General features: G+C 36.2%; 19 protein-coding genes, 1 long non-coding RNA gene, 3 other non-coding genes and 1 pseudogene across 35 annotated transcripts; 15 read left to right on the plus strand and 9 right to left on the minus strand.

Annotated features, from left to right (window-relative positions):
* Positions 1 to 1,044: 1,044 nt before the first annotated feature.
* Positions 1,045 to 4,748, plus strand: LOC140823851 (transcription factor bHLH143-like). 2 transcript variants are annotated; one of them, XM_073185398.1, is made up of 4 exons: positions 1,045 to 1,197; positions 1,976 to 2,610; positions 2,706 to 2,854; positions 2,972 to 4,748. In XM_073185398.1, the coding sequence occupies exon 4, from the start codon at positions 2,989 to 2,991 to the stop codon at positions 4,072 to 4,074; it is 1,086 nt and encodes a 361-aa protein (XP_073041499.1). In that variant the 5' UTR covers positions 1,045 to 1,197; positions 1,976 to 2,610; positions 2,706 to 2,854; positions 2,972 to 2,988; the 3' UTR covers positions 4,075 to 4,748. The 2 variants fall into 2 exon arrangements, with proteins under 2 accessions (XP_073041499.1, XP_073041498.1); XM_073185397.1 differs by having other exon boundaries at positions 2,706 to 4,748.
* A 1,353-nt stretch (positions 4,749 to 6,101) lies between these two features.
* LOC140823852 (root phototropism protein 3-like) lies at positions 6,102 to 10,640 on the minus strand. Of its 3 annotated transcripts, XR_012116301.1 has the most exons (5): positions 10,144 to 10,640; positions 9,737 to 9,806; positions 8,326 to 9,651; positions 7,373 to 8,044; positions 6,102 to 6,259 (listed from the first exon to the last, which is right to left on the minus strand). XR_012116301.1 is itself a non-coding variant. In XM_073185399.1 (4 exons), exons 1-4 carry the CDS (start codon positions 10,254 to 10,256, stop codon positions 7,505 to 7,507), a joined length of 2,049 nt encoding a protein of 682 aa, XP_073041500.1. In that variant the 5' UTR covers positions 10,257 to 10,640; the 3' UTR covers positions 7,296 to 7,504. The 3 variants fall into 3 exon arrangements, 1 of the variants encoding a protein (XP_073041500.1); XR_012116302.1 differs by lacking the exon at positions 9,737 to 9,806 and having other exon boundaries at positions 10,144 to 10,634; XM_073185399.1 differs by lacking the exon at positions 6,102 to 6,259 and having other exon boundaries at positions 7,296 to 8,044.
* A 2,037-nt stretch (positions 10,641 to 12,677) lies between these two features.
* Positions 12,678 to 14,927, minus strand: LOC140823853 (pentatricopeptide repeat-containing protein At5g09450, mitochondrial-like). Its single transcript, XM_073185400.1, has 2 exons — positions 14,423 to 14,927; positions 12,678 to 13,645 (listed from the first exon to the last, which is right to left on the minus strand). The coding sequence occupies exons 1-2, from the start codon at positions 14,783 to 14,785 to the stop codon at positions 12,737 to 12,739; spliced, it is 1,272 nt and encodes a 423-aa protein (XP_073041501.1). The 5' UTR covers positions 14,786 to 14,927; the 3' UTR covers positions 12,678 to 12,736.
* On the minus strand, positions 14,879 to 14,962 carry TRNAL-CAA (transfer RNA leucine (anticodon CAA)). The gene has a single exon. It is a non-coding gene; the product is annotated as a tRNA-Leu (tRNA).
* Positions 14,963 to 16,002: 1,040 nt separating this feature from the next.
* Positions 16,003 to 18,874, plus strand: LOC140823855 (polyadenylate-binding protein 2-like). Its single transcript, XM_073185402.1, has 6 exons — positions 16,003 to 16,114; positions 16,222 to 16,324; positions 17,190 to 17,257; positions 18,016 to 18,207; positions 18,364 to 18,494; positions 18,622 to 18,874. The coding sequence occupies exons 1-6, from the start codon at positions 16,067 to 16,069 to the stop codon at positions 18,668 to 18,670; spliced, it is 591 nt and encodes a 196-aa protein (XP_073041503.1). The 5' UTR covers positions 16,003 to 16,066; the 3' UTR covers positions 18,671 to 18,874.
* Positions 18,875 to 19,988: 1,114 nt separating this feature from the next.
* Positions 19,989 to 23,371, plus strand: LOC140823854 (uncharacterized). The gene is made up of 6 exons (XM_073185401.1): positions 19,989 to 20,123; positions 20,450 to 20,662; positions 20,987 to 21,082; positions 22,435 to 22,580; positions 22,675 to 22,894; positions 22,984 to 23,371. Exons 1-6 carry the CDS (start codon positions 19,989 to 19,991, stop codon positions 23,167 to 23,169), a joined length of 996 nt encoding a protein of 331 aa, XP_073041502.1. The 3' UTR covers positions 23,170 to 23,371.
* Positions 23,372 to 24,508: 1,137 nt separating this feature from the next.
* On the plus strand, positions 24,509 to 24,963 carry LOC140824839 (uncharacterized). The gene is made up of 3 exons (XR_012116467.1): positions 24,509 to 24,634; positions 24,731 to 24,829; positions 24,909 to 24,963. It is a non-coding gene; the product is annotated as an uncharacterized lncRNA (long non-coding RNA).
* Positions 24,964 to 25,024: 61 nt separating this feature from the next.
* On the plus strand, positions 25,025 to 25,939 carry LOC140824398 (endo-1,4-beta-xylanase 5-like). The gene is made up of 3 exons (XM_073185987.1): positions 25,025 to 25,532; positions 25,595 to 25,674; positions 25,775 to 25,939. Exons 1-3 carry the CDS (start codon positions 25,025 to 25,027, stop codon positions 25,937 to 25,939), a joined length of 753 nt encoding a protein of 250 aa, XP_073042088.1.
* Positions 25,940 to 26,139: 200 nt separating this feature from the next.
* TRNAM-CAU (transfer RNA methionine (anticodon CAU)) lies at positions 26,140 to 26,224 on the plus strand. Its single transcript is given in 2 exon segments — positions 26,140 to 26,177; positions 26,189 to 26,224. It is a non-coding gene; the product is annotated as a tRNA-Met (tRNA).
* Positions 26,225 to 26,305: 81 nt separating this feature from the next.
* On the plus strand, positions 26,306 to 26,390 carry TRNAY-GUA (transfer RNA tyrosine (anticodon GUA)). Its single transcript is given in 2 exon segments — positions 26,306 to 26,342; positions 26,355 to 26,390. It is a non-coding gene; the product is annotated as a tRNA-Tyr (tRNA).
* Positions 26,391 to 26,643: 253 nt separating this feature from the next.
* LOC140823857 (probable protein phosphatase 2C 10) lies at positions 26,644 to 29,495 on the minus strand. The gene is made up of 6 exons (XM_073185403.1): positions 29,214 to 29,495; positions 28,970 to 29,074; positions 28,386 to 28,613; positions 27,760 to 28,036; positions 27,297 to 27,451; positions 26,644 to 27,200 (listed from the first exon to the last, which is right to left on the minus strand). The coding sequence occupies exons 2-6, from the start codon at positions 28,997 to 28,999 to the stop codon at positions 27,066 to 27,068; spliced, it is 825 nt and encodes a 274-aa protein (XP_073041504.1). The 5' UTR covers positions 29,000 to 29,074; positions 29,214 to 29,495; the 3' UTR covers positions 26,644 to 27,065.
* Positions 29,496 to 29,999: 504 nt separating this feature from the next.
* Positions 30,000 to 31,290, minus strand: LOC140824840 (non-specific lipid transfer protein GPI-anchored 11-like). The gene is made up of 3 exons (XM_073186383.1): positions 30,719 to 31,290; positions 30,363 to 30,398; positions 30,000 to 30,292 (listed from the first exon to the last, which is right to left on the minus strand). Exons 1-3 carry the CDS (start codon positions 31,062 to 31,064, stop codon positions 30,123 to 30,125), a joined length of 552 nt encoding a protein of 183 aa, XP_073042484.1. The 5' UTR covers positions 31,065 to 31,290; the 3' UTR covers positions 30,000 to 30,122.
* Positions 31,291 to 33,735: 2,445 nt separating this feature from the next.
* On the plus strand, positions 33,736 to 34,783 carry LOC140823858 (chlorophyll a-b binding protein CP24 10A, chloroplastic). Its single transcript, XM_073185404.1, has 2 exons — positions 33,736 to 34,009; positions 34,091 to 34,783. The coding sequence occupies exons 1-2, from the start codon at positions 33,783 to 33,785 to the stop codon at positions 34,638 to 34,640; spliced, it is 777 nt and encodes a 258-aa protein (XP_073041505.1). The 5' UTR covers positions 33,736 to 33,782; the 3' UTR covers positions 34,641 to 34,783.
* A 7,209-nt stretch (positions 34,784 to 41,992) lies between these two features.
* On the plus strand, positions 41,993 to 43,065 carry LOC140824399 (zinc finger BED domain-containing protein RICESLEEPER 2-like). The gene is made up of 3 exons (XM_073185988.1): positions 41,993 to 42,399; positions 42,442 to 42,617; positions 42,701 to 43,065. The coding sequence occupies exons 1-3, from the start codon at positions 41,993 to 41,995 to the stop codon at positions 43,063 to 43,065; spliced, it is 948 nt and encodes a 315-aa protein (XP_073042089.1).
* A 3,531-nt stretch (positions 43,066 to 46,596) lies between these two features.
* On the minus strand, positions 46,597 to 53,967 carry LOC140823859 (uncharacterized). The gene is made up of 13 exons (XM_073185405.1): positions 53,556 to 53,967; positions 52,040 to 52,113; positions 51,684 to 51,767; positions 51,428 to 51,508; positions 50,701 to 50,781; positions 50,172 to 50,264; positions 49,434 to 49,613; positions 49,230 to 49,297; positions 48,816 to 48,867; positions 48,113 to 48,166; positions 47,938 to 48,030; positions 47,533 to 47,599; positions 46,597 to 46,923 (listed from the first exon to the last, which is right to left on the minus strand). Exons 1-13 carry the CDS (start codon positions 53,695 to 53,697, stop codon positions 46,832 to 46,834), a joined length of 1,161 nt encoding a protein of 386 aa, XP_073041506.1. The 5' UTR covers positions 53,698 to 53,967; the 3' UTR covers positions 46,597 to 46,831.
* Positions 53,968 to 55,300: 1,333 nt separating this feature from the next.
* LOC140823860 (uncharacterized) lies at positions 55,301 to 57,610 on the plus strand. The gene is made up of 4 exons (XM_073185407.1): positions 55,301 to 55,577; positions 55,689 to 55,809; positions 56,660 to 56,831; positions 57,280 to 57,610. The coding sequence occupies exons 1-4, from the start codon at positions 55,377 to 55,379 to the stop codon at positions 57,500 to 57,502; spliced, it is 717 nt and encodes a 238-aa protein (XP_073041508.1). The 5' UTR covers positions 55,301 to 55,376; the 3' UTR covers positions 57,503 to 57,610.
* A 1,270-nt stretch (positions 57,611 to 58,880) lies between these two features.
* LOC140823861 (protein LNK1) lies at positions 58,881 to 64,100 on the minus strand. 7 transcript variants are annotated; one of them, XM_073185412.1, is made up of 10 exons: positions 63,960 to 64,100; positions 63,116 to 63,217; positions 62,351 to 62,931; positions 61,950 to 62,271; positions 61,805 to 61,879; positions 61,119 to 61,545; positions 60,866 to 60,984; positions 59,776 to 59,921; positions 59,422 to 59,557; positions 58,881 to 59,182 (listed from the first exon to the last, which is right to left on the minus strand). In XM_073185412.1, exons 2-10 carry the CDS (start codon positions 63,137 to 63,139, stop codon positions 59,084 to 59,086), a joined length of 1,929 nt encoding a protein of 642 aa, XP_073041513.1. In that variant the 5' UTR covers positions 63,140 to 63,217; positions 63,960 to 64,100; the 3' UTR covers positions 58,881 to 59,083. The 7 variants fall into 7 exon arrangements, with proteins under 7 accessions (XP_073041513.1, XP_073041511.1, XP_073041514.1 ...); XM_073185410.1 differs by lacking the exon at positions 63,960 to 64,100 and adding an exon at positions 63,749 to 63,952 and having other exon boundaries at positions 63,116 to 63,263; XM_073185413.1 differs by lacking the exon at positions 63,960 to 64,100 and adding an exon at positions 63,749 to 63,894 and having other exon boundaries at positions 60,866 to 60,972.
* Positions 64,101 to 65,691: 1,591 nt separating this feature from the next.
* Positions 65,692 to 68,071, plus strand: LOC140823862 (uncharacterized). Its single transcript, XM_073185415.1, has 3 exons — positions 65,692 to 65,919; positions 67,173 to 67,329; positions 67,768 to 68,071. Exons 1-3 carry the CDS (start codon positions 65,734 to 65,736, stop codon positions 67,899 to 67,901), a joined length of 477 nt encoding a protein of 158 aa, XP_073041516.1. The 5' UTR covers positions 65,692 to 65,733; the 3' UTR covers positions 67,902 to 68,071.
* A 3,630-nt stretch (positions 68,072 to 71,701) lies between these two features.
* Positions 71,702 to 81,287, plus strand: LOC140823864 (calmodulin-binding transcription activator 2-like; annotated as a pseudogene).
* Positions 81,288 to 96,276: 14,989 nt separating this feature from the next.
* On the minus strand, positions 96,277 to 100,978 carry LOC140823865 (sulfate transporter 1.3-like). 2 transcript variants are annotated; one of them, XM_073185417.1, is made up of 14 exons: positions 100,793 to 100,978; positions 100,512 to 100,599; positions 99,603 to 99,997; positions 99,297 to 99,501; positions 99,024 to 99,198; positions 98,849 to 98,914; positions 98,650 to 98,763; positions 98,426 to 98,542; positions 98,222 to 98,348; positions 97,657 to 97,943; positions 97,386 to 97,576; positions 97,177 to 97,265; positions 96,836 to 96,912; positions 96,277 to 96,689 (listed from the first exon to the last, which is right to left on the minus strand). In XM_073185417.1, exons 3-14 carry the CDS (start codon positions 99,973 to 99,975, stop codon positions 96,552 to 96,554), a joined length of 1,959 nt encoding a protein of 652 aa, XP_073041518.1. In that variant the 5' UTR covers positions 99,976 to 99,997; positions 100,512 to 100,599; positions 100,793 to 100,978; the 3' UTR covers positions 96,277 to 96,551. The 2 variants fall into 2 exon arrangements, with proteins under 2 accessions (XP_073041518.1, XP_073041517.1); XM_073185416.1 differs by lacking the exons at positions 100,512 to 100,599; positions 100,793 to 100,978 and adding an exon at positions 100,103 to 100,146.
* Positions 100,979 to 108,530: 7,552 nt separating this feature from the next.
* On the plus strand, positions 108,531 to 110,457 carry LOC140824841 (uncharacterized). Of its 2 annotated transcripts, none has more exons than XM_073186384.1 (5): positions 108,531 to 108,684; positions 108,782 to 108,845; positions 109,130 to 109,597; positions 109,819 to 109,878; positions 110,030 to 110,457. In XM_073186384.1, exons 2-5 carry the CDS (start codon positions 108,825 to 108,827, stop codon positions 110,414 to 110,416), a joined length of 936 nt encoding a protein of 311 aa, XP_073042485.1. In that variant the 5' UTR covers positions 108,531 to 108,684; positions 108,782 to 108,824; the 3' UTR covers positions 110,417 to 110,457. The 2 variants fall into 2 exon arrangements, with proteins under 2 accessions (XP_073042485.1, XP_073042486.1); XM_073186385.1 differs by having other exon boundaries at positions 108,543 to 108,595.
* Positions 110,458 to 111,393: 936 nt separating this feature from the next.
* On the plus strand, positions 111,394 to 119,746 carry LOC140823866 (dynamin-like protein ARC5). 2 transcript variants are annotated; one of them, XM_073185419.1, is made up of 17 exons: positions 111,394 to 111,815; positions 112,037 to 112,201; positions 112,286 to 112,408; positions 113,236 to 113,457; positions 114,128 to 114,261; positions 114,342 to 114,434; positions 114,720 to 114,783; positions 115,202 to 115,250; positions 115,500 to 115,582; positions 116,185 to 116,342; positions 116,441 to 116,501; positions 116,915 to 116,977; positions 117,094 to 117,194; positions 117,838 to 117,895; positions 118,429 to 118,770; positions 119,125 to 119,289; positions 119,383 to 119,746. In XM_073185419.1, exons 1-17 carry the CDS (start codon positions 111,468 to 111,470, stop codon positions 119,443 to 119,445), a joined length of 2,292 nt encoding a protein of 763 aa, XP_073041520.1. In that variant the 5' UTR covers positions 111,394 to 111,467; the 3' UTR covers positions 119,446 to 119,746. The 2 variants fall into 2 exon arrangements, with proteins under 2 accessions (XP_073041520.1, XP_073041521.1); XM_073185420.1 differs by having other exon boundaries at positions 111,699 to 111,837.
* Positions 119,747 to 120,283: 537 nt separating this feature from the next.
* On the minus strand, positions 120,284 to 122,810 carry LOC140823867 (putative clathrin assembly protein At1g03050). The gene is made up of 2 exons (XM_073185421.1): positions 122,067 to 122,810; positions 120,284 to 121,611 (listed from the first exon to the last, which is right to left on the minus strand). The coding sequence occupies exons 1-2, from the start codon at positions 122,740 to 122,742 to the stop codon at positions 120,503 to 120,505; spliced, it is 1,785 nt and encodes a 594-aa protein (XP_073041522.1). The 5' UTR covers positions 122,743 to 122,810; the 3' UTR covers positions 120,284 to 120,502.
* Positions 122,811 to 134,449: 11,639 nt separating this feature from the next.
* Positions 134,450 to 136,239, plus strand: LOC140823868 (glycine-rich RNA-binding protein RZ1A-like). Its single transcript, XM_073185422.1, has 3 exons — positions 134,450 to 134,562; positions 135,237 to 135,772; positions 135,998 to 136,239. The coding sequence occupies exons 1-2, from the start codon at positions 134,452 to 134,454 to the stop codon at positions 135,765 to 135,767; spliced, it is 642 nt and encodes a 213-aa protein (XP_073041523.1). The 5' UTR covers positions 134,450 to 134,451; the 3' UTR covers positions 135,768 to 135,772; positions 135,998 to 136,239.
* The last annotated feature ends 963 nt before the right edge of the window (positions 136,240 to 137,202 follow it).

Below are 137,202 nucleotides of genomic sequence, written 5' to 3' on the forward strand. Positions count from 1 at the left end.
GAAATCACTAAATTATTGAGTAACTATTTATTTAATTATTACTTAAATCAATTTATTGGAATTTGTAAAACATTTAGCATTTCTTATCATCTGCATAAAAATATCAAGAGCTTCATAAATTCATTGATATTAATTAAAAAAATTAATTTAAATACATAAAAAAATTCTTAAGTTCCTAAAAAAATTATTTTATAGTTATATCTGAAATATCAAATATTTTATTAGAAGTTTTAAATTTCGTATTTCTTATCAGCTATATAAAAATATCAAGAGTTTCACTTGTAGACATTAATTAGTAAAAATAACTTAAATTAATTATATAAAATTTATGAAAAATAATATAATGTGTTTATAATATTATGAAAAAATTGAAAAATATAGTTGAAGAACTCACAAATTTTATTAGTTATATTTTAAAAATTAAAGCGAGTTACACTCGTATATGGTGCAAAGTTTTCTACCATTCAATGAAATGTACAAGTAGTAAAACCACGATTAAAAAATAATTTGAGAAAATTATTGCAAATTGCAATCACATAATAATTTTACGTTAAAAAAATATTCTTACAAATAATCTTAACATATTTCAATATCTACGAAATATACGATGCTTCTTAGTTCATATTTTAAAATCATATATGGAGATCGACAAACGAAGTTGCACACCATCTGGCTCAGGAAACCTTAAAATCCGAATCTAGTTTCGAATAAGTTAATTGCATCCACCTTTTTAGTTATAAGTCTTGTAAATCATGACTTTTGATTAGGATTAACCTTTTATTCTTAAGAATTTTTTTATTGTTTTAATTTAATTATATTTTATATAATTCAAATTTAAAATTTATTATAAATTTCACCATTTTTTTTATATTTTTTATAATTTATTTTAATAATTTAAGAATACATACATAAAATCAAATCAATTTTTATAACATAAAATCAAATCAAATTAATTCAAAAGTTACAAAAAAAAAAGTGTTTTTATTATTTTCATTAAATTTAGGAAGCAAAGGGCAAATTGGGAATATGATTTTTTTATAATAATAACAGCCACCCATTATTATTGCTGCCTACTGTCAACTGCTATCCACTGAACACTGTTTATCTTCTCCTCCAATTTCTCTGCAGCTTACCCATTCGTCACATGAACTGAAACCCCTCAGAAATCCCAGGATCTTCATCTCTGCTAGGCGATCTGTGAGTTATCTGAAGACCCTTCTCAAGATTCTGTGTTTTGTCTTTTCTCAAGTATCGATTTTTTGATTCTTGATATTACTCTTTTATAGCTTCCACTTTCTGTTTGTTTATAATCTCTTCCTGATGATCTATAAGATCTGTCCAGTCTCTCAACGTTTTGGTCAAGATTTGTTTTTGTCTTTTCTTGGTTTTATTTTTATATATTCCTTTTTTTTTACTTGTCTGAGATCTTCAATATATGTTGATTTTGTCTGAATTATGGTATATTGAAGCAAATACATTAGGCCGTAGCTCACAGGCAAAGTATGTGAAGAGATTTGTTGGCGCTGGTCCCAGTTCAAGTAATTGGTTCTTAAAGCTTATTTGTTTCTTCTTGAATAGACGGATGATGCTGTCATTTTTTTTCATGATTGTGTGAATACTTAAAAAATTCGTGTGAAGTTTATAACTTTGTAATCATGTCAAGTAATTAAGATGACTTGATATGCCGTTCTCTTTTAAATTTGGATGAGAATGCAAGACCGCCCTTCGATCTCGGGAGGAACAAAAATAATAATAAAAATTGGAAATTTCTAATCTCGTAATTTGTTTGTTTCCTCTTTTTCGAATTCTTGTCTGGTTTTTGAAGGCCTTAAAGTGGTCTCTAATAGTTTATTTTTACTTCTTCATCTTCTTGATTTACATATATTCCACCATGAGTATCTGATTCTTATGTGTGTGTCATATGCTACGTCTTCTCATTGTGCCTCACAGATATTCCCATTTTCTGTTATTTCAGGTTGCTAGGGGTGTATCAAAATTAGAATATTCAACTGCAATTTTCTGGATTGGATTTAGGAATTCAACATTATGCTGTGGCTGAGTCTGTCTATTGATGTTTTTCGCAATGTTATCTCGTTGAATCTGTACTGCAGGGATATTCTATAAGTTACTAGTTTTCTATCAAACTTGTCCTCTTTATTACGTACTCCTTCTAAATTTGCCATTCATGGGATCCAATCACTTTCCTCGCCTTACTTGTTTTTTCTTTATCCTGTAAGAGTAGCCAAAATATTCTGTTGAATAACTGTTTAGACGAGCCAATTGTCACCTTTACTTTAATTGTAGTTGTCTTCTTTATCTCTGTAAGCTTTGGTTTTGTTTCAGTCAGTTTTATTATTAAACAGCAAATACTAAACGTCTTCAAGCTTGTTTTCCGCTTTGTCTACCCTTCTCAATATCTAGATTCTAGCCATCATTGTTGCATCCAAAATTTGTCTTCTGAAGTCAGCATAAGGGTCAAAAGGAGTTATGGTGTGCCAAGCTGCTGGTCGGACGAGATTTAGGGCACTGAAACATGAAAATGGGATTGCTGGGAGAACAACCATCATAATTAGAGTTATAGAATGTTTTCAACATTTGCAGAATTGTCAGGTTCGTTCATAATTCTGGCTAGTTCATAGTTAGAGCTATACTAACTCAATCATGTGGATCAAAAAGTGCTAAACTTACTTCTTTGACTGTTGCAGGCTGAGTATTTCCGTCACTTGTTGAAACCTGTAACGTAGTTTGTTTCCAAGTTCCCGTGTCCACGTCAAGCTAGCAACATTTTTTTTCTTGTTTTGTTTAGCATACCCAAAATTAGTGTATTTGCAGACTAAATTCAATTATTATCCCGGTATGTTTTTCTATACTTTTTTGGTACCTGCATTTAAGTTAGCTAGATTCCTTTATCTTTTTAATTACTGTTTCAATCACATCACCAGGTTTGCCTTTGATAAATCCTGTGTGCCAGGTTGCTCTTTTGACTGGATGGTTATGGTCAAAGAGTCTCACACTCGTCAGCAGTTCTCTGCTTGGAACTCCCCTGGTTTGGACCACTTGCCCCTTTTACAGCTGGACCAGTGCATACCTCCTTCCTCGTGTACTGCCAATGTTGCTTTGCCAGAATATTCAGTTTCTATTTTACCTGGTTCAAATCCCGGGGATCAAGATGTAGTTGACGCTTTCTTAAAACTGCCACCTCTGAATTGTGACGTACCACATGGTACTGGAAACCTGAATTCCAAAGATTCCCAATGCGCCTCACTCAACAGGCTTGGGGTTGCAGCTAAACCGAGTGTCGCCACTTGCGCTCAAAAAAGGTTTCTGATTTTTGACCAATCTGGGAATAAAACTAGATTGTTTTTTAGTTCCTCCTTTTCTCACCATTGTCAGATTGTTGCCTCCAAGATTCCTGCTTGTGCTAATGGTTCACACGAAAATCCAGCAGCTCAAGTAGATGAGCATTTGTCGGTGAGTCCCACTGAAGAAAAATGGGATGAAAATCAGTTGACTGATGGAGAAGATGAGATGCTTGAAGATTCTGAAGAAATCGATGCTTTGCTTTACTCCGATGGTGAAGAGGAGTACGAAGAGGATGGTGGTGGTGGTGGTGAAAATGATGAAGTTACTAGCACGGGGCATACAACATATATCAGTGAAGATGTGCATAGGAAGCACACATTATTTGAGAAACTCGACGAAGAAGTGGCGAGTTCTGATGATTTGCCTAAAAGGCGAAAATTGTTTGATGGTGGCTTCAACCAACCATCATTGGTGGATACTGGAAGTCCCACGAAACTGGATAGTTCATCTGGATACGAGGACGATGTGGAATCAAGTAATGCCGGTATGAGAAACTGCTCTGATGATATGTACTCCTGCAAGAGAGAAAAGAAGATTAAACTCCGTGAGGCATTAAAGATATTAGAGAGTATCATCCCTGGGGTGAAGAGTAAGGATCCACTTTTCGTAATCGACAAAGCTATTATTCACTTGAAATTCATGAAACTCGAGGCCGAATCTCTTGGTCTTGGTCACTCCAATCCTAATGGCAAATTTGCTTCTTTTCCTTGACACTCTATTCGTAGAGAGAACTGCAAGAGGAAACTACTACGTGTTTTGGAATAAACTTAATTGAAGTAGCAAGGTGGGACAGGGACTACCTCAGCATTTACCAAGCTTTTCACTCTATTACTGCGCTGGTATGTGGTGTGGGCCAAGGGGAGCCTAATGGGAGGAAATCTGTGCTTTTTAACTCATGAGGTGGTGAAGAAAAATGGGTTATAATACACTCTTGACTTGAAATGATTATATTTGGAACTTTTGAGGGATGAAAGCAAAGTGTGGCATATATGAAAGCATAGTGATGTGGTGCCTTTTTCTTGGATTGTTGAGAAAAATCTCCATGGATCAAGAGCATGCGTGTTTGGTGAGTAGGGGTCCCACTCTCCATTTTCAATTGTTTCCTGCCTTTATACCTTTTTTCATTGAAAATATGGCATCTTTAGTCTTCAATCATGCTATTAGTCCAAGGGGGGGACCCCTCAAGACTCATCATGAATTTGTGGAATAGAGATCCATTATCAAATTTGTTTCCACTTGTTAGGTTTATGTTCTAAAAGTTGGTGTATTTACGAGGGACGTACTTGTATTTGTCCTGTTTCTTGTTGTATTGTTATGTTAGTGTATTTGTATAAATTTGACCATTTTGAGGTGTTGTTTTTATTAAATAGTATATGTTTGACTTATTTAGTTTTTTGAAAAATTTAGATTGTTGGGTTCTTTTACTTCTGTTCTTTTTTGGCTTTTGTGTTTCTATTGATGTTTTTATTTTTTTCTTCTTGTGGTATTTTTTTTTAATTGCTTTGTTCTTGTGGTGTTTGTTGAACTGGATGTTTCCGATTTTATTTATTTAATTTCCCTGAATTATATATGTGAATTATGTGCATGCAGTTGATTCCATTAATATGTAGGGTGGTCAACAATCAACATGCAAGTGAAACCTCTTTCTTTTTCTTTTTTTTTTTTGCTTTTTTTACTAATCTTTTTAAAATATGTTAGGAAAGGAAATGCATGATAAAATCAATTTTTTTAATTTAAAAAATATTAAATTTATCCTATAATATATTAATTAATTTAAAAATCATGCACTGGTTGTTATTTGTAAAGTCTCTAATTGGGAAGTGGTTCATAATCCAAAAGTAAGATTTCGTGATTGGAAGTCATGAAATCTGAAAACTTTAAATTCTTTAGGTTATTTTAATAAATAAAAAATAATCAAAGGTGATTATTTTTAAATTATGTCTCATCCATCTACGAAATAGATTATGATCAAATCATATTAAAAAAATTGAAGAACCAAAATGGCACTGAAATAAGTGTATATATTCCTTTTAATTAAATCCATTCTTCAACTTGTATTACTAATAAAGCATATACACAATCAATCTTGGCTTGTGGGCTGCGCATCTCGTCTTCTTATCTGTCTCAGACACAATCTCAAGTGCGGTGTCTCTTCATGCTTCATTCCTCTCATTTTCCAACTACTTTCCAAACGCATGCATGTTGTCAAAATTATTTGATGCCCATGTTTTTTGAGAAAACGACTAACATATAAGTTGATCTATTGTTTACAAATTAAAATCATGTTGATGAACTTTAGAACCAAGCTATCAGAACAGTTCAAGCATAATATCACGTTCAATAGATCACCACGGTACTCGTACGTACCGAAGAACCGTGCTTCTAACAATTGCTGATCATCACCTTATGGACATCGAGCTAGCACACCATACATGTAGTAACATATAATGGTTCAAGCGTTATACTCCAATCGTTGTATTATATAAAGAAAGAGTTGCAGAAAATAACTTTTGCTGACAAAACTACTCAAAGCCTGTTGTAGAGTCTAGCTTGTAGCCAATGTTTCCAACCGTGGAAGGAAAAATGGTGCTAGATTTTAGTCCTAACACGTTAAAAGTATATTTGCTCAACTTACTTTTTGCCATATTTTATTTCACCGAAGAAGAAATGTGCAATTATTGGGTGACATGTAATAAAAATCAGTTCCTGCAGGCTACATAAAAGATAACAGGAACAAGGCCGAGGATACATAGCTGTAGTAGACAACATGACAGTGAGTTTGTTAAGTTGTTTGCTTTGTATGTGTGGTGTATTTTTCTGTGAGACATATTCGCCAAAACTACTTCCAATCTTCTCCACTTGCAACACACAATAAAGATTTGGGACGTGATCTATACTACAAAGTCTGGGATGTATACAGTCAACTTTAGGAGAATTTATATCAACAGATATGAATGTTAATAATATCATAAAATGTGAATATATCACAAGAATTCATATAATTTTGCTATAATAAGAAATTTAAATATTTTAGTAGCGTTTTTAAAAAAAATTATATATCAAATAAATTTATAATTTCAATAAACATAATTTGATAGTATTTGAAACATCTACTAAGAATGTTTAAAATTTAGGCATCAAGGATATAAAGTGAACCCGACCATGATTTTCGAGAATAGTGAAACCAAAATCAGAATTAAAATCTTTTCTTGGTTTCAGTTTCAAATATATAAATTTAAAGCATAACTGTTAAATAATTAGTCTCATCGTCTCACATATTATATGAATATTTAATTTAATATTTACAAATGAATCATATTAGCAATTATTAAAAACTTTATATCTCAACAAGTTTATAAATTCAATACATAAAATTTGATATAATATGATATTTTGATCTATAATTTCAATTTTTATATATGTATTTTTTAATTATTTATGAAATTTTAAGAAAATTAAAAATATATAATCAAATAAGTGACATAAATATTACATATAATTTGAATATGATACAACTCTAAATTTTTTAAGAAAAAAATGATTTCAAATGTTCAATATTTCAACTTATTTGATATTAAAAAATGGAAAAAACAAATAATTTAAAATTTTCAATTTACATACATATATAAGCATTAAGCACGTACATATATAAGCACTAAGCATATAACTACTCATATGAAAATTTTATTATGTAACAATATAATATAAAATTTTATTTGCCAGATTTTATTTATATAATATAAAATCAACAGTATGAATTTTAATTTGGAAAACAATTTTGAAATTAAATTATATAAGTTCTTAATTAATTTATTAGTTTAATATGAACCAAAATAATTCAAATTATTTTTTTAGGAAATCAAATTTTTATTATATAATTGATATTTACGTGCTTCATGCTAGTAGCTACATATGTTTAAGTGTGCATCCAATAAATTTTATTTCGAACCAAAATGTTTAATGAGGCGAATCAAAGAAAACATATCAAACAATGGCAACAATCTGATACTGATCTCTGAATGACCTATCTTAGAAACAAATATTCTTATAAAGAAAAAAATGAAAATGAAACACAAAAATCTGACAACACGGAGCTGAACTATTAATTTATCCGCTGAGATCTTTATTTGAGACTGGTTTTTCAAGAAATAGAATTCCTCCACCTTCTTGGTGCCTTTCTTTGTTCTGGATTTGGTCCCTGATCAGCTCCATCATCACCATTTTCTGCAAACTTTGCAAGTTTGCTCAGTTTCTTCCATCCACTGCTCCATGATGAGCTTGATTTTGGCTTGGTCATCTTATCTAACTGCCTTTGCAACGTTTCCATGTCATTTTGTAGTTCTAAGTATTTGGCCTTCACAGTCTCAAGTTCGAATTTAAGTGTGTTGATGTCCTTTTTTGCTGCAGTCCATCCTTCTTGGAAGGATTGCGGTGTTGCTTCGAGTAGAGATTTTCTGTTAGATATCAAGCGTTGGTATTGGGATTCACCGGCTTCTTTTAAAGTGTTGTTGGCTAAGGCATTGCTTATTTTCACCTGTTCGGAAAAGAGGACTTGAACAACAACTCTGAGAGGGAGCCGTTCATTTTGTGCAGCATGCGTACATGCGTCGATTGAAAGTTTTTGACAATCCATTACCCGGCAGAGTCTCTTCCTTTCATGTTCAGTTAAGGTTGGATGGGCCTATCAAATGATCAGCAAATATCCGATAAAAATACAGTTTCTATGATAAACATTGCAAATTCAAGAAACAGAAATTTGATTTGATATTCGCTAACAATAAATGTCCATGCCTGCATATGGGGCATAGTGAATCGAAACATGTCATTTGGGTGTTACAAAGTTTAAAATGAAGAAGTTGCAATATTGCAGAAATAACTTTGGGTATGCTGCACTGTACTATAGATTTTAAAAATAAATATGAGCTGAGCTTTATACATGAACTTCGACATAAAATTGATTACCTTTAGGTAGGAGTCGACAGCTCTGTACATTCCATCATCACAAATTCTAGCAAAATCAGGTAGGGCTTCAGCCAGGACCTGGAATTTCGTCAATGACAGGTTCCTATCCCTCGACACTTCTGTGAGATAGCTGTCGACAAGCCTTGCAACTCTCATTTTCGCATTAGGATTCGACCCCCGTTGAGCTCCATCATACATTTTCATACCAGAAAAAGACTGCATGTTGGGGCTCGAACTCTCCACCTGTTCCTGAATCAGGAAATGCTCCAGAAGCCTCTGCACTAAGTCAACATCATATAAGGTTTGGTTCTTGTTGTAAGAAGGTATGAGGAGATCACCCAACGTGGCTTGTTCGAACTGCATCCCAACTCGTTTTTCAAGCTCAGTAACCAAAGCAGGAGCCACTTTCAACATGTTTGCCATTCTTAGCAACCGGAGAAGAAAACTACACGAAACGCTATCTTTCTGCGGTGGGATTATACTTATGAGGCTCTCAATGATCATTCTTTGATCCTTGGCCTGAATTATTGGTATATCCTCTTTATTTCCAGCCACTATCATGTGCAGTCCCCCTTTCCAGCTGCTGCTACTTATATCTACATTGGCACTGTTACTTCCCTCTTCGAATGAAGACCCGAATCCCGAACCTAATCCCAAACTAAAATCTGATGCAGATCCTTCTTTTAACAGCCCTGGGAGCCATTTAGTCGCATAATGCATAATGGAAGCTCCAACCAGTTCATAACTCATAACCTTTACCTTAATGGCAGTGATAACACGAACAAAATGATCAATACACAAAATGGAAACATCTTCAAACCACCAGCCTGGTGGCACTTGCTCGTTTCTACTCGGGCTAGAATCTTTCATTTCATTCCATTTCGAACTAGAAACTCTTGGGGGTTTTCCTGTGTATTGCCACCTTATTCCTTTAGGATTCGCACAAGCTTTCCAAGCAATCGAGTCGCTACATCTCCTCACAATCTGGAGATTTTCCGCCCAAGGTGATAATTTTTCGCAACTTTTCAACACTACTATAGAATCCCTCCAAGAAGATAAAACCACGTAGCTTAGAAAAGCTTCTGTTTTGAATATAAGATTCCCTTCTTCTAAATCCTCTGTCATTTCAAGATACTCGGCCGCACATTTCAAACCGGAGATATTCGTTGCTGTTAGATCAACAGCTATTCCATAACAGAATTTTGCTGCCAATTCGAATGCCTCAGGACCTCCTGGAAGCTCATCTAGGATTATCTTCTTCAGCTCTTCGTCCCACGATTCGTATATTATTCGATTCATCTTTCCACTTCGAGAAAGAAGTGGGTACTATTGAGGAAGAAAGATTAAACATCACTCAATCTTGTATAATGCAACGGAAACTGACATGTAAAAATGAAGAGTTAACTTCTACCTTGTGTAAATGGAAACTAACATCTCCAATTTGAACTAAAAGATCACTTGGAATATCAGTAGCAACATACCTATTGTCAACAACATCCCAAAAAGATCCTATTTCAAAAAAGTATCAAGGTCTGATATCTCCATATAAGTTAACAACTTCTCAACCCACCAAAACAAAAGAGGTGTTCTGTTATAAAAAATCACATAAAACACAATACTTTCATATACACATCAATTACACCAAGAAATTACTGGGATATATACAACCAGTTACTAGTACATAGAATCCTTCCATCCATATCTTATAAGAGACCGTTATCGACGAAAAAATTACGACTTTACATAAAATTTTACATTAAAATTGTAAGTTATATAAAAAAATATACCACACCATTCAAGAAAATTAGCGTTACTTACCAAGATTGTCCTCTCTGCTCAAACCCATCAGTCTTAACTCCAGTCTTGCTTGATGACAGGACTCCATTGCTGTAATCCCGAATCCGTCCGGCTTCACTTTCTGAATCCCACATACTGAAGACTCGAACTAAACTAAAACTAAAGAACAACAGAAGAAATTCAGACCAGAATTTATTCAAACAAATGCCCTTATCCTACTAAAATTTCAGAGAAAAATGAGCACACAGCACCACCAGTAGATGATGATAAGCAGAAGGGGAAGAATGCCACATGGGATTTGATTGGGTTTATCTGAAAATTGTCGGGTTTCGCACTGATTTTCGAGGCTGTGAGTAATGGGCTGGCTAACACTGTTTTCGTATCTTTTCACTAATGATGAAAAAAAGGGCCATCAAATTCAATTACTTCGGAAAAGAGATGACATGGAAATGCGGTTGGGGTCCATTGAGAATGCGATTAATAGACTGGAGACATGGTTTGTAGAAGAAAGTGTATGAGACATGCGCATGTTTTCTTTGTGACAAGGTTGGAAAATGGCGGTGGAATCCTGTGCTTCGGAAACTTTGCATCCTTCCTAAGCATAGGTTTATTCTTTGGCACATGGGAAATTCCTCGCTCGGGATTGGCAGAGTTATGTTATTGACAATGACTTGCGTGCTTTGTAAAATGGTCGACGAAACATCGGATCATTTGTTCTCTCAATGCAACATGTCAGCAAATATTTGGAACTCTATGCGTGAATAGCTGAGGTATGCAGAAGAACATGAAATCAACTGCAGCGTCAGGACTTAGAGTATACAGTGGTGGATCTAAGCTAGCAAAACTAAGAGTTACAGCATTGACAACAGGTGTGTATCGTGTGTGGAATATGATAAATAGAGCCTTGTTTGAAAACGAATCACCAGACATTGCAAGAACAATATGAAGATTAAGGTACTTACGTTACGTTTTAATTCTTGTCATGATATTTTTGTTTGATATCATATTTCTTAATTGCTACTCGAATCCCTCTGGATTCCGGGGTATTCCCCGTGTTGTTGTATAGAGTATCGGGGTATGCTTCGTGTTTATGTGCCGGATCATGGTGTAAACTGAATTAAGTCTGCTTGCCAAGGAAGGGTTCACTCTCTACACCATCGGGCATTCCTTGTTATGTTGTTCGTGTGTGAATATATAGTTTCTATAGTGTTGACTTGCTCTTCCTGTCCTAACATGAGCCATCTGACCAGGGGATAGCAGACTAGCCTTTGTTCTTGATCTCAATTTAATGGAAGTGTGGAGTTAAGTTGCGATTTTGAGGAATTTCCATCCTGTTGCTTCCATTTAGATTATCATGTTGATGTGCTATCGTGGCCATGTACTACTCTATTTGATTAAGAGATTATGTTAGCTTTTGATTATGTTGTTAGTATTGCTTTGTTGCTGTCATGTTTTTTTTTTATGGGAATGCTCGTTATAATATATTGTACATCGATATTTATAACAATTATATCATGATTTTTTATTTTTATCTCATGAACGATTAATTGAACATATTATATTAAAACATAAAAAGTTGTTACTCTAGACAAAACAAACACTTAAGCAATAAGCACTGGATCATCGATTAAGTCATATATAATAATTTAGGTGTCAATTTCATGTAATGAAATAAGGATACCCATTTTATTTTTATATATTTTGGATGCTACCAATATTTTAAGTAACAAAGCTCAACATGGTGTTGGTAAAGTTGGAATCAGAATTTAACACCATTTATGTTTTATTGAGATTTTGGTTTTAATGCATCTGATATGATGAAAAGTATAACCTCTAGAAATTTTTTTAAAATTATTTATATTTTGACAATTTAAAATTGATCTTACTATAAAATAATAATTAAAACTTATTTGATGCTTCGTTTGCTCTACTCTGATATAAAAAGTTTTATATCTTTTGAACGAATTAGTATATTGAATAGTAAAAAATTCACATGAAAGAAAACTCTTCGATTTTATGTTATTTTTTCTTAAAATCTTTTAAAATATATAATTCTATTATAAAAATAACTTAAATGAATTTTTTTATTTTATTTTAGAAAGTGTATAAAACTTATCTGCATTTAGAGAAGAAATAGTTCTTACATATTTGTCATGCTTGCTCGAATGAATACATCGAAGAGCCCCAGTTTTTTCGAGATTCGAAAATCACATGATCCGTGGCTGAAGATAAAAACTTCAAGGGATGTTTATGGATGCTGAGTTACCCAAGATTGAACACCTTGATGGTATAAAATGTAGCAAGCAACTTAATCACAAGTAACACCAAGTGCTTTTCAATCTTTGGATAAGGGGCTGGAGTTCGTTCTTCGTGTCCAAAAAAATCAACCCAGTCCGTTTAATAACCTGAGTGGTGGATCGATTTAGTAACGAATGATCCTGCCACAGATAAGGCATCAACTCCAGGTGAAAACGATTGTAATGTACAAGTCTCATTCAACATGAATACGAGTAAACTACGACCGTCGTCGATATCAAGTATTATTAATGCAGCCATTCCAAAGAAAAATATGACACAGCGATAACCACATGAAGTTGGAAATTTTCAACAACCTTCATTGCATTTCGTCCACCGGAACATTGCAGCCCTTTTCACCAAGCAAATTGTGAAAACTTTTTGCTTCTTCTGTCAACCCCACATCCTTGAAAGTCTCGAGAAGTTTACTACACATGGAGCTATTGAATGCGGAAGTTGAAGATTGCTTCCAGTTATCAATTATCTCACCCGCCTCTTTAAAATGTCCAAGAATCAGATATGAAGAAAGAACACAAACATAGTTTCTTCCGGTCAACTTTTGCCTCGTCCTATTGAGAGATTTCCAGATTTGATCAAGTTTATCTTTGTTCCCCAAACCTCCGTGAAGAATGAGTAAAAAATCATAAGATATCAGTTCTCTCTGTGTAATAATATCCTTCTCACTTTCAACCACAGCGTTAAAATCCGAATTTGGTAAACGACAAGATGTAATGTATATGTCAGCAAGTTTCCTGTATCTAAGCCAACTTTTATTACACCCTGGATCATGACTCATCTCGTCGAGAACCCTTCTCACCTCATCAATGTTGAGAGATGCAGCAAAAGAACTTACCCAAAGATTGTAGGTGAAAAGATCAGGCGCAATGTTCTGGAGTTTCATTTCCTCAATAATCCGAGGTACCTTTTCTAAATGTCCCACTGACATATACAAAGTCATTACTTCGTTGTAAGTGATGGCACTCAAGGAAAGATTTGCTTCCTCTGTCATTTTTTTGTAGAATTCCTCGGCCTTTTCGGTCAGCTTCAATCCTGCATAAGAGTGGAGCAGAGCAGTGTAGGTTTCACTAGTTTTTGCCGACGGAGGAAGCCTCTCAAAATACCGTTCAGCAGCGTCGATGCCAAAGACTTTGGTCATCAGATTGATATGGACTGCATAGTCTGAGTCGGACAGGTGAAACTCTTCGTGCCTAACCATCCACTCAGATACCTGCAAGATATAACGATTTGCAACATCAGATGAGTCAATATTTTCAAGCTTCAGCGGAAGGCTTCACAGAGCTTAAAGTGCAGGTACTCGATAAAAATCTCAGAAGTGGTCTCTCAAACCAGACCAAGGAACCTACCTTGACGACCATATTCTAACCTGTTCTTTTTCTACCAAACCTTGTACATTGTCATGTTAATATACAAGAAGTGAGATATCTTGCAAACAAGATTTGGTACATATTATATCCGGTTAATGTCTGAACCAAATTAATTTTTCAACAGGGACTATAAGCACATTACCAAACAAAGGCATTCAACCCTGGCAGCAATCAGATGAAGCTACTGATTTTACAATTCTGTTCCACTACCTTAAAAGATAACGAGATTGCATCAGATAAACCAATTAAATTATCACAAAAATCGGACAGAAAAGATGATCTGCCTCATCCTGTTGTACGAAACTCGCATATAAACCAATAAAAAATCAAAATTCGTTTGAGGATAACTGCCTTGATCTCGTACAGCCACGCCATTGCACTAGCGCAATCCCCGTCCTCCACATTCCTACAAATATATTAAACTCACAGCAAGACACCCATTCAGACCCATGATCTGTCAATCGTTGTATCAAACACATTCCCCACACAAATCAAGTCAAAAAGAGATTTTCTAAAGCTGAATCAATAATAACAAACATAAGCATATTTCACATTTGCCAATCAAGTGCAATTAATACCACGCAAAAAATTTCCTCTTTCTAAGAAGAATAATTAAAGACCTCGAGGGCATGCTTGTAGCGTTGCGATCTGCTGAGATCTCTGGAGATATTTCTGAGTTCAGAAACTGTAATATCGCGACCATCGTTAACCCATTTCTGTAGAACATTGGTGGCACTTCTCTTCGGGAGCCTAACCCTGAAAATCCTACTCCTCAGATCATCCTTTTCTTCTTCTTCTCCGTAACCATCTGCGTGGATTATGATAGCTTCGGTGCTCGAAGAAAAGGGTCTGAAGGAAATTCTGCTGCATCCACGTGCATTTCTGCAGAGAAATTTCAGACAATTCAGTGAAATAAATGCGCAATAACGTATGCAAATGAAGGATTTACCGAGCAATATGGAGAATAAGGTCGCAGCTGCCATAGTAATGGATTTCGATTCAACGAATTCAAACGATATTCACCATCAAAGTTACTGAAAATCGATACAAGTTCCAAAAAAAAAGGGGGAAGAAAATGTCAGAAGTGGGATTTGAACCCACGCCCTCGTTAGAGGACCAGAACTTGAGTCTGGCGCCTTAGACCACTCGGCCATCCTGACATGTATGTTAGTTTTATCAAAAGTCTATATTTATTTCCATTACATATTTAATGCTTTCTCACTTGCTCAATTATTTTTTAATCCAGTATTTTAAACATATATATTTTTATAAATAATTTTTTTATGTTACTTCACGTATACTTAGTAATTCAGTGGTAAATTTTTTCTTTTATGAAAATAAAACTCAACTAACATAAGTTACAAAACATTAGTCGAAAGACTCCTTTTATTCATTATGTATAAGAGTGAAAGAAAATTCTAATAAAATTTATTACGGAGGAATTACACGATTTCAAGAAAGGTAAAAAATTGTGTGAGACGATCTCACGAGTCATATTTTGTGAGACATATATCTTATTTTGGTCATCCATGATAAAATATTACTTTTTATGCTAAGAGTATTACATTTTATTGTGAATATCGATAAGATTAACTCAATTATAAAGATTCGTGAGACTGTTTCATAAAAGACTTATTTTTCAAAAAAATTGGGAAAAGTGAGGTTTTGAAAACTGGTCATTTGCAGTTATTATTGGCTTGGACATATATATTTTAGATAATGGATTAAAATAAGTTCAAGAGAGAAAATATGTAAATTTATATATCTATATAATATAAGAGCAATTTTTTTCAGTTCAAAAAAAAAAGAGCAATTTTTTTAAATAATATAAGAGCAATTTCTAAAGGAAAAAACAAATTGTGTCTCTGTATGAGGCTCGACAATTATACAGAGCATAGATTATTAGGTTTTTCAATTTAAATAATAAAAAATAATAAAATTTATCAAAATATATATTTAAAAAATTATAATAAGGTGCCGCGTTTCAAACCCCGGCCCATGACCAATTAAAACTTGAAAGAACAGGCAGGAGTTATGTAGTTCAACAATTAAAATAATGGGCCTGGGAATCCGGCCCTTGAGCAATTATTAAAATCTAAATGCATGGGCCAAGGTCCAGAATCTGGGCCCCTTACATCATGAGCAGGGTCTCGGCCCATAATTTATTAAAAACTTTTTAAAAAAAATTCTTTTTCCTCGAATTATTATTATTAATTTTTTTTTGGCAAAGTAGAGGTATCTGAGGGGGGTTGAAAGCGAGATCGATGGAGGGCGACGTAGAGATGGCGGCAGCAGAGGGCGGAGCCGCCGTTGTAATGCTTATGTTCATCTCTCTATCTTTCAATATGAGTGTATCCATTTCGATTTTCTTTTCCTCGTACTTAAGAGCCCTATCTTGTTTTTGGGTGTACTTGTACAGGGGCTGGATGATATGAAGCAGAGGCTGAAGGAGATGGAGGATGAAGCAGCTGCTCTCCGCAAAATGCAGACCAAGGTCCAACAGGAAATGGGCTCCGTTCAAGGTTAAGCCTTATTCTCCTGCATTTTTTTAACATACTTCTCCTGTTGTTTTAATGTCTATTCAGAGTTTTGTTTTTAATTTGTTGTGTTAAAGCTACATTCTTGTGCCAAGAAACGGGGTTATACTTTTTAAATTATGACACCTTCTATTATTTGGCTGTTTACATGTAGCTTACTGTCGCAGGACCACAATGTACGTTTCTGATTCTGAGACAGTAAATTATGGAGCTTCCATTTGAAAAGAAAGTTCTCTGCTATCGATCTCGACCGTTATTGCTAACGCCGATATTGCTATGTAATGGTTATGCTGTATTTTGTATGACCGTACCTGATTGCACTCTTACTTTCATCTAAAGCTGATTCAATTCATTTTGGATGGATGTAGATCAGTAGATAGATGCAGATTTCATAAATTTGTAATCCCACGAGGTTCTTCTTTCTCATTAAGGATTATGCCTTTCGTAAGAAAGATGGATCTTTCGTGGTTGAAGAATATGTATCAAGAAGCGACCTTTATGTTTGTAAATTGGTACAAATTGGCTGATATTTTGATATCATTTAGCAAAAATTGAGCTAATACTACTGTGGCATTACAATATGTCTTGCATAAAATGGTTGTAGACTCGTATTTCTGACCTTAAATTTAGGATTGGTTGTTCTTTTTAATTTTCAAATCATGTGCAGAAAATTGAATGTCTTTTAATTGATATAAAGATGGTGAATGAAGCTCGTGGTCATAGTGTTTTTTTACTTTCTTAATTGAAAACTTTATGCAGTACAAGAATAACATTACCAACCAATTTTTTGTTCCTATATTTCACAAAATCCTCTTTTTTATACATGTCTGCGTGTATCTTATTGCAACAGATCCTGCTGCTGCCGCTGGTCGGGCAAATAAGGAAGAATTGGATTCCCGATCAGTGTTTGTTGGCAATGTGAGTTTTAATGTTTGTGGATATACTTTACAATACCAGAACTTTACCATAGTATTAGATTTAGCCACTCATTTTGACAGGAGTTTTCCGTTTTTCATTTCGGTGTTTTACTTATAAAAGTGTATGATTATTGCAGTAAATTACTTAATTGCAAATTGTTTGATGTCTGCCTGGCAAACCATGTTTCCTCCTGATAGAGTAGAAAATGTTTTTTTATTTGATTTTTCCTTCCTCGTTTATTTACTTCTTAAATTTGGGACCTGTACTTGATACAAAGAAGTTGATTTGTATGCGCACTTTACTGTCCATGTGTTTAATCATCCATTTTTATTAATTTTATACTATTTTGGTATTATACCCTAATCTTCTGCGGGCAGTTATTAATTAATGAGAAGTGTCTTGTGTGTGTCAAAGGTGCTAAACATTTATTCTGCAGGATTTATGTGATCAAATACATCTTTCTCTTTTGTTCCTGCCACCATAGAGATGTTGCTATGTTTGGTCATCCGAAAGTTGTCTCTAACTACAACCACTTCTGAGTTTTTTTTTTTGCATTGCACAATATTGCCTCACTCTTTATCTGCTAATCCGACAGTGGTTTTGTGACTGGATTTGTCCCATCTAAGTACATTGTATAGCCTGCTTCAGCTATAACAGGGTTCAACACATACTCATTATGAGCTCTATTGTTTTTCAGTCGATTCTTCTTTCCTCTTCCTTTCTGGATGCTAAACCTTGGGGTGAAAATTACTTTGTAGGTGGATTATGCATGTAGTCCAGAGGAAGTTCAGCAGCATTTCCAATCATGTGGGACTGTGAATCGAGTAACTATACGGACTAACAAGTTTGGGCAACCGAAGGGATATGCATATGTTGAGTTTCTTGAATCAGAAGCTGTTGAACAAGCTATACTTCTTAATGAATCGGAACTTCATGGCCGAATGTTGAAGGTGAAGCTACGTCCTGCATGTGTTCGTTAGGCATGCCGCATATTCAACACGTGGGCTCATAAACAGTGTTATTGAACACCAAACCTTGTAATACTATCTTTTCCTGATTGATGTGTTCTCCATTTTTGTTCTTGAAGTATTTTGATACTGTTCCAGGTATCAGCCAAGAGGACCAATGTTCCTGGAATGAAGCAATTCCGCCCCCGACGTTCCAACCCTTACATGGGGTTTCAACCTGGGACACCATTCATGGCTGCACCTCATCTTTATTCTCCTTACGGATATGGGTAAGAGCCATTCTTTCTGGCATCTTTTACCCTGTGACATCTTAACTGTTTCTGCAATTTCTTCCAATTTTATGCTCTTCGTTCTTTTGGCGAAACTATCAATATATATTTGTTTAATTTGCTACAGGAAGGTACCGAGGTTTAGGATGCCTATGCGATACAGCCCTTACTTCTGAGCCCTACATGCTCGAAATTCCCTCCTCTAGTATATGTTATGTTCTAGACTCTCAAATGTTTTTCACTCTTTCTTCCCGTTTATAGAAATGAAGCTTTTGGTGAAACTCGTGTTGCTTAATGTTTGTTTGTTGTGATTAAGTTTATATTTTCCACCGTTCTGTATGTTGTGAATTTGCTTTGAAATCTCAACCTTTTCACGTCTAGACTACACTCCTCCGATATAAAATGCGTCATCGTGTGTAGTGCAAATGTCATGCTTCTTTCAATATATAGTTAGACATGTGTGTATGAACGTGGATTGATTCGATGTGGGATTATTTCAATTTTATTTTATTTTTCCTTCTAGAAATGTGATTCATTCAAAAATTCAATTTTAAAACGAGATATTGATTTCGAAACTTAGTTATAACAAACTCTATTCACGTCTAAAAAACGTGTGGTGTAAATTGTAATAGAAAGTAATCCCTTAGATTGTTATAAGGAACAAACTATAAGTTATATATATATATATATATATATATATATATATATATATATATATATATATATATATATATATATATATATATATATATGTATGTCGATGGTCGCACAATATTTTTTGAGTTGCGGACGTGTTATGTGTAGTAATACACTAATTTGTATGAAAATGATGAAATTTAACTTCTAAAAATACAAAATTGTGGATATTAAATTTAATTGTCCATTATAATATCCTAAACAAATACAACATCATAAACAATGTATGTATATCGTCTCTTCTTTCGATAGCTGAATTTCTTTTCCTCATCTTTCTACGGCTCACGATCTTCTCACGTTGCTTCCTGCTATCAACTTCTATTTGGACGTTTCATGATTTATTCAAATCAATTTGAATCGATGGACTTTGTTTAACATGCCTGTTAACATAAATTAATGGGTTTAGACAATTAAATTATGTGTGCCCAGTTTTAGCCCAAACAGTTAGATTTTAAAACAGGCATATTATGAATCTCTATAGCTTTTAAATTTCAAATCGGTTAATTCAAGCCATATTCGAACTCACTACACCTTATTGGGTACCCAAATACATTTTGTTGGGTTCGTGCCCACACGTACGAAGGCCCATATAATCACATATTTCAAACTATTGAATGTTTATGGGCCGTTAGAATGCTAATAGGGCAAAATTAGTACAAGGCCAACTTGGACTATCTAGCCAACCCATTAAGCATCTGAAAAGCCCATGAAAGTATCATTGGAAATTGGTCCGAGAAGATCTATCATTCTTTTAGATGGAGCTATTTTGTTTTTTAATTTGATCAAATAACAACGGACATGGGTTGGAGAGGAATCCTCGGATTTGATTTTGGTATTGTCCAGGCGCCACTGGGGCCGGATATTTCGGGCCCGGAGCTTGTTGCCGCCGTTGCTAATTCCGGTTGCCTTGGTTTCCTTCGGGCCCCCGATTGGGTATGTCTTTTCGTCTCAGTGTAGAGTTTCCAGTTTTGGTTTAATCAATTTTGTTCTCCTGAGTGAGTGTTGAAGCCAAAATAGCCTATTTTCAGATTGAAATTTGTTCTCCTGATGTATTTTACTGGTGTGTTATTAGTTTCATTTTATAAAACTTAATTTGCACAAACACCAGATTAGTGTAGGAACACTAGAACCTTAACAGGAACCAAAGTCACTCCAAGTTTGAAGCTTGAATTTCAGCTTCAAATATTTTCTCTGATGGGTCATGATTAGCATCCGGTCAGATATTAGTTTCATTGTCAATAAATTGTTTTGAATAACAGGAGGCACCTGATCATCTGAGACAGCTCATTAGGAAGACTAGAACATTGACAGATAAACCATTTGGGGTGGGCGTGATTCTTGCATTTCCTCACGAGGAAAACATAAGAGCCATACTGGACGAAAAGGTTGCAGTTTTACAGGTTTACTGGGGTGAATGTTCACAAGATCTGGTACTTCAGGCCCATAAAGCTGGGGTGAAGATTGTACCACAAGTAAGTTATTTTAAATAACTTTTGTCTTCAACATCGGTTTTCCTTCGTTTGCCTCATGGCTTTGCCCACCACCTGGGTTCTTAGCTGCGTATCTTGATCTCAGTTCATAATGTTGTTTTGTATCCATTTGAGCTTGTTTGGATTTCTGTGGATAGACTTCCTTGCCTAAGTCCTGTGTTGTCACTTAGATCATACATAATGTCCATATGCTGATCTCAGTTGAATATGTGGTTTCACACTTTGACAGTCTGAATTGATGGTGATTATAACTGGATTCTAAAAATTCTTTTCAAGATTTTACCCTTGCTTGCAATTTTTGTCAAGGTTGGGAGCTTTGAAGAAGCAAAGAAAGTTGTCGACATTGGTGTAGATGGAATAATTGTTCAAGGAGTGGAAGCTGGAGGGCATATCATTGGTCGGGTACTAGCGCGTTTTTGTTCTTGTAATTTTATGTAATATTTACTATTATTTTCAACCATTTAATTTTCATTCTTTTAGAAGATCTGAAAAATCAAGATGCTTGATTCTATTTGCAACTCACATTTCTGCTGTATTTACCAGCTATAAAGCTTGATTAAGTCTCGCTTAAGCGCTTTCCCATATCGTTACGCCTTCACCGAAAGCGGTAAAAAATGCGATCAAACATAGATTGAAAATATTAAGTGTTATTAAATATGCTTATGTGCGACTTTTAAAAAACAAAATGAAATTGATGAATAATAAGAAATTGATGAATAATAAGAAGAGGGAACACAAATGAGCGATTTTATTAGTTAGTGATGCTATTAGTGTAATAACACGATTAAGTGCGACTTTTTTTTAAACAAGATTGATGAACGAGAAGAAGAGAAACATGAATTAAAAATTTTAGTACCAAGCAATCCTAGCAATGTATAATCTTGGATAGTCAAGTTCAGCGATAATGAATATTCGGTAGATATTGATACTTTATAACCTACAAGAGATCTTAATGTTAATATTTTAAAGTAGTCCAAATAAATTGAGTGTATTTGATAACATGAGAGATGAAAAGAATGATACAATATATTGAATTAGAATCTGACAAAAATATTAATGCATTACACTTCAATTTATTATATTTATACATTATTTAACCCATTAATTTGTTTGAGATAAACGCGTTTTAACGTTTACGTGAAGCTTGACTCTCACGCTTGGACGCACTTCATGTTTTTTAGAACCTTGATATTTATTGATTAATTCACGCACAGTGCATCTCGATTCTTGGTAAATTGCATCGAATTGCGGTGGCCTTGTGCTTTATACACTCATATCTTAACAAGCTGCGACGCTGTAAACTTTACCTAGTCGACGTAGAAGGGACATCAATTTATTAAGTTAAGAATGTGCAGTATGGTTTCCTAATGTTGGATAGTCCCATATATTAAATTCACGGGCTATAGTGAGTTGTCGGGATTGATTTCATATAGATTGGAGAGGGAGATGCATGCATAGAGTGTGAGTTTTTTTTATAGGAGTGATAGCTTCTCCGTTCTATTGGTTCCTTTCATATCGTTTCCCGGTGTTCTCCCACAAAATGAGTATGTATTGTGTATGTATCTATACGCATGTGGTGTGTATTAAAAGTTTGTGGCATTTTACATAATAAGTGCATTTTATATAACAGAAAATGTCATGGAAGAAACGTTTGTGGCATGAACAACTTTAGTCAGTTTGTGGTCATATTTCTCGATTACTTATCATTGTTTGATTAAATTTGTCATGATCACTTACTAATGTTGGAACAATAGGAAGGTTTAATCACTCTGTTACCAAGAGTAGTCGATCTTGTTTTTGATCATGATATTCCTGTAATTGCTGGTGGAGGGATAGTGGACGAGCGTGGTTATGTAGCAGCTATGGCGCTTGGAGCTCAGGGTGTTGTATTAGGAACCAGGTTTGACGACTTGCTTCATTTCAAAATTCTCAAGAAAATTACTCGGGAATATCAAAATCGTCACAAAATAAACCGACTTTTGTACTTGTTACAGGTTCCTTGCGACAGAAGAAAGCTATGCTCATCCTACCTACAAGAAAATGTTGGTTGATCTTGACAAAACTGCATACACAGACGTGTTTGGCCGTGCTAGGTGGCCAGGGGCACCTCATCGTGTTTTAGATACTCCGTTTTTCCAAGAGTGGAGAAATCTTCCGAGTGACGAAAACGAGAGCGAACAACCAATAATTGGACATTCAACCATACATGGCGTGGTGAATATACTCTTCACTTTCGTTCTCATATGATTCCTTTACCCTTGAAATTCATAATGAGCCCTGGTCCCTCCCCTGGTTTTTTTTAGGAGAAAGATATCCGACGTTTTGCGGGGACAGTTCCCAATGCGGCGACTAGAGGTGATATCGAGAGCATGGCAATGTATGCTAGTGCAGGTGTTGGACTGATAAATGAAATTATACCAGCAAGTGAAGTCATAAAGAGACTTGTGGAAGGGGCGCAATCTCTCATCAATAAGCAATTCGCTCCTTGACCACGTACGGTCTAACGTGTTCTTTGTGTGTGTGTGTGATGTGATGTATGTATTGTGTTAGTTTATTTTACTAGTATGTATAATGAGTACCATTTTACGTCATAATTATTGATATCATTTTGAGTCATTTGACTCGACTACCTAAGAACATGTATACGTAACCAAAATAATTTATTGAGACATAATTCAAATATTTTAAATCTTATAATATATAATTATGATGACGACCAAGAACTTGTACCTTAATAGCTACAATTATAGATAACTAATACTTGTCCTCGCGTTTTCATATCATGTTCGTCTCATTTTCATCAATTGACCCGTGACAACACTATATGTGAGTTATATATATTAGACATTCATCTCTTCCCACTTGACGATCATATGCTAAGTATTGTATGAATGAAATTTTACAATCACTCTTTGACAATCATAATTAATTTATATTTTGCAAGGACGTTTAAAATATTATAAATTAGGAAACACAATAACAATACAAAATAAAAACATAACAAATAATATATCATTCATCTTTATACATTACTCATCCTTATTTCATCACACTTATTATTCATATCTTATAATTATATAATTTCGTTCATATCAAATACATAAATATCTGTGTAATACAACCAACATATAATATCATCACAAACCGATTGATAAAATTAAGATGACTAAAAAACGAGATATATATATATATATATATATATATATATATATATATATATATATATATATATATATAAAAGTATCATAGTATCATACAACCTTCATTAAGTGTACCTAAAATATTTTGTGGGAAATATTGAAAGGCTAAAGCTAACAAAGGTTGCGTAACAAAACTTAGTTTGGTACTAAATAAGACAGTTAAATGAAACCATGAATTAAATTCTTAATTTTATCGAAGATATAGCAGCCGTGCCGTTGCTCTAATTAAAGAAGCTGAAATTGTAACACATTCTCGATTATAATAGAATCAATCGCACACTTGTAAATTGGCGGTCTTTTCCATTTCTTTTTCCGTAATTTGTCCATGCTCCATTTTAATACTTTACTCCTCGATTCAGGCTCCGTATCAGCGGATTGGGAATACGATTACGGTGCCAGTATCGATGTAAAGAATTCTCATTTCGTAGTTTAAATCAAGAAACGATGAAATAGTAAAATGGTGGATTATTTTTTTTGCAGTGCTTGAAGGAACCATTGAGTCCTCGATATGGAGGAGAGTTGGTCGAGAATCCGAAGATGGATTTCGGAATGCAGGGATGGAGCGCGTTCGGAGAGGGGACGAAGGTGGAGATCATGCAAACCGAGTCGGGGAATGATTCCAGTAGGCATCTTTGGGGCTTTTATGAAAATCTCGATCAAGAAAGTGTAATTGTGGGGTCTAGCTCGAGTTGGGTCTATGCTGAAGGGAGGGTTCCGAGTTTATCTAGATTATAATGCAGAGCTCTATTTTCTGGTATGCATGGCATTGAAATTCGGATTTTGCATTTTGAATGATTATTTATATTGGGTTCTTTCCCCATTTAGTTTGGTGATTTTTGTGTTTCAACAGAGCAACAATACGCGTGTTGAATTGTGGCTAGACAGTGTTTCTTTAAAAGATTTCACAAAGAAACAGTGGAGAGATCATCAGCGTCAAAGCATCAACAGGGTAAATTCACGAGTTAGATTTGAAAAAGCCTTCATGTTTTTTTTTTTTGTTCTTTGATGAAATGCTACTGTGGGTGCAGAATCGAAAGAGGAAACTGAGAATCAGTGTTACTAACCAGGAAGGGGAAAAGCTTGGTGCATGAAGGCTTGGTGCATCAACAACAGAGACTATTATTGACAACAAAGCTTATCAGGAATGGTTTCTTCGACGTTTTTGAATGAGCTCAAATGGCACTATACAGAAAAAGAAAATGGGAAAGAAAACTACACGGTCCCGGATGCCATGATTTACTTATTTAGGAAACACGGGATTCCTATCCGTGGGCATACCATTCTTTGGGATAAGCCAATGATGAACAGTCGATGGATCCATGAGCTTTCTCCTCGACAACTCCTCAATGCAGCTTTTCATTGGATTGGATCTGTAATGTCTAGATATGCTGGCAAGCTAGCGTCATGGGATGTAATAAATGAGAATATTCATTTCTCGTTTCGTGAAGACAAGATGAGGCCAAACGCGTTGGCTATGTTTTTCAAGATCACTCAGGCGTTGGATCCAGGGACTTCAATGTACTTAAACGAGTATGCTACTCTCAAATATCCTTTGGATATGGAGGTCTGTCCGTGCATGTATGTGGAAATGCTTAGGAGCATTAGGCCCTTCCCCAGAAATGAGAACACGGTGGTGGGGCTGGGACAGCAAGGTCCTTTCACATATGACAGATTAAACATATCTTATCTACGAATATGCCAATATGGCTCACAGAACTCGACACTAAAAGAGGCCATGATCAGGTGACTTGTGATCTTAACCTGCAAATAGCTTATGATCCATTAATGTCATTCGTATTTCATCAACAAAAACCTGAATATATATTTAATAACAAACAAAATAAGGATCAAAGTGGTTGTTTCTGATAATTACGAGTGGCTAATTTGCTTATAGATCATGGAGTTGGAAGACATCCTGTGGGAGGTTTTCTCACATCCTGCTGTGGAAGGGATTGTTTTATGTGGGCAGAAACCTGCAGGGTGTAACAAAACGTGCTTAGAAGACAAGAATTTCAACAGGTTGGCAAAAGGGTGCGCTCTGATGTGCTTCACGGACTAAAATTTCAAGAACTTTCGGTTAGGTGATATGGTCCATAGATTGATTGAAGAATGGAGAACTACATTTGAAATATTGCAATCCTAAGAATTACAACGTGATTTAGGGAACAATTATAGCTTAATTATGTTGAAAGTCGTCTGTCAGTCGATATATATCAGTACTTTTATATATTTAAAAAAGTTCACAAAAATAAACACATAGGGGTGGTGGCGCAGTTGGCTAGCGCGTAGGTCTCATAGCTTCTGAGTTATCCTGAGGTCGAGAGTTCGAGCCTCTCTCACCCCATTCAAAATTTTTTCCCACAAAATATTAATTGATTTATTTGTTTATTACATTTTATAATTAACAATCGTGACTCAACATCAACCGACCTTAGCTCAGTTGGTAGAGCGGAGGACTGTAGTTGTCAATAGCAATCCTTAGGTCGCTGGTTCGAATCCGGCAGGTCGGATTATTTTTTCTATTTTATAGTTTGGGTATTTCAAAAGGCCCATTAACATTAACGAAAGAAGCCCACACAACTATTAACAGGCCCATTCTTCTCATTATCAAAAAGTTTTGATATGTACAATGTTGTACTAAGGAAAAATATTTTCTGCAAAGAATTAAAAACTTTGAAATTTAATTTTAAAAAATATTGTAATTATCCTTTTTCCGTATAAATTAATTTTTTTAAAAAAATATTGAATTTTCCAATATGATAAAGAAAAAATACATTCTTCCGGTTCAAAGAAATTACTCAATAACACTGCATTGTTCACACTGTCTAGCATAAGCAAATTAAAGCGCACAATATTTTGTAAAATAACTCATCCCATTTAGATTCTCACAGAAAATACACTCGAATTTCATATTCTTCACGCAAATTACAGATACATAATAAGTAAAACATCACAACTACTTTGACACTGAATATTACAAAGGCAGATCGAACACCTTCACAATCCAACGGCACACCGAAGCAAAGAATGGCCTGAACCGAGTTTCTGTCGAATTGTTGCACAGACACAACAGTGCCCTTTTGCAGTATTTTCGAATTTGGCACCTAAAAGGTTTGGTTTCTGGCACATGTAAGCCTACCATCTTGCATCTCCAACACCTATAACTATATAAAATAAGCCTCCATTTAGAAGCGTACGACAATGCATGAGATATCATCTTTACTGTCTCTGTTCAATGCTTCGGTAGCTAATTGTTTGGCCGCCTTCTGTGGATCTTTTATCTTCTTGGCTATATCTACAGCTTCTTGATTCGACATCACCTGCAAATGGATTGAATATGAGTCCGAGAATTAATAAAATAAATTGAAAGTTTGGAGGAGGTGAAGAGACTCGAGGGGTGGGGGGGCTAAGACGACCTTCCATAAGCCATCGCTGGCAAGAATAAGGAAATCAGTTTCATTATCAATATCAGCATTGGTGACATCGGGATCGGATCGTAGGTGCAACTTTAAGTTCTTATCTCCAAACGCACGAGAAACTGCTAACTGCCCGTCCACTCTAGCAACATCTCCTGTTACAGAACATATTTCTGAATAGGAGAGTGCACTGAAACCCAATAATAAATTTTCTTCGCAAGGAAATTTAAATTTCGTGGCAAATAGAACATAGTTCTACATGTGCTCATCTAAATAAGATATTTAGGTAGGAAAATCGAAGTTTTGAAGGAATGACAGAAAAGAAAATTTTCAAATCGCTTTTGCTTTCCAAGATCCTACTTTCCACTTCGAGAGCTCAATGGACAAATAGGTAACCAGCGAAAACAAAAGTAATGTATATTAAAAAATATTCTTCTTTAAAGTCATAGGTAACCAGTAGTACCAGGTATGTTAGAGACAAATCCGCCTCTGTTCTCAATGTCATCCCTCTCTGTATTGGGCTCGTGATCAATGGTCATCTGTATAGCTTGTCCCTTCCTGGAAAGCACTGCTCGTGAATCTCCAACATTGGCCACCCAAAGCCGTCTGCAGTCGATAAGAATCGCGTTAACTGCTGTGGACCCACCCCTACCCAGCTCTGGATTATGTGAGAGAATCATCTGGTCCGTTCTCTCATATGCTTTTGCAATAGACCTGCTAGGATCAGCCCAAAACTCCTCCTGGAATCATTCAACACATGTGGAAGTAGAACCATTAGCCACATATATACAAGTGAGGTAAGTTTGTGGCGACCAGAACCAACTATTTAAGCCATCGGTATAGATATAACATAAGAGGCCGAATGCAATTTCCACAGAGCTGGCCTCTAAAATGATTATTAAGCTATGATAAACGCTAACACCCTCTCAAACTAAGAATGTCACTCACCCACCAAACAAGCACAACTCTAGCATGGTAGAATTAAGCTTTTTTTAAATCGAGTTTTCAGCAAAGTCAAGCCCAAGTAATACTTATTCCTACGGATGACAACACCAATCACTCCATAAATTATTCAACCAAGGAAATAACCTGCTTTAAAATATTGGAAAACAAGTGCTTCTGTAAGTAGGCTGGTACACTATCTCCCAGATGGCCATCATAAATAGCAAATAAACCGAGCTCACGACCTTGAAACTGTACAAATTTAGCCACATGGTAATCCTCCATGGGATGGTTTGCCTTCCCTTTCACTAAACTGAATCCATACTTAGCATGACCAACATTGCTTTTTCCCTTGTCCGAACCATATGAAGAACCCTGTTGAATCAAGTAAAAAAACGATGCAAAGTTTTGTAAGAATTGAGAGAAGATCAATCTTGGGATTGAAACAACATAAAATACAATTGTTAAGAGGGATTAAAAAGAACAGAAAGATGCATACAAATTTTCTAGCAAATCACAAGTATGATCGAAGATTCCATAACAAATTAGCATCATCGAGAGTACATGATCCCAGGAAATTCCACACAAAGTATTAAACCTTAAAATGCAAATTTAAGTAATTTCTCATCCAACTCCACATCTTGAAAACACCCAAAATCCGATTATATAATCTCCAAAGTACAAACGAAACAAAAACCTCAAAAACAGACAGCAGAGAAACAAGGCCTTACCTGTGACTTGAAACAGCATAAAGTATCCATATCAAAGAACACCTCAACCTTCCCTTATCAGAACCAGATATCTACCAAGTGATGACAGTGCAGAAAATACACAACCTGAGACATGGTTGCAGAAATTTTGATCTTTAATCACATACCCCCAAAATAAAGAGAGAAATAAAAATCAAGAATCCACATATACCGTTCAGGAATCAAGAAAACAACATGGAAATTCCCAAACATAGATTCCACTTACCGATCCACCTCTCTAAACAAAGTACGCGGAAACTGAATAAATGAATTCCAGAAGCACCCTAAACTAGATCCTCCAAGAAAATCCTCCGATTAATACAAAAATATAAAATTTATGTACACAGAAGCTGTTAGAGGGCTGAAAAATTCAAGAACGGAATTGAGAAAACGAGTTTCGAGGGAAAATGGCTCATAAATTAGCTGGTGTGAAGGCAAGAATGGCTGCCCAGTGGCCAAAATTTTGGGCTTTGGTCTTCCCCCGCGTTGACTTTATCTTCTTTTCAGTTCTTTGTCCTCCAAAACACGTGTTAAAGGGACACTGTTTGAATTTTTTATTTTTTTATATTATTATTTCACGAAGAGGATTCATGGTTTCCTTTTTCAAATTCAAAGGTCTCAGCTTTCTCATGATTTTGGTCCTGGCTCAGAGCATTTTTGGATTTTATAATGAATAGTAGTAATTATAACATAAAAATAATATTTTTTCATGAATTAAATTGAATCGAAGATCCGTCACACAAAATTGATCAATAAAATTATTTTACATGAATTTTTATAAAATAAAATGTTTTATACTATCATCTTAATTTTTTGATCCTCCATAATATATTTTTTTTCACTTCCACAATTTTTCATAGTAATCATTAGTTGGTTTTACAATCATAATATTTTGAATTATCACCTTGCCCTCCTTAATTCCTATTATTTCACAAACGATCAATTCAAATATCTTTGGAAAAATACGTCCAAATATATAGTTGTTAGGGTCACAAAACAGTAAAAAAAATGAAGGCAAAAAAACAATTAATATTATAGTAAACATACCATGAATTAATCAACAAACACCACAATAATGGATATATATAAGGAATCTCTTATAAAGATGAAACTAAAAGGGGGTCAACATATGAACTCAGAACAAAGCAAGAAGCACGGTCATCTTGACTAGGATGAGCAACACCATGGAGGATCTGGTCGCAGACCAACCCGAGCTTGCCGGAACCGGCGTAGGAGCAACATCATTAGCTTCAATGCTAGTACCAAGATTACCAGGAGACAACGGCAATGCTGCAGGTGAAAGAGCTGTGGCAGAAGGGTAAGAACTATTAGTTAAGACCTTGTACACATGAACTATTAGTTAAAACCTAGCTACCTGGAGCAGCAGCACCACTGGCAGTGTCGTTGCTCACTGTGGATCGGAAGACAAGAAAATATCAAGTGGCAAACAAGAAAATGTTGTGTTTTAACTCGTGAAAATTAAAAGAATGCATGAATCTGTGGCTACGTACATAAACAGATCGATAGCCCCAATTTTAAGTGGTGAAATGCATTTATACTGAGATTTTTGGAAATGGCTAAAATTTTATATTGTCATTTTGAAGGGTATTTTTTATTCTTTAGCGATACACTGTCAAATATATACGAGCCTGATTTCTTCATTCAATAAAAAATATATATATAAATTTCTATGCAAATGCACTGAATTCTTGAGAAGGTGATGAGACTTACGGCCACAGTTACCGACAGAGGGAGCGGAGACGTGACAAGCAGCGGGCAAAGTGAAGGCCTTTTTGACATCAATAGTCACCCCGAGCTGCGCGCTGTTTCTGAACGTCTCGCACAGGCAATCAGCATCTGTCTTGAGCACCGTTTTTAGCCCAGAACAGCACGTTCCTTCCGGCTTCTTGAGGGTGCTTCCGTCCGTCACGAAGGATAAGCAGTCAGCCATGTTCAGCACCAAACTCGTGCAGTCCACAGCAGGCGCCGGTGCCGCCTGTGCTGCCGAACAGACGACGGAGAATAGTGCCAACAGCGGTAGCATGCAGAACAAGGGAATGCTGCTGATTGCTGCCATTCTTGAGTCGTTTATGAGTGCAAATGAAAGCTGAAGTAAAGCAGAAAAGGAGAGTAGCCCAATTTATGTATGGTTTTCGTGATCCATAAACATAAATTTTCAAATTTATACATAAAGATCAGAATAAAAGTTATACGCTAATTGTTTAGCTGCATATGAAGTAGGAATATTTAATAGTTTTCAAAAGCATTTTGCTCTTTGACAAGCACTTTTTCAGTGGAGAGGGAACGAGTGTGTGGCCAATGACACTAAATGGATTTTGTTCAAAAGGAAACTGAAGCTTCAAAATTGCTCCATTTTATGATATCACACTCCTTTTTATTTAAATTAATCTTAGTAGTTTGATGAAAAAATGTTAAAAAACCGACTTAATATCTCTTAATCGATGTTTGCAAAATCAAGATTGATCGAAAGAGCAAATGAAAAAAGATTCCTACTTTCTAAAAGTCTAGTGGGCGTGGTAGCTTTCTTATGATTCCACGAGAGCCCTTTTCAATAAAATCGGAATTAAATATAATCTTCATCTCTCATGTAGTACTAAACAATTATATGCATATGCCCGTATTATATTTAATCTTCATCAAACTAAAATAATCTTATTCAAAAAAAAAAGAAACTTCTACTAATTATTCATAATCCAACGTCGTTTTAAAGAACATATATATATATATAGACACACACACACACATATATATATATATATATATATATATAGATAATCGATCTAAAAAAAGGCAATTTATCATGACATATTACAACACCACTTGTTAAGCTCATTTGTCACATTAAATACAAGAAGAGAAATGTATTTAAGGTTTAATGTGAATTATCAATAATCGCATTCATTGTAAGACTGTATGGCTAGCAAATGGCGTGATAAGTAGACGAAATACGGTTAAAAGCGTTTAGTTTGGTTAAGGGCCCCGCAAGCACGCTTTGTCCATCAACTTTCGGTGGCTTTGGCTTAGCCCATAACTATGTGTGGACTTTTGAACTCTGATGTTGCTTTCAAACTATTATATATTAGTATTTATACGGGTATTTTTTTTAAAAAAAAATAACTATAAAGAATACGAGAGCTTAGTAATTTATTTATTTTTAGGTATTGTATTATTCATTTGCTCAAGCAAGAATATTTGGATGTACTTGTGAGTTATGACTAGGGCTGTAAACGAATCGAATCGAATCAAATTTTATGAAATTTCAGTATTCGAGTTCGAGTTCGAATTCGAATAAACATATTCGAAGCTCGATTCGAAACTCGAACTTTTATTATTTTCGATTGGAATTCGATTCGAACTGAAGCTCGAGTTTGAATCGAATTCGAATTCGAATAATATTATATATAATATAATACTATAATATTATATATTATATATATTATATTTATATATATATATATAAGTTATAATATTATATATAATATTATATATATTATATTTATATATATATACGTAATAATATTATATATATATTTAATAATATTTTATTTATTTTTTAAATATAATGTTAAAGTTCGCGAACAGTTTCGCGAACAATCGAACAATATAATTTTAGCTCGAATTCGATTCAAAAAATATTCGAACATGTTCGAGTTCGGAACCAAATATTATTCGAACCGGCTCGAAAAGTTCGTGAACGTGTTCGGTTCGTTTACACCCCTAGTTATGACTCATAAGCCAAAGCTATATGGAATATTTAGTACTCCAAAACCATGCATCTCACAAATTATATGTTTGTATAATGTTTGTGAAAATTCAAATTCAAAGTCAAATTCAAAGTCAAATGCCAATAATTTCAAGACATTCAATCACTTAAAAGTTTGAAGTTTAGAAATACTACAAATACTCAAAAGACGCTAAAGTTTTTTTTAAAAAAAATCAAAAGCAATTGAGATGCAAATAGTCCACAATGGGCTGGTTTAGCCCTGGACCGCTTTGGAACCTACTTGTGAAGCCCGGAACCGACTCGAATGCATCAGTTAATGGATTGAGCTATACTAGAACCGGTTCCGGTTCTAAAACGATTCGTTATTTTCTAAAAAAATCGTGAAATTATTTACTGCACACACATTTTGGTATTGCCATTTTGCCCAGAACGAGGTACTGACCTGTTGTAGTACGATGAGAGTCCAATCCATATATGTCCACCGAACATAGCAGCCATAGCGGTTAATAAAAAAATTAAATCTTGAAATTTTAAAAATCATAGAATGTTAGTAATTTTTTTTTTTTAGAGTATAAGTAAAATCTTGATATAGATTACGAAGATACAATGTAATTTTCTGCACTAAGGAGCTCAAGATTTGCTTATCTCGACCAGGGAAAATACAAAGAAAACTTCTAAATTTACTTAAATAAAGAAAGAAATTTACCCTTAACGAGAATCGAACGAAATCAATAGCTTTATGGATGTTAGTACTTATAAAATCAACAATATGCCATTTTGAAAATATTTGTGGAATTTGATTGGTGTTGGTGGTAAATAGCAGATCCCAAAATAGAGAAGGAAGAATGGTCCACAACTTCACAGAAACAATAGTGGATGGATCATCTCATCTCTTCTCATTGGTCAGATATCTATCCTCTGTCCTACTTGGCTCCTCTTGCCACTCTTGTTTTGATTTCCCTCTGCTGATAGCATCCATTTAAGTCTTTACTCTATTCTTTAAATTTTATTTCATTATTGCACAAGAAATCGGAGATAAGAGATAAGGAGATGGCTTCTACTTCTGCAGCATTGGTTAATGGCTTAGGATCTGCCTTCCTCACCGGTGGCAAGAAGAGCCAGGCCTTGTTTTCTGCTCCAGTCTCCGCCAGAGTCGGCGGTGTGGTGGCCGCTCCCAAAAGGCTCATTGTGGCGGCTGCCACAGCTACTAAGAAGTCTTGGCTTCCTGGTGTTAGAGGAGGCGGAAACTTCGTCGACCCCGAGTGGCTTGATGGCTCGTAAGTATTTTGTTTGAGATGCCACTGGTCTTATTTTGTGCTTCAGAAGAAATTGATTCTTATAAATGAACTGATTTGCAGGCTTCCTGGTGACTATGGATTCGACCCGTTGGGTCTAGGGAAGGATCCAGCATTCTTGAAATGGTACAGAGAAGCTGAGCTCATTCATGGAAGGTGGGCAATGGCGGCTGTAGTCGGCATCTTCGTTGGCCAGGCATGGAGCGGCATCCCCTGGTTCGAGGCCGGAGCCTCTCCTGGCGCGGTGGCGCCTTTCTCTTTCGGCACCCTGCTCGGTACCCAGCTCCTCCTCATGGGGTGGGTTGAGAGCAAAAGATGGGTCGACTTCTTCAACCCCGAGTCGCAATCCGTCGAATGGGCGACACCATGGTCAAGAACTGCCGAGAACTTCTCCAACTCTACAGGGGAACAGGGCTATCCTGGTGGCAAATTCTTCGACCCGTTGGGCGTTGCTGGTACGTTGAAGGATGGAGTCTACATCGCCGACGGCGAAAAGCTCGAAAGATTGAAGCTTGCTGAGATTAAGCATGCTAGGATTGCAATGTTGGCTATGCTGATCTTCTACTTCGAGGCAGGACAAGGGAAAACACCCCTTGGCGCACTTGGCTTGTAATTTCTTAAATCTTAAATAATGTTGTGTAAAAAGATCGATTATGTGATGTAGAGAATAAAAAAAAAACTTTATGGATTTCTTACCATTCTTTGAGTTCAATTCCCCAAGAATTTAATCTTGGAATGAAGATTATTCCCGCATTAGTATTCTGTTAATTTTGTAGTTGGAATTGAGAAATAATTCACGGGTGAGAGGAAATCCGGAAAATCTTGGGCGAGAGTATGTTAGATATGACGGGAACTCGATGTGATTTTCTAATTGTTGGATGGCCAACAATAAAACATCTTTCCCTTAATTCCAACGTCTGATAAAATTTGTGATTTTACTTTAATTTTCATGCACATCGTTCTTGCTGCCATTGCCTGATTACTGAGATGATGTTGACATTTTGATTTCTACACTGATTGATGTGATCCGGGTAAAATGGATGAGCAGGGTCGGGTGCTCCACCGGATCAAATCAAGAATTTATAGTGTTGTTTAGGAAAATGAGCAAGGTAGATGGCTTCGATCGTGACCTGCAAACAATGAAAGGAACTCGTGAATGGGCGCCGGAAGGGTGTCCGGCGTGACCACTCCGATGCTTAAGTCAGCAGGGTTGTCGAGAGGGAACTTAAAGCAATATGTATGGATGCTTGAGAGTGAAGAAATTTCAGACCTCTGTGGAATTAATAATGACCGTTGATCTTCAAGATGCCTGAACGGTTGAGATAAGTTTTGGAAATTGTGCCGGGAGGGGAAAAGACGTGCACAGTTGTCGAGGTGTCAGACTTATCCATTTCTCGAGATGTGGAGCGTTTTCTAGTAGGAATTAATTGTGGGTGCATCTCATTATAACGAATGCAACATCCAGAGGGGCTGGATAACAATTCATTAGGGTCCGGGAGACAAATCATCGAGGCGTGACATCTCTTCTACGGGATATTTAAAGGCTCCGATGCTATTATACACCGTGAATTATTTCTTTATTTGTAGATTAGGAGATAATGCCTTTTCCCTTTCTGCTCGATATAATGACGGCCTGTCGGGTCCCTTTCTACCCGATAGCTGCGTGGGTACTCCAAGAATAAGGGACGTTGACTGCATGTCCAGTCCCTTTCTTCTCCATATTTTCGGGGATACGTTCAGGCGGAAGACGTTGACTTCCCGCCCAGTCGCTTTCTGCCTTACAATCTGTAAGATCCTCTAAGTAAGTTACTCGAGTATTGAGCCCTCGGCTTCAGCATGAAAGCCTGGTCCCTAGTTGCTCGGGAGGTAAGTAAATACCCGATCATGCATGAAGCGCCCAGTCGCGTGGGTAACAATCGCCCTCCCGGTTTCTATAGGGGCTACTCAATGACATTTCCCGGGTCCTCCAGGACCCGAGCCCTTATAGGGGTATCACCACCCATCCCTAAAATAGTCGGGCTAGAGTCTCACTCGCTGTCCCGATTGGTGTGAAATAATTCACGGTGTATAATAGCATCGGAGCCTTTAAATATCCCGTAGAAGAGATGTCACGCCTGGATGATTTGTCTCCCGGACCCTAATGAATTGTTATCCAGTCCCCGAAAATATGGAGAAGAAAGGGACTGAACATGCAGTCAACGTCCCTTATTCTTGGAGTACCCACGAAGCTATCGGGTAGAAAGGGACCCGACAGGCCGTCAGCGTCCGAGGGTACAGGTAGTAGGTGAGCACGCGCATCAAGGTAGCCCTAGCTTCTCTTCAAATAGCAGGTATCGTTGACATTCCACAGAGGTCTGAAATTTCTTCACTCTCAAGCATCCATACATATTGCTTTAAGTTCCCTCTCGACAACCCTGCTGACTTAAGCATCGGAGTGGTCACGCCGGACACCCTTCCGGCGCCCATTCACGAGTTCCTTTCATTGTTTGCAGGTCACGATCGAAGCCATCTACCTTGCTCATTTTCCTAAACAACACTATAAATTCTTGATTTGATCCGGTGGAGCACCCGACCCTGCTCATCCGGGAAAAGGGAAAATAGCATCGGGAAAGAAATAAGTCTAACGCCTCGATAACCACGTGCGTCCTTTCCTCTTCTGCCGATTAATACTTTAGTACCTTTATATTCGTAACAGTCCCTTCGCCTACCTCGATAATAAATGCTACGTGCCTATAAATACAGGAAGGCAATGGGAGGTAAGAGATAATACCTTCGGCATGGCAAGTTCGAGCGAATCTACGGTCTGCAGTGGCATCTACGTTCCAGCGCCCAATACCCTACCTCCTCACCTGGAGGATCTGAAGCCCATAAGGACGGAGGAAGAAAACTTTCTACCCTCTACCAGGGCGAGGCTTCGGATGTAAAATTCTTCAGACTTGTACGCCTGAGGAAGTTCTGGCTGTTGAGGAAGAGAAGGGAGGAACTCGGTTAAACAATCAAGAGAACCCGGGAGACGAATGAAAAAATATAATCCCGGGCTATCGAACCTTTTGACTATAACAAGATGCCGGGGTCGTTTCAATCACGCCTGGATGATTTGTCTCCCGGACCCTAATGAATTGTTATCCAGCCCCTCTGGATGTTGCATTCGTTATAATGAGATGCACCCACAATTAATTCCTACTAGAAAACGCTCCACATCTCGAGAAATGGATAAGTCTGACACCTCGACAACTGTGCACGTCTTTTCCCCTCCCGGCACAATTTCCAAAACTTATCTCAACCGTTCAGGCATCTTGAAGATCAACGGTCATTATTAATTTGTTCTTATTATATAAATAGGGCCTTACCGATCCGTCATCATACCACAGATATTAGTAGTTAATCTTGTCAGTCGAGTCAGACAGTCCGTGGGATATGCATCAGATAAAATGGTAAAAGACAGTAAACTCGGATAATAATTTTATTTAACGAAATTACTTCGAATTACATCGAAATATGCCTCCTCTACGAAGGCTTTCCACAGGAACATCCAACGTCTCACTTCTCGTGTAGCCCTTCCTTCATAGCCCTTGGCGTCAGTGATATCGTTGAGAGTGTTCCTCTCTTTTCGAAGCATCAGTTCGTACATGCGGTCCTCTTCAAAAGGATCCCCCAACTCGGAAATATTTAGATATTCCCGATACTTCTCCAATTTCGCCAGAAGCCGAGGAGTATTAGCCTCACCGCAGTAGTAGAGAAGCTGTAACTCCTGCAGTGCCTCCCAGAAGGCGAGAATTTTGTGAAAGACCTCCTCCTCTATTTCCGTCTTATGCCTCTCTGAGGATGCATTCATGAACTCTTCCGCCAGATCAGGGACGCTGGGATTGCTAGCACCTGCCATTGTATCTTCCTAACAACACTTTGCTGGTATGATGACGGATCGGTAAGGCCCTATTTATAATAAGAACAAATTTCAGACCTCTGTGGAATGTCAACGATACCTGCTATTTGAAGAGAAGCTAGGGCTACTTTGATGCGCGTGCTCACCTACTACCTGTACCCTCGGACGCTGACGACCTGTCGGGTCCCTTTCTACCCGATAGCTTCGTGGGTACTCCAAGAATAAGGGACGTTGACTGCATGTACAGTCCCTTTCTTCTCCATATTTTCGGGGATACGTTCAGGCGGAAGACGTTGACTTCCCGCCCAGTCGCTTTCTGCCTTACAATCTGTAAGATCCTCTAAGTAAGTTACTCGAGTATTGAGCCCTCGGCTTCAGCATGAAAGCCCAGTCCCTAGTTGCTCGGGAGGTAAGTAAATACCCGATCATGCATGAAGCGCCCAGTCGCGTGGGTAACAATCGCCCTCCCGGTTTCTATAGGGGCTACTCAATGACATTTCCCGGGTCCTCCAGGACCCGAGCCCTTATAGGGGTATCACCACCCATCCCTAAAATAGTCGGGCTAGAGTCTCACTCGCTGTCCCGATTGGTGTGAAATAATTCACGGTGTATAATAGCATCGGAGCCTTTAAATATCCCGTAGAAGAGATGTCACGCCTGGATGATTTGTCTCCCGGACCCTAATGAATTGTTATCCAGCCCCTCTGGATGTTGCATTCGTTATAATGAGATGCACCCACAATTAATTCCTACTAGAAAACGCTCCACATCTCGAGAAATGGATAAGTCTGACACCTCGACAACTGTGCACGTCTTTTCCCCTCCCGGCACAATTTCCAAAACTTATCTCAACCGTTCAGGCATCTTGAAGATCAACGGTCATTATTAATTTGCAGAAGAGTAAAGCGATAGAAGTCGATAAAATTTCCATTACATAAAATAGCGGCGAAAAGTTATGGGATCCATTATGTTAGATACAGAATCCTGTCACTCCGTTATCCAATTAGTTAATTCGTGAATGCGGAGGTCAATGAAGAATTCATTCTTCATTATCTTGTCCAGGGCATGCCACTCTTTCCACAGCATCATGTGCAGCAGAACTTCATCGTCAACTAGATCGGTCACCCGGTCTACTACGAATTCTCGGATATACTTCCTCGCTCTGGCTCTTTGCGCTAGAGTAGTGGCCAAGCGATTGCGATAGGTATAATCCAAGTCATGAACTTTGTCCCGCACGGCCATGACCTTCGCCCATATATGTTCCTCGATTTCCCTCTTCAGTTCCTCCACATGAGGACGCATCTCCGGGGTCACCAGGACATGTGTACTGCTGCAGGCACTGGAACCGCTTGAATTCGACATTTCTTCACTCTCAAGCATCCATACATATTGCTTTAAGTTCCCTCTCGACAACCCTGCTGACTTAAGCATCGGAGTGGTCACGCCGGACACCCTTCCGGCGCCCATTCACGAGTTCCTTTCATTGTTTGCAGGTCACGATCGAAGCCATCTACCTTGCTCATTTTCCTAAACAACACTATAAATTCTTGATTTGATCTGGTGGAGCATCCGACCCTGCTCATCCATTTTACCCGGATCACATCACTGATGATTTTGTAGCAACCATCTTTCGTGTCTACATTGAGTACATACAGCTATCCTTAAATATTAAGGATGCAAGTATATTATTGAATTGACTTCCTACGCAAACCCATCAAGTTACGTTATAAAACGGCTATCGTCATGGTACTTCGAAGTTCGAGGCCGTAAATATGGGAACTCTATGAGTTATTCACCAAGATTAAAAAAAGCTTCGAACTTCTCTTCAATCAATTTGTTTTGCATACTAGAAAGTAGTAGGGATGTAAATGAACCGAACTGTTCGCGAGCTTTTCGGATCTCGGCTCGTTCGGGCTTGTTCGTTAAGCTTATCGAGCCGAGCCCGAGCCTTATTTTGGGCTCGACAATTTTGTGGAGCCGAGCTTGAGATTAATGACGTTCGGCTCGTTAGCTCGTGAACATGTTCGATAATAGGTTCGTGAGCTCAAAATTGAGCTCGGCTCGTTTAGCTGACTCGTGAGCTCGGCTCATTTAAGTGGTTCACAAGCTCGGACTCGGCTCGTTTAGGTAGATCGTGAGCTCGAATTTGAGATAATTAATGAGTTGTAATATTAAAATAATTATGTATGATAAATAATAATAAATTAAAAATTATATTAAAAATGTGAATGTTATGGCAATAATAGCATATTCCCGTAACTTCATCCTCTTCTATTCCAAATCTCAAAACCTATTCGGCTATTCCCGTAACCTGACCTATTCCCCCCAAATCCGCGCCTCCCGACCTCCGCCGCCGAGGGTCTCCGGTTGTAGCCCAGGTCCGGTCGACCATTATCGAAGCAGAAATCGGTAGATTTGAGCGTGTATAGGTAGCGAGCCCCCTTTCCCGTCCACCTCTAAACCGCGTACTATTTCCGACGATTCTCCGTTCTTCCGCCGGCGCCGAGGGCTGAAAATCCTTGTACCGTCTAGGTCGACTTTGATTGAGGCGTGAATCGAGAGTTTAGAGATCGTATAGGTCGCGAACCCTAGCTCTGATTCTGGTTTGGTTTCATCTCCAAATACAGTAGGCAAAACAATTAGAGACAAAAGTTCAAAAGTTTCAGCCTCTCAGGTGTGTTTGAATATTGCTGCTACGGCAATGAATTTAGTCTACTTAAGAAACTCATATTTGTTGGATTGTTAATGCAATGATATAAATATCTGTTAATACAATGATATAAATTAATTCTAGCGTATGCACTCTCACTCCGTAGAAATTAATTCTAGCGTATGTAGTTCAAAAGTTCAAAAGTTTCAATCTGTTATTGCTGCTACGACAATGAATCTAGCGTATGCACTCTCACTCCTAATTAATTCTACATATGATTATACGTATATAATCTTATTATTTAAAAATATTATGGTTTGAAATTAATTATACTTTAAAGTAAATATATAAAAAAAATTAAAATATTTTAATATAATAAACTGAATATCAGACATCAAAGGCAACCGACTAGATATCTAATGTCGCCGCATAGAAGAAACCTTAGCATTGTGAGGTCCAAAAATACAAGGCCACGTACGTGATACATTATATAGTATCATATTATAATATGATATGGTCCAAAATTATATAGGCCCACGTAATTAATTATATTTATATATATATAATATTCATTTATTCAAAATTCTAAAGTGTATCTTACAGAAATTACAATGTTATAATGTTGATAAGGCTAAAACTTATACTTATAAGTTTCAGTCTCTCAGGTTTGTTGGATTGGTTGAATGCAATATTATGAGTACTGTAATCTGTTGGTACTAATTAATGTATTTATTGTTGTTCATCAGCTCCAAACATGTCGACTCCAAACACATCATCTGCTCAATAATCATGCACAACTCCTGTTGTGGGAGGAGTTCAACCAAGTGCAAATGATACCAATGAAACTTCTCAAAGCAAGGCTGTGGTTGAACTTGATAATATTCAAGATGAATGTGATGATAATCCATATGCCGCGAAGAAAAGGAAACGCACATCTCCTGTATGGATTGATTTTAAAGAGATTATTCTTTCAGATGGGTTGATAAAGGTTGAATGTATTCATTGCAAACATCGAATGACATAAACTAAGTCTGGTCCTACATCACATTTACTTAGGTATAGCAGAAGTTGTATAAGGAAGCGGATGAAAGAGAAAGGACAAAAAAATATAAGTATAAGCACAGCCATATCGGAGTCAGAATCTGTTAATGCAGTGCATAATTTCATATACGATCAAGCGAAGATCAGGGAGATTGTCTCTCGCATGATTATTGTTCATGAATTGCCATTCCTCTTTGCAGCGTATGAATTGTTCAACTTACTGATGAAGAATTCTAGTCCACGTTATCAAAAAATCAGTCGTGCCACTGTCAAGAAAGATTGTATTACTTCTTATGAAATAGAGAAGAAAAAATTAGTGACATAATTAAAGGACATAAATAGGGTCAGTGTGACTACGGATTTATGGAGGTCTGATCAGAAAATTTCATATATGGTTGTCACTTGTCATTATGTGGACTCCAGTTGGAATTTGCAAAAGCGGAATTTGAATTTTTGTGATGTCCCCCCACCTCATACAGGTATAGTTGTTTGTGACGTGTTGAATAAGTGTTTGGTTGAATGGGGAATTGAAAACAAGGTGTGGACAATCACAGTTGATAATGCTACATACAATGATGTAGCTATTCGGATGTTGAAAGAGAATCTCTCTTATAAAAACAATCTTCCTCTCGGTGGAAAATTGTTTCATGTGAGATGTTGTGCGCATATCTTGAATCTTTTGGTACAAGATGGGCTTTCGGAGATACAAAATATTATTTCCAATGTGTGTGAGAGTGTGAAACACATATCTGCCTCAAAGTTTCGTCTTGATATTTTCAGTGAAATTGTAAAACAGTTGTAATTATCTTCAAAGAAACTAGTAATGGATTGTTGCACTAGGTGGAATGCAACATATTGCATGTTGTCTACTGCTCTAGAGTTCAAGGACGTCTTCCCAAGATATCAACAAAGGGATCCTACTTATAACACTTTGCCAAGTGAGGAGGATTGGGAGAAAGTCCGTGTAGTTTGTTACTTTCTTCAAGAATTTAATGAAGTTACCCACATCATTTCAGGTACTAATATTAAACTTGAATCTTGTTTCTTAATAAAATTGTTTATTGTCTGAATATCTAATATAGTTATCTACATTTTTCAGGTTCAGAATATCCAACTACAAATTTGTTTCTACCTGAACTTTATAGCATAAAGAGGTTGTTGAATAATACAAGTATGGGTGAAGGTAGTTTCATGAAAGATATGGTTAACAAAATGAAGACTAAATTCGACAAGTATTGGGGTCACTGTAACTTGTTAATTTCTATGGCAGCTGTATTAGATCCAAGGAATAAGATGAAGTTGACTGAATGGTGTTTTCCAGAAATCTATTCTGAAGTTGATGCAATTGAGAACATCGTTACAGTTCGTGAGACATTGCGTTTGTTGTATCGTGAATATGTTGATGCTCACAAAAATATTATTGTCATGATGCATATTAAGAATGTAAATGAGCCGAGCAAATAGTTTAACGAACCGAGCATGAACCGTATCCACTCCCATGAACCGTTTGCACTAACAATACTGTCCTCACTTTACCCTTTCCTTTTGCACTAACAATACTTGAAACACTAGAACTTTCTTTCTGAGCATCACCTGAAACATCCTTTTCAGCAACATTATTTTTGTGAGCATCAACATATTCACGATACAACAAACGCAATGTCTCACGAACTGTAACGATGTTCTCAATTGCATCAACTTCAGAATAGATTTCTAGAAAACACCATTCAATCAACTTCATCTTATTCCTTGGATCTAATACAGCTGCCATAGAAATTAACAAGTTACAGTGACCCCAATACTTGTCGAATTTAGTCTTCATTTTGTTAACCATATCTTTCATGAAACTACCTTCACCCATACTTGTATTATTCAACAACCTCTTTATGTTATAAAGTTCAAGTAGGAACAAATTTGAAGTTGGATATTCTGAACCTGAAAAATGTAGATAACTATATTAGATATTCAGACAATAAACAATTTTATTAAGAAACAAGATTCAAGTTTAATATTAGTACCTGAAATGATGTGGGTAACTTCATTAAATTTTTGAAGAAAAGAACAAACTACACGGACTTTCTCCCAATCCTCCTCACTTGGCAAAGTGTTATAAGTAGGATCCCTTTGTTGATATCTTGGGAAGACGTCCTTGAACTCTAGAGCAGTAGACAACATGCAATTTGTTGCATTTCACCTAGTGCAACAATCCATTACTAGTTTCTTTGAAGATAATTGCAACTGTTTTGCAATTTCACTGAAAATATTAAGACGAAACTCTGAGGCAGATATGTGTTTCACACTCTCACATACATTTGGAAATAATATTTTGTATCTCCGAAAGCCCATCTTGTACCAAAAGATTCAAGATATGCGCAAAACATCTCACATGAAAAATTTTCCACCGAGAGGAAGATTGTTTTTATAAGAGAAATTCTCTTTCAACATCCGAATAACTACATCATTGTATGTAGCATTATCAACTGTGATTGTCCACACCTTGTTTTCAATTCCCCATTCAACCAAACACTTATTCAACACATCACAAACAACTATACCTGTATGAGGTGGGGGGACATCACAAAAATTCAAATTCCGCTTTTGCAAATTCCAACTGGAGTCCACATAATGAAAAGTGACAACCATATATGAAATTTTTTTATCAGACCTCCATAAATCCGTAGTCACACTGACCCTATTTATGTCCTTTAATTCTGCCAGTAATTTTTTCTTATCTATTTCATAAGAAGTAATACAATCTTTCTTGGCAGTGGCACGACTGATTTTTTGATAATGTGGACTAGAATTCTTCATCAGTAAGTTGAACAATTCATACTCTGCAAAGACGAATGGCAATTCATGAACAATAATCATGTAAGAGACAATCTCCCTGATCTTCGCTTGATCGTATCTGAAATTCTGCACTGCATTAACAGATTCTGACTCTGACATAGTTGTGCTTATACTTATATTCTTTTGTCCTTTCTTGTTCATCTGCTTCCTTATACAACTTCTGCTATGTCTAAGTAAATGTGATGTGGGACCAGACTTAGTATATGTCATTCGATGTTTGCAATGAATACATTCAGCCTTTATCAACCCATCTGAAAGAATAATCTCTTTAAAACCAATCCATACAGGAGATGTGCGTTTTCTTTTCTTCGGGGCATATGGATTATCACCTTCATCTTGAATATTATCAAGTTCAACCACAGCCTTGCTTTGAGAAGTTTCATTGGTATCATTTGCACTTGGTTGAACTCCTCCCACAACGGGAGTTGTGCATGATTCTTGAGCAGATGATGTGTTTGGAGTCGACATGTTTGGAGCTTATGAACAACAATAAATACATTAAGTAGTACCAACAGATTACAGTACTCATAATATTGCATTCAACCAATCCAACAAACCTGAGAGGCTGAAACTTATACTTATAAGTTTCAGCCTATAAGTTTCAGCCTTATCAACATTACAACATTGTAATTTCTGTAAGATACACTTTAGAATTTTGAATAAATGAATATTATATATATATATAATGAATTACGTGGACCTATATAATTTTGGACCATATCATATTATAATATGATACTATATAATGTATCACGTACGTGGCCTTGTATTTTTGGACCTCACAATGCTAAGGTTTCTTCTATGCGGCGACATTAGATATCTAGTCGGTTGCCTTTGATGTCTGATATTCAGTTTATTATATTAAAATATTTTAATTTTTTATATATATTTACTTTAAAGTATAATTAATTTCAAACCATATTATTTTTAAATAATAAGATTATATACGTATAATCATATGTAGAATTAATTAGGAGTGAGAGTGCATACGCTAGATTCATTGTCGTAGCAGCAGTAACAGATTGAAACTTTTGAACTTTTGTCTCTACATACGCTAGAATTAATTTCTACGGAGTGAGAGTGCATACGCTAGAATTAATTTATATCATTGTATTAACAGATATTTATATCATTGCATTAACAATCCAACAAATATGAGTTTCTTAAGTAGACTAAATTCATTGCCGTAGCAGCAATATTCAAACACACCTGAGAGGCTGAAACTTTTGAACTTTGTCTCTAATTGTTTTGCCCACTGTATTTGGAGATGAAACCAAACCAGAATCAGAGCTAGGGTTCGCGACCTATACGATCTCCAAACTCTCGATTCACGCCTCAATTAAAGTCGACCTAGACGGTACAAGGATTTTCAGCCCTCGGCGTCGGCGGAAGAACGGAGAATCGTCGGAAATAGTACGCGGTTTAGAGGTGGACGGGAAAGGGGGCTCGCTACCTATACACGCTCAAATCTACCGATTTCTGCTTCAATAATGGTCGACCGGACCTGGGCTACGACCGGAGACCCTCGACGACGGCGGGCGGAGGTCGGGAGACGCGGATTCGGGGGGAATAGGTGAGGTTACGGAAATAGCTGAATAGGGTTTGGGATTTGGAATAGATGAGGATGAGGTTACGGGAATATGCCATTATTGCCATAACATTCACATTTTTAATATAATTTTTAATTTTTAATTTATTATTATTTATCATACACGATTATTTTAATATTATCTCATTAATTATCTCAAATTCGAGCTCACGATCTACCTAAACGAGCCGAGCCCGAGCCCGAGCTCGTGAACCACTTAAACGAGCCAAGCTCGAGCTCGAGCTCACGAGCCGAGCTCAATTTTGAGCTCACGAACCTATCATCGAACATGTTCACGAGCTAACGAGCCGAACATCATTAATCTCAAGCTCGGCTCAACAAAATTGTCGAGCCCAAAATAAGGCTCGGGCTCGGCTATATAAACTTTACGAACGAGCCCGAACGAGCCCGAACGAGCTTTTTAACGAGCCGAGATCCGAAAAACTCGCGAACAGTTCGATTCATTTACATCCCTACTAGAAAGCTAGGCAGTAGCGTCCAACTGATATAGATAAGTAGGATAAGCTCTAAAAATATAGATAACGGACATTGACAACTGCCATAAACCAAAATTTCATAAAATGCAGCATCGATAAAAAGAGCAGAGATTTCTAGACCAAAGCAGAGGTAATAAACGCCTACAAACATTATCAGACTCATACTCGATAAGCCTTCATGTCTTGCTTCTTGAGCATGAGGGTACACACCTCTTTCAACAACTGACATGGTTGAAGCCATGTGGTGTTTTTAGCGGCACATTTTCTTTGTTCGATGAAATCTCATGTTTAGCATTCACCTGAGTTTACCAAGTTCTTGTTTCTTCCGCAGTGCCTTCTGACCATGGTAAATGAAAGAATCCACTATTCCAGCAACCGTGAATACACCTGGAAAAAAGACGATTCAAGGAATTACGACGATAGTAAGTTGTTTCAAGTATCAGTTGAGAGTACAAGGACCAGGAAAGTACATCTTCATCGCTTCAAGAATCCACTAAGTGTGTCCTAAGCTGGAAACTTGATGGCTTTAAGTATTAGAATTTCGTTAAGATGATAAAACACGGGGAAGCTATTTGTCCTTACATTTTGATGAGCTATTGAATTCGTCATTGGACGAAGGCTAAAGTTCTGCTTTCGTTGACCTATCAATTAGGCATGGAGACAGAATTTGTTTGTTCATAGCAAGTGGAGTGCATTATAAAATACATAAACTGGTCTTAGATGAACATAAAAAGTTTAACGGCATAACTCGAGGAAGGAACACGTGGGGGAGAAAAGTTACAAGGTCCCATCTCCATGTTTAGATCAGAAAACAAGAGATGCATTGTACAAATGTGTCCTAAAAAGAGACTATTAATACTCCTTGCGACTAGCATAATAGGGAGTAAGCTTAAAGTTAACCAGACAAGGTAGCTGTTTGTTCAAAAGACATCAACCAATTATCTCTAGATAGAGCAGAAAAGAGATGCAAATCAAGCAATAAACTAATATAAATACCTCCCATGATGGCACAGATATGTGTTAGGAAGTGCAAGAATGATGTATGTTCTTCTGTGAAAGTAACCTGTCATGATAGACACGGTTATAATAAAGTATATTAGTTAGATAAAAAGTATACATTAAAGAACCTTAGTTTCAGCTATATAAACACCAAGAGCGAGATATTTTATAAAATCCAAATATATGTTGCTATCTAGTCATTATGCATCAAGCTCAGCAGCATAATAAATCACAAAAATAGTTTCTCAGAATGGACGAGAATGCATAGCCCTTCGGGGTCTACACAGTGCTTCATCCTGGGCAAGAATGACGCATTGTACAAGAACAGCTGAAATACCAAGTTTCTACAAAATAATGCCTAGATTTCTAATTAAAACTTTGTACTTTTGTAATGAAGTTTACCTTTATGGGAGACAGATCATAGAAGAAGAAAACTCCAGGAACAGACCTGGTCAGCTCCATTCCAGAATTCTTGAAATGTTCGGTGACAGAAAACTGAATGCATACGAACAGTGATGATATAAAAGACATGGACATAAATATCAAATAAGAGTTGCGATGTTGAAAAGTGTAGTACCTGATTTGACTGAATAGTATGACCTCTAATATTGGTGTGTATGGTTGGAACCACCTGCAAAGCCCACAAGAAACTTAGAAGTGGCAAGCTTTTAGATCTTTCAGATGAAGGGGTATCACAAGCATTTGAAGTTTTACAATATTCAAAGCAGCAAAAATAAAAAATACATCCACCTTTTCTTTCCAGCACCAAATTTCGCTGATGAACGACAATGATGAGGGATGGAAAACTAAAATGGTTTGATGCAAGTTTTATACACAACCAATCCCTACCGCAGAATATCTCATTAAATGGTCTAATAAGCCTTACTTCAGGACTGTAATAGAGAAGGGGGATCATGAACTATGAAAATGTCAGATTGAAATTATCCAATTAATTAGAGTACAGTTGAATTTATTTCATGATTGTGATAGGTTTACAATGAGGCAATCATGATTTGGTAACCCTTAACCCAAATAGTCAGCAGATTTGTTGAAGGGATCAAAGTCATCAGAAATCCAAGATAGCAATTAAAACCACTTTGGTGAGAGTAAAATATAATAGGTCAATGTCAGGGTAGGTTCCCTTGAGCACTGACCTCGATAACAAACATCAAAACAAAAGGTTGATACATGTTTCAAGGGCGTGTAAGAGTGTGTGATCTCTTCGACGAGAGCAAAATACAATAGGCCAGGGTCAAGGTAGGTTCCCTTCAAGCACTGACCTTGACAAAATACTGATACACTCCACCTGGAGTTTCTTGTAGCCACTGCACACTGAATATTTACAGAAATGATTAATGATACAAAAACGAAAATCAAATGCACAATAACTTAACAACCATCTGTATCTATAAAGGTTTCTACGGTGTTAGTAAAGTGTCTAGGAGAGGAAAATGTTATTGTCTCAGTAGTCTTCACATCAAAGGGCACCACACCACACCACACCAAAAGACATGCAGGATTCGAAAACACATTAAACAAATGAATTATCACATATAAATTATGTGAAAGTTAGGGGCTAAAAAACTGTGAAATTCGGGTAAAATATTAATCCCTCTTGAGCTCAATTCAAAACGCCAACGCATTGTCGAAAATCACATATTCTAGATAAAAGGCCTGTACGTAAGTTCGATTACCCATCTAGAGGATTTACAATTCCAGGAATAGAATCTCCAAAAGTTAACTTGTTGATCTTGTGGCTTATCTGCATGAAATGCCATGAAAGCAGTAAATTGATTTGTATTGTATTTAAATTTGAAAAGAAACTAAAGCGAGTAATTCAACGTATGACTTGGAGATCGGAGAGGAAGAAAAAAACCAAAAACTAGACAGGTCCTTACATTATAATTTTCTGTTTGAAAAGCGAGGAGATCTAGCAGCTGGAAGTTCGACTGGTGAAAGCTTTTACCAGGGGAAAAGTGAAAATTCCCTGCCACTTTATTAACTTCCAGAGATCCGTGAATATTGCATCCTTCACCTTGTTCCTCTTTTACTTTATCAACGAAGCCTTCTCTTTTGCACTATATGCGTTAAAATAATATCATAGCATAGAAAAATGACCTCATATCAGAATATATATGAGGACTCGACAAGAGTGTAAGAATGGTTGGGCTTTCAAGATGGTTTCACAAATTCAACCACATATGATCATCTTTAGTTTTAGCTTCAGAATAAATCCAAACAGCATAAGGCACTTCCATATTGGTGATTAACGATTCAATATGTCAATGTGTTTCATTGTTTGACAGATATGAAGACTGGCACTGAAAAAAGACGATCAACATATAACTTCGAGCCAAAGCATTTGAAAAGTGAAGTAACTTGTTCGTGACAACTACACAATAGTTCTCTCGGCCAGCCAATGAGAAGATCTAATGGCGAGTATTCCAGCAAATTTAATATCAATTACACTGATTTAGCAGCCTGTCTGAATTAGCTTCCAATAATACGCTACGTTCGTCTTTTTCGTTGCAGCATTTATTTGAAAAAAATATTGCAGTTTCCTACTTGTTTAAAAAGACAAAATTGTCAACGACTCAATGAGAAAAATTTAACATCAAATCTGGTGTTCCTCCAACCTGATCAATCAAATCTGCATTTGTTATTGCCCAGCCTTTCTTTTGATATGCTTCACGAACTTCTTCACATGAATTACAACATTCATCATCCGCCTGCAAAAAAAGAAAGAAAATAATGATATAAAGATTTACACGTGCCTGGAACATTAAAAAAAAGTAAAACCGAAACATATGAATCTCGTACGCGTCTCGACATTCATCAAAACAAAAACAGAGAGCACATAATAACTACTAAATTTTCATTATGCTCTTTGGTTTGCTTTCTCACTTCATTTACCAGAAAAGCTGAAGCATAAAAATATGTAAATTGTTTCCACATCATAAAGTTGGTTGAATTTTATGATAAATGATTACAAAAAATTTTGAAGCGAAGAGGACCCAAAAGTTACATGTATGGACAACCCAGGGATTAAATTTCGTTTCTAACAACAGAGCTCCAGAATTTCACCCAATTGTGTAATATCCTACATACAGTCCCCTATCTAAGTAAATAACATAAATATAAAATAAATGGATAGCATAGAAATACCGATTCTGCGCCAAAACATGATCCACAATATTTCTCATTATGCTCAAGCCTGCCACCATGTCTCTGCAAAGGCTTCTCGATCTAAAAAGATATAATAAAATTGGATTTAGAGAGAGAGAGAGAGAGCACTGTCTATTCCAAGACATCTCAGTCTTAATATACACTTTAAATAACACACACAGGCTAAGTGAACCGAACAAGTGAAGAAACCGGATGCCTTTGTAAATCATTTGAAGTTCTAACAACATTGTTATGGCGAAGCTTTCACATAAATTCTTAAAGGGTGGGAAAAGAAAGCTAAGTAGTACAATAAATACTTCTCCGTTCCACTGGATGAGAAAATAATTATTTCTGACGCTCCTCCGAAATGATAATTGACACAAACTTGCAAAGAAAATTATTTTATGAGTAGCTGGATGAGAAATTAATTGTCTTCAATCCCCTTTGAGGATGATATTTGGCACGTAGCCACAGGGATAAAAAGTCCTAAAAAGGAACTCCGACTGATCAACATTCAGTGCAGGAAACACCAATAATGCATGAGTTAAAATAACATTCATAATTCCTTCAAATGGTAAGTGCCATGTACAGGACTCAAATTCATCAACTGACACAAAAACCATGGAAGGCTAAATAAATCCGAGGAATTATGAGCACACCAAAGAATAAAGGGCCACAAAAGAGAAACAAAATCTTAATAAAGGATGCCTTCTATGTTTTCACCAACCTGTGGGGCACCAATGCCATCTTGTCTCGTCCCTACCACATTGCCATGAGAATCAATTCTTTTCTTGAAAATATCATGTCTCTGCAGGTTCAGTGAAGCACATTATGCAACCAATATATAGAAATAAAGGGAAGCTGGCAGGAGGTCAGCAGAAATGTTTGAGACTAAAATAAAAGCCAAGAAATTTAGCTTGACAATATAAACAAGATACACAGACATATTGAAAACAAACTGGAAGAGTCATACGCATACATACTATGTCTAGATGTCGCTCCCCACTGATATCCATGGCATCAACACTCAGCAATGTACATGGAATGGCAGGAAAAGTGACATCAAACTGCAGTTAAATTAAGAGGTAAATTAATAAATTGCATTGATACTTGATAGGGATGAAGCTAATGTCCAATGCTTAAATAAAGGGAAGGAGTGGTATAAAGTGAACAAATAACTTAAGTTTTGTAGGTCCTTAACAGGGTAATGGCTACCTTGGCTACCTCGTAGCAATTAAATAGATAAAATTATGCTACAAGTATAGAAACAAACTCGAGAATAGAGTTCAATTTTGATGATTAAGTTTCTATAATGGTAGACATTACGCAGTTATCTTACATTAATATGCAATTTTCCTCCTCTAGACGTGTCTACTACTAGCTTTGTATTTGTTATGGTATGAAGATATAATCCTGCAATAAGAAGCCAATAAACATGCTGTATGTGAGGGTATAGAAGCAACAATGAAACTTTTGAAAGAATCAATTCCAATCTTTCGAGCAAGGTAAGTGGATTTTGTAAGAAATAAGCACGATCTTGGTATTATGCTAACACAAACCATGTATGAAAGCTCATACGTAGGGTTTCTTAACGAGAAAGAGTCTTAGCAAAATTCAAAGGTAAGAAATAAAACAAAAAACATAGCACAAGAATCTTCATGAATGATAGTAGTTTAACACGAAGAATCATTGTTTAGATCATATTTTTTATAACAAATAAAGGTGTATTACCATGCTTTCTTATGAGAAAGAAATTAATGTCTTGCCCTATCCAAATATTGGGGTAGCTCAAACATAATCAACTGAGTGGTAAATCCAAAAGATATATGATTCCACACTCCACAGTCAAATGCATCGAAAAGATCATTTGTCTCTTCATTTTCCACTTTATGGCCTAAGTAGCATTTATACCAAGAGCCGGAAACACCACTTACCCATCAAGCTAATGGACAATTTAATCACTTTGTATTAGGCAGCCAGCCAAACTCCATAGTGTCTACATCATATAAGTCATATTATTATCACCCGATTACTGAAGAGCTAATATGTTGGAGTCACTCCCCAAATAATTTCAGTTGCAATGTACACCTCCCCATTGCTAGTTTTATAAACAAACAACGGATTTGGTATCTTCATTCACAAATCCAAATTAGCTACAATGGAATAGGTTGGAATACATTGGGACTAAAATAGATGGGATGGGTAACATCCTATAAATAACCACTACCAATAATTAACCACTAATAATAAGATAAAACTATACACTCAAACCCCTCCTGTGCCAACTCAATACAAATCAACATCATATAAATAAAAGAAAATGGTAAGTATATACATTGACTTAAAACTAGCATCTTCTACTTCTTGTAAAGTAATTTCATGGGTCCTTCTTGCCAGATCCTAACAACGCTTCAAACAGCAGTAAGCCCCCAAGAACTCAAGTTGCCTAAATGAACACTGTACCAATTACCATTAAGATAAAATATTTTTCACTTTGTAATCACACCCTCGGGCAGGCCAGACGAGTACACAAGTTTTCTTACTAGAATTAAGAAAAAAGAAAAGGGATCTGCTTCCTAGATTATATTATAACAGTCATCCCGAATCATTTTAAATGTTTTCATAAAATTAACCTTGGCTTTCCCAATTCCACGCTGCATTTAGATGCCTTCCACCACCACCAACACCACGCGACAAAATTCAATATACACCAAGAAACTAATCAGAATTAACATAATAATACAACCGCAAACCCAATAATATTCCAACCTCGGAAGCTCCAACATCAACGGGGTAAAAGAATTTTTTTTTAAAAAAAAGAAGAAGACGAGATCGGAAAGTTCGCGAAGACATACTGAATTCAGAAACGAAAAGAACGAAGATGAAGATTGAGGAGACGAGCGTGATAACACCACCGGAGAGCGTGCGGCTGAAGAAATCCTCATTGATTTTCGGGTACGCATCCAAATTCCGCAGCTTACCGTACACCTTATCCATGTATACGGAGTATACACAAAGGGTGTTTACAACTATATATACTCCACAAAACCAAGGATTCTTACTTCATGCGCATGAATTTGGGATAAAACTCCGAACTCCCCAGGCGGATTTCTTTGATTGTCCTGCTAGAGGGGATGATTATCGTACCCCGAGGCCACCGAGAAGGCGGACGGTAAAGGAAAGGGCTACCTTTGACTTGTGTTGAATCTGGTTCACCTATGCTAGAATCAAGGCACGCCCTTCGGTTTTCCAAAAATACTGTGGTCGATATTTCGGCCAATGAATACTATATTTTAATTTAACTACGTTTAAATAAATAAAAAATCAAAATAAATAAAGATATAATCAATACATCGTACAGTAATATTTATATCAATTTTATCGTGATATTTTGAATTGAAATTATCATGAGATTTTGATAAATGAAATTTTTTTATTAATTTTTCATGGTAAATAATTATTGTACAAATTTGGTTATAAATATAACATCAGTCAAAAGATAAAAACTTGTGTCAGACGGTTTCACGAGTCGTATTTATTAGACAGATCTTTTATTTTGGTTATCTATTAAAAAGTTTTATTTTTTATGCTAAAAATATTACTTTTTATTGTGAATATGAGTAGAGTTGGCTCATCTCACAGATTAAGATCCATTAGACGGTCTCACATGAGAACCGCTCTAGTAAAAAATAGCCCAATACTACATGCCATGGTGGATAATGCTTCAGGTATATTTTTTTATACTCGTGTATTAATAGAAAATTGAGTATGTCTCACTGTCTCTTGTTTGGCGGTCCGTGAGACGGCTCGATATGATCTGGAATTATAATGAAAAATACTATTTTTTTTTAATATAAAAACTAATATTTTTGCAATATATTTCATAAAATTAGTTCGTGAAACAATCTCATAAACGTTTTGTGTAGAAAAATAAAATAAGCATCCATAAATTGTTTTAGTTTTGCTTAATTTTTTTAAAAAATTAGCCTATAATATAGACTTTGGATTTGTAAAACTTTCATATAAGATTTTTATCAGTTCTCCCCAATATTTATAAATTTCGTATGCCTATATTACAACATCGGTTTTTATTTTGTGGAAATACATTTTGACGATTTTATTTTTTATATTAAAAAAATTGAATAATAATTAATAGTAAATCAATCAATTAATTAAAACAAGAATGCTCACAAACAATAATGAATATTATTATTATTATTATTATTATTATTATTATTATTATTATTATTATTATTATTATTATTATTATTATTATAATATGCATGTTAAAAAATAAAATTTTAAAAAGAACTGTATTTTTTATTTTGTAATTTTGTCATTTTAATTCTTTACCTTTTCAAATTTCAATTTTTAATTTTATATTTTTGATTTTTGATATTTTTAATCAATTTTTTTGTTAGAATATTGACATAACACTATAAAATGTCAATTTCAATATGTCATATGACTAAAATTATGAAAAATAATAAATAAAAATAACTCTTTAAGACTAAAATATGTAACAGAAAAAGGACCGAAACATTTCTTTAGGACAAAAAACGATTTTCCCAATTATAAATAACTAATTATTTTAAAGATAATTATTATTCTAATGGGGCTGCATATCGGTCCGCCGCGCTGAAAGTAGACTTCAGAGGAGCAACCGGAAAGAAAAGATGAGCTTGGCACTGCTGCAGAGCTACTCCTCTGCCGAAGAAGATGAAGCAGTAAACGACGATCTCTGGTTGCAAGACCAAATATCATCCGACGATGATGCAAAAGACGCTGTTCCCAAGACCCGTTCCTACAAACCCTTGTTCGACCCCAATCCGCGCCCTTCTTCCTCCTTGCCCTCCGCTGTCGACGCCTTCTCCGAGGTAAATATTGATGATTCGCGGGTCAAATTTGGTGACCGATTCCGTTTCTGAAATCCGGGTCTTACTGAAATTCTTATATTTTTCGTGTTTGGTGGGGGGGAATTATTGGAGATTGCAAGCCCGCCGCAGTTTCTGAACAATAGCGTGGAAGAAAATCCGCAGAAGGTGGTTGTGCAGCAGTGGAGGCATGGTAGCAGGAAAAACCGTAAAGAGAAAAAGCATTTACCATCAGGTGAATTCATATACTTCTTAACAAACCAAAAAAAAATATTTATTTGTTTTTTTTTCTCGGCCTAATGAATCATGCTGTAAACAATGATTTAGAAATTTCTCAGGTGGCGTTTGATTTCCCATTCTTTTGTTTAGTTACTCGCTCGGTAGTTGGACACTTGTCATCTGGCCATTCTGGTGGTATATATGATATATGGGAGTTAATCAGCTTGTTATAAAAATGTGACATTTGTGAATCAACCTGATCAATGAGCCATTCTGGTGGTGTATATACTATACTATATGGGTTCTTGCAGGGTTAGAAGGTGTTGCGGGTTAGAGACTGGTTTATAGATGAGTGCCTGCACAATTGTAACACCTTTGACATCCAGTTGAGATATATAATTTACATGTAATTTAGTTGTTGGTGGTTAGCAAACTGCTGCAAAACCAGGCATTCTGTTATCTTTATTATCCTGGCGGGCCATTAAACATGCTGCTTTTGTACTCCAATATGTTTGCATTTTTGTGCTTCCTTGTTCTTATTTTGTCTACTAAGATTATTGCAGCGCCATATAATGGCGTAGGTATTTTTCTCTGAACAACAGACTCTATGCTTGGTTTGTTCCTTCATGTTATATTGCCGCTTGATTCAGTTAATATATTTTTTTAACTTCACAAAGCACAATATCTGCACTTGATGAACTTAAATGAAATGAAGAGTCAAAGGAATGTTATTTTTTTGAGAAAATTCTCTGGACAAATTAGAGATTTTAAGAACTATCTCATCCATATAATTCCCTTGCCTCTGAGATTCTTTTCTTGAATGTATTGTCACACTTCTGTAATATTTATTATATGTTGTTAAAAAGGGGTTGTAATGGAGTCTAAGGCTCAGTTAGTTGGAATCCGAGAGAGAGTGAGAAGCGATGTAGAAAACGCATCCCTCCAAGGCCAATCTGGTGCTACGGGAACAGCACAAGGTGGGAAACGTGTGGCAACAGTCAGCAATCCCAACGCAGAAGATGCTGCTGAGCTTCTGAGGTATGCCTACTGATACCTCTTCTTGTGAAGATCCCTACTTAATCTGTGTAGAATGGATCGAATACACAATACAATCCTATGACACACCCATAAGTAATCAGTAACTAGTAATTTTGTAATAACGGTTTACCATCCTTGAGGTATGCCCAAACCACACATATAATGTGGCATCTGCCTCCATGATCTTTGAAAATGTTTATGCTGGTATCAGAAGACTAAATTTTTTACATTCACTTTCCTCCCAGTGCACAAAAATCTGTACCTTAATTTGTCTCCTGTCAGTTGTCATTATACCAAGATAATAAATTGAAATCTAACCCACGATATCTTGTAATTTGGGTTCTTCTTAGGTAGGTTAATGTAATTTTTGCTTTCGAAATCTAATGCTATTTGCAGAGTCATCTATTTTAGGTTGGTTTGTGTAAGTAATAGATCATTGTGGTTTCAGGATGTGTGTGAAGTGTGGGATTCCAAAAACTTATTCTCATGCAAAGGGGATGATCTGCCCTGTGTGCGGTGACCGTCCTCCCAAAGATTCAGATAAAGAGCCTGTTAAGAAGAAAGGATCAATCATTAAAGACAAGGAGAAGAGCAAAAGGATGAGAGGGCAATCTTCGCATGCATCATGGAAGAGTGAGACCGAGATGCATCTCAGACAGCAGTTTGATTAGCTAATAGAATTATGGTTGGATGCTTTTGTCGTGTTAATCTAGTTTGGAAGGTCAACTTTTGTAGCACTATTGAACTTATGTTGCTGATTGAAAAAACTTCTTGTGGAAGATCATGCTGTATTGTGTATCTTGGGAATATCGTTTTTATTTATAAGAAAAGCAGACAAGATATCCGCAAGTACGAAAAGGATACAAAACGAACTAAATCCATCTTCATTCAATAAAACTCTAGTCCCTAACTGAAATCGATAAATGATTATGATCTGAAAGTTTTCTAGTCCAAAATGTTGCCCTAATTCTGAAATTTTCCAACAGTCGTTAGCCGATTCCGATAAATTGTCAAATATTCACTCCAGACATATTGACCAAAAAATACAATAGACTAGAAACTCCAAAGAATATGCTCCAAAAAGTATGCCCTCTCATGCCAAGATGACAATCACTAATTAAAGCAAACACATCATGTGCTTCTTTATTAGTGATGTTGCTGAACCCCGGGACGGTAGCTGGGTGGTCGGATCTTCACTTGAGGATCTCAAATCGGACCTTAGAAATCTGGAAGCACAAAGAGTGAGTGAGTATATGAATGAATAAACAATGAATGAAATCTGATATTCGGACAAGATTAGATAAAACATTTGTGGGCTTTATTTATGTGGAGTACCCGTTAATGTTTGAGTAGAAGCTTTCTTAAGCAGGAGCCCATCTATAGTCTGGACCCTGTGGGAGCTCGGCCGAGATATTTCCAATCAACACGTTACCATAATATGGGAAGTCGGCTCGGTTCGTGATAGGAGGTCGGCAGGGGAGGTTGGCCACCTCTTTCTGATTGACGAGATTACGGGCGTCTGGGAGGTTGGCCTAAATAACCTCCCACCAGCTTCGTATGAATGAGGTGACCTCCTGACGGACTCTGTCATGAAGATAACCTTCCGGGACTTTCTGAATACCTTTGGGGCTTTACTTTTTGGGCTTTCGAGAGTGGACCGAGCCTACCCCTGGGATATCAATTAGCGTAGTTGTTTTCGTATCTGGTTTTCCGTGGCGGTTTCATCCCAAGTTTCACGTTTACAGCGTACTTTGTCGTACGAGGCATTCAAATTTCCTTGCGAAAAACATTGTGGGACTAGTTTCTTGTACCAACATATACACAATGTGTTCTCACAAAATATGAGTTAATTATCTTTTAAGAATTAATTTAATACAGCAACATTCAAATCTTGTAAATTACTTAATGAAAATTAATATTTAAATAAACTATGAAGTATTTCAAAATTTTAAATATAGTTTAGATAATTAAATGTGATAAGTAAGCTATCAATTTTGAGAAAGGGTGAAATTTTGAATGATTCAAATGTTTATAAAAAACAATTGAAGAAATCACCAACAAATGCAATAACTCAGGCACCAATTATCAGGAATAATCAAAGCTTTTGTGATTTACACAGCTTATCATGCAAACCGATACAACGATGCGCACCAGGTTAGACAGATACCCATAAACAAAAGTTGCAGAACATCAGCAATATGAGACAATGCGGCATATGGAGCTCCGGAGAACACAACACTTTCGGAGGGACTTCAACATTCAAAGCCTTGGTTTTTTGTTTTAGCTGATGTTTCTTCTTGAACGACCAAGTTATCGACCATTGCAGGTTGATTAGTGATGGGCCCATGAACCTGGTCGGGACATGATAAGTCGATATAATGTGATAAATGATTGCTGATTTAGTTAGATGCAAGTTAAGATCCAAAGCATAGTGGCAGACTAGGATTTAAGTAAGAGGGGGACTCAATGAATTAAAACTTGCATTTAATAAAAAAAATTATGAAATATTGTAGATTTTGTCATTTGAAAGGGAGATGACTGTCCCTATTATCCCCACAATGGATCCACTTCCAGTGCATCAAACGCTTACCATTCTTGGTAACTTGAAAGGCGAAGAATCAACGGCAGGCACTGCAGATGTGTCTGAAGGTCTGTGAAAGAGCAAGTGCGCTATTGAGCGGTCTAAGGGGTTTGTATCAGTTTCCATGTCCATAAATCCGGCGCACCTAAACAGGAAGTCGAAATAGAAAATTTATAGTTGCATGTTTAACAGTTGGCAAACTGCATCAAAGTTTGCAGCTTGTCCAGAGATGAATATGTATCCTGATTCCTTGAAACTTAATAAACGGTATTCACTTAGCTGGAATATTATTTAGCATAACATCACTTCCAATTGATGTTTTGCAACAAAAGACAGGTCTGAAATCCAGGATAGATAACATACTTGGTTCCATCAGCTATGGATGTTCCACTGGCATCTCTTCCGTCTCCACAGCCACCATTCTGGTTTGTGTGGTCATGCCTTTGTTCAGCACTCCGAGCCAAACGATACAAACTATCCCTTATGCATAACTTGGTTCTCAAATCCAACTAAATCAAGAATGTCAACCGCATATAACTTCAAGATAGTTTAGATGGGAAAAAGTACAAAGCACTATTATACTGCTGTTGGTTTGTATAAGCATACTTGAACTTTTGCTATCATAAGTCACAATGACACATTAATACACAAAATGACATTTCTATTTCTATTCGCCAGAGTATTGTAGCATAAAACAATACAATGAGGGGTAGACGTATGAACAGTGTGAATTTTACTTACCCAAGTAGCCATGTTCAAAATATAAAATGTTCTGGTGCATTTGCAGAGAGCCCCTTAAAAATCCCTTTCTATTCATTCCTCTCAGAATCACTCATACTTACTCCAATATTACTAGCAAATGATACAAATATGTATATGCTGGAATAAATGCATTAGCACAGGCTATTTCTCCAAACACTCCTGAGCTACTGGGGGATGCATAAGAGAGATGTATATGGCAAGGAAATAAAAAGTATACTTTCTGGTTGTAGAGCCAAGGAAGTATGAGAAAATGAGCTTGAATGTAAAACCCAGTCCTGTGTTTATAAGACGAGAACTGCTCAGGCTATTTTAAACTGCGCCTTCATGAAAATTAAGGATGTAAGGACGCATAAATGACTAGAATCCAATGCAGCTCATAATCAGTTGTGCAATTATATCTGCCGAATTTCGGTAGGCATCTTAAAGGTAAATGCCATGCAGGCCCTCCCCACAAGAAAATTATTTGAGTCTGAGTATATGATCAAAATTTATGGAGCCAAATGAAAGGTTAGAAGGAAATAAAGAATATATGGACTCAAAGACAAGTTTCACTTAAAGGAATACGACTTAAAAATGTAATGCACATCTATCTTTGTAGATGAAATAATTTTTCACTCAATAAAAAAGCTGGAATAAGAGTGGCACTTTCCTTATAAGTCATCAAGCCCAACATCAAAAGGTGAGTTAATACCTGTTCCATTACAAGCTGAAGCTGGCGCAAAATAGCAGCTTCAAGTGAAATATCATCCAAACCGAAACTCCTAATTGAGCTTTCATGCACATTTGATGAATCCAATCCTGCAGGAATTACTAGCTGACTCCTCAACATGACTATGATTCTCAAACTTGACTCAATAAAGGTAAAAAATTCTATCGAGTCAGAATCAGCAAACCCTGAAAATTTGGACATGCAATTTTAAAAGTCTAGATGAAAGATCGACTACCTTGAAGATTATGTAGTTTTTCTTTAGTTTCACCCTCTTCAGTGGCAGACGCGTGAAATAAAGGATGAAAACCCTTCAATGTTTGCAACTGATTGGAAGCATGGGCTGATTCCCTTGGCGAAGGATATGTCAACTCCATTTCGGATTTGATAAAGAATGGTGTTGGCTCAACAGAAATTTGATCGGACAAATGGCTGCTGTCTGAATGAACAAAATCAGTGTTCTGCAAATAATTACAGAAATGTGGACCCACAGTTTGGTCTTGCTGTTGATTATAAACAGAAGGGAAAAGTGGATGAGTAATAGCCCCAGGATTTGACCGGTCACTAATGTAATTGAAACTACAAGTTCCAAAATAATGTTTTTTTCTTTTTCCCTCCAACTGGATGGGGAGCGGGAGCTTTGACTGTTTCTTGTGCTCCTTAATCTGTAGAACATATAAAATACAAATAATGTAGTTATCATCATGTGTGGCAAACTCTGACTAGCTGTTGACCTTCTTCCAACTTTGACAAGTTTAAATAGAACGCAAAACTATACAGAGGCCCAACTTACATGATTTTTATTTTTTTTTATAGGAAACGATATTATTTTATTTAATTTACATGATTTTTATTAAATAGCTCTTTCATCATTCAAGGGAAGATTTCACAGTAGAGATTAAAACCAAAATCTATCTCACTTACCATTCCACCAATTCCAGTTTTGGCATGGCATCCGGCTGAATTTTTTGCCTGAATTTTACCCTTGATTCCCATTCCCTGTAGAAAAATCTAAGTGGTTATATTGATTCAACAAAAGAATAGTAATTTAATATAAATGTGTGCTTACCCGTTCTTTACTGATGAGCCCATCTTTGCTATCAGTTATTGCAGATCCATTCACAGAAGACATGTAAGAATCGGATTTCTCTGTGGGCATTGAACTCTCTTTGAACCTTACCGATGAGCTAGCCATGGCAGAATCGTCACGAGAGTACCTCTTCAAGGAATAACTATTTTTTGAAATCTCTTCAACTGCATTTGACTCGGGACTTGGAAACTTAAAATCTGACTTTAGCATATCTCCAGGCATTCCAATATCATCTGCCAATGATAACCAACGCAACTCATCTTCTTTACTGGACACAACTCCAAATGTGGAATCACAGCTTCTGAAAGACACGGCAGTTTTGTTCAGAATGATAGTTATGACACTCCGTCCAACTTAAAAACAGATAATTCATAACTCACCTAAACATACTGTCAACATCCTCAAAGTTTCCTATTTCTGGCCAACCATAATATAAGAAATCACTGGGATCTTTTTCCTCGGCATTCTCGAAGAAATCAATATCTTCGCTTGTTTGAGTTATGTCGTCAAGTGGATAACCAAACGAATTTTTATCAACTACAGCGATCTTATCACTGAGAATGATATCATTCTCACAGATCTCATTACCATTGGAATCTGTGTTATTATTTTTGAAGCCAGATAAACTGGAATTTTCAGAAACTAAGCTTGATACTTCTTTTACTGAATTGCTGTCAGATGGAGTAGGAAATCCACTCTTGGGTGCGGGAGACCATGAATCTTGCTCCAAGATCATGTTTCTTGGATCACTCAGAGTTGAAAATTTCCCTTGTTCTTTTCCCTGACCAGCACATCTAAGAGCAGATTGATCTCCAGCACAATTAGATGTAGAATTTCCTTTGAACCGAGGTTTTCGGCAGCTTTCAGCCAAAACAGAAGGATCATCAACCCTATTAGAACCAGGGTGGGGTACTATATGATCTTCACTCGGGCAAAACTCATCCCAATCTATATCTTCTAACTGTAGCAGCAGTGACAGAATTTTAGCTGTAATAACTGTGAGGGATACTTCATTAAAATGAGTAAGAAATAAATATACTTGGAACATGCAATATACACAATTATAATGTTTAATTTATTTGTTCCTCTCTATAAAGTAATAGACGAGTCTGAAATTCCTCTACCGTGGCCAGGAGGAGACCTACCTCGTACATGCACAAGTCTGACATTCCTTGAAGTATTAGCCTGCACCAAAACTAACGCCTTCCTTCACCTCCATTTTGTAGTCCATTGAAGAAACAATTGAACTATAAGTCAGAACAATTGCGAAGCTAATCATTAAAGTCAACTTTACTGCTGTATTAATTTCCATATCATCCAATTAGAATAGGATTAGACTTGCTGATAAAAATACAAAATCATTATAAGACCGAATTAATTCATTCTTCCGAGGCTTGTCACCGGAGAAGTTTTTCGTTCAAGAAAAAGAACAGGAGAAATTCTCTGTCACGTATCATTGGTAAAATATATAGGTCAGACTCAACTATCAGTAAAAGGTTTTGCCAACTTCGGCTTTATGCAGTAGGGAAAGATAAGAATTGGTGAAAAATTTGTTGCTAGAAACACAGCAGAATTTTGAATCAGTCGATAAAAAGTATAAAGAACTAGATAAGGCTTAAATGTCCCCCTTTTTTTTATTTCTCAAAATGGAATCGATCTTATTACCGGAGGTTCGAGACGATTAAAAATCTAGTTACAGCAATAAATCAATAATAGTTAAAAATGGTATCTATAACTGAGATCCGCCAAAAAAATAAATAAATCTCCGTAAAACTCACCGAGAAATCAAGAGAACTCAGCAAAATCGAAAAATCCACCAGAACTGGAAACTTGACTAAACAAAAATCACCAGCGAGAAACCCAATATTCGATTCTTCCTAGGAAAAATCCAGGAGGTTCTAAAAGATAGTTCAAACCATCCAAAGCCCCAAACAGCAAAGAAATCCTGTCAAATCAACAAACCCAAAAAAAAACAGCTAAAACTTTTACCTTCAACCACTCAAGAACAAAAGGTCGCCCGAAACCCACCTGGAAATCGCCAAATCGAAAAAATCTCCGAAAACGAAACTTCACCAGAATAATCACCAGTACAAACTCCAAATCCGATTCTTCGCAAAGCACAGAGTTCAGGTGCAAATATCTTTTGGGGAAACATTTTAATGGAAAATGAATAAATGAATTTTGAGTCACGGAATTTCCGACACGTGGCAAGTGTCGGTACAGTAGTGCTGATTTCGTGGTGGAGAAGAGCAGGGGGTCGAGAGACGATCTATTAGTGGAATGTGATTGGTCCACGTGTTATCTGGTTTAGAATGTTGGGTGTGGAAGGGTAAAATTCCAACCAGGTCGGATGTAAACGAACCAAATCGTTTGCGATCTATTCGAAACTTGATTCGATAAAAGTTCGTTTGAGCTCGTTTAATGAAGTTCGTTAAGATAAACAAACCAAACTTAAGCTTTACAGTATTCGGCTTGTTAGCTCGTGAACGTGTTCGTTGGTAAGTTCATGAGTAATCTTTTAGATGAAAAAATAATAGTTTTGATATTTGATTTATCGATTTTACATATTATTTATGAAATATATAGAAAAATATATTAAATTTATTTATTATAATAAATTTTACAAATTTTAATAAGAATAATATATTTTTCTTTACATATATAATTTACTATTTAATTAATTTAATGAAAATTTAAATGTATAATTCATATTTATTAAACTTGTTTTGGCTCGATAAAAGCTTGAATAAGCTCGTGAGTCATGCATATATTCGTTAAATAAAGCTCGAGCTCGGCTCGATTATAAACGAACCAAGCTCAAACATTTAAGAGTTCAAGCTCGACTCGACTCGATTACATCTTTACAGGCAGCTATTGCCCATATTTTAAAGAAAATTATAATTTGGAAAAAAAAAAACAACTCTATTAAAAAATGAATTTATCTATAAAATTTAGCATAAAATATTTTAAAATATTAATTTATGGAAACAAAATATTACATTAATGTTTTATGGTTTAGGATTTTGTGATTCATATTTTTTAGGAATAAATTTGCAACAATGTTTATACTATATATTTAAAATAGCGAAACTATATTAAACTTTTTTTTTAATATAGACTATATTAATAGAAAACCACCATAAAATGGCATTGAAAATATATTACGGGGGTATATTTGAAAGGGTTTTAAAAACTTTGAGGTTATAGTTGAATTGATGAATATGATTTTGAGAATAATTTGAATGACGGATTTCAATTGATACATAATTTGGGTGTATTTATAATCAATCACAATTATTATCGAAATTGCATAATCTTTTATACGAATATATGAGGAAAATCATATTTTGAGTCTTATAATAACATTCCTATTTTTACCCCATGTAGTTCCTTAACTTTTGATAATTTTGGAATAGATATATGAGAAAAATCATATTTTGAGTCTTATAATTTGTTTTTTTTTTTCATTTTTTTCACAGTTATTAGTTAATTAATTTGTATTTTTGTCACAACTATCATCGGAGTGCTAGGGCAGCTCTAAAAAATATGATGTGTCAACGAAAAATAGCTGATATGATATCAGATTTTATCAATGTATCAAATTTTATATTAGAACTTCGTTGAAAAATGATTAAAACTGGAGAAAAACAAAATGAAAAGTTAACAAATTGAGAAAAGGACCAATAATAATAATAAAATAGTTGAGGATTAATATAATATAAAATGACATGAACGAAACAAAAACTCGGGAGGAAAAACGGCAATGGATGGGAGAGAGAAGGATAAGGGGAAAGGAGGCGAAAAATGGACGACTGCGATCAGCAATCTCGCGGAGATGTCGTCAAATCTCGACTCTCTGCAGAAGCTACTCATGGAGAAAGTTGTTTACGGTAACGATGAAACCTTCGCCAAAGCCTCCCTCTGCTCCGAACAAGCTCGAAATATCAAGGTCGCGTTACTGCTTATTAATTGTTTTGATTGATCTTACAGTATTTCAGCTCAATTCAACTTTGCTTTCGTGTTTCAATCGATTTTGGTTTTATTTCGTTTTACGAGGTTTTATTGGATTGTGTTGATGGCCGATTGCTCCTGTAATTGGGGTTTATGTGTATGTTGGTTTCAAGTTACTTGACGCTGACTGAATTGTTGGGGTTTGGTACTTTGTTTTGGAATTTTCGAGATAACATTCTTGGGTGAAGCGGTATCTGAGGATTTAATGGAGTATGGAGAGTTCGGAGATTTGAGATGGCATAACCTATACTTTCAGAAAATAATCACAATTAATTCATTTTATCTTTTTGTCATTTGAGGGGTGTCCGCCAATGCTATCCATGAAGATGCTTTCTATGGCTTCATAGATGTTTATTAACTTTGGGATTATTCCCTTTTGTGTTTCGTCTGGGGACACCACAGATAGCCATTGCCTTAAGAGTTTCCAATTGGAAGTACTGCCGCACTTGTCACATTATTTTTAAGCTTACTATAATTTAGATTTTTTTAACGATGTCTACCGGATTTGTTCATCTAACATTGTCAATACAAGCTTAAACAATGATGTTAGTTTCCAGCTAGTGTATGCTGCTGGTAACCATATTATAATCATGTTATATTTCAAATAAGGTAGACCCTTTGACGAATGCTTCTATATCTAGAACGTGGTTGATGTTTGGGTCTAGAGAGGGACAAGCTTGTGATCACACTTTTGTTTGATAGATGTACCTTTTGTTTTTTGTGGGCATAGTATCATATATTAACCATGGATTAACGCGTGTGAGATTCTCCTTGATGGGTTTTGTATGCAACTGCTATGCATTTGTTTTCTTTCTATGAAAATGCCTAACCAAAGTTTCTTATAAATCCACTAAGCCTTTAACCCTTGTTCCATGATCCGATGTGGTACATGGTTATATCAAATAGATGCTTATAAAATTCTGTTACGATAAATGACGGACATAACAAAACCATGGATTTAAAACCTCCTCTCTAGTCATGTAATGAGTTTCCTATTTGTACATGTGCATGGGATTGTTGTCAGTTTGTCTGAGAAGATTCTTGTTCTCAATTGACTGGACATTTTTTTAAAATGAAAGGGCTGATTCATACTGAAATTTGCAACTAGTAGTTGTATATCAAAACGATGTATATTGACCCGTTGGAGGACTGTTGAACGATTGCTTGATGCAGATTTTCGAGTTACTGTAGGTTCTTGAGCAAAGAGTAGAGACCTTAGAAAGGGAACTTGATGCTTCCATTTCAGCTGCTGCTCGTGCACGTATGGAAAAGCGTCATGCTGAGGCAGCACAAAAAGCTACTGAAATACGTGAACAAGATATTACAAAAGAACTTGAAAACACTACAAGTATGCTTCTTTATCTCCTTCATTATGACCACAGAGAGAATCCTTTTATGCAATTCTTTACTGTTGATATTCTGTGTCAACAGTCAATCTACTCAATAGATTTTTGGTCAGCAGAGAAAATTTGAATTCTGTTCGAGGATTTTATGCAAGATAAAGATAATGATTTCAACATCATCAGGTGTATTATTTTTGGTCTAAAATAGCATCAAGGATAATTAGAAAAAGGCGCTATTTGGGCTGTTGTAAATTGGACATGTAAACCACACAGATTCTTTTTGTTTTCTGTTATGCAAACTTAGATCGTCTTATTTTCCTATTTTCCTTTAGGCATTGCCTGAGAAATGATGCAATGCTACCCTAGAGATCAGAAAAAATATGTGTCAATCTTCGTATTTGCCTTTACGGCTTTCTGCATTATTTGGTTCTGTTCTGTTGCAGAGGTATTCGAACTGCACATGGAAGAGCTGTGCGTGAAGCAAGAAGAGATATTAAAGCGAGATAAAGAGATCAAACTTCTAGAGGCCAAAATCCGAACTCTTGGAGGCAGGGAATCACATCCAAGGAACAGCTGAGCCTGCCTAGTCGCGTAAAAAGAAATTTGTGTACGTACGCATATGGGAGTTTAATGAAAGGATTCATCAAAGAAACGGTTCATTCGATGCTAACCCAAGATAAACATGTGCTCCCCAGGGGGTTTATTCCAGAATCCAAGTGATCTGTAGTGTCAATCTTTTAAAGTTCACATTCACACGTATCCATATGTTCAGACATTGTTCTAAATATATAATGTAATATGGCTGATTCAGTAAATTATTAGAATAAAAAATAAAATCTAACAAGAAGTATATATTCTTGAATACAATTTTTCGAAATAATGACATCGATCACAAGTCATAGAAACGATCTGTTTTTTTTACCAAAAATAACTTCTCCATTTTTTTTATTATTAAAAGCCAATAACAGTAGAGAACCTGAGCATATCCCTCATAAGACTAGATTTATCAGTGTGCTTATAAATCATATAAACTGTTTTATTGAAATTATAATGAGATTAAAGATTCAAACATATTTTGATAGTATTTTTTTTTATGAAAGTGCAGTTTCTATGTTTCAATGTACATTAGGATTTGATAGCATTTTATTGATTTTTTAAGAACGTCTTCAATAGATCTGATTTAGTTATTATTTAATTTTATGAAACAGTTAAAAATATTTGATATTAAAATATAAATTTATCTAAAATTAAATTATATCTATAAATTAATCAACATGCATGATATATTAGTAAATTTATAGTTTGCTACTTGTTGAATTAAAAATTTATAGATATGGCTTGAAATTCGGACCTGGATCGCCTACAGTGGTGTACTGGTGTATGGCATTTTTATTTATTTTTACTGTTTCTCTCTTCTTCTTTTCCCACTTTTTTGCCTTTTTTTTCTCTTTGTTTTTCCTCTATTTTCTTCCATTTTTTTCATGTCCCACAAACATTATTCACAGAGTTTTATTTGAAATAATATAAACATTTTAATTCTTTTATGTTAAATTAATAATTTTACAATTAAAAATTACTATATTAAATTTTTACATGTGAAAAATCATATCATTTTTTTCGAATTTGATGAGTATTATTAATTTTTTTTTCAATGAACAAAATTTTTAACAATATAAAACTATTAACATGTTAATGTTAAATTAAAATTTAGAACATTTCCATCATGTAATATCAAAAACTAAAATTCAACACCATATTTCCATTAAAAATAAATAATTCATGCATTTTGAGACTTCATTTCAACTAACAATGTTAATCAAGCTGAGAAACCAAGCACTAGTTTTTGTTCAGTCGTTTGAGAGTATGGATTCATTTCTTGAAGCACGTAGCTGAGAAACCAAGCTGTATTTTGTTGCTCATTGCTAGTCTGGATTGCAGGTGGAGCCCTACAAAATGATTATGTATATATATGATGAGTCTTCTGGATATGTACCATTCATCCGGGCACACTTGTCTTTTGTTGATTGTCTGCTACCTGCATGTTAATATTGCATATTTAAAAATTGGAAAATTTTAGTTGCTTGTCAAGTTGTTAAACCATAGCTGTTTCCTTGTGCAAGCTTAAGTCGGAGCTTTATTTGAAAGGAATGCTTTAATCAATTAATGTTGGCGCTTATTATTGCATATATATATGTTAGTTAGCAGACATTGCTGGTTTTATCAAATATTTTTCCCTCAATCAATTTATATATTTTCACGGGGTCCCAAGTCAAAGAAAAAGGGCCAAATTGGCTTCCACGTCATTTTATTATGTATAGATATATTACTTTGCCTACTCAAGTGGTGTTGGCTCGTGAAGAAACTGTAAAATCTTTGCACATAATGTATCACGTTGCATACCATACCCATGCTTTTAATCCTGGGAGACATTAAGATTTCCTATTCTAACTTCATAATTAGTGGCTTGAAAATTGTGTTCTAATATGGAGATCTTTTGTGCTTTTATGCTCAAATTTGACTTGCATGTGTATTTGTAACTCAAGTTCAAACATCTTATATTTTAGGTCTTCTAGTAAACATTAGTTTGAAGTGTTATTTGCTAGCAACCACCTGCTGCACTCATATGTTTGTATACAGGTATTCGTATATTGAAGAATCAGGGACGTATGATGAGAATATCCCTCAAGAAGCTGACGGCGTGCTCACTGAGAGTTGAAAAAGATTAGTGCGTTTGGAGTGCCACGTTCCTTCTCTCCACACTGTTATCTTATGTTAGTTAAACATACACAACAACACTCCCAATATAACGCAGTACTATCATAGCTCAATGTGACCTAAAATTTATCTATCAAAAAATTAAATCAAACAGTTCGGCCCGTTATTGGTTTACCCACTTACAAATGGTCTGGCCCATGCCGGAACGGCCCATTGAATTGAAGTCTAGAAATAGTATACAGTTGTGTTTCACATTTTAGATTTACTATATCTAATTGGTTTAAATTAGAATGAAATATTGGAAATATCTTATGTTAATTAAGTATCTTTTTCTTCAATTTCAGTACTTTTATTTAGAATATTTGTTTCGCAAAATTGACTCGTTAGACTGTTTCATATGAGTTTTTGTGTCCTATATATCCGAGAAAAAAACCATCTGTATATTTCGAAACAACTTCGAGAAGAATAGTTAATTGGTTCTCTAAACTTTTCCACCTACTTTGCATCATCTCATATTATTATTTTACAATATCTTAAAAATTGCCGAAATCTTTTTCTAACATCGTACATATGTTTTTCGACACATTCCGAAAAAAAATATACCTTTTAAAAAAATATCAACTCAGTTGCATAACCATATACTTTCTGCTAAATTTATTATTATTAATTAATTATTAATAATAATGAAATAATCAATAGATGAAACCTTTTATTTCCAAACACACCCAAAGAAAGATATAATAACCCGTGCAAAATAAAATTTATGAATTAATTAAAATATTAAATCATTAAACGATTGCTAATTGCACAAGACCTCCATGAAAATTTTGAAAGCACAAAACCCCTAAAGAATATCAATAGATTGATATGTAGTTCATTTTATTTTAGAAAAATTCACGCGTATTTAATCTTATGTTGCGTTTATATTGATAAATTTCGATTATAATTTTTATTGTTTATAATAAAACAATTAATCAGATATTAAATCTACAACTTACTAAACATTAGTAACACAAAATATAATGAATTTCAAATGACATTATTATTTGATGAACCTGTAATTCATTATATTTAACTCAAAATATTATATAAACACGTAAGAAGTTGATTTAAAATTTATAACCTTATTTTTCTAAACAACAAAAATATATTTGAATGCATTTTAAATCCATGTGATTTAAATCAATCAATCCAAACACAATTTTAAGTTACGCTTGGACGAAAGAATTTGAAGTTATGAATTTCAAATTCATTCGATCATTTTGTTGCTTGAATGAAATTTTGTTGAATAAATTTAAAATGCATCCATCATTTAATTTATGTAAATGCAATGATCCAATATGTGTCATTTCAAATCTATCATTTAAATATCTCTACAAATATTAATCTTCTGATCCAAATCAAATCCTTACATCCAAACTTATAAAATACAAAGATTGAGGATGAAACGAGTGTATTTGTATGACATGTTCACCTATTAAATGTACAATTTAAATATATTTCATCACGTCTCATATATATGAATGACATTTATATGTATTCATTACGTCTATTCGTTGCGAAGATACACACAGTGGACAACATATAAAATATGTATATATTTATATAATAAAGTTGTGACGTGTGGTCCAATGATTGGCGGAAGAGCTCTTGGGTATTCGAGGACCGAGAAGTGACCTTCCTCCCGGAGGGGTAAACGGTAACGTACAAAATCTGCTCAAAGTCAAAACAAATTCATCTCTCATTCCTCCCCTCTTCTCCTCTACGCGTTTTCTCTCTCTTCTCACCGCGTGCGCGGGCAAATATAAATAAGGTTTATCTGGACCACTCTGATCAACTCATCAATGGCTGAAATCGGATCGTCCTACAGTCCAAGGCACCGTTTAGGTAAAATTTGACCCAAAACCTGGCTGTTTTTTTTCCTCTTTTTTTGGTGAGAGTATCTAGAGTTTGTAGGGTTATCACGAGCTTTGAACAAGTGGCGTGAAGTGCAAGTTTTGAAGTGGAGAATATGGACGACAAGTGATTAGATTTATTTTTGATGATATGAAAAGGGTTTTGTGCGGTCAAGGTGTGTACAGTTCTTGGTTATATTCATGAGGATATTCTAATGTGATCCTTTGGGAATGTTTCAAAATCACATCACTGCACATTAACATGAAGGTCCAGTGATGTCTGAGAATTCTCGATATTTTGTGGGAAGGTCACATGTTTGCTGAGTGACGGAGAACCAAGGGCTTGACTTTAAATTTGTGCGTTTATCACCAGAGCACTGTAGTGAGAAATATCGCCTACCAGTCAGAAATGCGCCAAATAAAACAAGCTGTTTAAATATTGCTGGTTTGCTCCATCAAAAAATTGTTTTGGTGTATTGTGGTAATTGATAGTTGGGAAGCACATGTGATTTCTTGTCTTTGATTTGCAGATGTTCAGCAGATATTGTCAGAAGCCCGACACCGGTGGCTGAGACCTGCTGAGATTTGTGAAATACTGAGATGCTATGAAAAATATAAAGTTTCTCCACAGCCTCCAAATAAGCCAGTTAGTAAGTCTTTTTATCCATCTAAGTAAACTTTCTTTCATTTGTTGTTTATGTGAATGAAGCTATCAGAGTAGTATCTTTATAAGCATATGGATACACATTGATTCTATTTTTCTTTAAACAACAAGAAAGCTAAGAACAACCCTTAGGTATTTGTCTTCAATTGTGTAATGTGTGTGTGTGTGTATTTATTTTTTTTTTTTCAATTTTTATTGAAGAATCAATAGCCAAGCATTTATTTACCTTGATGCATGATTCTTGTCAGGCGGTTCTGTTTTTCTTTTTGATCGGAAAATATTGAGGTACTTCCGGAAGGATGGTCATAACTGGAGAAAGAAAAACGATGGGAAAACTATTAAGGAAGCCCATGAAAAATTGAAGGTAAGCGGAGATAGATGACCATTTTGCTTGAGCATACCTTGCCTATCCAGACTAGTGTGTGACCGTGCTTTGAAACACGTAGACGGTTGGTCAAGTAAATGAAAAAACTTGGTAACCTTTCTGGATATTCCCAAATTCAGGTTGGAAGTGTTGATATGTTACACTGCTACTACGCTCATGGAGAGGATAACGAAAATTTTCAGAGGCGAAGCTATTGGTTGCTTGAGCAGTAAGTCTTAAATTTTAAATATCCCACACTAAATTTCCATGATCTATCTGACAAACCCTGGTGGTTTTGCTTTATGGCAGAGGGTTCTTGACCTTTTTCTCATAGATTGTGCCACAAACTTTGTACTCGGTTAAAAAAAAATTCCCGCTTTTTATTCAGCTAACATTTGCTCCAAAATCAATTTCAACATTTTTTTAATCTTAACTATGAGACATTTATTACAACATCTTGATGGGTATAGTTTTAAATCCTGCAATATTTCCTAATGATTTATATTTGTTGAGAAATTGCCTCGATATTTTTTGAAAATTATTAACCTTAAAGCTACACGAGTTCTCGCAAGCTTTATTCAATCTCGGAATAAGTTTAATGACAAAATTATCCTTTCTAAGGGGGGAAAAAGTCTTTGAAATGAATCTAGTTATGTGTATGAGGTGCCATAAAACTTTAATTAGTCCCTTAGCACCTTATTTGTTTTTTCTTATAGTGATTTTTCGTCTCTTCTGATGCTAGTGTAAGACACGCCTAGTCCTTTCAAATGGTGTGAAAATTTTAAACATCTCAGAAGCGTTTGTTAATGCTTTCCACGTTTTTTGGCGGTGCAGGGATCTCATGCACATAGTTTTTGTTCATTATCTGGAAGTTAAGGTCAGGCTCTATTTGCTTCTTATTTTATAGTGTTTAAGCAGTATTGTATTCCATCTTAAGCGGTTTCCTCAAGTACTACATGGTCAACAATTTGCAAACACTTCACATCCTCCTACTCTTATATTTTCAATGTGTGTCATTTCTACCAAACATCCCCACCTCATGTGGCAAATTAGGTTATATGTTTGGTCATTCTTCTGTGCTCAATTTGCTCTATGCTTATGGCCACCAATTACCAGAGAAGAAGATTTCAAAAACCTTTGTGCGGCTTCCTTTTGTGAGATAATTCCTGTAACTGCCGAGCAGACTTGATCAAGAGAACAACACTGCATCACATCCTTTTTACCTTCATCTTGACAACTTCTAGAAAATAGTAGTACGATGTTGAACAACGTGACATTATAAAATGAATTTAAAAGGCAGCCACTCAAAAAAGGCTGAACAGTGAAACTCCTATTTAATGGGGGACGAACCTGGTAGGAATCAATGTCTATATAAAACACAACATTTATATCAAAATTTGGTCACATATTGGTAATATCATTGATTTCTGAATTTGTCATCAGGTATAAACGAACCGAATCGAATAGAAGGATAGAATTCGGCTCGAATAAGATACACTCGAGTCTGATTTGAAGCTCAAATTTTTAATATTTTTTGCTCGAATTCGGTTTGAATCAAGACTCGAGTTCGAATTTGGCTACAAAATACGCTAGTTGTTTGGAAATAAAAGCTCAAAATATATTTATTTAATATATAATTATATTATATTACTGAAATATTAAAACTTGCGAGCGGCTCGTGAACTAGTTCGACTCGAATAAAATTCGAGCAAGTTCAAAATATTATGTCACTTCGGAAAAAAGTTCGAACGTGTTCGAATTCGACTTGAATTCGATACTTTCAAATACAAATCAAATATTTTTGAGTCAAATTTAAAAGCTCGTGTTATCATAATCCAAAATGTGAAAATTACATTACCATTGAACAAATAATTTACAAATTTCTCTTGAACCCCTTAATCACTAGTCCACTACAAAGAAAGCATATGTAATTTGCATGGATTGAGATTTTGAAGGTGTAAATAATCTCCCATTAACATTTTGAACTTGATGGCTCAATATGAAGCATTTAGTTCATTGAACTCTAAGATATCGTTGCCGCAAAGTTGGGTATTATATATCGAGGTGGTTAATGAAATTTTGGGGTTTTCTGTCTTTTCCTTCTTCAGGGTAATAAGACGAATAGCAGTTATATTAGAAACATAGAGACAGAGACATCCTATTCTGAGAATGGAATGTCATTTCGTGGAACAAGCCCCACCAGCACCATGTCCTCAGCATATGAAGATGCTGAATCCGGTAGTTATACTGCCCCACTCTACTGTTTCCTGGGAGTCTTTTTGAATAATCACTCTTTGATTGTCATTGAGATTGATATCAACAACTGCTCATCAATTAATTGTTCTGTTTGGTTGTGATTGAGATTGATATTTACAACTGCTCATTAACTAATTGTTCCTTGTTGCTCTTATGGATCCATGTGCAATATATAATCTACTACAGAGGATAATCACCAAGCAAGTTCCAGATTTCATTCATATTCAGAGTCACCATTGACAGATGACAGCCATTCTGGTTTCTCAAGCTTTAATGATCTGCTACAACTTCCAGGTATCTGATTGTTTATATCATACATATTAAGCGTTTTTCATTGTCATCCATTGTCAGCAGGCCAAATGCTAAATTTGTATCAAATATTCTGTTGAAAGGAAATCAGCAATTTGCTGCCGCAAATTACAAGTTACTTTCCCAGGGGATTGGAGAGGGAGAATTTAGTGGAGGCAGTTTTATATCTGAATCTCGAACAATACCTGATTTGGCATCATGGCAACAGGTTTACGGACTCCGTATCATAGGTTTGGTGGTGTATAGCTAGTCTAACTGTTTTCATAAAGTGTGTACGAAAACAATTCCATGTGCAGTAGTTTGATCATCACGTGCTTGTTTTGGACAGGCGAAGATGTTAACGAGCAGGTATCTGGTTGTTCTCTGCCCATCCAAGCCAATTGGCAGGTACTCACTCATATAGTGTGTTTTTGAACTTTGGTAAACCACCTCTAATCAAATATGTACATAGGTAGCCATTCATCACGCACCATTATGAACTTTTTCTAAAGCATCTCTAATTGTCTCCCTGGTCTATGGAGATTCAGGTTGGTCATGATGGCATTTGAGTGAATAATTTCTCAAACTTGAAAACAACCTCAATCTTTTTACCTAATTGACCAATCATAAACTTGGGCCCTCTTTAAGCAAGAACATGCCTTTGAACATACTCTCTTCTGCATCGTTAGTTAATGTGACTCCATTGCTTGCTAGTCAAATAATAAACTCTTGGACACCCTATAAATATTAGGGAAAAAATTGTGCGTATGCATTACATTCAGTGGTCAACCCTTCAGCTTTTCATTTCTCTGTAAAGTTTCTTTCTAGGTATCGTCGGTATAAAAAATTACAGTAAATAACCTTAGTAATGAAGCTAACATATATGGTTTCATTACCGGAAGTGTAAACACCAGTTGTCATGTGTTCCACTGATATATTTTTTACCGCAACATGCATGTATTCCTTTTCATGAACTGTTTCTTATTTGCCCTTTTTTTCAGCCCTCCTATGAAGACTGTTCATTTCATTTGAACAGTGCAACTGTAAACCAGGATTTGATGTTGAATTTAGCTCATGTTCCTGGAAGTACTTTGTTTGAGGAGAAATCTCTTCTACCAAATCAAAAGAATGAGATGGAGCGCTCTTACACATATCCTGATGAGCATAAGGAGCAGTCTGAGCAAAGTAATCTTCAAATGCTGATTTCAGATTCTGAATATGGAAATGGAATAAACTCAAATTTGGATGATGTTGGGAGTATCCATGGAAATCATAACTACTCATTCTCGCCGAAAATCCCAATAATGAATGGATTAGTGGCAGAAGAAAGCTTGAAGAAAGTTGATAGCTTCTCCCGTTGGGTTGATAAAGAACTTGGAGAAGCTGATGAATTGCAATTGAAGTCAACTACTGGAAATTCGTGGAGTCTTATGGGAAGCGAGGATGACTCCAATATGCCAGGTCAATTGCAGGAATACATAGAAACACTGAACCCTTCTATTTCCAGGATCAGCTTTTTAGCATTATTGATTTTTTGCCAAACTGGGCATATTCAAACTCAGAGACCAAGGTATTTTGTGATAGTTTTTATCCCTTACATCAATCTTAATAGCAAACTGAAAGTTTATTGACCAAGAACCGGTCTTCTGCTTTTATTCTCTAGAAATTATGGTATAGACTAGTTAACTTTTTGGTTTTGATATGAGAAGGATGCTACGTCATCATTCTTTTCTGTTTTCGTTATAATTTTATTTTCTATTTTCAACTTGTAGTTGGAATTATTTGCTGTAAACTTGTCATTTGAGGTGCATATTTACAGTAGCACCTACTGTGTTATTAACATCTTGTTTCACTGCCAAGCAGGTTTTGGTTGCTGGAACTTTTCTCAAAAGCAAACAGGAGTTGGCAAAATGCAGATGGTCGATTATGTTCGGAGAAGTGGAGGTTCCAGCGGTGGTTTTAGTAGATGGATTTCTCTCTTGCTATGCTCCGCCACACAAACCTGGACTTGTTCCTTTCTATATAACTTCTTCAAACAGGTTGTCTTGTAGTGAAATAAGAGAATTTGAATTTAGGGTTGGGTCAGACCAAAGTGGTGATGTCAATGAACATGATGCCACCATAATGCATCTCCAGCAACGGTTTGAGAAGTTGGTCTGCATGGGACCTGTTGAAAGCCAGGTCAATTCAGTGGAGGATGTTTTTGAAAAGCAGATTGTAGTCAAGGCTGTCATTTCTTCCATAGAGAACGAAAAGCGAATGGATGACAATCTGGAATCAATAAATGGCAAGTCACAGCTGAAAATGATTGGGAAACAGCTCCTTGAAAAGTCACTTAAAGAGAAATTTTATGATTGGCTTCTCCAACAAGTAATGGAAGGCAGGGGGCTAGCATTTGTTGATGAAATGGGTCAAGGTGTGTTGCATTTAGCAGCTGCTCTTGGTTTTTATTGGGCCCTCCAGCCAATTATAGTTTCAGGAGTGAGTATAGATTTTCGTGATGTGAATGGATGGACAGCACTACATTGGGCTTCATTCTATGCCAGGTAGAGTCGTTGAACTTTTTTTTTGGTTTGTTTGCATATTCCGGAGTAGAAACAGTCCAGTAGAGCAGAAATTTTATGTTGATTGTGACTGTTTGTACTCTGTGAAAGTGTAAAACTCATGTAAATGGCTTTTGATGTTGCTTTTTGCTTATTTATGGGAACATTGGTTCTACCATCTGTGCAAAACTTTAGTTACATGAGGTCTGAATGCTTGTACAATGACAAATTCAAAAAATTGGTGTAATTATTTCTTTGCTGATTATAAGATTGTCAGAAAATAAAATGTTTGTCAAAACAGTAATATGCTGGGTTTACTTCAGAATGATATATACTAATGCTCATTTTTTTAAAATAATATTTTTTTTTGCTTTAATATGTTCCTGCTGTTAATAGGGAGGACACAGTTGCAGCCCTTGTTTCTTTGGGTGCATCTCCTGGAGCTCTGACAGATCCTTCTTCTGAATTTCCACTGGGTAGATCTCCTGCAGATCTGGCTGCTGCCAGTGGACACAAGGGGATATCTGGTTTCCTAGCCGAGACTTCCTTGACTGCACACCTATCATCTCTTGGTGTGACTGATGGACAGAAAGATGGCAGTGTCAATGTTTCTGCAGTTAAAGCAATACAACGCTTGCGGAGCGGGTGGCTGTTCCTCATTCTGAAAAGGATGTACCAGATGCACTCTCACTGAAGGATTCACTTACTGCTGTACGTAATGCTACTCAAGCAGCCTCTCGGATCCATCAAATTTACCGCATTCAATCATTTCAGGAGGAAACAGCTTAACATACAGGGATCTGAAGAGTTGTCTCCAGATGAAAAGGCTGTTTCCCTTGTAACAGCTAAAACAAGCAGGTTAGGTCATTCTGCTGGTGTGGCCAATACTGCTGCTACACGCATTCAGAAAAAGTTTCGTGGTTGGAGGATGCGAAAAGAATTTTTGCTAATAAGACAGAAAATTGTCAAAATCCAGGTGCTTTTTCCGTTCTCATTTATAGAACCAATATGTTTCGACTTCTATAATAATGTTCATATTTTCTCAGGAATTCCTTTCCATAGTCTATTAAATATGACAATATTCGAGTAAATATGGAAGCTGGTTTCAAGAGACATTGAAAAAATAAAAGTCACTGCAGAGAAGCATCTCATGTTTGTTTTCATTTTTCGGAATCAATTTCTCAGCTCCCAAAATAAAAACATAATTATCATTAATTTTTATTTTCTTTTCCAAATTCCAAATTTTCGTTCATTTTCACATCTTCCCTTAAGACTCACCAAAATTAAACCAAACTTTGTACATGATCTTCCAGCTTTTCTGAATCTAATATAGACCCAATAGTCAAGCACAATTGAAATCATCTACTCTAAAACTCTCTCCTTGGTGGCACAGGCTCATGTAAGGGGGCATCAAGTAAGGAAGAAGTATAAACCTATTATATGGTCAGTGGGAATCATGGAGAAGGTGATTTTACGATGGAGACGCAAAGGGAAGGGACTGCGTGGATTCCGATCTGATGCAATGTTGAAAGAGCTGCAGAATACACAAGCCAGCTTGCTCCATGAGGATAATTATGACTTCCTGAAGGAAGGAAGAAAGCAAGCTGAAGAAAGGACGCATAAAGCACTTTCCAGGGTGAAGTCCATGGTTCAATATCCTGAAGCACGAGCTCAATACCGTAGGTTGCTGACTTCAGCTGAAGTTTTCCGTGAAAATAAGGTATCAATATTTGTTTTTATAAAACCAATGCACACCCAACTATGTGGAGGTTCCATATGTGTTTGAACCCATTTGTTTTCATGTGCTTTTCATAGACTTTTGCGATTAGATATTTCTGGGAGATTGTCCAAAGCAAAAAAAAAATATTTGTTTATGGCTGGCTGTTCCAGAGGATACTGGGTTTGCGATTACTTGGGATGAAAACTCTAGCCACAATTAGTCGAGTGTTTGAAAACTCTCTTCCTATTCACAAGTTAACTAGACGGTTTTCCCAACATTTTCATAACTAGCATCTTTAAGACTTCGGGATGAAATCCACTTTGTTCATGATTAGAGAAGTGTCTAGAGTATTAAGAATGTTAATATGGTGTTTGAGGAGGTATTAGTTATGAATAAATATTGATCGGAAATCGAGCACTGAAGAATAAAATCTGAGCCCCTACAAGCAGCTTTTCTCATGATGCTTTTCTTTATCCCAAGGATTTCTTTACTGCATGAACCTGTTCGTTGTCTCCTTAAAAGAAGGATTTGAAAAGTCATGCCACTTGCCATTCACATGGGATTAAAATTTTGAGTATTCCTGCTGTGGCTTGGCTTCAAGTACGAAGGGGGATGAAGTGATTGTTTAGGAAGCACTTCCAAACTTTTGTTTCGAATGTCATTTCATGTTAATTCTATGCATATGTATGCATGACACGTGCTTAAAATTTTGTATCTTAAATATAAGTTCGCACTTATCATTCATGCATAGTAAGGGACAAGAAATGAAACCAAATTATGCAACAAATTACTTAAAAGTGATACAAGGAGGTGCTTGTTTGATGCTTCTCGGAAACTTTCATTTTATTTACCTTCAGCTCTTCTATTCTCACTAGTTTTCAAAAATTTGAATCATTTTTGTTACATATTCAGTATCGGAAGATAATTTTCTTCCCATTTTTCTGAACTCATTCCCAATCTTCTACAGGATGCTTCAGATAGGATTCCAGACAACATTGTAGATACAATTTATCCTGAAGAGGATCTATTCGACTTGGAGACTCTGTTGGATGATGATAGTTTCATGTCTCTTGCCTTCGAATGAAGGAGCACATAGATTACCAACATTGCGTATGTCCGCCCATCTGCAACTGTTTTTCATTCTCTTTGTATATATGTATAGTGAGGGGCACAACGGCTAACCTTGTAGCGGTCCATATCTGTTTGTTTCACGGTATTTCATTACTTATCTCATGTACATAGATTAATGGTATCTCTGTTGTCGAGGACGTGTATCATTTATCTTTATACATGAAGGGGAGATGAAAAATCATTTGGAACAAGAGATTTGGACCTACTTTATTGATTGTGTGTGATGATATTTTTGTGCATATGTATTTCACTGATATTTCTGCTAGCATTTACCTTTAGTTTGTTTTCGTCCTTTATTCATCCTGTAATCGAGATGAAAGATTGGGTTCGTGTTGCAAATTCTATTATAGATAAAGTTTGATATTTTTATTTAAAAACTTTTTCTTTTATAACACCTGATAATCTTTTTGTTTTGAATTATTTATAATTGGTGAGATGAAATTATCTACTAACTCGATGATCAAATGCAATACCTTGTCGACTACCAAAGGTACACACACTATTATTATGATGATATATCAAACTCTTTGGTGTTTGATATTTTGTGGCAGGTTTGCTAAACATGCACGTACTAGCACTCGGATACACAAAATAATAAATAAAATATAATTTTATATTTTATAATCTAGTGTTTTAGTTTTTCACAACCCTAATTAAAGGAAAAACAAACAAAAGTACCATAGATTAGAAAGAAATTTTAAAGATGATGATTATTAAAATAATTTCAAAGATAATTTACCAATCTTTTCCTCTTTGAAATAAGATTGAAAAAAGTATATTTTAGAAGAAAAAAAAGATTTCACCATTGACATCCTTTCACTTTATATATATATATATATATATATATATATATATATATATATATAGTAATTTCACACTTAGTCTATTAATTAATAATTAATATTAATTAACAACATTTTATGGTTATGGTTTTGTGCTTTTGACTTTTTTCTCATATCTTTTTTTCATTATAATATTTAATTATGTAGTATTTAATTTTAAAGAAAATTATGCATGTAGAACATATTCTTGCGCAACTGAAAATAGTTGCAAACCACTTCTACCAAAATAGTTATTTGGCAGTTCAAGGCCCTTGTTATACACCAAGAAAAGATTACTCCAAGGAACCAAGAAATATGCACTCAGCTATATTATGGGAGAAGAAATTGAAGGAAACTTGATATGAATAAAATGCATCTCGGCTTCGTTTGCCAGAGCCTTGGCAACCATAGCCTTCCCACACCTGGAGGGCCATAAAGCAAAATACCTCCTCGTAACTCCGGACCCAATTCTTGTGAAATAACAATTATATTTCAAGAAACTCTTTCATACTCATGAGAAATTTAGGGTCCGATTTCAGTAAGTGTCACTAATCCAAACGCAGGTTACGAATTTGTTCTAAGCCTGAAACCACAAATAAGACCGTTAAAAAGGGGCCATGAGGATGTCCCGACGTAGCCTCTCCAACGCTCAAGTTAGAAACTGAGGATATAAGGTGAGAGCAGCTAAGAGTGCTGCTGAAAATAATATAGTGAATGAATGAATTAAACACTCAAATATATGATATTTATAGGAGAATATATGGATCTTTGATGAGCCTGTCTTCTATTTGAGCTAAAGATGGACCAGGGGTAGTGGGTCCATCCATGTGGTATCACTACTCAAAGTCATAGAATAAATATGACAAGTTCAATTATTTTCCGTCAACAATTTTTCAAAGTTTATTGTTAATGTATGTGAGAGGGGTGAGAGATTGGTTGATTCTCAAACAAAGAAGTATCAAGGAATGAAGGTGAAATATTATTCTGAAATAACATAAGCCCGTTGAGAACACAAAAAAAGAAAAAAAAATTGAATCTGTCGGATCTGGCATTAACATGGTAACTATGCAAGCAAACATCGATCTGGATCACATAATTCATACTTGCAATGAAATTAATCACCTCAGCATCTTCAGGATGCTTAATTAGATGAACTATGTTGGCGTCCAGTGTTTCTTTGAGAGAATTGAGACCTCCAATATCACCCCATTTTAAACAAGGTAAAAATTTAAAAAAAAAGTTTGGATACTTGAAAAGTTTTTCAATTGTGAACGGACATAATTATCATTCACATGTTTATTTATTTTCATTATAAAGTAACATATGTGGTAATTTCATACTTAGTATATTAATTAATAATTAATACTAATTAACAATATTTTATGATTATGACTTTGAAATTTTGAATTTCTATCCTTACTTTTGTGAACGAACATAATTACCGTTCACATTTTATTTATTTTCATTATAAATCTATATCTATATACCTATAAAAGTGTCGATATCTATTTATATACCTATAAAAGTGTGGATATTTGAAAAGTTTTCCAATTGTGAACAGACACAATTACCCTATTTTCGTTATCAAGTAACATATGTGGTAATTCACACTTAGTCTATTAATTAATAATTAATAATAATGAACCACACTTTATGATTATGGTTTTGTGCTTTTGAATTTCTATCATCTCTCACACGAAGAAAAAAAGAAAGCTAAAAGGTAATTAAGTCTCCATCACAAATTTCACAGCATTTGTACTTCTTTCTCCTATGGAATGACGCGGGGCAGGAAATCACACAAGTTTGGAGTTGAACAAATTTCACAGCATTTGTACTTCTTTCTCCTATGGAATGACGCAGGGAGGGAGGGACTTTATGATTATGATTTTGTGCTTTTAAATTTCAACCCTTACCTTTTTTCAATATAATATTTAATTATTTCATATTTAATCATAGGACGCATACCATCTCTCACACGAAGAAAACAGAAACCTAAAAAGTAATTAAGTCCCAATCACAAATTTCACAGTATTTGTACTTCTTTCTCCTAAGGAACGACGCGGACGAGGGGGGGGGGGGGGGGGGGGAATCACACAAGTTTAGAGTTGAACAAATTTTACAGCATTTGTACTTCTTTCTCCTATGGAATGACGCGGGGGGCGGAGGGGCAAGAAATCACAAGTTGAACAAGGTTATTAAAATGCAAAGAAAACTCAATTAAGCACCATAAAGACTCTTGACCTCGCTCACACGATTATAAACGAAAACGAAAGTGTGAAATCTAAATACGACAAGGGCATATAATTACAGGCATTCACTCACACGAATAAAAACAGAAAACTAAAAGGTAATGATGTCTCGATCACAAATTTCACAGCATTTGTACTTCTTTTATGTACATAGAACAATGGCATATAATTACAGCCAATCACTCCACGAAAAAAACAAAATGCTAAAAGGTAATGAATTCCCTTCACAGATCATCAAATTTCACACCATTCGTACTTCTTTCTCCTTTTGTACCAAGGAAAGAAAGCCGGCGGGGAAGGAAAGCACACAAGTTTTGAGTTGAAGACGATTGTTAAAATGCAAAGAAAACTCAATAAGCACCATAAAGACTTTTGGTCTCACTACCATGAAGAATAAAACCAAAAATAAATTTATTAGAGATGCATCCGCTATTTACCTATTATTGAATTGGATAACGTATCATGATTGATTACCTCAAAATCAGTAAGCCTTATTATGAATTATTCCACTCTATGCATGTTCTTCGCATTGTTTCTAGCCTCATTGATAAGTGCAACCAAATCTGCCGCAACAAATCCTTGACTTGACCTAGCTATCCTCATCATATCCACTCCAACATCAATGTTACTACCTCATGTGAGTTTAGTCAGTATCTCGAGCTTTACATCTTCTCCAGGAAAATCCAAGCCAATAACTCCAAAAAGTCCAAAGAATTCAAATATGTCCATGAACAATAGCTGCCTCAATTATGAGAATGGGGGCACAATCGTTCGAACAAATTTCACAGCATTTGTACTTCTTTCTCCTATGGAATGACGCAGAGGGGGAGGGGAGGGGCAGGAAATCACACAAGTTTGGAGTTGAACAAGGTTATTAAAATGCAAAGAAAACTCAATTAAACACCATAAAGACTCTTGACCTCGCTCACACGATTATAAACGAAAACGAAAGTGTGATATCTAAATAGAACAAGGGCTTATAATTACAGGCAATCACTCACACGAATAAAAACAGAAAAACTAAAAGGTAATGATGTCTCAATCACAAATTTCACAGCATTTGTACTTTTTTCTCCTTTCATACCAAGGAAAGACGGTGCGGCAGGAAAGCACACAAGTTTTTTGAGTTTAACACGATTATTGAAATGCAAAGAAAACTCAATTAAGCACCATAAAAACTCTTGGCCTCACTCACACGATTATAAATGAAAAAGAATGCATGATATGTACATAGAACAATGACATATAATTACAGCCAATCACTCCACGAAAAAAAACAAAAAGCTAAAATTTAATGAAGTCCCTTCACAGATTATCAAATTTCAAAACATTCGTACTTCTTTCTCCTTTTGTACCTATGGAAAGAAAGCCGGCGGGGAAGGAAAGCACACAAGTTTTGAGTTGAAGACGATTGTTAAAATGCAAAGAAAACTCAATAAGCACCATAAAGACTTTTGGTCTCACTACCACGAAAAATAAAACCAAAAATAAATTTATTAAAGATGCATCCGCTCTTTACCTATTATTGAATTGGATACGAATCATGATTGATTACCTCAAAATCAGCAAGCGTTATTATGACTTATTCCACTCCATGCATGTTCTTCGCACTAGTTCTAGCCTCGTTGACAAGTGCAGCCAAATCTGCCGCAACAAATCCTTGACTTGACCTAGCTATCTTCCTCATATCCACTACAACATCAATGTTACTACCTCATGTGAGTTTAGTCAGTATCTCGAGCATAACTTCTTCTCCAGGAAAATCCAAGCCAATAACTCCAAAAGTCTAAAGAATTCAAATCTGTCCAGTTCATTAGCTGCCTCAATTATGAGAATGGGGGCACAATCGTTCGAACAAATTTCACATCATTTGTACTTCTTTCTCCTATGGAATGACGTCCGGGAAGGGGGGGTGGCAGGAAATCACACAAGTTTGGAGTTGAACAAGGTTATTAAAATGCAAAGAAAACTCAATTAAGCACCATAAAGACTCTTGACCTCGCTCACACGATTATAAACGAAAACGAAAGTGTGATATCTAAATAGAACAAGGGCTTATAATTACAGGCAATCACTCACACGAATAAAAACAGAAAACTAAAAGGTAATGATGTCTCAATCACAAATTTCACAGCATTTGTACTTCTTTCTCCTTTCATACCAAGGAAAGACGGTGCGGCAGGAAAGCACACAAGTTTTTTGAGTTTAACACGATTATTGAAATGCAAAGAAAACTCAATTAAGCACCATAAAAACTCTTGGCCTCACTCACACGATTATAAATGAAAAAGAGTGCATGATATGTACATAGAACAATGGCATATAATTACAGCCAATCACTCCACGAAAAAAAACAAAAAGCTAAAAGGTAATGAAGTCCCTTCACAGATCATCAAATTTCATAACATTCGTACTTCTTTCTCCTTTTGTACCAAGGAAAGAAAGCCGGCGGGAAAGGAAAGCACACAAGTTTTGAGTTGAAGACGATTGTTAAAATGCAAAGAAAACTCAATAAGCACCATAAAGACTTTTGGTCTCACTACCACGAAGAATAAAACCAAAAATAAATTTATTAAAGATGCATCCGCTCTTTACCTATTATGTAATTGTATACGAATCATGATTGATTACCTCAAAATCAGCAAGCGTTGTTATGACTTATTACACTCCATGCATGTTCTTCGCACTAGTTCTAGCCTCGTTAACAAGTGCAGCCAAATCTGCCGCAACAAATCCTTGACTTGACCTAGCTATCTTCCTCATATCCACTACAACATCAATGTTACTACCTCATGTGAAGTTTAGTCAGTATCTCGAGCATAACTTCTTCTCCAGGAAAATCCAAGCCAATAACTCCAAAAAGTCCAAAGAATTCAAATATGTCCAGTTCATTAGCTGCCTCAATTATGAGAATGGGGGCACAATCATTCGAATTTGGGCGGTTCTACATTTTCTTCCTTTTTTGGGATTTAATTTAGAAAAAAACTAAACAAGAATAATGAAACCCTAGTTTCAGTTCGACGAGAGGTCAGAGCTTAGGTTTGGCCAAAAGCACGGTTTAGGTTCGGTAAAGTAATGGATGAAACATATTTTTTTTTAATCGATAGGGAACTCAGTCCGAGTGTATGCCGCACTTGTGGTTGACAGAAAGGAAACAAAAATTCCATTTCTGCCCGATCAAGGACGTTCCTTATCCCACCTAAATTCGAAAATTTTGGGCGGTTCTCCATCTTTTTCTTTTTTTTTTGGGTTTCAAGCGAGAAAAAAAAAACAACAACAATGTAACTCTAATTTTAGTTCGACGATAGGTAAGAGCTTAAGTTTGGCCAAAAGCGCAGTTTAGGGTTTGGTAAAGTAATATCTAAAACATAATTTTTTTTAAAATCGATAATGAACCTTCTCTGAGCAGCCATTTTGTCTCAACCCGTCACAGCCCACTTGTGATATTGTCCGTTTAGACCCGAGACCTCACGGCTTTAAAACGCGTCACAAAGGGTTGCTACACACTCATTTAAATGCCCAGCATCTTCTGTGGTTTAGGATGTGAGATTTCGCCTAAGGGCTTTTTCTCCCCATTTCGAGACTCAGCGTCCTCGCTGAGGTTTACTCCACCATCCGAAACCCATGTAGTGTCGCTCTGATATCAAATGTCATGGCCCAGCCCACTTGTGATATTGTCCACTTTTGCCCGAGACCTCACGACTTTAAAACGCGTCACAAGGGGTTGCTACACGCTCATTTAAATGTCCAGCATCTCCCCGTGGTTTAGTTATGTGTGATTTTGCCTAAGGGCCTTCACCCCCACTTTTGGGACTCAGAGTCCTCGTTGAGATTTGCCCCAACATCTCAAACCCACGCGTAGTCGCTCTGATACCAAATTTCACGGCCTAACCCACTTGTGATATTGTCCGCTTTGGCCCGAGGTCTCACGACTTTAAAACGCGTCACAAGGGGTTACTACACGCTCATTTTAATCCTAACATCTCTCCCGTGGTTTAGCGATGTGGATCCAGGGACGGATCCAGGAATAAGAGTTGAGGTGGGCTTGAACTCAATATGATAAATTATATATTATTAAAAAAAAGTACATTATATCGTTCAACGAAGTTGTGCCTTACGGGATTTTAAAACATAAAATTCATCAATAATAGAATTTACATCAATATGTTTAGCTAAATCTCGTTCAATATAGAGTGTCAAACAATCGGCAAGAAAGTCATCCTCCATTTTATTGCGAAGTGCCGTCTCCACATGCTTCATTGCTGAAAAAGCACGTTCAATAGTGGCAGTAGACACAGATAATGTCAAAACAAGATGAATCAATCTAGTCAACATAACATAAACACTTGACCGTCCACTCTCGGTCAATTGCTGACACAACTCAACAAGTGTAGAAACCTTTAAATTCTGCATCACATCGAGTTTATAAATGTATCAATGCATACTTCAAAACAACAATTTCTTGATCTGTGAAATCTCCAGGATAAAACTTCTTCGCAAGCTTGCAAATATCATCACTGTTAAATGAGTCAAATGAATTTTTAGGATCTAAAGCTATACTAAGAGAAATAAGTTTCACCGATGACTCATTGAACCGAGTATTTAACTCCATCAAAATGAAATCTATTACTGCATTAAAAACATCAAAGTGGTAATGATGTTCTATTGAATAAACCGTCGCTAATTAAAACCGCCGATCCACCTTTTTTTTATTTTTTAATACTTTAGCGACGGTTTTATCAATAACCGTCGCTAATATTTGCGACGGTTTTTGATAAAACGGTCGCTAATCCACATCGGCGACGGGTTTACTAAAACCGTCGCAAATATAGCGACGGTTTTCAAAAAACCGTCGCTAAAACGTGGATCCTACAATGCTAAACCACGGGAGAGATGTTGGATATTTAAATGAGCGTGTAGCAACCCCTTGTGACGTGTTTTAAAGCTGTGAGGCCTCAGGCTAAAGCGGACAATATCACAAGTGGGCTGGGCAGTGATAAATTTAGTACAAGATATTTCATGAATTGGTACTTCCGCCTCGTTCGCAATGGCACGGGCCATGGTTGTTTTCTCCATCCTGGTGGCCCGTGTATCAAAATTACCGATAGGGAGCTTAGTCCGAGTGTACGCCGCGCCTGTGGTTGACAAAAAGGAAACAAAACTTCCATTTATATCCGATCAAGAACGTCCCTTACCCCACCTAAATCCGAAAATTTTGGGTGGTTCTCCTTCTTCTTTTTTTCTCTTTTTGGGATTTAAGCGAGAAAAAAAGAAAAAAGAATAATGTAACCCTAATTTCAGTTCGACGAGAGGTAAGAGATTATGTTTGGCCAAAAGCGCGGTTTAGGGTTTGGTAAAGTAATATCTAAAACATAATTTTTTTTATAATCGATAATGATGTTGTGTGTCCCATTTATGTTATTTAAGTTCAAAATTAGTTTTTGAAATTTTGAATATTCCAATTTTTTCAAAGATATTGGGCGACGTCGAAACTGTCAACCACACAAGTATCACATATTAGTAAAAGATATTTAGACGACCAGCATACCTGAACCTCCTCCCAACAACAATTTAGTAAAAGATATTTCATGAATGGATACTCTCGCCTTGTTCGCAATGTCACAATCTAGGGTAGTTTTCCCACATCCTCGTGGCTCGTGTATCAAAATTACCGATAGGGAACTCAATTCGAGTGTACGCCTTACTTGTGGTTGACAGAAAGAAAACATCAATTTCATTTCTACCTGATCAAAGACGTTCCTTATCCCACCTAAATTCGAAAATTTTGGGCGGTTCTTTTTTTTTTTTTTTGGGTTTTAAGCAAAAAAAAAAAAAGAAACAAGAACAATGTAACCCTAATTTCAGTTCAACGAGAGGTAAGAGTTTATGTTTGGTCAAAAGCGTGATTTAGGGTTCGGTAAAGTAATGCCATAATTTTTATAAAACTGATAATGACGTTGTGTATCTCATTTATGTTATTTAAGCTCAAAATTAGTATTTGAAATTTAGAATAATCTAATTTTTTGAAAGATAATGGGGACGACCGAAACCGTCAACCACACAAGTATCACATATTACTTTATTCTTAGATGACCAGTTTACCTGAACCTCCTATGAGAAACCATTTAGTAGAAGATATTTAATGAATGAGTACTCTCGCTTCGTTCACAATGGCATGATCTAGGGTATTTTTCCAACATTCTGATTTAGACCATGTATCAAAATTATTCGGAGGAGGTTCAGGTATGCTTGTCATCTACGTATAAATTAATATGCGATATTTGTGTGGTTGACAGGTTTCGGTCGTCACACAATATCTTTGAAAATATTGGATTATTCGAAATTTCAAATACTAATTTTGAGCTTAAATAACATAAATGGGACACACAACATCATTATCTTTATTTAAAAAATTATGTTTCAGTCCATTACTTTACAGAACCCTAAACCACGCTTTGGCCCAACTTAAGCTCTGACCTCCCGCCGAACTGAAATTATGGTTATATGTAAATTTCAAAAAACAAAAAGAAGATGGAGAACCGCCCAAAATTTTCGGATTTAGGTGGGATAAAGGACATTTTTGATCGAGTAAAAATGGAAGTGTTGTTTCCTTTCTGTCAACCACAGGCGCGGCGGCGTACACTCGGACTGAGCTCCCTATTGGTAATTTTGATACACAGGCCACCAGGATGTGGGAAAACTACCCTGGTCTGTGCCATTGTGAATGAGGTGAGAGTACCAATTCATGATATATCTCTGCTAAATGTGTCACGGCCCAGCCCACCTATTATATTGTCTGCTTTGGCTCGAGACCTCGTGGCTTTAAAACGCGTCACAAGGGGTTGCTACATGCTCATTTAAATGACCAGCATCTCTCACATGGTTTAACGATGTGGGTAAAGGTCCTTAGGTAAAATCCCACATCGCTAAACTACGGGAGAGATGCTAGGCATTTAAATGTGCGTGTAGCAACCCCTTGTGACTCGTTTTAAAGCTGTGATGCATCGGGCCAAAGCGAACAATATCACAATTGGTCTGGGCCGTGACATTTGGTATCAGAGCTAGTGTGTGTGGACGTTGCACGTTGTGACGCGTTTTAAAGCCGTGAGACCTCGGGCCAAAGCGGACAATATCATAAGTGGACTGGGCAGTGACATTTGATATCAGAGCGACTCCGCATGAGTTTGGGATAGTGGGGCAAAACCTCATCGAGGACGCTAAGTCGTGAAAAGGGGGGGTGAAGGTCCTTAGGCAAAATCACACATCGCTAAACCACGTGAGAGATGATGGGCATTTAAATGAGCGTGTAGCAACACTTTGTGGCATGTTTTAAAGTCGTGAGGTCTCGGGCCAAAGCGAACAATATCACAAGTGGGCTGGGCCTTGACATTTGGTATTAGAATGACTCTGCGTGGGTTTGGGATGGTGGGGCAAACCTTATTGAGGACGCTGAGTCCTGAAAGTGGGGTGAAGGCCTTTAGGCGAAATCTCACATCATTAAACCACGGGAGAGATGTTGGGTATTTAAATGAGCGTGTAGCAATCCCTTGTGATGTGTTTTAAAGCCGTAAGGCCTCGGGCCATAGCGGACTATATTACGAGTGGGCTGGGCCGTGACACATCAAGTCAGTGAACGACGCGTGTAGCAACCACTTGTTACGTGTTTCAGGTATGCTTGTCATATAAGTATAAATTAAGATGCGATATTTGTGTGGTTGACGATTTCGGTCGTCACCCAATATCTTTGAAAATATTGGATTATTCGAAATTTCAAATACTAATTTTGAGCTTAAATAACATAAATGGGACACACAACATCATTATCTTTATTTAAAAAATTATGTTTCATCCATTACTTTACAGAACCCTAAACCACGCTTTTGGCCCAACTTAAGCTCTGACCTCTCGCCGAACTGAAAATATGGTTATATGTAAATTCCAAAAAACAAAAAGAAGATGGAGAACTGCCCAAAATTTTCGGATTTAGGTGGGATAAAGGACATTTTTGATCGGGTATAAATGGAAGTGTTGTTTCCTTTCTGTCAACCACAGGCGCGGCGGCGTACACTCGGACTGAGCTCCCTATCAATAATTTTGATACACGGGCCACCAGGATGTGGGAAAACTACCCTGGTCTTTGCCATTGCGAATGAGGTGAGAGTACCAATTCATGATATATCTTCTGCTAAATGTGTCACGGCCCAGCCCACCTATTTTATTATCTGCTTTGGCTCGAGGCCTCGTGGCTTTAAAACGCGTCACAAGGGGTTGCTACACGCTCATTTAAATGTCCAGCATCTCTCCCGTGGTTTAGCGATGTGGGTGAAGGTCCTTAGACAAAATACAACATTGCTAAACTACGGGAGAGATGCTGGGTATTTAAATGGGCATGTAGCAACCCCTTGTGACGCGTTTTAAAGTAGTGATGCATCGGGCCAAAGCGAACAATATCACAATTGGTCTGGGCCGTGACATTTGGTATCAGAGCTAGTGTGTGTGGACATTGCACGTTGTGACGCGTTTTAAAGCCGTGAGGCCTCGGGCCAAAGCAGACAATATCATAAGTAGACTGGGCAGTGACATTTGATATCAGAGCGACTCCGCATGAGTTTGGGATGGTGGGGCAAAACCTCATCGAGGACGCTAAGTCGTGAAAAGGGGGGGTGAAGGCCCTTAGGAAAAATCACACATTGCTAAACCACGGGAGAGATGATGGGCATTTAAATGAGCGTGTAGCAACACTTTGTGACATGTTTTAAAGTCGTGAGGCCTCGGGCCAAAGCGAACAATATCACAAGTGGGTTGGGCCGTGACATTTGGTTGTAGAACGACTCCGCGTGGTTTGAGATGGTGGGGCAAACCTTATTGAGGACGCTGAGTCCTGAAAGGGGGGTGAAGGCTTTTAGGCGAAATCTCACATCACTAAACGACGGGAGAGATGTTGGGCATTTAAATGAGCGTGTAGCAATCCCTTGTGACGTGTTTTAAAGCCTTAAGACCTCGGGCCAAAGCGGACTATATTACGAGTGGGATGGGCCGTGACACATCTAGTCAGAGAACGACGCGTGTAGCAACCACTTGTGACGTGTTTCAGGTATGCTTATCATCTAAGTATAAATTAATATGCGATATTTGTGTGGTTGACGGTTTCGGTCGTCACCCAATATCTTTGAAAATATTGGATTATTCGAAATTTCAAATACTAATTTTGAGCTTAAATAACATAAATGATACACACAACATCGTTATCGTTATTAAAAAAAATTATGTTTCAGCCATTACTTAACGAACCCTAAACCACGCTTTTGGTCCAACTTAAGCTCTGACCTCTCACCGAATTGAAATTATGGTTACATGTAAATCCCAAAAAAGAAGAAGAAGATGAAGAACCGCCCAATATTTTCGGATTTAGGTGGGATAAGGGACATTCTTGATCGAGTAGAAATAGAAGTGTTGTTTCCTTGCTGTCAACCACAGGCGCGGCGTACACTCAAACTGAGCTCCCTATCGGTAATTTTGATACACAGGCCACCAAGATGTGGGAAAACTACCATGGTCTGTGCCATTGCGAACGAGGTGAGAGTACCAATTCCTGATATATCTTCTGCTAAATGTGTCACGGCCCAGCCCACCTATGATATTGTCTGCTTTGGCTCGAGGCCTCTTGGCTTTAAAACGCGTCACAAGGGGTTGCTACACACTCATTTAAATGTCCAGCATCTCTCCCATGGTTTAACGATGTGGGTGAAGGTCCTTAGGCAAAATCCTACATCGCTAAACTACGGGAGAGATGATGGGCATTTAAATGGGCGTGTAGCAACCCCTTGTGACGCGTTTTAAAGTAGTGATGCATCGGGCCAAAGCGAACAATATCACAATTGGTCTGGGCCGTGACATTTGGTATCAGAGCTAGTGTGTGTGGACGTTACACGTTGTGACGCGTTTTAAAACCGTGAGGCCTCAGGCCAAAGCGGACAATATCATAAGTGGACTGGGCAGTGACATTTGATATCAGAGCGACTCCGCATGAGTTTGGGATGGTGGGGCAAAACCTCATCGAGGACGCTAAGTCGTGAAAAGAGGGGTGAAGGCCCTTAGGCAAAATCACATCGTTAAACCACGGGAGAGATGATGGGCATTTAAATGAGCATGTAGCAACACCTTGTGACATGTTTTAAAGTCGTGAGGCTTTGGGCCAAAGCGAACAATATCACAAGTGGGCTGTGCCGTGACATTTGGTATTAGAGCGACTCCGCGTGAGTTTGGGATGGTGGGGCAAACCTTATTGAGGACGCTGAGTCACGAAAGGGGGGTGAAGGCCTTTAGGCGAAATCTCACATCACTAAACGACGGGAGAGATGTTGGGCATTTAAATGAGCGTGTAGCAATCCCTTGTGACGTGTTTTAAAGCCTTAAGGCCTCGGGCCAAAGCGGACTATATTACGAGTGGGCTGGGCCGTGACACATCTAGTCAGAGAACGACGCGTGTAGCAACCACTTGTGACGTATTTCAGGTATGCTTGTCATCTAAGTATAAATTAATATGCGATATTTGTGTGGTTGACGGTTTTGGTCGTCACCCAATATCTTTGAAAATATTATTCGAAATTTCAAATACTAATTTTGAGCTTAAATAACATAAATGTGACACACAACATCGTTATTGTTATTAAAAAAAATTATGTTTCAGCCATTACTTAACGGACACTAAACCACGCTTTTGGTCCAACTTAAGCTCTGACCTCTCACCGAATTGAAATTATGGTTACATGTAAATCCCAAAAAAGAAGAAGAAGATGGAGAACCGCCCAATATTTTCGGATTTAGGTGGGATAAGGGACATTCTTGATCGAGTAGAAATAGAAGTGTTGTTTCCTTTCTGTCAACCACAGGCGCGGCGTACACTCGGACTGAGCTCCCTATCGGTAATTTTGATGTAGGAAAACTACCCTAGTCTGTGCCATTGCGAACGAGGTGTGAGTACCAATTCATGATATATCTTCTACTAAATGTGTTACGGTCCAGCCCACTTATGATATTATCCGCTTTGGATAGAGGTCTCATGGCTTTAAAACGCGTAACTGGTATACGCTCATTTAAATGTTCAGTATCCCTCCTGTTGTTTAGCGATGTGGGTGAAGGTCCTTAGGCAAAATCCCACATCGCTAAATTTCTTAAGGTTGTGTTTAGATTGATAAATTGCAATTTAAACACAACCTTAAGAAATTTAGTGGAAATATATATGCTTATAATGTGTATGTGTGATACAATTATATGATGCATAAATTGTTTTACATCAACAAGCTGGAGAAGATAAGCAATATCTTGACATCAAAGTATAAGAAAATGTACATACACGTATTATTTTATTGGAATCCCAAGAATTTCAATCGCGCACATATTCATCATCGTAACAATTGGGTTCAAGCTTGATCACTTCTATGGTCCGGTAACATGGCACACAACTACGCGAATACATGCAAAAAAGCATTAATCGCAAGAGCTTCTCCAAAATTTATGAAGTGATAATTAAAAGTCCTTACGTGACATGCATTTAAATTATAAATTTTGAAGATAATAAATATTGTATGGAAATTCAAGATGCTGACTTTGTGGATCAAAAATAGGGATTTTATTAACTGATGATCAGCATGAGAGAAGTATTACACTGTATTACCATTTTAATTAGTAAACTTTCATATATAATGCAAATTTTATATTAATTTAAAAGCAAGATATCGATTTTGTCACCGGAATATCTAACAATTAATATAGATTTTAGTAACCATTTTTATGACGAGGAGGTCTCTTGTGAGACAGTCTCACGAATCTTTATCTATGAGAAGGGCCAACCTTACCGATATTCACAATAAAAAATAATATTCTTAGCATAAAAAATAATATTTTTTAATGGATAACCCAAATAAGATATCTGTCTCACAAAATACGACTCATGAAATCGTCTCACACAAATTTTTGCTTTAAAAGAAAACTAAATTCGAAACCTTTTTTCGTGAATTCGTAACAAGTTAATTTAATTGTGAATTCTATAAAAATAAACAAAGTGTTAATAGATATTTTCTCTTTTCGTGAGTTGGAAAGATTTATTATAATTGAGAAATAAACAAAGTTTAAAAAGATATTTTTTTCTTTTCACGAGTTCGTTATAGAAATTTATTACAATTGAGTTTCGAGACGAGAAATTGTCCCAAATTTTGGAGCTGGAGAATAGTGTTATAAGTCATCAGCAGCATTACCGTGGAATGACTCTGAATATAATTAGTTTATTTTTTTATGCATATCGGTTGGCCAAAAGGTCCGTGTAAGGATCAAATTTATTTCTTCTTTATGATGGTAAACTTATATGGACACCGAAATACAAGAAAATGTACAGAAATAAGATATTTCATGCAAAGTAAAAGAAAATAAACACACGAGTCTCAAGAGCTTCTCCAAGGTCACAACCGGACATGAGCTGAGGCCGCGGCCGTTCCCTCAGATCCCTTCTTCGTTTTTCGACTCTCGTGACTTTTCTCTAAGGGGCAAATCAAACTATGGATGAAAACAAACGACTCAGTCACTCAAGGCTCCAACTTAGGAGCCAGAGTCGTGACAGCATCAACTACGGTGAGGAAAATTTTGTCTTCTCCGATCAAGCTGGGGAAGTCAGACGCATAGAGCTTGTCGAGCACCACCTGCCCCGGATTTGCTAAAGCAATCTGCATGAAAATGGGAATCAATCAATGGAGCTAACTGTTACATATGTTGTGCACAATTGTCTGACACAACGTGTTGTGGAGTTGACATGGGACCAAGAATTCATGCATGTGCCTTGTTAGTTTTGATGAAACAGTATATATCGTACCTGTATATCTTTCTTTTGTAGATGTTTGTGCAGATCTTCCAAGGAATGAATGCCGCTTGTGTCGATATCAGTTACAGCTGCAAACGAAAAAACGTGGAAAATATTTTATTAGAGCATATTCATTAACATGCTGAGAATCAAATTGATCAAGAATTAATTATATCAACACCGGTCGTCTTTGGCCCCATGACACACCGCCTTAAGTTTAATTAGTTGCATGGATGTTCGATTTTGCATCAGATAATGTCAAGGTTGTCGTCGAAACTATTCAAACTTCAGGTGTTTTCTTGTGTTTAAACAAACCGACACCCCCAAATTTATGAAGCGAAAAAAGTCCTTACGTGACATTTCAATTATTAAATAATGAATTTTTTGATGGCTGCTGTCTTTAAGCTGTTCCTCCTCTTCATCTGTAAGCAATCTCAGTATCCTGTGAAAATAAGCGTGTCTTCATTAGTACTCGTCAAATCCCACGCCAGAGGAATTACATTGGTACAATTACGAAGATCAAAGATGGGACCGAAATAAAGAGACTAGGACTTGCGTATACCTCTCCCTTATGTAATTGGCATTCGAAAAATAGATTGCCGAATCAACTCTCACAATCAGAAGTCCAGAAATTTTGGTGGCTTCCGGATATTGTTGAATGTTACGGTAAACCGAAGTTCTTGGGATCTTCCCAAGCACCGCAGTTCGAGGCCTCGTAACTTGGAGAAGAATCTTGGCAAATGATAGAGCAACCTGTATGTTGCGTTCTCAGAAGTTAAACCACTATCAGATATAACTGAAACAGAAACAGAGGCTAGGTTGTGTGTCTTAACCGCAATCAGAAGACCAATCTCAACGGAGACGAAAACAACCCCGAAGAATGCTCCCATACAAGCCGCAAAATCAAATTTGTCGATCTTCCATATAACTTTCATGGCTTGAAGGTCGATCAAGCCCACCACAGCTGATATGATAATGGCAGCTAAAATTGCATTGGGTGTGTATTTAAAAAGTGGGGTGATCACCAAAAGAGTCAACAAAACAACGGTAGACATGACTATGTTCGACACAGCAGTGTTGCATCCAGCCATGAAGTTCACAGCAGAGCGTGAGAAGGAACCTGTCAAGAAGTCAGAAAATCAAAAACTCGAAGGCTTGAGGTAAAATTACACATTACTGAAGGCCTATCTTGTTTATTTAGCATGTCACCTCTTTATATGGTAAAAATGTGCTCAAATAAACATCATATAATTTTTTTTTTCAAAATAAGATCGCTCAAAAGATGCATCATAATCTGAACATTATCAAATATGATTTTTGAATATATTATTTCATTTATATTTTCAAACATTTTAATTCAAATTAAGAGTAGGGAAAATTGGTTTCTAAAAGACCTACCAGTGGCCACATAGCACGATGTCATCGAGCCAATGATGTTCATCGACCCCAACGCGACCATTTCTTTGTTTCCATCTAAGTGGTAGTCTTTCATTGCTGCAAATGTTCTACCAATAGCCACAGCTTCCTGTGAGACGTAAAATCTTTTAGCTTTATGAATTTTGATACTCGAACGAGTATTTTATATATGCCTTTTCTCCTTACCGTTAATGCTATCATCCCTGCAACCACACCAATCTTAAAACCTTTGCCTAGATAGCTTCCCGAGAAATATATCTCGTGCACAGAAGCAGGATTTATGCCTCGGTCAATGTGGCGCACCTATTCATGTATATGGAGAAAAAAAGTTAATTTTACCAGAACAAGATGATCGATTGTAACAACTAACAAGTGTTCTTGTTTGACATCTATATATATTGAATACTTACAATTTGAACGCCTTTCTTGTCTGCACGAGTGATGTAAACAAAAAAGGTTGAAATGATAACTGAAAGCAAAGGAGCTATAGCAGAAATCCAAAACAATTTCTTCTTCTTTTTTCCCTGATTCGACAAAATAAGGATCAACATGTTAAAATGATGAACTTGCAGTTTGCGAAAAATGTTAATTAAAGGGATTCAATCTCACAATGTATTTGGCAAGGAGTAGGAATGCCAAGAATGAAACTCCTATTACAATAGTCTCCCAATTCCACTGTTAAACAAGGAGAATAGTAAGCTTCAAACACAGTAAATAAACGTTAATCTTTATTCTATTGAATTATACAACTGTTATTTCAAATAAGAACCTAATTGAGTCTCACCCCATGATGCACATTACTCCACACAGATCTCATCACAGAAACTATGTCTGTTTTTTTGGTGAAGGTCTTTACACCAAGCAAGCCTTTGAGCTGCTGGAGCCCGATGGTAATGGCTGCCCCAGCCATGAATCCAACTATGGCAGCATGAGAAAGGAAATCAATCAAGAATCCCAGCCTGGATAAAAACATGAAACACAAAATTTAGTTTCTCGAGGGTGAGTCCAAAAGATCAAATGGAAGAAATTGACCAATGACTGTTGTTTATGCTTTTACCGGAAGAACCCGAGTACAAACTCAGTGACTCCAGCAAAGAATGTAGCTGTAAATGCAAGACTCCGATACTCCCGTTTGTTTTTGGGATCAATCTCATTCTGAAGCATAGTTCCAAGCAAGAGAGACACCACTGCTACTGGTCCGATGGCGATATCTCTCGAGCTACCCATGAAAGCATAAATCAGGGGCGGAACGAAACTGCTATCTGCAATTCCATTCAAAAGTTTCAGGCAATCAACTGACCATATTTCTCATGCATTCTTAAAAAAGCGTTTTCCTTTGAAGGGTATCCATAAAGCGACTTACAAAGCCCATATTGCGGATCAAGATTAGCAAGTTTTGCATACGCAATGTCCTGAGGGATGCACAGGCTTGCAATGGTAAGCCCTGCAATGAGATCACCTTTAAACATTGAAATCTTATAGCTACGTCCCCATTCAAGGATGGGGAAAATAGATTGTATTCCGAGTAATAGTTTTTTCGACTTTGGTTGATTCTTGAAAGGGCGAAGCGGTTCATCATGGAAAAACGTATCCTTCAACGTTTGTGTGAACTCCTTGAGAAGGCCTTGCTTTGGCGGTGCCCCCACCTTGTGAACATACGGAAAGTTATCAGAATGGCCGCGTGAAGAAGCCGCACTAGCAACATCCACCCCATCTACGACTCGATTGCTACTCATTGTTTCCCAAGAAAGAGACCACCTGCACTCAGAAATAAAGACGAAGAGTAAATCTTCCGCATTCAAGAAATCAAACCAGCAGTCATATACTACAACAAAAGACAAGATCATGCAATAAGCTCTGTACCTCTGAGTTTCTCCTTTTTGAATGGCCATTGAAATTGAAAACAATCAGCCTTTTCATAGTTGTATATATAGTTTTTTATTCGGAAAATCATTGACTTAGAAATGGTGATCTATACGCATACCCTGATCTGTTGCTAAGGATATCATAAATTTTCACGCGCATTAATTCTTCACCCAATCGTATCCTAGTTCTCACCCATGTCATGTAAAATTCTGGTTCTGGAATGGCTCTGCGCATTCGATGGAAGCACCCAAAGATTTTCTATGTCCAGTCAGAATACTTGTAACCCAGAAAAAGGCATAATTAATTAATCACAAATGCACACCTCTTTCTAGCGTAATCATATTATAATAAAGCACCTTTCTTCACTTTTCAATTGCTAAATAAAGTGCAATTCTGAAAAGTTCACCTTTATAAAAACTCTTTCTCCAACTTCTCTTCTCAACGTAAAGCTACGCAAACATGCATGGACGCCTTCTCTTCCGACCAGCAAAATTCTACGCAAAAGAAAAAAAAAATTACAAACTCCGACAAAAATAGCCGCAGTAATTCTAATAGTTCCCGTCCGGGGAAAAAACCATACAAAACATTTTCGTTTTCTGAAACGTACTAATGATCGCTTGCCCTGTCTGCATTTTGCAGATTAAACCAAGAGAACTCCGAGAAATTCAAAAGAAAAAATATGATTACCGAGATCACGTCCAGGTTCAATGAATCTGGACGTAGCTGGATGATTTCTTGAATTTATTATCCGGAAGATTAGCCCACGACTTTATTTTCCGCAAGCCAACGTGAATCGGAGAAGAACGTTTGCAGGATATTTAAGCGGAGAAGGCGTTGAATGGAAACACGTCTCAAGTGTAAAAATTAGACCAAAATATTATTTATTAAAATCGTTGGATATTATTGTGGCGCCTGGCAAGTCTTCAAGTCCACGGAGAAGGCGGAAAAATCGCATTTTTTTTTAGAACAAGCTTTGTTCGATGGTTTGTATTTTCTGTCACTATCCGATATATATTTAAAATAAAATAAAATATTTTTGTTATAAAATTTAATTTTTTATAAATATAATAAAATTAGATATTTATCACACAAAATTAAGTTACGACATAATATTATATAAGCTTTTTACGTTTTATCTATTATTGCAGAGAAAAAATATCTCTCTGTTTTTTTGAAACTTGTGAAAAAAATCGAATTTTCCGGCAAAAGGATATTTTAGTAAAGTTTTTTTGAAATAAATGGTATTCGTATGAATGCATTAAATATTAATTTTTTGATTTTGTAAATATTTTTTACCATTTTCTATCGAATTTTGGTAATGCACTTGATATTTCTCCAGATGAATTTTTTAATGGATATAAAAATTTAATATGTGTGCTCAAATTATTAGCAATTTTCTAGTTATTTATATAATTTATTTATTCAAAAAATATCTAAATAAAAATAATCGAAACGATTTAGAAACAAAGGGTTCTGTGAAAGGGTGGAAAGAGTACAGATATTTAATGTTTAATTTTGCCCCCTTTTTTTCTGAAGACAAGACAAGACAAGACAAAATGAAATGAGACAAGACAAAGACAGAGAATTAATATCGTTTTGTGGCCATGCAAAAGTGGAAATTTCGGTAATATTTTTACTAGCGATGTAATTAAAGGTGGAGATTTATCGATAATTGTGAAGTCTAAAGCGAAGTCATGTGGTACTCCGCTCGGATAGTTTGGTTTTTCCTCTTTATTTTTTTATGTATAAAATTTGTTCCATTTTTTTAATAATTCAGAAACTTCATTTGTCAATATTAACCGGATTAAGATCTTCTACTGTGTTGAAAATATATTATTTGATGTTGTGTATTTTTTACATTAGATGATCACGTGATCATCTTGTGGAATCACATCATATGAGATAAATTTTTAGAATTGTCAGATTAAACGAGATGATCACATTATAAAAAGTGCACATCACCACAGTAGAGGATTCAAATCCATATTATGTCAACTCTGACTTAAAATTTTTTTAACCCAAATAAAAATCTAAGCCTTGTGAAGTATATTGTAAAAATAATAGATCTTATATATATTGATAAATCTCGACTTTTAAAATTTACTTTGAAAGAATGTTCGTATAGGTAACATCTTGTTTACCCTTTGAAACCATAGACATGTTACCACATAAATTCAAACTTCGCAAAAAGTCTTAGACAAATCAGATCAATCAATTTAAAATTATATTAGAAACAGAAATGTTTTTTTATTCAATAAATTTTGACTTTAAAATACATAAAGTCCTAAATAATGTAATCTCAAGTGTTATGAGGTTTTGAAATTGTTAACCTACTAGCTAGATATCTTCAAAATGTTCGTTCATTTAGTTATGGCTAATAGTTCGTCTGACTTCAAGATCTTAAATTTAGAATCTGATTTGAGTTCGAAACTTATTTTTGTATTTATAATAAACTCATTTTCGTTTAAAAATTATAATGTGATATTTAAAAATAAGCTGCTAGATATGCGAAGTAATAACAAAATAAAAATAAGGTCATGCTTGTAAGGGCCAAGATCTTGATTCTGTTAATCTGAGATTTTGATTCTATTAATATGAGATTACTGAATTTAAATAGATATAATTATAGATGGGCTATTACGAGACCAGATTGGCCAAAGCTTATGAAGGGTAAAATGTGTAAACAGAACTGTTGGCGCCCGAGCGGTAGGAAATTACCGCCCGAGCGCCAGTGTTCAGCAAGAAAAGTGCTCGGACAGAAAGTATGGCGCCCGAGCGGTAGAATATTACCGCTCGAGCGCCAGTGGATAACAAATGTAAGTCACGGACAGAGGGTTCCGCGAAGTTAAGAAAAATGAGACACGTTTCTTTGTCATGCAAGTGGAGATATATATATATGTATATCCTTCAAATTCCGTCAGATGAAAAAAAAGAATCGAGAAATGTTGCTGGAATGGTGTTGAAAATCCTTACGCATTTATATTTCGATCCGTCCGTCTGATTTTTAATCCGACTTCGACACCGTATTCCTAGCAACGACAGCTACAACAGGACGTAAGTTTTGTCACGTTTTGTTAAGATTTGAAATTATGCTATGTCCAGAATCAGATACGATTCATATATTGCGTTCTTGACATATTAAACAGCGGAGAATCGAAGTCAGATTAAGAAACGGACTGAATATGGAATTGTTATGATTTTCAGAATAAGATTGACAAGAATTGATATCAGATTTATACAGTGGTTGATTGTAAATTATTGGAATTAGTAGATACTGATTTGGCATCACAGATATCGCAAGATGGTACTGTTGTACTGTCAGAAATTGATAAAACAGAGATGTATTGATACAGAATATTGATATTGTCATTGCCAGATTGAACATTGACAGACTTTGAATCGAGACTTCGATTGTATCAGAGCGACAGAACGAAAGATATAAATAAATGTTGATTCGGGATTGCACAACTCGAGTTAGGTTTGACTTGAGTTTCCCTAAATCACATACTTTATTTTATTGCATTGATATTTGCAGATTATCAGATTTATATGTTAATCTATTGACTTAGAGCAGAGTCAGAGTTTGAGTCTAGGGCAGATCAGCCTAGCTAGGGCAGAACCGCCGAGTCTTTGTCAGAACCGCGAAAGCTCTAGACTTACGGTGTATCGATGAGCTTAGATGTAGATCGACGTCTATTGTAGACATTCGATGCAGCATACCAAAGTCTAAATTAGATTGGGATCCCTAGGTTAGAGATAAGATAAGAAGTCATTGATTTAAATACAGATTCGTATTTGGTCATGTAGTCAGATTGAATACATGTTTTAATGTTTGTTTATGCTTTTATATATGTTTTATATGATTGCATTGATACATTGTTTATACTGGGATATTTATATCTCACCGGAGTTATCCGGCTGTTGTCTTGTCTGTATGTGTGCATGACAACATGTGGGATTGGTTCAGGGTCACAGAGGTGAAGAAAGATCGAGTAGAGTGGAGACTACGGACTTGGACTAGAGATAGGGTTTAAAAACTTGACAATTAGTTGTTGAACCTGAGATGTGTATGCTTGTATATTGTATCAGATTTATACGTTTATACTGATATGTATAGGAGTTTGATTCCATTACCTTCCGCATTTTTTTTTAAAAAAAAATTAGATCATGTTTATTATAGTTGATTAATTAGTCCTAATCACGATTAATAAGATGATTAGCGTCCGGGTCTCCGCAATACTAACTTATTTTTAAATATCACATTATAATTTAATATATATATGTGATTTATATATATAATTTTGATATGATATCTATCGATCGTGTTCATTGTTAAGGTGTCATTCCTATGAAACATATCAAAATTATATATTTAATATATGAGTACTATTATTTCAGCGGTGAACACAAAGATGAATATGATCGACGGATATCGTATATTCTTTTCCCCGAAGATCTTTGGTTTAAATTGCATACACGTTATGAAAAAGTGAAGCCAAGTTTGGTCAAAAAGCAATTGTGATAATTCATTTGGAGCTATCGAACATTGATTTTGCACACACTATTTAGATTAGAGAATGCAATTTGATATGATCGATCTAACCTACCCATAAATTAAATAATGATATCGAGTTTGATTTTTTTGTTTCTTGATTCCTTCTTCAAATTCAACTCGACACGGTGTTAATGTGGACCTTACATTAGTTTCTAGAAAAATTTGAGGTAAAGTAAACAGAAAAGGAGACAAATTAAAAAAACAAGCTAATAATAATAATTTATTATTATTATTATTATTATTAATATATTGCTATTATTATATGAGACGGTCTCACGGATCATATTTTGTAAGACAGATCTTTTATTTGGGTCATTCATGAAAAAATATTATTTTTTATTGTGAATATCGGTAGAATTGACCCGTCTCACAAGAGACCTACTCAAACTACCATTGTTTTTTAAATAAAATAAAGCACAATTAGGCATTAAAAAAACTGATAACATTAAATAAAAATCATTATAATCTCATTATATTTCATATAAAAAATTATTATAGGAAAATAAATATCTGTATTTTATATAAAAATTTAATTTATGTGCACACAATGTGTGCATATGTTTACTAGTAATAATAAAATAGTTGGACTATGAAATGAGTTGACTCAATTTAATCAACATAGAAAAAAGTGTGTGGATATAAACTTTCTTCCTTTTTTTAATGCTAATAATGGCAGAGCATAGAGCATGCATAGTGCTATATATAGACCTGCTCGATCTCGTTTGAGTGATGTTATTTGAACTTTAACCCGACTCAAGTTAAAAGTTTTTATTCGTTGGGAAATTAATCTTTTAATAATTTTATAAAAACCAATGTTACAGATTGTAAATTACGTCAACAAAGGAAAAATGATATTTTAATTATAATTTCAAAGATAGCATCTAAGAAATTGATTTCTTTAATGCCAATAATTGACAGTATTCAATAATCGAGACTCAATTGCAGGTTCCCAAAAGTCAAAAGTATAGAGAGTAGAAACCGAACAAAACTTATACAGTAAACTAAACCATATGGTTTGAATACTCAATCATTGCTGAAATTAGTTTTAAATGTTCTCGTGTTCGCGTACTACTAATTCACAAACGAAACTCGTAATTTAAACAAGATCATCAAAATCAAATCAAATCAAACCAAACCAAAACGAAATTGTTTGGATCATTTTATAAAAAGAGTCGTACATGGTTTGAAATATCGTAAAACTGATATGATTTGATTCGAATTTTGATATAAACATCAATCAAAAGTCAAATGGCTCGATATGCTGACCAAAACAACCATTTTGGTCCATCCATTTAATGGTCAAGAAAGGTAGCCCCACTGAGAAAGGTGAATAAAATCAGACAAAACATATATTTTAATATACCGACCGAATTTCTGCAAGAAAATTAAGGCCATTCATAGTGGCAATATGCGGCTAGCATGAACTCTAACACTCAAATTTCCATACCATGTTCTGAAAGATTGAGGATAAATTAACGAAATTTCTCGATACATATTAATGTTAATTCGACCAAGGATATTATACAGTAAATTAATTAATTATTATATTCTTTGCATTAATTTTTATTTTCGACCAAATGATTCTATGTGGTTGATAAAACATCATATTTTAATTATCATATTAAAGCACAATCAATTAATTAATTATTAATTTGTAGAACTGTTTTTTTTTTAATTATTAATTGCTTCATAAGTAAGAGCCATCATTAAAGTCGCTACGTCCACCTCATCTACGACTCGATTGTTAGTCATTTGTGGCCCAAAATAATAGTATTAAATAACACATAAATTTACGAATTTTAATTTAATAATAAATTTCAATTTATAAAAAATATAAGTTTCAAAATAAAAATAGCATAGAATAAATTTTTTGCCAATCGTTCTTGAGTTAAGTGCCGTCTCTTAGTCGCAAGAAAGTAAAGACTCGAGACAAATTTAAGTGCCTATAGGTTTTTTTTTTTTTTTTAGAAAATTTATATTATTAAAAATAAAATTTCAAAGTTAAAATTTATCTAGAAACAAATATTTTTTTTTGTAAATTCGCTTTGACGCAATGGAGCTGAATAATTTTGCCAGCTTTGGTTTTCTTGAATTTATAAATATTAGTCTACTACGCCGCAAGTCCACGGGGAAGAAGGTAAAATGGCCTATATTTCTATTTTGTATTCGTCGTTGTGTGTTTTTTTATTAATAAAAATTGCATAAAAATGATTTGTTTTTCTTTGTTATAATTATTATCTAATAGAAAAAAGTATATATCTATGTGAATTAACTATATTGTAGTTTTATCATAGACAAATTTAATCATGATGATTGCTAAATATTATCCAGTAGGCAAACCATATGTTACATACTTGCTCGAAAAAGTATTTACACTAGAATCAAACTCATGACTATACCTACGGATTACTCGATGAACACAAACATAAATAATTGATTTGATATCATGTAGACATTAATAAACGGCGACGAATATCTCTATGAAATTAAATTTAAAAAAAACTATAAAATGCAAATGACAAAATTGTTTGGGACGGTCTCACAGGTCGTATTTTGTGAGACGTATATCTTATTTTGGTCAACCATGAAAAAGTATTATTTTTTATGCTAAGAGTACTATTTTTATTGTAAAAATCGGTAGGATTGATTCGTCTCACAAGAGACCTACTCAATGAAGACACAGTAGCTGACATAATCGACCCTCATATTTGAAATGTACTCACCACAAGCAATGATTTTATATTGATACAAATTTAAAATCTTTAATATTTAGTAAGCAATTGATTACAATTACATAAAATTATGCACCATCATTATAACTAGTCGGGCCCAGATAGTACCAGGCCTTGTACCATTGAGCTAACGACCAAAGCCCAAATAATGCATGAATTGACAAATGAAATTTTAAAGAGAAAATTTCTAAATCTTTTTTACCTTATTTATTAGATCTTCCATGTTCTACCCATGTTTTTATTATATCTGGGCTAGTATGATAAATCAATAAAGTTGTGTTCGGATAGAAGAATTTTAAATTTATGAATTTCGATTATATTTTATCGTTAACTATTTCAAATCATTAATTCATATTCTGGTTATATAAAATAGAATGAATTTTAAATGATACCATTATTGAATTGATTTAAAATTCATAATAATTAATATGAAATATCATACAAACATGAAAATAGTGGATTTGAAGTTTACGAGGTTAGTTTTCTAAAAAAATTCAAATATATTTGAAATCTCTCCGTTTAAGCACAACCTAAAATATTTTTATGCAAGTTTTTGTATTTGAAAATCATCTTATGAGTCTTCGCGACTTCCGATATTGATAGCTGAATTGCTCATTATTGTTCTAAAATGATCCAGGAGACAACATTGTCCTAGTTTATTTCACGGCTCGCGAGATAGATGCCACTCGGAACATCGAGTTCGAGACCTCCCAAATTAGCTCGAGGGAAAGAAGGCGGTGACGCGAAAATGAAGTGAATGTAGTACCCACACAGATAAGATCTCATAAACCTTATTTACACGTAAATACTCAATTCACACATTTTTTAATGTCTAGAAAAAAGTTGATTTATTAATGTCTAATGAAACGTTTCATCGACACTCATTTCACACATATTTCTTTGTCTCGAGAAAGCTGTTGCATTAATGATTTTATGTCAACATTTTACCCATGCGTATGAGTTTCTCAACAAAATGTGTACGAGATATCAAAATTATATATATATATTATTAAAAATATAAAGTAAAAATAAACAAATTTGGAAGCTTCTCCTTGGCTTCAATCTCGTCCCCACAGACACCTGCAATAGAAGAGTATAAATACTTTGGACTCAGCGTGTTTTGCCATTAGTGTGGCGTAAAAAGTTAGAGCCCGCTGCTCCGACTTGCTCTCCAATTTCTCAATTGATCAAGCTTTCGCTTCGGTAATGTATCAATGCAGACCACGCTCTTTGATTCTTCACATTCCTCGTTCATTTGATCTATTTCTGTAAGAAATTTGAATTTCAGTGCTGTAAGTTTTTGGGATTCCATTTGAATTAATGCAATTTTCATTGTTTCTGCGGCTCGGAATCAGTCAAAAATTTGTGTTCTTTTTTCTTTCATCGCAGGAAAAGGTTTCGAATCCAATAATGGCGAGCATAAAACATATGGATGTGTACTAGAATTCTACAGGTATAGACCTAAATATTAAGTCTATACGTAGCAGCTACAGTTAATGCTTGAAATTTCTATTTCGGTATTTCGGTCGAACCGTCGAAGAAATTTTAGTTGTTTCTGTTATGATTTTGCTAATTTCGCACGCATTTAGGGTTTTTGTTGATGAAGATTTCGAAATTAGGTCTACATTTAAAGTTGCCGAAATGCAAGTCAGAATCTTGAGGTTTCAGCGCAGAGATAAAAACATTGATTTTCCTGAATTTGCTACGATATTAAATTATACGATTAATTAATTGCAGAGTATTTCCATGGAAAATCAGCGCAATTCCAAAGTTCCGAAACTGAAATCATTAGACGGTGTCATCTCGCCGATCAACGTACCGAATTTCGTAGGCGGTCGCCGCTTTCACTACTCACCTTTGAGTCCCATTCTCGACCCGTACGCATCTGACAGTTCGGATTCTCCATCTCCACTGATGAAGTACCTGTGCTCTCCGGGGCTCGGCGCCACTGTGCCATCCTCGCCGGTATTTTCTACGCCTCTGAAGGTCGAGGAGGATGTTCTAGTTATGGACGGAATTCCGGTGCCAAAATCCAATAAAGGCGGCCGAGCGAGAGTAAGGTCAACTCTGACATCATTGAGTCTCAATTCTACTTCTTTGTCACAGCCATTTGGTGTGGGATCCGAGAATAGCTGTTCCAATAAGGCGGATATATGTCGTAATTGGGAGGATTCTGGTATATGCCGCTTGAGTTCCAAATGCCAGGTCAACAATCTCTCTCTATCAAAAGTATTATAATCTAATGGTTCTTATTCTTTCCAAAATAATATCTAATGGTTCTTATTTCCTTTCACCATATATAATGGGTAAGATAAAGTCGTTGCTTATAATTTGAGAGGAAAAGTATCTAAAAGCCCATATCAGCAAAAGCGTTCTTTAGGATACACGGAGTAAAAGCTTTATTGATTCACTTTCATATGCAACAGTCTGCACACGGCAAGGAGGACCTGCGTCCTCCTCGTTTCTCTGGCAAGAACAAGCTTGAGGTATGAAAGACACATTCTTTTCTCATTTCCCTTTACTTTTCTTGCCGAATAATACATCATCATTATCAGGCCAAGCGTTGAATTTCACATCTTTATACCACAAGATTTCTTGTGTGGTTTCTTGATACTTTTCCAATTTTCTTGCGAATAGATCTTCAAACAGTACATAAGTTCCAGCGGATCAAGCTCATCATCACATGGAAAGAAAAGCTGTTCAGGTCAACAAATCATCGCCTCATCCACTGCAGCAGCAGCCCTCTCATTGCCGACACCACCCACAATGGCCTCATCGACATCTACTCTCGAAATCAAACCCAATTCTGCATCCATCGATGATAGCAAAGTCCCAAATCCTGCCCTTTCATCTTCAAATTGGTCACCTCTGGATGATGGAATTGAGGTTGTTTTACCACTTGGATTAAATGAAAGAAAAAAGAATCCCTCGAAGGAAGATTTGGAGGCTCAGATACAAAAAGTTCTATATGGTACAGGTTCGACAAAAAGATTGCCTGTGTTTCTCAATATTTGCACTGACTGATTTCTTGATTGGTTGTCTTTTGGCTGAAGAAATACTAGTATAAGATTCACCAGTCTCGCCACTGATTTAGATGGTAAAATTGCTGAGATTTTGTGATACCCTTTTACCAGTTTTTGAGCCACAATTTGGCTGTGAGATAGAGGTATAGTTAAATACTATAAACAATGAATAGCAAGTACAATTACCTGATTACATGTCTATTGTTTCCTGAATGAATATATGTGAAGAATTTTTGAAATAATGAAGTCGTGCCCACAAATTTCAACTATGAATATCAACGGGTAGAACTTAGAAGTCGTGGAATTTGCATTCAATAAACACGATTTAATTTATAGTAATCGGATTTTATTGTTAAATACTATAAACAATTGTGGATTTTTTTTTTGAAATATCTTCATTACTATCTCATAATTCTTATATATGGTACCCTTTGGTTTGTGAATATGATAAACAATGAGAGTGATAAAAATATAAAAATGAGAATAAATTATAACGTGAAGGAAGAGTGAAATGAAGAGAGATGGAGTGGATGAATAAAACAATAAATTTAGGATTGTAACCGGACTTTAAAAAACCAAAGAACGAACAAGTGATGAGTATGGTTGTTAATGCTATCCACCTCTAATTAGGTAAAACAAATGGTGCCCAGTATACCAAGTTAGGTTTATCAGATTAGGAGTATAACTCAATCTAAAACCAAAACCGAAACGGCTTCAAACATAATTGGAATAAATATTTTTGTTTGGCCAAAAAATATATAAGGTTATTAATGTAACAAAGTAATCGAAAAATTAATTATATGTATATTAGATCAGATTCCATCGGAACAGATTAAAATGGTTCTGAATTTATTTTCAAGCAACTCAATCTGATTAAACGAATTTTCAAAAAATATATTTAAAAAACCTCGAAATGGGCCACTTATCCACAAGCCCAACGAATAATAAAGGTCCAAAATATTTTCAAAAAACCTCGAAACGACTTTACGATAACAGGCTTCTCAGTCACACACTTCTCCCGCCCACCTACAGTGGTGAGATAGAGACTGCAAATGGAGGAAAAAGACGAGAAAATCAACATTGGTAGCTCTGCACAAATGGATGGAGGGCATTGGAAGCTGTACGAAGCCTACAATGATCTCCATAGCCTGGCTCAGGAGTTCTCCACACCGTTCGACGCGCCGGCGGTCCTGTTGGTGGGCCACCAGACTGACGGGAAGAGTGCGCTTGTCGAGGCTCTTATGGGCTTTCAGTTTAACCATGTTGGTGGCGGAACCAAGACACGTCGTCCCATTACCTTGCATATGAAGTTCAATCCCGATTGTGACACCCCGCTCTGCCACCTTCTATCGGATTCGGATCCTTCTGTTCCGCAGGAAAAATCCCTCCAAGAAATTCAGGCATGTGTGAATTGGTTTAAAGGTGCAATAAATTGTTACATTCATCTCATCCTTCCATCTTTCAACATATATTGAAAGTTATGATCAAAATCTTCATCAAAGCTAATCTAGGGGCATTGTCTGCCCAATGAACACTTTAACATTGTATTCCCTGAAGTGCCTTTAATGTATAATTGCATATATTTACATTATCATTGGATGTGATGATTGTTCTTCTGCAGTCGTACATTGAAGCTGAAAACATGAGGCTGGAAAGAGAACCTTCCCAATTTTCTTCAAAAGAAATAATAATCAGAATAGAGTACAAGCATTGTCCGAACCTTACCATTATAGACACCCCTGGACTTGTTGCTCCAGCCCCAACTCGGAAAAATCGGGGATTGCAGGTAAGGTTCTAATTTCAATGTAGTTAGTTTCGCTTCAAGATCACATATTTTCAACGTCTGAGTTCTAAGAATCTTTTATGGCAGATTCAAGCTCGTGCTGTGGAGTCGTTGGTGCGACATAAGATGCAGCACAAGGAATTTATCATATTGTGCCTTGAAGATTGTAATGATTGGAGTAATGCCACAACACGGAGGGTAGTGATGCAAGTATGTTCATGTCAGCTGTGTAGGTTAACTTACTTTAATAGCCCCAGAAAATAATGAAATGCTCTTAGTTTGCTCAATATGTTTCCACGTGCAAAAGAAATATATCTTACAACCTGTCTTAGTTTACTTAGCAATTAGTGGGTAGAAAAGGGTATGCGGGCTTTGATTTCTTTGATGAACTGCATTAGATAAGTTGAACTTGCTTGAGTAAATTTACTATTCTCATAGAAAATTTGTGTGGAAAGAGTCATATAAGTATCGGGTAATTTCGTTTTTGCTTAACTGCATTATTAATTCATGTGCCTGCATTAACCATAAAATTATTGCCAAAAGTATCTACCTGAGGTTTAATCACATCATCAGGAGAAACATTTTACACTTCTTTCATATTTTGAGACTGTCCGAGAGCCTATAGATCACCAAGGACTTAATGAATTATGCAGTTACCTTATTTTACAAGCCCCATCAGCTTGTATGCTCTCTTTTTTCAACTAATAAATATCTTTAGAATCCTTTGCAGACTCAAAATTTATTATAAGGATCATGAAAGTATTCTGGTCAGTTTGGTCATGAGAAAATATAGATTTTTTTCTGTTGCATGAATTTTAATTGACCTAGGAAGCTCTTGCATTATCAAAAGAACAAGCGATTTACATCTACTACAACCAGATGATCAGATCTTCAAACTTCAGTTCAGACCATGAAGTATTATGAACCAAAACAAGGACTCTTTAAAAATTTGAGGATGGTGATGCCATTTACTATTCAAAACTTTCGACATTTATCTGTTCTGTAAACGATTAATTCCATCTCGCGCTCTTATATAGATTGATCCTGAACTTTCAAGGACTGTAGTTGTGTCGACAAAGCTAGATACAAAAATCCCTCAGTTTGCACGGGCTTCAGACGTGGAAGTTTTTCTTTCACCACCTGCATGTACGCTTGATGGCTTCATGTTAGGGGATTCACCCTTTTTCACATCTGTTCCTTCTGGGAGAGTTGGATCTGGGCATGAATCAGTCTACAGGTCAAATGATGAGTTCAAACAGGTTAGACTCTATTCTTCTTGAGCCACATCATGTCCAATAAGACAGTTTACGAGAGAGCCTTTCATGCGCTGACATATCATATGTTTTTATGTGGTACTCTTTTCTATTTTATATTTCTTTGTAAGTTTTAAATTTTACTGCTTTGCCAACATCGTTATTTATGTAAGATTTGGTCTCTGAAGATAATTGATGACAGATTGCTATACTTTGTAAATTGCCACTTTGTTTAACCGGTCAGGGTGAGTGAGATTCGGTTACAATTTGCAAAATCCTCAAGTGAGTTCATTCCAAGTAACAGGCTACAGAAATTGGTATTGGTCTTATCTTGAGGCCTTCATTTTCTATTCCATTTTCATGATAATAATGACCGATCTCAAAACTTTATATTTATTGTATCAAAAAAAAGTCTTTAAGAATCTACAGGATTTATGCTTATTCTTCAGGACTATTGATTGGCTAAAAACCTATTCTATCCAGGGCTTTTGTCAGACCAATATCATGCTTGACAAAGTCATCAACAGTGTTTTAGGAATAGGCGAGCCTAACATTGTTGGTGTAGCCACCTACAACCTTCAGCATCGTGGAGTGCACTACCTTATATGTTTTAATGATGTATTTACTGTCTTGCCAATGTGGATTGCAAATTAATCTTCTCCTTATTCTTTGTTAGGCTATATCATTGAGGGAGATAGAAGATATCATAGCTTTGGAGGAAAAGTTAGGTAGGACACTTTCAAAACTTGAAAGAAGCAGAATTGGTGTTAGCAGCCTTCGGTTATTCTTGGAGGAGTTGCTGCAGAAAAGGTATACAATGTACATATCGCTGCATACGAGTGGCCATTAATGCTGTATCTTACAGTTCTGTGATCTTCATGTATTTCAAGGTATATGGACAGCGTACCACTGATCATTCCACTTCTTGAAAAAGAGTATCGGAGCACAACAAAGAAGCTAAATGACATAAATCAGGAACTAAGGTTTGACGTTTCTTCAGGACATAGAATATTAAAAAAATTGAAATACTTTAATGGTGAACATCATCAGAAGATTAATTCCTTGGTGATTATATTCAACCTAGGTTGCAAAATCACTAGAAGTGGGCATATTCTGTTTTATTCACTTTTCAATTTTTCTCTTAAGTGGTCCTGTTGATGTCTATTTGCTTGTTTAGTTTCCATTTCTTCTTTGGCACATTAAATTGAAGTGACTTGTGACATCTGACCTTTTGAATTGAGTTACTGTTGTTGTTGGCCTTTCCTCAGCACTTTGGATGAAGTGAAACTCAAAGAGAAAGGAAGAGTTTTCCACGATCTTTTCTTGACCAAGGTGAAATATATTTTGATATCTAACTTTTAACTATTATGAATTTCCAAGACACCGTCCCTAGTAGAACTTGAAAGATAAACAAGCTAAGATTGCAAAAAGACAGGAGTTACTTGTTTCTGACAAATTAACAATGGCCTTGACTCTTAGCTTAGAGCCTTTGACTGGTTGATCATTTGATTTGCTGCCATATATAATTACATTCACTGGCATATTTGTGGCTTTGCCACCACACTTCACCTCTTTTTGCTTGAACTTTGCTAGCTTTTATAAATAATCTGGCTGATCATTTACATTTTATTTCTTGCCATAATTTACTCATATCTCGAGATGGTTCGTTGTTTGTGTTCCAACTAACCAGTATGAAAAATTTATCTTTGCCTTTCAAGCTGCCATATCTGATTATAGTTTTATTGCTCAGTTATCACTTCTGCTGAAAGGAACAGTTGTTGCACCCCCGGATAAATTTGGTAAGCTCTTTGTGACCACTCAATAGTTCGACAAAGAGAGCATCATCGTGTTATTCACAGTTTCAACCATACGATCCAGTTTCAGTTTTATCATGGATAGTTCCTATTTTGTTGTGCCCATATTCATTTTCATTGTTTTATTCACGTCTGTTTGCCTCTCTATATCATGTTTGGTTCATTGCGTTGATTATATTTATGTACTTGATTTCTTACTAATGTATTGGTAGCTCAACTTTGTTCATTTTTCAGGTGAAACTCTACAAGATGAGAGGGTTAATGGAGGATCATTTATTGGCTCTGATGGCCTTCAGTTGCCTCAGAAGTTAATACCCGTAAGTAGCTCTATATTTTGCAAATGTGTATCTTTTTCCTCCATGCACCTTCATGTTTTGTGTATGAAAAAAAACACGTAATGCATTTTTTACTGTTACTTTCTTTTCATGCCAGTTTTACTAATTATTTTGCGTTATGCTTTTCCCTCTTGATCCGTTCTCATGTAAATTGTTGAAAAGGAGCATGCTTACTTATTCATGCCATCAAGTGTATGTTTTTTCAGAAACTATGCTCACATTTGATGTGTGCGAAATTTAATTGTGCTGGTTTTTCCAAGTTGAAGCACTTAATCAACACTTAACAAAAGTTTTACTCGTTGGATACTGTATCCTCTCCGTTAGGATTGAAAGAGTCTTTACCTTTTAAGTAGTTTAATATTTTCGTATTTCTAAGAATCTAATTTTATGCTTTTTTGGTTATTCTTTTATCCAGAAGTGGCATAAACATCTTGCTGCCTGATATTTTTATTGTTGGGATTTTATATATTCTTGCTTCCAATAACATTAATTAGATTCCTAAGTTATTTACCAAATTCTGCCATGGGATCAAGTGATGTTCTTTGTGTTCTCACAGGAGTTTTATTTATGTTTTTGCTACGCAGAATGCAGGAATGCGTCTTTATGGAGGTGCTCAATATCATCGTGCAATGGCTGAGTTTCGTTTTGTTGTTGGGGGAATCAAATGTCCTCCTATTACACGTGAAGAAATTGTCAATGCATGTGGAGTTGAGGACATCCATGATGGAACAAACTATTCCAGGTATTAATTAATTATAGCCGTGTTCAGTTCATGAATCTGGTCGGCCTTTCCCAATATAGTAGTTACTTAATCTTATTATTACACATTTGGGACATTAGGACAGCTTGTGTCATCGCTGTTGCAAAGGCTCGTGATACTTTTGAACCTTTTCTCCATCAGGTGATAAATTCAACGCCTTAAATAACTTTATTTCCACTTTTAGATTGCAGTATTTTGTCGATTTCTAGTAAAAACTGAAGATTTTTCATGTATAAACATATATTTCAAAAATCAAGTGCCCAGATTTGAGCAGTGACCTGCTCTTACTGTATGAAAGAAAGTATACTAAAGGAGTCTTTTTGTAAAAAATTGTGGTTTTTGACATCGAACCGAAGGGATTTGTAGTTTTCACCTTGTCTGGATCCATGTTGTTCCTTGTCAGTGAAATATTGAGACCTGTTAGTTGTGACCATCCCTTTACCATCTGGCCATACTTTGACTTGAGCTCTGAGATCTTGTATATTTTACATTCCATAACGAGTATTGCTTTCTAGATGCATCTAAATTAAAGTTTGTTGTTTTCTGTGCACCAGTTGGGTGCTAGACTGCTACACATTCTGAAAAGAATGCTTCCCATCTCAGTTTTTCTTCTCCAGGTAAGATTTGTGGCCTTGTATGTTTCTGGTTCTAGGATTAACACCCTTTTTTAAAACTTGAGCTTGCTGGTATTGTATCTGTACTTACCACTTATATTGCTTGTGATTTCCAACAGAGAGACGGTGAATATTTGAGTGACCATGAAGTTTTTCTGAAACGTGTTTCTGCTGCCTTCAACAACTTTGCTGAATCAACCGAACGTTCATGCCATGAAAAGTAAGTGTATCTGCCTTGACATTTCAGGTTCTCATGACCTGGCTATAAAAACTGTGGCTTTGCCAAGTGATCATGCAACCTTAAGTTAATTCAGATGCTCTCTGTCTTTGCTATCGTGTTGTATTTGTGAATTATGTATATGGAGATATATTTTGTTGTTCTTATTACTTTAAAGAATGTATATCAAAGTTATTCTACTTAATTTAAATTGAGTACATATGTTGATGAAAATGAATTTTTTCCTTTAATTGTTTATATTTTATTTTTCAAGCTTGAAAACCCATTTGTTATTTTCAGGTATATAAAGGAGGCAATTACCTATATATGTTCTCCATTTTATTTGACCCATTAATTAAATAATAAATTATAATAATCAGTTAAATCTATGATTCATGCTTCAATGTAGGTTTACAAGTTATATGATTGATCATTTATCCGTGTAGCATATGGACTGTTTTTCATAGTATTGATCCTATAGCCTTGACAACTTCTTCGACACGAAACAAGTAGACTATTAGTACTTGGCATTTTACCTTTTCAATGTTCCTGCATAATTAGCACAATTTGAATTCCATTGATATCATTTGTTTTCAATTTACTCATTTATAGGACTTATATCAACATTCCATTGCAAATATTGCAGGTGTTTGGAGGACCTAGTAAGCACTACTCGTTATGTTTCGTGGTCTCTCCACAATAAGGTAGTGAAGTTGCCATTTGAATTTAATAATGAAATTTTCATTCCATTCTTTGTTTGCTCACTTATCTTTTCAAAATGCTGCAGAGTCTCATACCTGTTATTAATCACATGTTTTCTAATTCCTGTCTTTAGAATGAATGCTGAATATATTTTTTAAAGTGTCTGTTTTGGCTTATGAATAATAATATGTTTGATGTATTTTCTTCTTTATTTTGGAGGTTCTGGTCACTGTGTTGAGGTGTGAGTCGTGTGACATTAATATCTTTTGGCGTATATGCACCCCCACTCAGTGAAAACCCAATTTATACACTTAAATGAAATGAAGCGAGAACGGTCCTAAATGCTTTTAGGACTTGGGAGAATTCGCGCTCTTTCCTTGTTTTTTTACCTGAGAGGGAGTCATGGTGGAATGGTGATTGAAAGTTATTAATTATTATGATACATCAGACAAGCTAAACGTGTATGTGATTTGTAAAATTGCTCCTCTTTGCTTTCATATTCTTACCTATCTGTTCACACAATATTACATTGCAGAATCGAGCTGGATTACGTCAGTTCTTGGACTCGTTTGGTGGATCGGAGCAGTCTACAGCTGGTGTTCATTCCGCTAATTCGTTTTCTGAATTATCATCTGGACCCGTAGCCAATGAGAAGCTAGAGAATAAGTTGAAGTCAGATGTAAAACTCAACCATTTGGCTTCAGGAAATGATTCTGCAACTAGTATTGCTACAACTGAGACAAGGCTGGCTGACCTTCTGGATAGCACGCTCTGGAATAGAAGGCTTGCCCCTTCCTCTGAACGGATTGTTTATGCATTAGTTCAACAAATTTTTCATGGGATCAGAGAATACTTCCTTGCATCCGCAGAACTAAAGGTTTATTAACATCCACTTTTTAAAACATTTTGTTTATTTAGTATTTTGCAAAAAGATAATTAAAAGGTTGCATACACATTGGTTAAACGAGTTTTGCGACCTTGCATACCTTTTTCTTCATTTGGACTTGTATGCTGCAGCGTCATTTGACTTACCCATAGTGAAGTATGCCACATATTAGTTTTTTGCGTTCTCGTTTCCTTTACTTGGTTGCCGTAGCCATGGCTTCAAAAAAGTTCAATTAATCACACATTGATTCACTCGATTCCTTAACATGTGTATGCAAACTGGCCAGCCAGAACAGAATTAGACTGCAATTTTAAGGACTCCTTAACCATGGCTTGTTACTCGCAGTTCAACTGTTTTCTTCTAATGCCTGTTGTTGACAAGTTACCTGCGCTTCTACGAGACGACTTAGAATCTGCATTTGAAGATGATTTAGATAATGTTTTCAACATCACCAGTCTACGACAGTCACTGGGACAGCGAAAGAGAGAAACAGAAATCGAGCTTAAGAGGGTAATTGACTATCGTAATTTCTCTCATTTGTCTTAATTAATTGTTTGGTTCTTATTTTATTGTTGTTTTGTTAAATTGTCATATGCTCTGCAGATAGACCGGCTTAAGGAGAAATTCAGACAAATTCACCAACAGCTTAATTCAAACCAAGTCTAGTCGCCGAGGGCCTCGAGGCCATAGCATGGTCTGTACCAGCCGGTCGTCTATTTCCTCTTTTGTCATGCAAGATCAATTCTAAATGTGATATTCTTTTGTGAATGTTGATAATCATTCTGCTATATTAATAATTGTTTGAAAATGAAGGATTTTCATTGTCGTTGTGCTTTGCAGACAAGTTGTTTGAAATGTTGGAATCCTGATTTGTGGTCTTTTCGCTGGATCTTCATTTGGTTGTCTCTGTACGTACTTCACTTATATTTTGTTATCATTTACTTGACATGGTTTCTTTTCTTTATTACACTTTGGGGAGAGGATTTTGTTATCATTGGGATTTAATAAGCATCAGTGTATCGACTGCACTACATGACATGGGTGGTGGCAAAAACATGCCACAAATCATTGACCCCATTCTCACTATAATATATATATATACACTCACTTGAAGCCAAAGTTTGGTTTGTTCATCCGTAAAGTATTAAAACAAATAAAATTCGAATACACTATCCAACCAAATATAACACATGATGTAATTGAGAAATAATTGCACTTTCCCATCCAATTCAATAAGTCATGACATTGAAAAAAAACATGATTTGATAGTAATATTTTATCATTAAAGGCCAAAGCTAAGGAAACAATTATTTTTATCCTCGTTGGCTGCTTACCAAAGTACTGTGTCATGTATGATGCAAGATTAATATTCATTACGATAATATATTCAACGTCGTCTATGCTTATATATTAGTACTTACAAATTAAAAGTTTTATATCATATTTATTTCAAAATTCAAAATTAATGTAAGGTCGAAACTAAATAAAGTTCACAATTAACCATTATGATGAGAATCTGCCAAACTCAAATCCACAAATTAAGAACTTTAATTTATCCTAACTAATCATACATACATATATGAAGTTTTCTTCAAAATCGATAATAATCTGCTAATAATTTTTCATAGTTTTCCTCCATTCCATGTACATGTTCTCACAACTGATTCATCTTAAATTTTGCAGTGTTCGCAATATCTAAAAATTACTCGAACAGTCCGGCAGATTATATTCTTGTATTGTGTGGATACTGATTCTGCTGCTGTACCTTCCCTAACCCCACCAGTCCCTGCATCCCATCTCTCGCATAATTCTGCCACATTACCTGTTCTTCAACTAACAACCTTTGTTTATTCTCCATCTCCGACATCTGAACGTAGGACGGCGGCGCCACTGAGAGGGATGCGGTGAAAGGATCACTGTTCGTGGCGGCTGCTCCACTTTTGGAGTCCGGTGGAGCTGGCAGTGCCAGCACCGCGGGCTTCCCGGCTGAACCGAATGCGACACTACTTGCACTTCCGGTTGCCATGTAACCTGAAGAAAATGCTGCCTGGGCTGTCATTCCGTGCTGATACATCCCGTCGAGCAGCAAGGTATCGAACCCTCCCGCAAGCGATGCCTTTTGGTTAGACAAATGACTTGCGGTTTGGACCAATGCTGTTTCCCAATCTTCTTTGAAAGCTTCCCAGGGAGTAGCTGTGGTTTCAGGAGCAGAATTATTCGCTGAATCGGCATCAAATAAAGCTAAAGCTAATCTATTTCCTTGTTCTTCTGTGGTTAGTTCATTTTCGCTCAAGTTCAAGAGATCTCCTTCTTGTTGAGAAATATTCTTCTCCTCTTTTGGTTTGTCCACAGTTGCTTCAGGCTCAGCTTTACTACCTGTTTCATCTACGAATCCTTCGGGTGAGGGCAACGCCTTGATTGCGTTCATATCTTCTGATGGGGCTGCCTCTGCTGGCTCTTTCTCTACAACAGAAACGAGCTCGGGCTTTGGGGTCGGCACATTCTTCATGTTATGCGCGTTGGCGGATTTTCGTTGGATAATGTCGTCTAACACGTCGAGTCTGTTCTTGGGGATTTTCTCAACTTCGGGATACTCGGAGGAGCGAGCGATCCCAGCAGTCTTGCACCAGTTATACATGGCGTCGAGCTCTTCGTACTGCTTCGAAAGGCGAGTGAAGAACTCGTAGACTTTGACAGAACAGGGGACGTCGAGTTGTTGGAATCGCTCGAGGAAGGCTGCCATGATTTCCATAATGTCGTAGTACAGTTGGAAACTGTCTTTGACAAGGGGATAGAATGCCATAGTCACCACCCTGTTATGCTTTGCAGCGCCTACATATATGTTATCCAACTCCAATGTAAATAGCAAGTTCATGTCGTCGTTGAATTCATAATCTTTTTCCACTAACTTGATTTTTTTTTCAACTTTAGTTCTTATTAACCGGATTGTTGATGGGACATTGAAAAACGATTGAAAAAAAGTATTTGTCCTTGAACTCGATTCTTATGTCTACATAGATCAGTGAATAAAATAGAGCATTAGAGAATGCAAGTTCAAGATTCTTGACTTGTTTCAAAAAAATTAGGAATGACCTATATAAGATGTAACAAATTAGGAAAATGTTAAAAATCCATACATTTTTAGGGAGTACACCCAAGTAAGCACATGGGCAGATCCTATATAGACATCAGAATTGAGCTAATTAAATCAAATTTTAATCAAGTATGTGCATTTGTATTTAATGTGGACTTTATTTTAAAAAATATAAATATAAATATAAATATACCTGTTGGTTTACATGCTAAAAACCTCTCTAGAAGTTGCATGAGATGATGGACCCTAGAGAACAACTTCTCAATCTTCATCTCTCTCACAGGAGTTCCCCTCACCACCACAGCACTCGAACTACCTCCTCCACTACCGCCACGGCTACCACCATCTTCCTCCTCTTCCTTACTACACGAAAATCCACTCCGTTTCCCCCTCCGGCCCTGCATGCGGAACTCAAGCTTCTCATCCAAATACAACGCATATGTTCTCACAAACGCCGAGTAATCCCAGGCATCAGACTTCCCCGAAACGTCCCTAAAATCAGACATATTGAGGAGACGAGTGCCCCTCCTCGTAGCGAAGAATATCTCTTGCTCGTAGGCGACATCCCCTTCGCTTAGCAGGCGTTGAATTAGCATGAGGGTCTTCAAAGCGACCACCCAATTCTTGGTCTTGTTCAGGCGCTTGGATATGGTGCTGACGCAGGCACCGACGTATGCATGGGAGTATGATGTTAGGCTTAGGATTTCGCGCACGTAACGCTCGTCTTGCGGGTACTCTTCGTGTCGCGTTGCCTTAACGATGGCGACATCTAGATCTGAAAGAGAGGCGGTGCTTCCCACCTTGGCCAAACTGATGCTGGTCCGGTCCTTGACTGCTCCAATGGCTTTTCTTATCTTGCTTGGAGCCATTTTGAGGCAGTGTTATCCTTGTGATTGAAGAATGAAAAGATCAAGAAAGAAAATCAAAAAGACCTTAATTTTCCTTGATCGATCGTTTTCTCCTTAATTTCCTTTTTTTCTTTGCTTACATTTCTCTACGTATCGTGAAAGTCGGGAGTCAATGTAAGCATTTGTGTGGTGTATACAATACTATATATTATTATTGATCGAACCATCAAATTTTATATGGTTTTACCTTCGTACGCGTGCATGTGTGTGAATCTAATACTATTTTTCCTTCGTACGCAACACACGCCCCAGATATGAGTCCCTTGACAGCACACCAACTCTGCCCATTATCAAAATCAGACTCGAATGATCAATTCAGGTCCCAATAAAAGGCTCAAGAGCCCAAAATACGAGTCCACGACTCTCTTATAGCCCCATCTAGGTAGGTACAAAGTTAGCAAACCCACTCCTCATGTTCAGCAGGATTTGGATGTCAAACGTCTGTGGGCTTGCCCGATCGATCTGTAACCAGACACTGACGTCCCCGTCCGCCGCCATCAGTTGAGAACGTGTAGAGCCTTTGGCCCATGAAGAAGCATGCTGTTGTGCCGATTGTTGGGAAAGATAGCCAAATTAAATAACTTTTCGTACAGCGGAAGTGTTGAATCTTTTCCCTTTAGCGATAATATCAGATCAAAGTATTTCCACGATATCAACAATGATAATAATTATGAAGAAAACGACACAAGGATTTTTACGAGGAAAACCCAAATTAGGGAAAAACCACGAGACCGAAGTCCAACAAAAGAAATCTCCACTATATCAATAATGGGTACAAATCGTTCCTACAACAATAGGAGATAACAACAACTCTCCCTAGAACAACTTAGGGGACACCAAGAACTTCAAGAATAATTATTCTTGGATGAAACACACGCAATCTCACTTTCAAAGTGGAACTAACACAACTCTAATCACATAGAAAATTCTTTCTGATGTGGAAGATCGGACATTGCCGCAACCACAGAGCATACTAAAATTTATCTAAATGACTAGGCTATACAACACTCAAATGCTTGTGCTTTTGGGATGTTTTTGGGATGGATTGAATGGATGCAAATGCATGGTATTTATAAGAAAAAATTTGGGGTTGGTGAAGTGTGAATGGAGGATGTGTGTTCAAAGTTTGGTAGCCAACTTTGAACCAAACTTTTTAAAAAAATTGTTTGAATAAAAAATGTGCTGAAATGTCAACAATTCTCCTCCTCAAGCTTCATTTTGTAGATTCAAACAGACCTGCAATATTTCTACAGTTTTCCAGCTTTTCTTTGGACAATGACTTCGTAAACATATCGGAACCATTATCATCGGTATGTATCTTCTCAAGATGTAACAATTTCTCGTTCAACGCATCCCGGATCCAATGATACCTTACATCGATATGCTTTGACCTTGAGTGTAAACTAGAGTTCTTACTCAGATGAATTGCACTCTGACTATCACAATAGAGCGTAAATTTGTCTTGTCTCAAACCTAACTCTTGTAGAAACTTCTTCAACCATAGTTGTTCTTTACATGCTTCAGTTGTGACTATATACTCGGCTTCTGTTGTAGACAATGCCACGCACTTTTGAAGTTTTGATTGCCATGATACTGCTCCCCCTGCAAATGTCATCAAGTATCCGGATGTGGACTTTCTAGAATCAACATCACCAGCCATATCTGCATCAGTATAACCTTCTAACACAGTTTGACTAGTTCCGAATCTCAAACAAAACTTAGAAGTACCTCTCAGATATCGGAATATCCATTTCACTGCTGACCAGTGATCTTTGCCAGGATTAGAGAGAAATCGACTTACCATGCCAACTGCTTGAGCAATGTCAGGTCTCGTACATACCATTGCATACATCAAACTGCCGACTGCTGAAGCATAAGGAACCCTCTCCATTTCTTTCTTTTCTTCTTCACTTGTGGGACATTGAATGGAACTTAATTTGAAATGACCTGCAAGTGGTGTACCAACAGCCTTTGCTTTATCCATTTTGAATCTTTCAAGAACTTTCTCAATGTATTGTTCTTGAGATAACCATAGTTTCTTATTGGCCATATCCCTAGAGATCTTCATTCCAAGAATCTGTTTTGCTGATCCTAAGTCTTTCATTGCAAAAGACTTGTTAAGCTCCCCCTTAAGCTTTTCTATCTTGCTTGGATCATGACCAATGATCAACATATCATCAACATATAACAATAATATGATGATATCATTCTGATCATATCTCTTAACAAATACACAATGATCAGAATTGGTTCTGCTGAACCCATGATTCATCATGAATGTATCAAACTTCTTGTACCACTGTCTTGGAGCTTGTTTCAACCCATACAAACTTTTGTTTAGTCGACACACCATATCCTCTTTGCCTTTAACTATGAATCCTTCAGGTTGGTCCATATATATTTCTTCATCTAGATCACCATGAAGAAATGCAGTCTTAACATCGAGTTGTTCTATTTCCAGATCCATACTAGCTGCAAGTCCCAGAACAACTCTGATAGAGGACATCTTCACCACTGGTGAGAAAATTTCATCAAAATCAACACCTTTCTTCTGGCTGAAACCTTTCACAACTAACCTCGCTTTGTACCTTAGCCGTGATTTATTTTCTTCAGTCTTCAACCTGTAAACCCATTTATTTTTGAGTGATTTCTTACCTTTTGGTAGCTTTACTAAGTTGTAGGTGTGATTTTCATGAAGCGATTGCATCTCTTCTTTCATTGCTTCGATCCACTTATCTTTTTGTGTACTTGATACAGCTTCTTTGAAACTCTCTGGTTCTCCGTCATCAGTGATCATCACATACTCATGTGGGTTGTATCTCGTAGAAGGTACTTTTTGTCTGGTGGACCTTCTGATCTCTGTTTCTGAAGGTGGAGTTGAAGAGTTGTCTTGAGCATCTATTGGCTCAATTATCTCATCATGCTCAGTTTGTGTTTCTCCCCCGTGATCCTGAATTGTGGGGAAATAAACTGGATCTAAATTTACTGGAAATTCTGAATTGGATGATTGTGATTGTTTGTTGTGTTCCGCATCAGAACCAACTTCATCTTCGAGGAATACAACATCTCGGCTTCTAACAATCTTTTGATTCAATGGATCCCATAATCTGTATCCGAACTCTTCATGGCCATAACCCAAAAATATGCACTTTTTGGATTTGTCATCAAGCTTGGATCTTTCATCTTTTGGTATATGAACAAAAGCTTTGCAACCAAACACTCTCAAGTGTTTGTATGAGACATCTTTCCCTGTCCAAACTTTGTTAGGAACATCACCATCTAACGCAGCCATGGTTCGCCGGAACGGCCGTGTTGCCACCGGAACGGCCGTTCCGGAACGGGAACGGCCTTTGCCGTTCCAAAGTTCCGGGGTGGGTCGGTAGATGACTTGTAGCAGCGTTTCGTAAGCGATATAACGGTGGAAAACGGAGATGGGACGGTTGAACGGAACGAGAATGCAATTAGCGACGGTTTTAGCTTTAACTGTCGCTAATAGCGACGGTTTTATAGCAACGGTTTATTTAACCGTCGCCAATAAATCGGCGACGGTTTTTTTAAAACCGTCGCTAATCCTGGTCTAAATCGTGGAGATCAATTTTCCCAACTGAATCTCAAAGAAGAATACGCTAATGATTTTGTTCCTCCATGTTATTCTTTATGATATAAGTCTCGATTATATAGCATTTACAGGTATCTTTCTATATAAATGTTTGTTTTCATCATCTATATGACATGGTGTTAGAGGTCATGGTCCCGAGTATAGATCTTCAAGTACAGTTAATAGTTCTACTGTGTATCGTGGATTCGAATACTATAATCGTCGTGACGAAATACTATTATAAAATCAGTCATTTCATTCTAATGATCTTTCGTCATCTCAATCTAATCAATATCCATATGAACAATCACGTCAATATCTAAATGTTCGAAATCAATTTAATCTACGAGATAGTGATGAAGAATATAACAATGATCTCGCTCATCCGCGTCACTCTAACAATGATCTCGCTCATCTGCGTCACTCTTTATGGTATTAGCTTTGGTATGTTATAATTTTTAGTGTGTATTTCTTATTGTGCTATTATTGTAAAATAGTTTTGTATTGATATATTAATTTGTAATAAATTCATATATTTTATTTTTTGGTATGATGTAATTTATATTTAAATTTTTTTACTAATTTTTTGAATTTATTAATTTTTTTATACAACCGTTCCGCAACCGTTCCGCAACATAACATTGGAACTGGAACGGTCGTTGCCGTTCCAAGCACCGCAACCGTTCCGGCGAACCATGAACGCAGCTGATGGAGAAAGGTTGGACGGGCCACTGTGTACTCTCGGTGTCCATGCGTCCACAACACAAGACAGGGCTGAGCGGCCCCACAAGATATAGCTTATCTCGAAAGAGATACAGCTCAACAGTAAAGGCTATCTCGAAGGAGATACGGCTCAACATGAAATGCAACATGCATCATACAGCGTGACATAATAGCATGCATCATATGACATATATCAATGCACCACATAATCATGCAACACATATAAGAATGTATACTCGACCAGGATATCTCGGATAGTACTTTCGTACCTCTATCACTGCAATCCTAATCCACTGGAAAACCAGACAAACAGGTCTATTCCAAGCCTATTCATCAAGTGAAAACAATCACTAAAACTTATCTACCAGACTTAACTAGATAATCCTGAAATAATAATGATACAATTCCAAACCTTCGTCCGTCGCTAGCCCGCTGATGCCGCTAGCTCCCAACTAGAGCACAGCTCCGCTACAAAGCCAGTAGCTCCCTGCTAGTGCCTGAACCTCGGGAAAGACTAGAAACCTCTCAGAAACGACTAAAACGCTCTGGAACGCTCTGAAATGGCGAGTAAGAAATGAAGCCTCGCGCCTCTATTTATAGCCAATGTTCGGACGATCCGATCCACTTCGGAAGCTCCGATCCGGTACATTTTAGGTCCACGTCTGTTCTTGTAGTGGATGCAGTGACCCAGAGGAGTACCGCGCGGCACTATCCACTTGGCGCCTCTAGACTGAGCATATTGAGATCCTTTGTTACTCCTGTTTCTTGACTACCCTGGTATCATATCATAGCATGTGCATTTCATATAGGTTTGTATACTCATGCTTTTGTACTGGGCGTTCTTATCGCTCATGTCCTCGGTTTTGTTTATCTTGGACACCCCATTCCCACGGGGCAGGCCTCAGGTTGGACAGCTCAGGAGGAGGAGGAGGAGGACGTTGAGTAGCTGGTTGGTTTAGTTCTTCGGTATCTTTTTGATTCGATATGGTTGTACCGTATATTTCATTTTTAGTTGAGTTGTCCTGGATTTTTCGATTGGGTTGTATAAATATCTTTTGGTGACAGTTTTCCGCCTTTATTTCTGATTGTTTTTAATTAAGTTAATCGCATGCTTAGTTCTTGATTAGTAGGTGATTCTGGAACGGGTAAATGTAGTGACCCGTTCCAGAATCACCTACTAATCAAGAACTAAGCATGCGATTAACTTAATTAAAAACAATCAGAAATAAAGGCGGAAAACTGTCACCAAAAGATAGTTATACAACCCAATCGAAAATCCAGGACAACTCAACTAAAATGAAATATACGGTACAACCATATCGAATCAAAAAGATACCGAAGAACTAAACCAACCAGCTACTCAACGTCCTCCTCCTCCTCCTCCTGAGCTGTCCAACCTGAGGCCTGCCCCGCGGGAATGGGGTGTCCAAGGCTTCGCCCCAAAAGGAATTGGACAATTTGGAGTGTGATAACATGCACTTTATCCTTTCACAAATTGTCCTGTTCATTCTTTCAGCTAGACCATTGTGCTGAGGGGTTTTTGGAACACTTTTCTCAAGCCTGATACCATGAGTTATACAGTATTGCTCAAACGGACCCCTGTATTCACCACCATTGTCAGAACGAATACACTTCAGTTTCTTTCCTGTTTCTCTTTCAACTTTTGCGTGAAAATGCTTAAAGACCTCAAGGACATGATCTTTAGATTTCAACGCAAAGCACCGGACCTTTCGTGAGAAATCATCAATAAAGGTCACAAAATATAGCGCACCACCGAGAGTTCTGTCTTTCATGTAACACAAATCTGTATGTACTAACTCCAAGCGTTGAGTTTTTCTTGATGAAGAAAAACTTTGAAATGCAACTCTGTGTTGTTTTCCGGCCAAACAATCAACACAAGTTTCCAAATGCATACCAGATACTTCAGGAAGGAGTTTTCTCTTAGCCAAAGTTTCCATTCCCTTCTGGCTAATATGTCCAAGTCTCTTGTGCCACAACTCAATGGATGAGATTTTTGTAGATGCATGAACCTCTCCATTTGATATTTTTGCTTGCATGAGGTAAAGAGAATTTTGCTTCATACCTCTAGCAATAATAAGAGATCCTTTGGTGAGTTTCCATTTTCCTCCACCAAAGTGACTGGAACAACCATCATCATCAAGCTTGCCTATAGAGATGATGTTAAATCGAATATCTGGAACATGTCGAACATCTCTGAGAACGAGATGACACCCTGTATCTGTCTCCAAGACAATGCTCCACATACCAACGACCTCAGTCAAACCTTGATTGGCCATTCTAACTTTGCCAAAGTTTCCACTTGAGTAGGACGCAAACATATCTCTGTGTGGAGTAATATGATATGAAGCTCCCGAGTCAATCATCCAATCAGTTTGCTGGTATGATATACTGACACATGCATCATCACCAAGGATGATAATATCTTCATCGGATGTAACTGCAGTCGTGTCTTTCTCTTCCGACTTTGTCCCATTCCTTTGATCTCTCTTCTTTTTTCTGCATTCTCTTTCATAGTGATTTGGACCTCCACAATAATGACACTTGAATTCTTTTCTGGTTTTGGACTTTCCTCTGGATTTGTCTCTTCCTTTATGAGGTCCTCTGGTGTAATTTCTTCCTCGATTATCAACTATTTCTGTAACTAATGCCTTAGTTTCAGAGTTGGCTACTTGCTCCTTTCTTCTGGACTCTTCATTTAGAAGACAATCTTTGACTGTTTGTAATGTCAGTTTTCCATCAGGAGCAGAATTACCGAGCGACACCACAAGAGTATCCCAACTATCTGGCAAGGAGGTCAGTAATAATAGTGCCGTAAGTTCGTCATCCAGGGTAATCTTCATGGTGATAGATTGGTTGATTAGACCCTGGTAAGCATTCAGATGCTCTGTCATATTTGCATTTTCTTTGTATCTCAGTCGTGCAAGATTTCTGATAATCGAAGCTTTGTTCAAGGCATTCTTTCTCTCAAACATAGCTTCAATTTTGGTCCACAGAGCATCAGCTTTATTCTCGTTCGCGAAGTGATGAAATATACTGTGTTCGATAAAACGTCGTATGAAACCGACAGCTTTTCGATGCAGTATAGTCCATTCTTCGTTTGATATGTTTTCTGGCTTGGCACTATCTCCACTCAATGGCAAATACAGATCTCATGTCCAACATGCTTGGCTTCCATATGGAATAATTTGATCTGTTGAGTTTAAACATTCCTCCAATGGATTCTTCCATGTATCCTAATGTGGCTCTGATACCACTTGTTGGGAAAGATAGCCAAATTAAATAACTTTTCGTACAGCGGAAGTGTTGAATCTTTTCCCTTTAGCGATAATATCAGATCAAAGTATTTCCACGATATCAACAATGATAATAATTATGAAGAAAACGACACAAGGATTTTTACGAGGAAAACTCAAATTAGGGAAAAACCACGAGACCGAAGTCCAACAAAAGAAATCTCCACTATATCAATAATGGGTACAAATCGTTCCTACAACAATAGGAGATAACAACAACTCTCCCTAGAACAACTTAGGGGACACCAAGAACTTCAAGAATAATTATTCATGGATGAAACACACGCAATCTCACTTTCAAAGTGGAACTAACACAACTCTAATCACATAGAAAATTCTTTCTGATGTGGAAGATCGGACATTGCCGCAACCACAGAACATACTAAAATTTATCTAAATGACTAGGCTATACAACACTCAAATGCTTGTGCTTTTGGGACGTTTTTGGGATGGATTGAATGGATGCAGTGTGAATGGAGGATGTGTGTTCAAAGTTTGGTAGCCAACTTTGAACCAAACTTTTTAAAAAAATTGTTTGAATAAAAAATGTGCTTGAAATGTCAACACCGATTATATATATGTGTAGCTACAACATTTTGAAATAAAAAGAAAAGACGAGACCGATCGCCCCGTTAATACATACATGACCTTGATAAAATTATAGGAAAATTTTATAACATTATTCACAACCAATAAATTTATGTTTTTTACATTGTGAAAAAATAATATATAATAATAAGTCAAATAGTTGGCGCCAAGTGTTTGTTTTCATGCCACCTAGTGGATCAGTCACTTGCTAAATAACCAGGAGAGACGATCATCTTTCCAATCAAAATAAATTTTTTTCCTTTTATCCACTTACATGAACAAAAAGCAAAAATTCATGTGAAACGAGGTAGCTTCGATGCTACATGTGGAGACACCGTTCATGCATGATTTTGATGGACAAGATTCACATACATATGTGATTTAAAAAAAATTAGTGGACCCCATATATATGTGGATAAATTTGAGCATTTGATTCTATTATGAGGTAGTGCCCTACATGTAGAATGGAATTAATCGTGAAACGGTTTCACGGATCGTATTTGGTGAGACATATATCTTTATTTCGGTCATCCATGAAAAAATATTGCTTTTTACGCTAAGAGTATTACTTTTTATTGTGAATATCGATGAGATTGACCCGTCTCACAAATAAAGATTCGTGAGACTGTCTCACAAGAGACCAATTTTAAACAAAATAATTATATAAAAATAAATTCATAATTTCGTTTTTATTGACAAAAAAACCGTATGTGTGCACTAGATAACCCGTACTTTGACAAAGAACTGATGCTATATTGTTTAAATGAAGTTAAAATTACATTATTATTATTTTTTTTCATAAATTTGTATTAAAATTTGCTAAGTATGCTATGACTGACGATACCAAAGTCTTAAATTTGGAATAAAATCTCATATTCGATATTTAATTGTAACAAACATATCTTCCAACAAAAAAAAAACCCCCAAAATATGATGTTTACCTAAAAACTTCCCTATTTTTTGACATTTTTTTATTAGTGGCGTAAAAGACAATAATTTATGCTTATATATAAAAAATCGTATATTATTAAACTTCAACATCTCATTGTAACTAACTTCGATATGTCAATATGAAAATAACTTTTCTTTTTCGGTTTTAACTTCGAAATATTCATTAATTTCGTTGGTGCAAATTTATTAGTAATTTTCTTACATCTATTTTTTTTTTTTATCCCACTCATCTCTAATTTATATAAAAGTTCAAATTATCTCAATAAATCATATCTAATTTATTTTATAAATATCATGTCCTAATAAAATAATATATATTATATTTAAAAAAATTAATGCTTGCAGCATTAGTGTGCGTGTATATATATATATATATATATATATATATCTATATCTATACTTCTATACTATTATATTAAGTGTGAGGGCCTTAGAATAACTATCTTTGAGTACACCAAAATACTTAATTCCATAATTACCCTTCTTACTCTACTAAAACCTTTCAAGTCACTCCATATTTTAAATATAAAAAAAAAAATCAAAACAAAACTTCCCTTTTAAAACGAACAACTTTTCTAAATCGAAAATAATTTCGTGTTAATTATTTAATATTATTTAATCAAATTAAAAATAATAATAGCACATGCAATGCATGTGCATTTTTACTAGTTATTATATTAAGTATGAGGCCCTGATAATAACTGCTCTATGAGGACACCAACTTTCTTTCTTGTTTTACCCTTTTTAATTTTTTATATTTACTATTTTATTATAGTTGAGCCCCTAATAATAACCGCTTTATGAGGACACCAACTTTCTTTCCTATTTTACCTTTTCTCATTTTTTATATTTTTTTTTAACAAATAATATTATATTCACCGTGATAAGGAAACTGCTCACGTGAAAAATAATATTATTTCTTCTCCAAACTATCCTTCGTGAAAAATAAATTATCTTCTTTATGTTGCGACGCCATTATGTTGTAATATCATGAATATTTAATATATTAGCCACATATATTCTGGACACACGCAACGCGTGTGCCACGGTTACTAGTATTAGGGGTGAGCATTCGGTTAATTCGGTTACCGACCGAACCGAATTAGCCATAACCGAACCGAACCGAAATATTTATCCATAACCGAACCGACCGAATTAATTTTCATAACCGACGAAAACCGAACCGAATTAAAATCGGTTAATTCGGTCGGTGACCGAATTAACCGATTAGTTTTTTAAAAAAATTTGTGATTTAACTTTAATTATATATGTAATTTTTTTTAATATTATAGTTTACACAATTGTATAAAAACATAAAATCACACACATCATAAATGTATAAGTTTTATTTGAACACAATTATTACATACTATATCGATTTTAAAATTAAAAATTAAAATATTTATAAAAATTGATAAATAATTTTTTTATTAAATAATAATATTTATTATATCGGTTAATTCGGTTAACCGATTTAAAAATTTTGAAAACCGTAACCGAACCGAATTAACCGATATAACCGAATTTTTTTAATTTGAAAACCGAATTTCCGAAATAACCGAACCGAATTTACGAATTGGCTCGATTCGGTCGGTTAATTCGGTTTAACCGAAATATTGCTCACCCCTAACTAGTATTAATAAACGTGTAAGGTATATTTATCCATCCCCTTAAAATCCAATCCAATGGTGTCAATTAGTAGGTTTATTTTGGACGGTCAAGATTAATAACAATCGGGTCAACGACCGGGTCGGTCTGCTATCGGCTCTTTTCGATACTCCCCTCTACTAGGGTTGCACTTTGTGTTAAATTTACTAGGGTTTAGCCTGCATACCAACGCCGGATTTCCCCAGTTTGCTTACCTCTGTTGCGCTGCAGGTACAATGGATTTCCATTCTTTTTATATTGCACGATGTAATGTAATCAAGGACTAGATCTGGCGTACCTTTGATCTCCTGATAGTTTTGCTGCCCCTCTGTCGAATCATTGTTTTGTACTTGGGAGTTGAATTTGATAGACTGGGGCTTTGAATCTTGAAATTAAATTTGTCATACACTTGCGAGAGATTGTTTTTTTAGGAGTACGTAGGTGGCCCTGCCAATCGGTAGTGTTTGACTGTTATTTTCTCGCAGGAAATTGTAAGCAAGATTTTGGATTTCTCTGTTCAGCAATAACATTTGAATTGATGTACTGTTATAGTATTTTTAAAATTGGGGTTGTTCTAGCTAGGTTAGTTTCAATCATGTTGTCTGTGGTGACTCGTGGGTCTTACTATACTAGTCTTGCTATGCTACTGATGCTCTTGAAATAACTGTATCTCCTGATATTGGATCTTAATGCTGTACCTGTGAGTTTGTTGTATGCATTAAAAACCTGATATAGTATTCTACGGGAAACCCATTTTTTTGGGTCGCCACATTATTTTGTTGTATGGACTAATATGTTCCTTCCTTCTCTCACTAACTCTTTTATTGCGTAAAAAAATTAGTTCGAAACATGTCAGATGATGTTGAGTATCGATGCTTCATTGGTGGCCTATCGTGGTCAACATCTGATCGAGTTCTAAAAGAAGCATTTGAGAAGTTTGGTCATCTTCGTGAGGCAAAGGTAACAAGCTTTATTATGGCTTTATGGTAATTTTTTAGAAGTTATCTATATTTTTGGGTTGTTGATATTCTTGAACATTGTGTTTTGCTGGATTTTGTTCACATGACAACATTTAACTTTGATGATGTAGAAGATTAGCCATATTGGACAATCTTACTGTTCATTTGAAATTCTATATATATTTTTGTCACAGATGATTGGTTACTCAAAGTTGTATTACGAACAGGCAATTTTTATACTAGTTAATCAACTAGATTCTTGGTCTTCATGCCATCTCTTTTGATAATCAGATGTGTTTTACTTGCTTCATATTGCAAATCAAACTTGGTAATGCCGCCCCCTCTGTGCAACTCCTCCTTTCCACACTTGTCCCTAATGAAGAAAATAAATACTGGTGGAGATTTGTTGCCTTGCACATTGTTCGGAAGATACTGTTTGGATAAATAATCTGCTTTCCCTTGGCCCCTCCTGCCTAGTCTTGTTTCTTGTAGGAGAGTGAAAGTGTATGATAAGCATCTATTGTACCTTTTAATTGCTGTCTCGAGTAGAATGGGCATTGTAAAATTTATATGTTTCATGGATACTATTTTTTGCCTCCTTTAAATGACAAATCATTATTTATCCAAGAAGGCCAAGTAAGCCTCTCATCATGAAACTTCTCTTCCTTTCTATAGGTGGTTATTGACAGGCTCTCTGGTCGCTCTCGTGGTTTTGGATTTGCCACTTTTGATGATAAGAAAGCCATGGAAGAGGCCATTGATGCTATGCATGGGTTTGACTTGGATGGCCGAAGCATAACTGTTGAGAAAGCTCAGCCAAACCAGGGTTCAGGCAGAGATTATGATAATGATCGCTCGCGTGATCGAGATCGTGGGCGTGATCAAGATCGTGGGCGTGATCATGATCGCGACCGTGAGTATGGGAGCGGGAAGGGAGGTGGTGGTGGTGGTGGAGACTGCTTCAAGTGCGGAAAGCCGGGGCACTTTGCTAGGGAGTGTCCTAGTGATGGTGGTAGTAGAGGTGGTAGGTATGGTGGCAGGGAAGATCGATACGGCGGAGGCGGAGGCGGTGGTCGCTATGGTCCTGATCGTGGTGGAGATAAATATGGTAGTCGTAACCGGGATAATGGTGGCCGCGGAGGAGGTGACCGATATAGCCGAGACCGTTCTGGGCCCTATGATCGCCGAGGTGGCAGCAGTTTCTGATATGGGTAATTTTACTTGTAATATTGTGACAGTAAACACAATTTGAAATTTTGTACTATAAATTTTAAACCTCTTCGAAGTTGCAATACTTACAGGCTTATTTCATGATTGTCACAGATGAAGACTTTGAGATCCGATGTTACAATAAACACAATTTGAAATTTTGTATTATAAATTTTAAACCTCTTCCAAGTTGCAATACTTACGGGCTTATTTCATGATTGTCACAGATGAAGACTTTGAGATCCGATGTCTACTGCTGCGGTTGTCTTGAAGATTCTTCTTACGTGGAGTTTTCCCTTGGCATGTTGGTGAAATAGAAAAGGATCTTGAAAGTGTGAATCTGGCAGTAATTCTACTATTTTATGTCCCTAAATGTTCTCTAGTTTTGTACCTTGAGGTCCTTGGCTTGCGTGATGTTCAAATTCAAATCCGATATTTGTCCATTGAATGCTATTATTGGTTCTGGTTGTCCGCTTTCTTGCTTTCACTGCCATTAAGTGCTGCTGGATTCATGTGATTTGTTGATATCGCAACTGTATATCGCAGTCTGTATGGAGTTGTGTTCAAGGGATTGTGATCCAAATTTGGAAAGGCCGCTTGTAAAACGTGATCCTATCATCGAAAGTGTGCTCTTGAAACAAAACATAGAAGCTTCCTAAAAGCAATATCCCACTCTTCTCTTCTAAATCTCAGATTATTTACGGTTTAATGGGAGATAACCGGGTAATTAATATGCTATTTTTTTAATGTTCTGGTCTCTTCCAGCTCTTAGTCATAGTGCATTATTAATGCTTTTAAACTTTTGGCAGGCCCCGAGGTTCTTAAATGGCCTTTTTGGAAAGTTGATGATTGGCTTGCTTTTGCTAATTGGGTAGATTTAACCATAAAATAAACTTGAAAAGATTTTTGGATTTCAATAGTCACTCTTTTATCTTCTTCAAATTGGTTGAAGGAAGAGTTGCATTCATCTTAGAATATGGGGACTTTCTATTGATAATCTTCCATGGGTTCGGTCTTTGGGAGAAGGTTATGGTCCGTTTTTGTCTATCCTGATCTTGATGGCTGAGATCTCGATCGTGTTTGTTGGAGTGCCGTATCCTCGTCAGCTTGTGGTTCTTAGCATGAATCTTACAGATTTCAAGTTTGTTGGAGACTTCTCCTAAGGCTGTGTCATGAAGTGACCTGCATTGAGAAATAAAACAAATCTTGGGCTGATCTGAGTTTTCTGCTCGATCTACCAGTCTTTTTGCGCGGAAGACGGTGAGAATTGTGCGGTTATTTGTTTCCCAATTGTGACTGCTGTCACAAAGATGCATTTCAGATTTGGTGTTTAAATTGCTTCTCTGTTCCATGCATTTGATCGAATGATGTGTATCCCTGCGCACCATCCGTTCAAATACTTGGAAAAAGATATCCAGCACGATATTAGAAT

This window comes from Primulina eburnea, chromosome 2 (assembly GCF_022965805.1).
Source record: "Primulina eburnea isolate SZY01 chromosome 2, ASM2296580v1, whole genome shotgun sequence".
NCBI classification, from domain to species: domain Eukaryota; kingdom Viridiplantae; phylum Streptophyta; class Magnoliopsida; order Lamiales; family Gesneriaceae; genus Primulina; species Primulina eburnea.

What these genes read in the sequence shown, in the direction of transcription:
- LOC140823851 (XM_073185397.1), top strand. Translation starts at nt 2,857, where the DNA reads ATGTTTTTCTATACTTTTTTGGTACCTGCATTTAAGTTAGCTAGATTC.
- LOC140823852 (XM_073185399.1), bottom strand. Translation starts at nt 10,256, where the DNA reads ATGTGGGATTCAGAAAGTGAAGCCGGACGGATTCGGGATTACAGCAAT. An exon ending in GAGCAGAGAGGACAATCTTG is followed by an intron (nt 9,807 to 10,143) that starts GTAAGTAACGCT and finishes TGTTGACAATAG; the next exon opens with GTATGTTGCTACTGATATTC. An exon ending in CTGTCGACTCCTACCTAAAG is followed by an intron (nt 8,045 to 8,325) that starts GTAATCAATTTT and finishes ATCATTTGATAG; the next exon opens with GCCCATCCAACCTTAACTGA.
- LOC140823853 (XM_073185400.1), bottom strand. Translation starts at nt 14,785, where the DNA reads ATGGCAGCTGCGACCTTATTCTCCATATTGCTCGGTAAATCCTTCATT. An exon ending in GCTACAAGCATGCCCTCGAG is followed by an intron (nt 13,646 to 14,422) that starts GTCTTTAATTAT and finishes TATATCTTGCAG; the next exon opens with GTATCTGAGTGGATGGTTAG.
- LOC140823855 (XM_073185402.1), top strand. Translation starts at nt 16,067, where the DNA reads ATGGAGGGCGACGTAGAGATGGCGGCAGCAGAGGGCGGAGCCGCCGTT. An exon ending in GATCAGTGTTTGTTGGCAAT is followed by an intron (nt 17,258 to 18,015) that starts GTGAGTTTTAAT and finishes ATTACTTTGTAG; the next exon opens with GTGGATTATGCATGTAGTCC. An exon ending in TTCATGGCCGAATGTTGAAG is followed by an intron (nt 18,208 to 18,363) that starts GTGAAGCTACGT and finishes ATACTGTTCCAG; the next exon opens with GTATCAGCCAAGAGGACCAA.
- LOC140823854 (XM_073185401.1), top strand. Translation starts at nt 19,989, where the DNA reads ATGGGTTGGAGAGGAATCCTCGGATTTGATTTTGGTATTGTCCAGGCG. An exon ending in GGGTGAAGATTGTACCACAA is followed by an intron (nt 20,663 to 20,986) that starts GTAAGTTATTTT and finishes ATTTTTGTCAAG; the next exon opens with GTTGGGAGCTTTGAAGAAGC. An exon ending in GAGGGCATATCATTGGTCGG is followed by an intron (nt 21,083 to 22,434) that starts GTACTAGCGCGT and finishes TTGGAACAATAG; the next exon opens with GAAGGTTTAATCACTCTGTT.
- LOC140824398 (XM_073185987.1), top strand. Translation starts at nt 25,025, where the DNA reads ATGGTTTCTTCGACGTTTTTGAATGAGCTCAAATGGCACTATACAGAA. An exon ending in GGTGGGGCTGGGACAGCAAG is followed by an intron (nt 25,533 to 25,594) that starts GTCCTTTCACAT and finishes TATGGCTCACAG; the next exon opens with AACTCGACACTAAAAGAGGC. An exon ending in ATGATCCATTAATGTCATTC is followed by an intron (nt 25,675 to 25,774) that starts GTATTTCATCAA and finishes ATTTGCTTATAG; the next exon opens with ATCATGGAGTTGGAAGACAT.
- LOC140823857 (XM_073185403.1), bottom strand. Translation starts at nt 28,999, where the DNA reads ATGGATACTTTATGCTGTTTCAAGTCACAG. An exon ending in TATGCTGTTTCAAGTCACAG is followed by an intron (nt 28,614 to 28,969) that starts GTAAGGCCTTGT and finishes TTGATTCAACAG; the next exon opens with GGTTCTTCATATGGTTCGGA. An exon ending in ATTTGTCTCTAACATACCTG is followed by an intron (nt 27,452 to 27,759) that starts GTACTACTGGTT and finishes GTTCTGTAACAG; the next exon opens with GAGATGTTGCTAGAGTGGAC.
- LOC140824840 (XM_073186383.1), bottom strand. Translation starts at nt 31,064, where the DNA reads ATGGCAGCAATCAGCAGCATTCCCTTGTTCTGCATGCTACCGCTGTTG. An exon ending in CTCTGTCGGTAACTGTGGCC is followed by an intron (nt 30,399 to 30,718) that starts GTAAGTCTCATC and finishes TCCGATCCACAG; the next exon opens with TGAGCAACGACACTGCCAGT. An exon ending in CAGTGGTGCTGCTGCTCCAG is followed by an intron (nt 30,293 to 30,362) that starts GTAGCTAGGTTT and finishes CTTCTGCCACAG; the next exon opens with CTCTTTCACCTGCAGCATTG.
- LOC140823858 (XM_073185404.1), top strand. Translation starts at nt 33,783, where the DNA reads ATGGCTTCTACTTCTGCAGCATTGGTTAATGGCTTAGGATCTGCCTTC. An exon ending in CCCGAGTGGCTTGATGGCTC is followed by an intron (nt 34,010 to 34,090) that starts GTAAGTATTTTG and finishes ACTGATTTGCAG; the next exon opens with GCTTCCTGGTGACTATGGAT.
- LOC140824399 (XM_073185988.1), top strand. Translation starts at nt 41,993, where the DNA reads ATGGTTGTCACTTGTCATTATGTGGACTCCAGTTGGAATTTGCAAAAG. An exon ending in AGTGAAATTGTAAAACAGTT is followed by an intron (nt 42,400 to 42,441) that starts GTAATTATCTTC and finishes TTGTTGCACTAG; the next exon opens with GTGGAATGCAACATATTGCA. An exon ending in AGTTACCCACATCATTTCAG is followed by an intron (nt 42,618 to 42,700) that starts GTACTAATATTA and finishes TACATTTTTCAG; the next exon opens with GTTCAGAATATCCAACTACA.
- LOC140823859 (XM_073185405.1), bottom strand. Translation starts at nt 53,697, where the DNA reads ATGGATAAGGTGTACGGTAAGCTGCGGAATTTGGATGCGTACCCGAAA. An exon ending in TGTATCAGTATTTTGTCAAG is followed by an intron (nt 48,167 to 48,815) that starts GTCAGTGCTTGA and finishes TGGGCTTTGCAG; the next exon opens with GTGGTTCCAACCATACACAC. An exon ending in ATGATCTGTCTCCCATAAAG is followed by an intron (nt 47,600 to 47,937) that starts GTAAACTTCATT and finishes CTATCATGACAG; the next exon opens with GTTACTTTCACAGAAGAACA.
- LOC140823860 (XM_073185407.1), top strand. Translation starts at nt 55,377, where the DNA reads ATGAGCTTGGCACTGCTGCAGAGCTACTCCTCTGCCGAAGAAGATGAA. An exon ending in CTGTCGACGCCTTCTCCGAG is followed by an intron (nt 55,578 to 55,688) that starts GTAAATATTGAT and finishes GAATTATTGGAG; the next exon opens with ATTGCAAGCCCGCCGCAGTT. An exon ending in GATGCTGCTGAGCTTCTGAG is followed by an intron (nt 56,832 to 57,279) that starts GTATGCCTACTG and finishes TTGTGGTTTCAG; the next exon opens with GATGTGTGTGAAGTGTGGGA.
- LOC140823861 (XM_073185412.1), bottom strand. Translation starts at nt 63,139, where the DNA reads ATGTCAGACTTGTGCATGTACGAG. An exon ending in GATGTTGACAGTATGTTTAG is followed by an intron (nt 62,272 to 62,350) that starts GTGAGTTATGAA and finishes CGTGTCTTTCAG; the next exon opens with AAGCTGTGATTCCACATTTG. An exon ending in CTTTCAAGTTACCAAGAATG is followed by an intron (nt 59,183 to 59,421) that starts GTAAGCGTTTGA and finishes TGTCCCGACCAG; the next exon opens with GTTCATGGGCCCATCACTAA.
- LOC140823862 (XM_073185415.1), top strand. Translation starts at nt 65,734, where the DNA reads ATGGATGGGAGAGAGAAGGATAAGGGGAAAGGAGGCGAAAAATGGACG. An exon ending in AACAAGCTCGAAATATCAAG is followed by an intron (nt 65,920 to 67,172) that starts GTCGCGTTACTG and finishes GAGTTACTGTAG; the next exon opens with GTTCTTGAGCAAAGAGTAGA. An exon ending in AGAACTTGAAAACACTACAA is followed by an intron (nt 67,330 to 67,767) that starts GTATGCTTCTTT and finishes GTTCTGTTGCAG; the next exon opens with AGGTATTCGAACTGCACATG.
- LOC140823865 (XM_073185416.1), bottom strand. Translation starts at nt 100,131, where the DNA reads ATGGCCATTCAAAAAGGAGAAACTCAGAG. An exon ending in CAAAAAGGAGAAACTCAGAG is followed by an intron (nt 99,998 to 100,102) that starts GTACAGAGCTTA and finishes TTCTGAGTGCAG; the next exon opens with GTGGTCTCTTTCTTGGGAAA. An exon ending in ATCGTGCTATGTGGCCACTG is followed by an intron (nt 97,944 to 98,221) that starts GTAGGTCTTTTA and finishes ACTTCTTGACAG; the next exon opens with GTTCCTTCTCACGCTCTGCT.
- LOC140824841 (XM_073186384.1), top strand. Translation starts at nt 108,825, where the DNA reads ATGTGTACTAGAATTCTACAG. An exon ending in TGTGTACTAGAATTCTACAG is followed by an intron (nt 108,846 to 109,129) that starts GTATAGACCTAA and finishes AATTAATTGCAG; the next exon opens with AGTATTTCCATGGAAAATCA. An exon ending in CTGGCAAGAACAAGCTTGAG is followed by an intron (nt 109,879 to 110,029) that starts GTATGAAAGACA and finishes TCTTGCGAATAG; the next exon opens with ATCTTCAAACAGTACATAAG.
- LOC140823866 (XM_073185419.1), top strand. Translation starts at nt 111,468, where the DNA reads ATGGAGGAAAAAGACGAGAAAATCAACATTGGTAGCTCTGCACAAATG. An exon ending in ACGATCTTTTCTTGACCAAG is followed by an intron (nt 114,784 to 115,201) that starts GTGAAATATATT and finishes TTTATTGCTCAG; the next exon opens with TTATCACTTCTGCTGAAAGG. An exon ending in CAGAAATCGAGCTTAAGAGG is followed by an intron (nt 119,290 to 119,382) that starts GTAATTGACTAT and finishes TATGCTCTGCAG; the next exon opens with ATAGACCGGCTTAAGGAGAA.
- LOC140823867 (XM_073185421.1), bottom strand. Translation starts at nt 122,742, where the DNA reads ATGGCTCCAAGCAAGATAAGAAAAGCCATTGGAGCAGTCAAGGACCGG. An exon ending in TTTAGCATGTAAACCAACAG is followed by an intron (nt 121,612 to 122,066) that starts GTATATTTATAT and finishes ACATATATGTAG; the next exon opens with GCGCTGCAAAGCATAACAGG.
- LOC140823868 (XM_073185422.1), top strand. Translation starts at nt 134,452, where the DNA reads ATGTCAGATGATGTTGAGTATCGATGCTTCATTGGTGGCCTATCGTGG. An exon ending in GTCATCTTCGTGAGGCAAAG is followed by an intron (nt 134,563 to 135,236) that starts GTAACAAGCTTT and finishes TCCTTTCTATAG; the next exon opens with GTGGTTATTGACAGGCTCTC.